We start from the raw sequence: 144,179 nt of genomic DNA, 5'->3' as shown, positions 1-144,179 counted from the left end.
GAAAGGGAAGGACGTTTGTAATTCAATCAGACTTCAAAGGGAATATTTTCTGACGAATTCCTTCTCGTTCCTCAAGTTTAAACTTAAACGCTCTTAGAAGACATTTGATTTCGAATATAAATTGTTTACTAAACTGTTCCTGTAAAAGGAAATTTAAAAGGAAAGGTATCTATTAGACTCATTAGTATAATATATCTAGCTATAAATTATTATTAAAATAATTGATGGCGTTTTCTCCCAGATGACTTCTTTCATAGCGAATTTGGTTACAGGCATAAGCTTGTACATGAAGGGTATTCATGTTGTCAAGTAAAGGAAGCCATGTGGTTGGAAATACTAGTGGTCATGTACGTTTCTTACGAAAATATTTTATTCTGGGTGTTAAAATTACTGGTATATGCCATCTAAATTACGGTTTTGTTAGAGGTATATGGATAGGTTTCAATAAAATCTTACTTTTGGTACACTCCATTTTACTCTTTTTCTCTCGCTGTACATTTAGGACATTCTCTCGCTCACGTCAAGTTGGTTGCACTGTTATGACGTCATTACGTTCACGATGGTGCGCTTTATACCTCTAACGTTACAGCTGTCGCACACTATTCACTATGAAATATTTAAGAAAATTATTGTCAGAGAACTACCTGATACTTTGTACTTATTAATTATTTCTTTGATTAACATTTAAAACTGAATTATGTGCTTTGTAATTTCTGTTCATGGATAAAATAAGTACTTATTTCATGGATTTTAATTTTGATACAATCCCGATGTATATAAAATTAGCTCATAGATGTGTACTGCTCAGCATTTTTACGTGACTTAAATCCTGATACTGATAAAATATAGAAATTTAAAAATACTAACGTCCTTAGTAGTTTATCTCTCATTATTAACTAGTAAAATAACAAATTTTGAAATACTGAAAATGATGCACCATATATTTGAGATGGTTTATTTCATATGAAACTAAATCCGGCATTATTTCTTCAAAATTTTTAATGTTTAAATTAATGAGAGCAGTTTTAATGTAATAAAAGAAATGTTATTGAAAGCCAATACCATACAACCTTTTAAAGCAGCATCAGATTTTAAGCGACACGTATTTTATAAACAATTAATTTTATTTTTATACATTATAAATCCTTCTACCTCATGCAGTCATTCTAAATATAATGTGTACAGTATCATAAGCAATCAAAGTAAACTTTAAAGTTTAAAACTATAAATTAAACTAAATTGATAAATACAAATTTAAATATTGATAGGTACAATGCATTTGCCACTATTTTTAATTTATGGTCAATACATATTTTGTATATATATATATATATAAAGATATTATCCCTAAAACGAAAACTAGGTAATTCCAAACAATATCGAACTTATTGACTATTGGCATCTAAAGAGTAGGTAGATTAATAGTGGAATATGGTAATTAGTATTTTATACGTTGTAGCCATCTGTGTTCTTATTTTTTAAATAAACAAGATTGCATACTCTGAAGAACTATGTTTTTGGTAAGTTTGAAATAGATAACGAAAAACTTAAAATAAATTTTCTGTGATTTATAGAGATTTGGTCTAATTAAGTAGAAAGAAATTTCACGAATTAAGACTGCCTTCTTCTATGCAACAACGCTTAGATCTTTACACAAGTTGTTGCTAAACAGTCTGACCTGAAGAAAAATCAGATATCTGAGATGATGATTTGTATGAATAATTGTCTCAACGATTTTATTACCTATATTCTGTATGATATTGATTAGATTTCTTTCGTTAGGATCAGTAGGCTATATTACTATGCACTATTTAGATTTTCCATGTGTTTAACAGTAAAATGTCGTTTAAATTTATAAATAAATTAATAATTTATATATTTGAAAAAAAAATACATCTAACGAAAAAAGGGCTAGGAGAAAAAGACAGGTGGTGGCTGATAAACTTAGAGCTTCGTGTTTTAGAGTCTTAGTTAGCGATATCAGTTTTAAATACAGCCTGTGAGTGTTGCGCTTTTTTAGTAGACCTATTTTTAACCCTTTTATGTATCGAATATACAGAAAAATCCTAATCCAAAGCAATAAACCAGAATATCAATTGGTAATGATATTTATTCAAAACAACTTCGAAACAAAACACAACGTTCCAAGAAGTTGAACTACCAAGAATTGCTAAAACATGCTTAGCTGCCCTAGGACGCTTAGTTTGATATCCCTGGTTTGATTCGCCCTAGAACAGGAGTTACTGAATTACACATAAAAACTCAAAGTTTGGGATGTTATTCTGATATTAAAACCCCTACGTTAGCTCTTGCCTTTGATATTTTTAATAAGATGCTTTCACAGACCAGGGACTTGTTAGGATAAGTGTAATATATGATAATGTAAATAAGTAATTTTCATGGACATGTAACAAACCTTAATTGTGAACATTAACTCAACCAAAAATTGTCTAAAACTGTTTAAATTTGTATGTTTTTCTAAATACCTACATACACATTATGAAATACTGTAGTTGTAGTGGCGTGCACATAAAAAAAAGTATTTTCAACAGATGAAGTCTTAAGATCTTTCTATTGAAAATTCTGATAAAAATTTAAAAATTCGCTAGCTAATTGAGGTTTTATGAAATAGACCAAATGTAACTTGTAGTATTGCACCAGCCACTGCTTGTGTAGTGCTCACGTCCCGTTGGTTGCACTGTTATTACGTCATTACATTCACGATGGTGCGCTTTATACCTCAAATGTTTCAGCAGGCGCACACTATTCACTATAATAAATTGAAGAAAATTGGAGTCAAAGATCCACTTGATACTTTGAAATAATTAATTATTGCAATGGTTAAACATTGTAAACAGTAATACGTGATTTTGATTTTAACTTGTGAGGCAGTCACATATGAACATGATAGTTAACAACAGTTTAATCGACAAACTCAAAATCAAAATTTATGAATAAATATTTTTGTAAGCGCCAATTTTGAGGAAAACTGGTTAATTTCATTTCTGTATTTTATTCGTGAAACTCCTCGAAATATTGATAGAAAGGTTACAGAAGTTAAACTAATAGTTTATAATGTTAAACATAATGATAATATTTATTTTTCATAATTCCAATTAAATATCCACTAAACAGCTGTCAAAATAATCAGCTGAAGTTCATCAAAGAGGTATAAAAATTTTTTTAATGAAATTAGAGAAAAAATTTAAAGTTTGTAATACTTAAACAGTAATCTATAATTGCAAATAACAAGCACAGAGTTACCATCTAACTTTTACCCTGATTTTGCCTGTGTCATATTTGAAATTTTTATTTCTTAGGAAATACTATTTAAACCATATAATGACATTCATCTAATTTAAAACAATATGTAAATGTTTACATTAAGCTTACTCGAATCTATTTGGCTTCATTGACATTGTGTTATGGTACTTCTACAGTGGTGTAAGTAAAACAAATAAATAAATACTAACATCCCTCGAGTCATTCTCTACCAAATTATTAGCTATAAAAAATAATACTTATATACAGTAAAAACTGTTAAAAACAATTATTTTGAATCATTAACTTAGAAGGGGTTCAAAAATAGATGTCTTTTTACCGTAGTAGACTTCTCAGTCCTGCTTATGTGGTACATGTTTTTAATCAGTACGAAGTAAGCTCAAAAATGACACTCGGTATTAGTCATAAATTAAAAACAAGAGCGTAAAGTAGACTTTTTTTGACAAAGAAGGTTGTCAAAACTTAGATATGTACACTTACCCTTAGCTCGGCTCCAGACCCCTATCCATGTATGTACCAAACTTAGTCGTAATAGGCATTGCTAATAGATTAATTCTGAATATTCGGTTTGAAATGGAGTTACAGTAGACCTTAGTTTATGTCGTTTTACAGATTTAACCAAGTTTTTTCTTTAGAAGTCGTTTTGTGGCTTAACAATTTAAGTTATAAAAAAGTTGCTGTACAGTTTTGTTGAAAATTCATTCTATTGTTATATTATTGGAGCAATATCTACCTCTAGTTTCCTCAGTACAGAACTTCGGAGAATATACTACACTAGTCAGCCATTATAATTAGTTCAAAGCTCGGGGATTATCCGGCCATAACAAGTGTTGTGAAGGATGTGGGGTTTAAAACACCACGTGTTTTTTTGTATGGATGGAGTTGTTTGTGACTGTACTATGAGAAAAAATTAATACCAAAGCAATATTTAGAACAGAAAAGTTGATTAAAGGGTTTAATTTACACAGTTGGTTAGCTGGCCATATCAAGAGTTTCTAGAAGAGGGCTGTTTTCCTCAATTGAATAGGAGCTAAAACCTCTGGTTTTCGGGTACAAAGTTCAAGAGCTCCCGTCAATTAAAACTTTATGAAAATTTACCCAATGTCCAATATTTTTGGACGTACTGTTTAAATAATAGTCCCAAATTAAATTTTCTAGTACACCACGAAGTTGTTCAGACTTTTTATACAGAGTAAGACAGTACACAGAAGAACAAGCTGTTTTTATTTCTTGAAGTGGCAATAATTTTTACTAACAGACGTGGTTGATTGAGGAGATTATCTGGCTATAGCAGGAAGTTCACGGAGAGGGTTTTATTGTTATAGCGGTTTAAAATAACACCTTTAATAATTAAATATATCTATTAAGTAAAACTATGTTGAGCGAGTAGTTTAAATAATTTTATTTGATATGAGGTTATAAAAAAGGTGGTTTTTTGGAGAAATACGCTCTGCCCCTTATATACTAATCTCACATCTGTCAGATTCGAACGGTTGGTTAAGCTAGTTACGTGATTTCAATGACAAAAATATTTTGGTGTAACAAACTAAAAACGTCTTCTATCCTTATATATTATTGCTAGATTGGAGTAGAGTCTCAATATCTGTAGGTAAAAAGATTCTAGGATAATATTCACTATTCCAATTTGGACTAATAGGAATAGTGAATAATCTCTTTTATACCTTCTGAATATTTGGTATTATAGAATCTCTCAAGCCCTACCTAATAATTATTGTGAATGTAACCGTTCCTTTAATTAAACTATGGGATACATACACTAAACCTTATATGTAGACGGCTCTATGTTATGCGATATATTGAAATCACTTTGAACTATAGCTACATTGAATACTTCAGCTGCCTATGAGGTCAAATAATTATTTTTTAAGAGAAAAATCAATATTAATTAAGTCAGCGTTTTGCTTCCTAACTAATAGATAGGAGATAGGAAAACAAGTCACAGAACGTTGTTGTTGTTAAAGTAAATCTCCAATAATTATTTCACTTCAGGTTCGTGCAAGTTGTGATGTTATTTCCGCTATAGACTTGCAATGTTGCACCAAGTGAGAAAATCAGCAAGTTTTTTAGGGTTCTAGAATTAAATAGCCCTGATTTTCAGTCTTTCCCTGTTCGTTTTATTGAAAAAACTACCTGCGTGATAATTTAAAGTGTATAGCACTGCTAGAAGTATGTTGTATTTATATATCATTTCTTAATCTGTGCAATAAGTCTAAGGCAATTGTGGCACCATAAATACATAATACCGAAAGATAATGTCAATGACCAAAGTAGTCAATTTTTGACCGCATTAGACTTCTCAAAACAATGTATTTTCTTTCTGGGGGATAAATTAAACTATAGCAGTGGAAATACTTAAACCAGAACTAGATTAAAAGGGCTGGAAATAAACTCCTTACGACCATTATGGATTCAGAGACATATGTATGTATTTTATTGTTTTGTACAACAAGCAGACTTAGCTGTAGCGTTAAAAATAAAATTAGTTTGAACCAGAAAGGCCTTACACGCATAAGTAGTCTGTTTCAATTTTCCTTAATCTCATATCTTCCTAAGTAGGAAAACAAATAATATGTACATGATGTATGCCTTTACGTTTCCACAATATTAGATACCTCCATCATATTATATCATAAGTGCATTTACTTCAAAAGCACTTTGAAAATTTCGTGTGAGGCCGTAGTTAACTAATACATTTAGCTTAAAAATAAAGAAAATTACAAAATTGGAAAGAAAATATATCTCAAGGTGAAGCTGAATTTATGGCAACAGCAAACAAGTTCTTAAATAATTCTAACGAAAAGATGTGACCAAGCCGTTGGTAATGAACAGACCGACGCTGTTAAGTTGTGACAAATGAATTTAGCTTTCTACCAAAGACAACAATACAGGTGGCACATTTACATACAAGTCACTTGATTCTGATACACGTTTTAGTAAAAGGCTCGTGCACCCTGGTGGGTTTTACAGTGTATTTCATTCTCTTTCATTGACATACCAATGTTTATTGAACGTAAAGGTCAAGTAGTCTCGTTGGTTACATGGTTATGATGTAACTCAATAGAATGGATATAAAGAACTAATAAAATAACAAAGCATCATAAATAAATAAAGCTTTGTTTTGTTATCGTATCAAGTTTAAATGAGGCCAGGAATTACAATGTAGACTTATTGGTCTTACACAACATAGTATGGAGGTCGACAAGAAAACTGCACGTAGAAAAAACCAAAATTTTTATTCTTTATTGACTTTATATTTACATTATTATGGTAACAACTATAAATTTTATTATAAACTCTTGTACACAAACAAAAATATATATTACTACTATTTAAAAATGTACTTTGTTTAAAAGGTTAGATCTATTAAGAAAACTTAATGATATGTACTGGTAATTTTGGATTTATTATTAAATAAAGGAATAATGAGTTCCATTAAATAGTACTAGAATCTCTAACAAATTTTACATCTTCTTGTATTAGTTATAATTAAATTTATTTAAAGAAATTGTATAAGTCTATTTATTTCTAAAAGTATTTCATTTTTTACAATTAGATTAGTACGTAACACAAATTGAACTTTAAAATTTACATAAAAGTAATTTGTGTTAAAATCGATGACAATTTTATTTTACAAATATTGCTACGGTGCATAATTGTTTTACGGAAAAACTAAGATTAATATTATTTATTTATCCACTAATATATATATATATATATATATATATATATATATATATATATATTAATACCTTACAAAATTCTAGTTCAACTAATGATATTTTTAAAACAACTCCTAGAGTAATCTTTAAAAGACCTCCTATTCTTAAAGATATATTGGTCAAACCTAAATTACCAATGACAAACACCAATGAAAAATCAATACCAAAACAAAAAGGATCACATCCGTGTAATAAACCAAGATGTTTGATTTGTAAAATGTTACCAAATTCTTAAAAATTCACTAGTAGCAAAACACGCAAGACATATCCTATCATCGGCAACTTGTCTTGTGAATCGAAAAATGTGATTTACCAAATTCAATGTAAAAAATGTCCAGCAGATTATATTGGCTCAACAACAAATACCTTGAGGACAAGAATGACAGGACACCGATTTGATTATAAACACCAAGATTTAAAGAAAACTGTCGTGACTCATGGTATAAATCATAATGAAACTTTTGAAAATACATATTCAGTCAAACCTATTCGGCAAGTACATACAAATTCAAACCCAATTTACCTCAGAACATTAGAACAAGCACACCAATTGGTTTTAAAGAGCAAAATTCCACATGGACTCAACATCAGATAACTTAGCCAAAAATGTCAAAATTTGAAATCAACATATGGAACAATTGTTTAGTTCATGTCATCTGTATTTATTATTATTACTTATTCACTGTTTATTTACTTTCGTTTGTACTGTTTTCTTTTATATTTTTATATTTTATAAATTTTTTGCACCTAAAGACGGTTTTGACCGAAATATAGAGCCAATGTTTTAAAAACAATTTGTTTTAATTGTAAAGTAATTCACTACAAATAATATATATAAATATATATATATATATATATATATATATATATATATATATATATATATATATATATAAGTAAAAATGCTACATTCAAAACTAATAATAACAAAGTCATGCATGGTATGTGTCATCCTATATATTTACATAACAGAAAGACATTTATTAATTTTTCTTTTATTTGAAAAGAAAAAAAAAGCAAATAAAAAGAAACAACGACAAATAGCAATGACCTTCATACAAATTATTATTGAATTAAAGATATACACCAGCAATCAAAAACTATAAAACATTCAGCCTTACTATCAAACATGAACCTATCAAAATCAATATTCAAAATTAAAAACTAGTGGAAAATAAAAAGGAAATTAATTTATGAGAAGTTAATATTACACGTACCTATACTGTAACATACTTTTAGATAAAAAAAATATCCTGACCAAACATTGAATATTTGATTATATTATAAATAGAATAAATTAAATTTACATTAATTAATTATATATCTTTCTGATACCTTATTTAATTAAGTAATAGCAAATCCTAGTGTATATAGGTTAGGAGAAAAATTACATTTCTGTTTGTTTAAGAATCACACCCTGTATGCTGCTCACGGCACGTTGGCTGCACTGATATGACGTCATTACGCTCGTGATAGTTGCTTTTATACCTTCAATGTTACAGCACGTGTTAGGAGTGCAAATTTTAGTTAGAGGACAGGGTTAAAATCAAATCACTATAAGTTCAACCCATACCAAAATACAAAGTTTTTAATACTATGATTTAATACTTGCTGATTTCAGCATTAATAATTTATTAATTCTGATTTTATTATTAATGGGCTTATACTGCTCAAGACCATGTACTACAACTAATGGTTGATTTTCCTAAATTTAAAAATATATTGTCACCTTTTTGCTAATTGGAAGTAGCCTAATTTTGCATATTTGATATATAAAACAATAAAGTAAACAACTTATAAATTGTTTTATCTTACATGATATAAAAGTCTAAAATACACTACTAGAATGTCTAGTAAACAAAAATGTCTGTATAAATGGACGCATTAAACCGTAACATTTAAATTTGAAATATATCAAATAAGGAGTATTGTATTAAAATGTTTTCATAGATTTCATAAATAAGAGTACTTTTATTATTAATTAGTACCATAAAAACTGAACAGAATATCAAAATATCATTAAATAATTTTAGTAATAATTTATTCACAAATAACTAATCCCGTATTTAAATTAAGACTACCCCTAACTAATAATATAAATGCGAAACTTAGCTTGTTTGTTTGTTACGCTTTCGCGCATAGGCTATTCAACACTGAATACTTAACTTTTATATGAAGATTAATAACGTCCCTGGTACACATATAGACCCATTCTTATTTCAAAAATCCTCTCGAATTATGCCCCACTTTTATGTAAAAGTGCAGAAAATCCTATATTGGCCACTAAAGTAGCTTTAGAGCAAACACATACTCTATTAGTAATTAATTGAAAGAGCCTGTTCAATTTAATCACCTGTTATACGTAATCATTGTTTTATGACAGCACAACTCTGCGTTTTAATTATTACACGACTATTTTCAGTTTGTTATATTTATAATCTTGAAAGCATAGAGTAAGCTTGATATTAACAACATTTCTTATTTCACATTTTTCTGTAAACGCTTTTGAGCTCATAGTAATAAAATTCGTATTGAGATAGGAATATTAACATTTGTAGTAAAAATATACTTTTAACTGGTTATTTTAGCAAATACTAGGTAATGCGTAATCAGTACTGCAATGCATATAAAAGAAAACGTTACTACATAATTTATACTAAAAACATTTAAAGAGTTTTTAACTGCTATTTAGTAAATAAGAAAGTGATTAAACATGGCTACATAGAAAATAAATTATACAACAAAATAAAAAAGTATTTTAAGTCAGAAAAATTCCATAAGTTACTAGTAGGCAACTACCGTGCTTCATGCTCTCTCCATCCTTAGGGTTACTTCGATCGGTAATTCTAAGTATCTCTTCATACTGGACAAACAAAATATTCCATTTTAAAAGCAAACAAGTTGTGAATATTGAAAACCGAATGTATCCGAAGACTATGTTTTCAGCACAAAAAGACTCGGGAAATGTTTAAAGTAAAAATTATTAAACCCCGATTCAGAATTTTATAGCACTCTTAAAAATGTGTTATATTTTATTTAATGAAATTTAACTAAGGAGAAATCTTAGTAAATAAATGATAAACAGGTTTTCAACATTTATTAGATGGAAGTTAGTCCAAATTGTATAGCTTAGTTTGAATTGTGAGAAAGTGGTAATGTAATTTTGCCCTGTACTCTTACTGCAGTAATAACAGGTTTTTTTTAAGTAACATACGTACAAATATATAATTGAAATAACTGATCTATCAACAAGTTTTTAAGTGATCTCTTAATGTCTATTAAGCTATGTTAGGCAATCTGAACCTTTCACTAGGGCAAGTTATCAAATAAACGTCTGCGGGTATTTAAAGGTGCTATAAACTACTGGTAGTACATTTTTATACATAGCAATAAATATCTAAATTGATAATTGAATAATTAGTTTAATAATTTATTTAGATATGTAAAATACACTGTTATATCATAAAACTCAATGTATGCTTTACACAGAAATTATAACACAACTTTAATAAAGGAAATTGTTTTCAATACTGTAAGTTTTATACTGTTAATTTCACAAGATTAGCAATTTTAGGCATCGTGCGTTTTAAACTGGTATTTAATAAGGCTTATTATCGTATTTATTGATTGTATGTACAATTCCACAATCTGAAATGAGACTAGTAATTCATGTAAATAAAGTAAGCCATGTAATGGCTTATACTTGTCACTGATGCAATCCTTAGTGAAATTTAGATAATAATAACTTTAACTATTTGCAGCACATTACGATATATGGTTTTTTCTTGCAAATACAAAGTTCTCGAATAAGTATTTAATAGCACTCAGTGTTAAAAAAATAAAATACAGATGTCCTTCCAAAACCTAATATCCTTTTATAATTATTTCTTCTAGTTATTATTATATCCAAGCAACATACAACTCAAATGTCATATAATACTTTATACTGGATTATCTTGTGTTTTGTTAGCATACAAACCTGAATATCCCAAATTAAAAGTCCATATATCCTATATTTATTTAAAAATTATGGATTATATATTATTAGGCGGAGTTAAATTACTTATTCTAAAATCCCTGTTCACAATATAAAATATCGGCATGTTCTTTGAAACTTTTCTTTATTTATTAAACCAAATAAAATGTATGTACTCCGTGTTTATCAATTATTACAGTCTCATATTCATGTATCCTGCGTATTTATACTGTATTTTCTTTTAAACGATAAAATAGCACCCCATTCGTAAACACAATTGGTATTATTCAGATTATTACTACCTGTGGACTATAAAATTCTATAGATTTTATTACTTTGTGTATGTATTCAGTATGATTTTAATTTGCAAACATTGTTTATGAAACGGTTGCATTTGTATTGTCCATGTATAGCATACTTTGTCCAGATCCATGAAATATAAGGAAAATATCTATTTCCATTATTTGATATGTGTTGAAGGATATTATTGAGAAATTAGGTTTCTTTAGCAATTTCATCTTTCTAGCAAAAATATGGACCGTTCAGAATAATAATGAAATATTTCAAACATGCATTTTACAGTAAAATTTCAAGAAGATGTAGAAATGAAAATGTGTTTGAAAAATAATCTACACTTTGTTCTGCAGCAAACATTAGATCGGATTGCACGTAGAGAGTGAAGATATAGATGAATATTTTTTTCAACTGCGCGAAGTGAGTAATGCATATATCAATTATTACACCATTTATGAATTACATTTATTGCGATTTGTGGCTAAAATGGTTTAGTATTATTGTTGCTTTACTTCATTATTTGAATTTATTAATAAATATTAGCAATCGCTGTTAGTAAATCAAATAAATACGTTTCCATTTAACACCTTCATGATTTACAGGATATAACCATTGTAAATTGTATGATTTTTAACGTGAAAATATAAAAGTTAAAGGGTGGAGCTCAATATTACGTGAAGCATCGAGTATAAAATTTTTACTAAGCAGTTTTAATAAGTGAGATAAATCTGTATCCCCGTACTACATATCTGTTAAAACATAGGAACTCTTTGTTTGCCAGCACAATTTTTATTTAAAGTGATCCAATTTCACGTCTTATGGAAAAAGATATATTTTCAGGATTGAAATAGCAGCGTCTGGACAAAAAGAGTGATGTTATTATCTTTAAAATCATAATAGATAAAAAAAAAAAAATAAAAGGCAACGTATTACTTGGCTATTACGAATAATATTACATATTTGCAGGCGAAATGATTCCTTTCCTAGTACAATATTTAAGAAATATAAAATAAAAGAACTATTTCACCTTAAATATAAAGCTAATGTGTATTGTCCTGTGCTTTCCAATGTTCCAGGCACAGAAGACACTTAAAGATTAAAGATATTTGACGTTATTTTTGACTCCCACAATATACAACAGTAAATTCACCCTAATTTATGGTTATTTCAAATGCTCAAGCCCCTATTACACTCTTTGTCAAGAAACCCCTTTTTTCTAATCCCAAATTTCGGTCACGCTAACTTCTTAATCTATGCCACCAACCATACGACTTCTTATGCGTGAGGAGGAGCCTTTAATCCAAGGACTTTCATTCATCGACCGTAATAGTCTCTCCCTCCCAGAGGGTAATCGAATAGCCTACCAGCCTGATTATCTCTCTAATTTCAATAATAAGATACTCTAGTTGTAATTTATAGCATATAAGACAACACGTTGTCTTATAGAATCTTTTAGCCAGCCTACTTATTTAAACTACCAGCCTACCAACGAGTCTCAGCCTTGTTATCACATAAGAAATGTATCATATTTATTGATTAATTAGTTTTTATGCAATTTATTTTGTTACATATTTCTAGAAAAAGAAGGAATTGACATTCTTAGAACTGCTAGAGTACATAATTCTGACTGAAATATCTAAATACATTTGAAATTTTTGTCTTTACTATGAGTTAAAAAAATTTTTAACTGCTGTACAATATTTTATTTATTTGATAAAAAAAGGTTTTCTGTTTATGTTTCTTAAATGACGCCCTAACTGGCAAAAGCGTTTAATAACAAAACCATATGGAAGTACTCGTAAAAAAATATTCCCTCAATTAAAAAATCTTTATCAAAGAGAAGAACTTTAACGTATATGGGGAGTGTGATTTACTTGGAGTGAGTAATAACATCTAATGGGATCAGCTTTGGAACATATTTTTGATGATCTAATACATTTGCACGCTCTATAACTGAAGTGTATTCGAGACCTTTGCTTTTTACGAAATTTTAGCAGCTCTGAAGTGATCTGTTAAAAATCACCCCATTAAATACTTTCATTTAAAATAGTAATATCCATATAAGTTATATTTTATATTTCAGAAAATAAAGTACTATTCTAACTGAGTGACAATACCGACGTAAGCGAGGTTGGGATAAAGAATTGTGTGGTTGAATGCGATTGCCAGAAAACAGGCAAGATGTATATAATGTGACTGATACTTTAACAAATCTTATCTATTACCCCAAACAGCTAACATTTTTGATATGCATTTATAGGACATGTGGATCTTTATTTGAAGGGTGAGCCGAATTGGCCTTTATCTCTTTTGTAAAACCTTACGGAATTCAGGAATTTATCACAATTTCAAATTGCGTTCTCTCATTGCTACGTGTTTTTCTATGTTTATCCAAATAGCAGGATTCAGTTTTTCACTTATTGCCTAATGAAAATGAAATAAAGGTTAACATTTGTCTGTAGCTAAGAAATATTTCAGTTATTAATTTACTAATTAAACATAGTAAAATGCTGAAAAGAATATTAGAGATGAATTTTGCAGTAGAAAACTGTAAATGAATGTATAAATTGTTTAATTTTATTAATTTTCCAATTTTTTACGTTAACATTAAAAAACTTTGTGCTCCATGTTCTACTCTGTTTCAGAAGTTTCAGAAGAAACTGGAGGAAATCTAAAAAGAAATTAGGTCAAATTGACATAACATAACTAACATCAGGTCATATTTAATTGTTATTGGTATCAATGAAATTTGATTTGTTAAGGGTCTATCAACTAAAATATCTTCAAATTAAATAATACACGTCATTATTATTTCTACTGTGTTGTGTGAATTAGTATTTATTCCTACATAAATAAGATAAGTTACATTATAACAAGTTTTATGGATGGCTTATTATTGTTAATTATTTTGTTTAAAATCTTACATAAGTAGTAAGATTACCGATTTTTTATTTATCCAACTAGAAATTCAAAAGATATTTTGTAATTTTAATAATAAACCAGTATAAATATATCAGAACATGTAAAGAAAACAAATGGAAAGCAGATGCTAGAGGCTACGTTCCAGTTGTGAACCGTTATTACTTGGTGAGTGGTTTGTGCTGCAAAATTGTATGCTACGGGTACTCAGTTATCAAAGTCCGTAAATGTGGTAAGTATAGTGTAAGATATTGATCGGCATATTCTCTAACTGCATATTGAAATCTTATGGAGCTTGTGTTTGATTTCTTCTTTTATCTATTGTACGACAAATTAGTTTACTTATTACAGTCAATAGAGGATAATTTAATCCAGATGTTTTCATATATTGAATCATGGAGATGAGAACTATAGCAAAATACATTCTGAAGATACTACTATACAGAATTCTAATAGAAGGAAATATTTTTCCTTGCAGTTCATCTTTAATGCAAATAATCTGGAGATGATCATCTTCCTATTTTGTTACGAAGCAGATTTAGTTTTAAACCGTAGGTTTAAAATATATATCCTTTAAAATTGTTTATGAATCTAACTGTATTATATTAAATTACATACGCGTTCTAATGTAACCAGTATCAGAGACGAATACGATACGTTTTAACACTCATTAAGAGCTAAAACTCTAAAAAGAAACACTTTAGGAGAACACCACACCACATTCTAAATGTGTTAATGTATTATAGTTTTAAAGTTTATATAATCGTACTCATAGTGCAGTCATTGAAGCATTATTGCTCCGAATTTTTTTACTGCGAACCGAATTGCATACAATTTTGGAATTAGGTTCATCCTACCCTTAACTTCAAAAGTGAAAATTATTTGAACTCCGCAACCACCCTGGGGGTGGTTGCCACCCCTTCTCGGGGGTGAATTTTATTTTTCAAAATAACCTCTGATATCGATAAAAGGTCTAATTGTAAGCAAAAAATCATCTATAAGGTTTTTCGAAAAATCTAATACTTTTCAAGTTATTGGCAATTGAAAATTCGCAATTTTTTCACGTTTTTCAGCGGTTTTTTTTAAAATATCTCCAAAAATATACGTTTTATCGAAAATTTATCAAAAACATAATTGTAGAAGTTAAAAAAAGGAACAATTTTGTTTTTTATAAAGTATTCTAAGTGCAATATTAAGCTAGATATTAAAAATCAAAGCTGTTTTTTATTTTGTCTGAAATTTAATCGATGTGGTCAATGCCATCTAGCGGCGAGCAGATGCATTTTAGTCATTCTAATAAAAAAGTGTTTTATAATGCTTGAAATAAGCTTTAAAAAGAGCACTATTAAAAGTCTATTGTACGTAAAATAAGTGAGCTGTTTTACAAAGAAGAGGAGCATCTAATGTTTTTTCTTTTAAATCAACGGGTTTCATAAGTGCCATTTCCACCAAAATAATGGTATTCCACTTAGAATCAACTTTATTATGAAGAGTTTGATAGATTGTATCAGTTTGGCTGCTTCAAGACACATATTTTTCAAAAAAGTCACGATTTAAAAAAATTAAAATTTTTAAAAAAACCACCTTTTTCACAATATCTCAAAATGAAAACAGATACGAATAAAAGTGTAGGGATGAAATTTTTTAGGTCATTTAGGTACTTTTCTGACAAACAATATGGATTTTTTGATTTTTCTGTCAAACAGAAATTGACGAAGATATGATTGTGTAAAGAGCGCGTGGCAGTGCAATCACAGCCTCTCTTAAGCTCTTTAACCCTTCACCGTTTGAGAAAAAGGTTTTTTAATATATATTGCAATTAAGGATGTTGTAGCTCTCTTAATTACCTATACAAGGGTTTTTTGTAAATTGTGATAGCATTAAAATTGAAGGAGTTATGGTCCAAAAACCTATCATATTTGTTTCTACTTAATAACTGAAAATTTCGGACTGTGAATATTTGGAGCAATGTGAAAGTACGCAGTATAATAGAGACCCAAAATTATTGTAATGTGTATATATATACATAATATGGCTCATATATTTTGGAAACGAAAGCATGAATACATACCAACGTTCTTATATGTATATATAGCACATTTGAGTGAATTTTATATAATTTGTAAATATTTTATTCAATAAATGGCAAATTTTTATACTAAATTAAATTATTTTTAAATATGTAATCATATATACTTACTGTTTTAATTTAGGGGTAGTTTTAAGGGTAGTAAAGAATATGATAATCATTTTCGAGAGTGTGGAATAATATTTAAATCCTTTTCATTTTATCAAAAAAGATTTTTAAACATTTTTTTTATCAAAGGGTAGTTTTCAAGGGTTGAAAAGCTTAGGAATATGATAATTATTACGGAGAATATAAAATATTACTTACTGTATACTTACATTTTTTTATGTCATACCAAAGTATGTTTTTGTGATTTTTTCAATTTAGGGGTTGTTTGCAAGGGTTGTAAGATTTTCAAGGGCTTGAAAATGATAATAATATGAGGTAATTGTGTTATAAAACACTTTAAATGTTCACCACTTACTATTAAATATGTTTTCTAGCGATAAAATGGCTCAATGTCAATTTTTCCATTAAGGGGTTGTTTACACCCCTTAAAAATAATAGGCAGAGTTCAGATCGTTTTCACTTTTGAAGTTAAGGGTAAGATGAGCTTAATTCCAAAATTTCATGCAAATCGGTTAACAGTAAAAAAATCGGAGGTAAGACCGTATTTTTCGCTTCAATGAATGCACTATCAGGTTCTTAAAAATTATATAATTTCAAAGTTTAAGAGTTGCTATAATGGTGAACTATAAGATCAATGTAAAAGTGTTTGCCAAATCACGTAATGTTACTTGGAGTTTTCCTACATAAAAATTACGCTTAATGCTATGGATGAGTTATTACTTGAGTTACGTACAGAAAGCCTAATTAATCGACCGAAGTAAGAATTTTTTAGCCTCTCGAATGATAGGCTTGCTAACGTTCTGCAAATTAAATCTCATACAACAGTAGATTTTAGAGGTAAATCATACTATGACATTTTCTGGTAACCTATCAACAACGTGATGACTTTGTTATATTCAATTATAGGTTTCATATATACTTGAACTGTATAACAATGTCCTTGTCACATACAGAATGAAATGGAAAGAGCATGGATCTCATTAATGATGGCCCGCAAGTTTCTATTACTTACTGTCTTGTTTACACTGACCAAGTACTTTGAAATTTGGCTCTTATCTTGGATCTGGTTAATAGAGCTGCAGTATGATATGCACTAATTTATTTAAAAAAAAACGCATATCAAACCAATGACTTTAAATGCTTCAGGATATTAATTTTGAAACAAATACTTTATGCCCCCTGATAATCAATATATATGTGTCCCTTGATAATGAAGTTTGTGTTCATTTTCATAGTTTTGCAGGGCAAGTAAATTCGAATTCTGTCAATTTCTGTTTGTAAAATTTACAAGAAACATTTCACCATAGTTATTGGTTATAAGTGTGTTTTTGTGTCCTTATAACGTATTCATAGATTGAAAATTTGCCACTTAGACATTTTCTTAGCGGAATCTTTTTCAACATTTTAATTAGCACATTCTTGTGTTTTCGTATGTCTGTCTATATACACAGTAACTTTTTAATAAGTTAACCTAAAAGCTTAAAAGTTTGTGAGCTTATGTTATATGTAGTCCTCCGCTACTTCTGTGTCTAAAGTGAATGTAACATACAGTACATTGATAACTTTAGAGCCAATTTCTGAAATGAAGCTACGACATAGGCAGATATAGGTGACATTTGCCCCATGTTCTTTTGAATGTGCATTTACGAGTGTGTGGTCCTCGAAGCCATACAAAAAGCCTTGTTTTAAGCTCATGGAGTCGGTGCAGGCCCAATCTTCTCTGATCATCTTTACAAGAGAAATGAGATGATTATAATCCGGTAGTATGCCTCACCAACTGGGATCTTGTACGCTACTACTTATCTCAGTGTTCGAGTCATTTTGCTTAAACTTTTTATAAGCAGACATTTATACTTGATTTGTCCATTAATCTAGAAATTTATGGCAAGGACCATTTCTTTGTTGTGCCCAATGGGACTGATGGTAAGAATATTCTCTTAGACAATATACACCGATTGTCTAGAAGATTTTTATTAAAATTTGAATGGACGTAGAAATGTTTTGGCTGCAAAAGATACCTTATAAGATGCTTTTGTATCAGAAAAGTGGTGGTCCAGGGGCTAATCAGTTTTCTACCTAACTAATATATATTTATGCCTTAAGATTGAATGGATTTTATGGATATAACAAATAGTGTAATAGGGGCTTGAGCATTTGAAATAACAATAAATTAGGGTGCATTTACTGTTGTATATTGTGGGAGTCAAAAATAACGTCAAATATCTTGAATCAAGTGTCTTCTGTACCTGGACCATTGGAAAGCACAAGACAATACACATTAGCTTTATATTTGAGGTAAAATAGTTCTTTTATTTTATATTTCTTAAATATTTTACTGGAGAAGGAATCATTTCGCCTGCAAACATGTAATAGCATTTTTAATAGCCTAGTAATATGTTGCTTTCAATATTTTATGTTTTGGTATCTATTATAATTTTAATGACAATAACATCACTATTTTTATCCAGACGCTGCTATTTCGATCCTGAAAATATATCTATTTCCATAAATACGTGAAAATGGAACACTTTAAACAAAAATATTGCGCTGGTAAACAAAGAGTACTTATGTTTCAAAAGATATGTAGTACGGGGATACAGATTTATCTCACTTATTAAAAATGCTTATTAGAAATGTTATCAATGCTTCACGTAATATTGAGCTCCACCCTTTAACGTTTATATTTTTACGTTAGAAACCAAACCATTTACAATAGTTATATACTGTACATCATGAAGGTGTTAAATGGAAATTAATTTATTTGATTTACTAACAGCGATTGCTAATATTTATAATGAATTAAAATAATGAAATAAAGCAACAATACTAAACAATTTTAGCCACAAATCGCAATCAATGTTATTCATAAATGGTGTAGTAATTGATATTTGCATTACTCACTTCGCGCAGATAAAAAAAAATATTCATCTATATAATTATTCACTCTCTACTTGCAATCAGATCTAATTCTATTAACAGAATGCTTGCTAGAGAACAGAGTGCACATTATTTTTCAAACACATTTTCAGTACTACAGCTTCTTGAACTTTTACTGTAAAGTGCATGTTTGAAATATTTCATGTTATTTTGAAGGGTCGATATTTTTAAACAAGATGAAATTGTTAGAAAAAGAAAGATAATTTCTCAATAATATCCATTAGCATATATCAAATAATGGAAATTGATATTTTCCTTATATTTCATGGATCTGGAATAAGTAATATATGTTTAAGAATAAGCTATTTAGATTAAGTAATTTAACTCCTCCTAATAATATAGAATCCATAATTTTTAAATAAATATTGGATATGTGGACTTTATAATGTAGGATATTTAGGTTTATATACTAACAAAACACAAGATAATCCAGTATAAAGTATTATATGACATTTGAGATGTATGTTTCTTGGATTTAATAATAATGAGAAGACATAATTATAAAAGGATATTAGGTTTCGGAAGGACATCTGTATTTTATTTAGTTTTTTAAACACTGAGTGCTATTAAATACTTATTCCAGAACTTTGTATTTGCAAGATAAAAGCCGTATATCGTAATGTGCTGCAAATATTTAAAGTTATTATTAGCTAATTTTTACTAAGGATTGCATCAATAACAAGTATAAACCATTACTTGGCTTACTTTATTTACATGAATTACTAGTCTCATTTCGGATTGTGGAATTGCACATACAATTAATAAATTAGACAATAAGCCTTATTAAATACCAGTTAAATGCATGATGCCTAAAACTGCTAATCTGGTGAAATTCACAATATAAAACTCACAGTATTTAAAACAGTCCTTGTTTAAAAGCTGTGTTACAATTTCTGTGTAAAGTATATGTTGAGTTTTATGATATAACGGTTTATTTTACATATCTAAATAAATTATTAAACTAATTCTACAACTAACAATTTAGATATTTATTTCTATGCATAAAAATGTACTACCAGTATTTTATAGCACCTTTAAATACCCGCAGACGTTTATTTGATAACTTGCCCTAGTGAAAGGTTCAGATTGCCTAACATAGCTTAATAGACATTAAGTGATCACTGAAAAACTTGTTGATAGATCAGTTATTTCAATTATATATTTGTACGTATGTTACTTAAAAAAAACCTGTTATTACTGCAGTAAGAGTACAGGGCAAAATTAAATTACCACTTTCTCACAATTCAAACTAAGCTATAAAATTTGGACGAACTTCTATCTAATAAATATTGATTACATCATTATCATTTATTTACTAATATTTCTCCTTAGTTTAATGTCATTACATAAAATATAATACATTTTTAAGAGTACTATAAATTCCTGAATCGGGGTTTAATAATTTTTACTTTAAACATTTCCAGAGTCTTTTTGTGCTGAAAATATAGTTTACGGATACATTCGGTTTTCAATATTCATAATTTGTTTGATTTTAAAATAGAATAGTTTATTTTTCCAGTATGAAGAGATACTTAGAATTACCGATCGAAGTAATTCTAATTATGGAGAGAGCATGAAGCACAGTATTTGCCTACTAGTCACTTATGGAATCTATTCTAATATAAATTACTTTTTTATTTTGTTGTAAAAGTTCTTTTTTATGTATCCATGTTTAGCGACTTTCGTATTTGCTAAATAGCAGTTGCCAATTCTTTAAATGTTTTAGTACAAATTATATATTAACGTTTTATGTTATATGCATTGCAGTACTGATTACGCATTACCTAGTATTTGCTAAAATGACGAGTTAAAAGTAAATTTGTATTACAAATATTAATATTCCTATCTGGATACGAGCGTTTACAGAACTATTTGAAATAAGAAGTTTTGTTACTATAAAGCTTACTCTGTGCTTTCCAGATTATAAATATAACAAACTAAAAATAGTCATGTAATAATTTAAACGCAGAGTTGTGCTGTCATAAAAAGATTATCACGTATAACAGGTGATTATATTGAACAGGCTCTTTCAATTACTAATATTTGTTTGCGCTAATCCAAATTTAGTGGCCAATATAGGGTTATTTGCACATTTACATAAAAGTGGGGCGTACCCTGAGAGGATTTTTGAAATAAGAATGGGCCTATATGTGAACCAGGGACGTTATTAATCATCATATAAAAGTTAAGTATTCTATGTTGAATAGCTTATGCGCGAAAACGTAACCAAAAGACAAGCTAAGTTTCGCATTTATATTATTAGTTAGGGGAAGTCTTAATTTAAATACGGGATTAGTTATTTGTGAATAAATTAATACCAAACTTAATTAATGTTATTTTGACATTCAGTTTTTATTGTACTAATTAATAATAAAAGTAATCTTATTGATGAAATCTATGAAAACATTTTAATACAATACTGCTCATGAGTATATTTCCATTTTATAATGTTTTGGAATAATACAGACATTTGTACAGACATTTTTGTTTACTAGACATTCTAGTAGTGTATTTTAGACTTTTATATCATGTAAGATAAAACAATATATGTTGTTTAATTTATTGTTTTTTATATCAAATATGTGAAATTACTTCGAATTAGCAACCTAATAACAAAATATTTTTTACATTAAGGAAAATCACCCCTAAGTTGTAGTACATGGTCTTGAGCATTATAAGCCCAGTAATAAATAAAATCCACATTAATAAAAAAGTAATTAATCATAGTATTAAAAGCTTTGTATGTTGGTATGGGTTGAACTTATAGTGATTTGATTTTTAACCCTGTCCTCTAACTAAAATTTGCCCTCATAACACGTGCTGTAACATTGAAGGTATAAAAGCAACTATCACGAGCGTAATGACGTCATATCAGTGCAGCAAACGTGCCGTGAGCAGCATACTAGCAGTGGCTGGTGCATTACTACAGGGTGTGATTCTTAAACAAACAGCAATGTAATTTTTATCCTCAAATAAATACACTAGGATTTACTATCACTTAATTAAATAAGATTTTAAAATATATATAATAATTAATTTAAATTTCACTTATTCTAGTAATGATATTATCAAATATTAAATGTTTGGTAAGAATATCTTTGTATCTAGAAGTATGTTAGAGTATGGGTACGTTTAATATTCACTTCACATAAATTATATTTAAGTTTTTGTTTTCTATTAGTTTTAAATTTTGAATATATATTTCGATATTTTAATTATTTTGTGTTCGAAAATAAGGCTGAATTTGTTATAGCTTTTTTAATTGCTCGTTGATATCTTTCATTAAATAACGATTTGTATCTAGATCATTGTTATTTGTTGTTCAATCTTTTTAATGATTGTTTTTCTTTTTATCCGTATAGAAACCATGCATGACTTTGTTATTATTACTTTTGAAGGTAGCATTTTTACTGATGAATCTTCGTGTAATAATTAATAATATTGGTCTTAGTTTTTCAGCAAAACTATTATGCACCGTACAAATATTTGTAAAATAAAAATGTCATCAATTTTAACTAAAATTACTGTTATATAAATTTTAAAGTTCAATTTATGTTACGTAGTAATCTAATTGTATCAATGAAATACTTTTAAAAATAAATAGACGTACACAATTTTGTTATAAATTTAATCATAAACAGTACAAGAAGATTTAAAAATTGTCAGAGATACTAGTACTATTGAAAAGTAACTCATTATAACTTTATTTTGTAATAAATCCTAAATTAGCATTATACATCATTAAGTTAAATTACATAATAGATCTAACCTTATAATTAAGCAAAGTACATTTTAATAGGAGTTATACTACATATTTTTGTTTGTGTACATGATTATAATAAAGTTTAAAGCTGCTTCCATTGTATTATAATTACTAATTATATAAAGAATACTAAATTTATTTTTTTGCGTGCAGTTTTTTGCGTCCATACTAAGTTGTGTAAGACCAATAAATCTACATTGTAATTCCTGGCCTGATTTAATATTGTTACAATAACATAAAAAGAGCTTTTATTTATTTACGATGCTTTGTTATTTGATTTGTCCTTTATATCCATTCTACTGATTTCCATTATTACCATGTAACCAACGTACCCTGAGACTACTTGACTTTTACGTTCAATAAACATTGGTATGTCAATGAAAGAGAATGAAATACACTGTAAAACCCACCAGGGTGCACGAGCCTTTTACTAACACGTGTATCAGAATCAACTGACTTGTACGTAACTGTGCCACTTGTATTGTTGTCTTTGGTAGCAAGCTAAATTCATTTGTCACAACTTACCAGCGTTGGGCTGTTCATTACCAACGGCTTGGTCACATCTTTTCGTTATAATTATTTAAGTACTTGTCTAACATAAATTCAGCTTCAACTTGAGATCTATTTGCTTTCTAATTTTGTACTTTTCTTTATTTTTATGCTAACTGTATTACTTAACCACGGCCTCACACGAAATTTGAAAAGTCCTTTTGAAGTAAATGCACTTATGATATAATATGATGGAGCTATCTAATATTTTTAAAACGTAAAGGCATACATCAGGTAAATATTATTTGTTTTTATAATTAGGAGGATCTGAGATTAAGGAAAATTGAAACAGACTACTTACGCGTGTAAGGCCTTTCTGGTTCAAACTAATTTTATTTTTAACGCTACAGCTAAGTCTGCTTGTTGTAAAAAACAATAAAATACATACATATGTCTCTGAATCCATAATGGTCGTAAGGAGTTTATTTCCAGCCCTTTTAACCCATTAGTGCATAGCGTCCCATAAAAAGGACGCAGGGAAAAAATTTCATAAAAGGGGTAATTTGTTTTGTTTATGGGTTGTGTTGGCAATCACTGCATTCTACAGAAGGCAGTGGTGGGAGAGAGCACGTGGTTCACCACTTACAACATAATCTCTTAACTCTACAGATGACAAAATGTCAAGCAACAGCTTTCGAGTCACGCATGACGTGGTAAGTTATTTATATTTATGATATTGTATGTAGTTAATATTACTTGAAATTCTATTTTTCTAGTTACTAACATTACAAAGATTGGAATAAAAACTGCTTTTTTATTAGTTTTTGAAAATACTTTCAAATTCATTCACTTGTATTTTCATGTGTCCCAAAAAAAGGACACTATGCACCCAGACTTTTATCATGGTGCTACTTAGCCTATTAATACTACAATTATTCTTTTCATCATTATAATTTACTTTCACAATCAAAATATATGTTTAACAATTCAAATTTGTTTCAGACTATCTGTTGCTGAAATTCTGTCGGCACTCGAGACCTGTAATGATGATCAAGAACGTCACATATTCGTCATCCCCCCATCGACGGAGGAGACACTGATGTGGACAGCGACCTGTCAGACGATGATCATGAAGGCAATCTCAACCATCTTGGTCGAAATATACTTGGGAGCATCTGTGAAGTTCAGACAGCCTGCAAAGATGATCAAGACACAGGTTTGGAAGAGACACAATCTCAGATAAGTAGTCCCGCTTACTTCTATCATTATACCAAGTACTTCTTCTGGTAGAACGGCATTGAAACGTCCTCAACGGAATATTCAAAACTAAGAAGGCGCATGATGTTATGAGCGATTCAGATCCTGAAGATGCACTACCGTCAACTAAAAAACAAAAATTGACAAATACAAATAAAAATAATCCAAAACTAAAAATAAAACAGTAAAACAAATAGCTCTTGAACAAAAAATGGCCCGTATAAATCAATGGAAAACAGAGGAGCCTAGTTTTTTCTCAAAACACAAAGTGTGATCCAACACCATGTTCTGATGAGGCTATGGAATGTCAAACTCCTTTAGAATTTTTTTTCATAATCTTTTTCTGATGATATTTTTGATTTGATTGTTGATCAAAGTAATTTGTATGCATTGCAGAAAAATGTTGATTTAAATGTAATAGAGGATGAATTATTAGTAGTTTTTGGAGGTATGCTCATGTCAGGATATGCCAAATGTCCTAACAAAAGAACGTATTGGTCACGCCAAGATGATGTGCCAAAGTTGCTATCGGGAAAGTATGCGGTGTAACAGATTTGAACAAATCCTCCGCTTTCTTCATTTAAACAACAATGCCGTTCTGGATCCAAATAATAGGCTTTATAAATTAAAACCGATAATTGACGCTGTTAACAAATCATTTATTCAGCATGGAGGAATCGATGAAAAATTTTCTGTTGATGAAAGCATAGGAAACACTATGCAAGCAGTACATAAAAGGAAAACCCATACGCTTTGGTTTGAAAAAACTAGGCAATATGTTCATCAAGTGGGTATCTTTATGCATTTGAAATTTACAGTGGAAAAGATTCATCCCGAGAAACTAAATTTGGACTTGGAGGCGATATAGTATCCGATTACTTGAAAAAGCAGAAATACCCATGTGACAGTGGCCATAAAATATTCATAGACAACTTTTTCACCTCAGTGCCCCTCGTAAGTACTTGGCCAAAAGAAAAATATTGCACAACCGGAAATGTGAGGTCAGATAGAACTGAACAATGCCCTTTGAAAAATCCTAGTGATATGAAGTCAGAAGGGAGAGGGTGTCGTATGACTTTCGCGCATCTGAAGACGTCATGCTCGTCAGATGGGTAGATAACAGTGTAGTAACTGCTGTTACCAATTTCGAAAAATCTTTCTGTTGGAATGGCAAGCAGGTGGTCAAGGGAAAAGAGAGCTAAAGTACAGGTACCTCAACCGACGGTATTTTCATCATATAACAAAGGTATGGGGGGCGTTGACCTTATGGACCAAAATGTCGCTGTCTATAGAACAAGAATGCGCCAACGCAAATGGTGGTGGCCAATATTTGTTTATCTTTTTTGACGTATGCGTATCGAATGCCCTGGATCCTAAACAAAAGCTTCTTGCCAAAAGAAGATTGTATTGGCCAGCTTTTGAAATTTAGATGAAATCTAGCATTGACTCTTTTGAAAAAGCATGGCAAGCAATCAAGTCAAGGAAAAAATAAAGCAAAATCCTCTGCAAGACATAAGATTTGACAACCAGAACCATTGGCCTCAAGAGAATGAAAACCCAACGGAGATGCGCGCACTGCAAGGAAAAAAGACAACATTTGTGTGTTTCCAAGTGTGATGTTGGGCTGCATTCGAAGTGCTTTAGAGGCTACCATTCACAGTGAAACAAATAAACTAAGTGTAAGAATAAGTGGTTTAGTCCCACAAAATGTCTTACAATTAAATTTTTTTTTTTTACAAACGTTCTTTCTTTATATACATTAGTTTTTGTCTTTATTTTTAATTTAAAATCTACTTGATTTTATCATCATAACTTTTTGATTATGGCTTATCATAAAGTTAATATTTTGTAAAATAAAACAATTTTTATGTAAATAATTTGTTTTATTCCATAAACCGCATCATAGAGATAACAGTTAGATCAATACAGGATAACTAAATGAGCAGATAATAAATAACAAGTAAATGTCTCCATGCAAGGCGTCCCAAAAATGGGGACGCCCTTTTATTTAAACAGCTGGGATGATAAGATTTTTTTGACTATTTTTTACATGGTCTCCTGGAACTATTTAAATAGTTTTAAAAAAGGAAAAAAACCAAAATTGAAGTCGATAAAATCCTTATGCACTAATGGGTTAATCTAGTTCTGGTTTAATTATTTCCACTGCTATAGTTTAATTTATCTTTTAGACCCCAGAAAGAAAATACATTGTTTTGAGAAGTCTAATGCGGTCAAAAATTGACTACTTTGGTCATTGACATTATCTTCCGGTATTATGTATTTATGGTGCCACAATTTCCTTACACTTATTGCACAGATTAAGAAATGATATATAAATACAACATACTTCTAGCAGTCCTATACACATTAAATTATCACGCAGGTACTTTTTTTAATAAAAAGAACAGGGCAAGACTGAAAATCAGGGCTATTTAATTCTAGAACCCTAAAAACTTGCTGTTTTTCTCACTTGGTGAAACATTGCAAGTCTTTTTTAAAGTCTATAGCGGAAATAACATCACAAATTGCACGAACCTGAAGTGAAATAATTATTGGAGATTTACTTTAACAACAACAACGTTCTGTGACTTGTTTTCCTATCTCCAAAGGTTAAGAAGCAAAATGCTGACTTAATTAATATTGATTTTCTCTTAAAAATAATTATTTGACCTCATAGGCAGCTGAATTATTCAATGTAGCTATAGTTCAAAGTGATTTCAATACATCGCATAACATAGAGCCTACCATAGGTCAGGACTTGGCAAAGGCTGAATTCTCTATGCTCTGGGATCAATACAAATTATATTTTGCATTCAGGCTGGTATATATTCTCAAACTAGTTTTAAAGTCTGTATGTGATCAAATGTGATCATCAATGTGACGTACAAACAACAAAGCTATCTCATGAGATCGTTATATAAACACAGCTTGCGAAGAGTTAAATTGTATAAGCCATGCTCTGAGAGCTGAAGCTAAGGGAAGGCACATACAGGGTGAATAAAATGTGAGCAGGAGTGTCTGCTGTATTACTGGATAATAACAGAGGTAGTTTTAAAGGATTAATTGACATTTGTTTAGATGATGAGACAAGTCATATATAGTTATAATCATGTATATGAATTAATGCTTTCAGTTCTTTATTTGATGAACACTATTTCATTTTATTTAGTTTTATCTATAGAGATAAAAAAGTAACAAAATTTCAATTGGAATTTATAAGCATATAACTATTTGCTTAATGTAATATTCTCTGGATTTAAAGCATTGTACAAACATTGTTTCTGTTACACCAATTATTTAAATAGATTGCCTCTCCATTTTATTGAATTAATCCTAAATTGTATGTACTAATTTAGTTAATTAGGTTATGAAACGTCCAGTTGACATTTGAATGCAATTCATATAGACCAAAACGTACTTATTACGTTCATTAATAATGTATGACAAATGATAAATATGTAAATATTTTGTCATATTAAGTTACTATAAATGGTTTTAAATACTATTATCTATATCAAGTTTAATAATAATTATGAAGGCTGTCTGTTTAAATTTTTTTTATTACGTTAATTTTTCCTCTTGCATTTTTTTATAGCATAAATATACAGGGGTGTATATTATGTCTGGAAACACCCAAATATATCCTTTAATAATTTAAATATAAATTTTAAAACCTCTTACAATCGTGATAGAGATTGGGCATCTACTTTTTGGAACAATGTTTTGTTATGTCACACCAACGGGGGACGTCCTGCCGAGGGTATCGTGAATATTCTTAATGGAAGCCTATACCTTGTGATACATCATTTTAAAGGTAATAGCTTACTGATTGAATGCCACAAACGCATCTCTCAAGGGAATTATTCTATCAGAAAAATAGAGCATTTTTAGTATTGAAAATTTACTGATGTTCAACAATGTAATTTTAACATGGTTCTTGCCACAAAATGTGTTACACTAATTTTTTAGCATTTTTTTAAATGTTCAATTAAATAAAACAAAAATTTCATTTTAAGCTGGTTCTATTAGCACAAATTTGCCAGTTTTTATTACAGTACAATTATGGAAATACTTATGTTATTGATTTCTTATTACAAATAAAAAATAATGTATGCTGTTAGAAAAGTCTTACAACAAACGTTTTACCCTGCATTCTTGGTGTAAAAGCAATTGTTCGAAACTGTGTTCCTTCTACGGTTTGGCAATGAGCCAATTCTTGTGTAAAATGATTCGAACAGAGTTGCCTAACATTTCTTCAGTTATCAAAGCAATCTCCTCTATAATCCTGTTTCTTAGGTCTTCCAAATTATGAGGCTTTCTTCTATAAACATTGGATTTTAAATGACCCCATAGGAAATAATCGATTGGTGACAAATCCGGAGATCTTGGAGGCCATTCGATTTCTCCTCTTCGGCCAATCCATTTATGAGGAAACCTTAAATCCAAAATACTCTCTTACCTGTCTCCCATAATGGGGTGGAGCACCATCCTGCTGAAAACCATACATTATCAAAGTATTCTCCTGATGCAATTTGAATAGCTGGGATTATTTCATTTTGGAGCATATTGTAGTAAAGTTCGGCATTTAAATTTCCATTGATGAAAAAGGGTCCAACAATTTTGTTACCTAAAATTCCACACCATTACGTTCAGTTTTTGTGGTTGCTGTGAATGGGACTCAGTAATCCAATGTGGGTTTTCACTAGCCCAGTAAACGGCAATTGTGCCTGTTAACATTGCCATTTAGGAAAAAAGTTTGCCTCATCAGAAAATAGTATGTTGGTCAGAAAATCTCTATTGTCATCACATTTGCGCATCACAAGTTCACAAAACTCAACTCTTCTGTCGTAATCATCCTCACTTAACTGTTGGACTAAATGAACTGTAAATGGTTTGTATTTAATTAATTTTCAAAATCTTACTCACAGACATAGGGTGCATATCATGTTGCTGTGCAGCTTTTATCTGAGCGATGTATGTGGGTCTTCAATAAATGTTTGCAAAACATCTAGTTCATGTTCTTCATCTGTTGCAGATTGTATCCTACCCAACTTTGGCCGATTACGTACACTCCCTGTCATTTCAAAACGCTCAATAGTTTCTGATATTGTTGAAACACTTATGGGATTCCTTTCTGGGAAAGTGTCATTAAACAAATTACAAACTTCCCGATAAGATCTTTGACGATCGCCATATCCTCGCATCATCAACAGAGTAATTCGTTCTCTTTCAGACAATTCCATTAAAATGCCAAATAAAAAACTGAACTACTGTAATTAGATAACTTGTTGACAGCAATGCTTCAGAGACACTGATTAACTCGACAGGAATGGATATGACCTTTGTCCATTTGTAATTCCAAGCTTAGACCTGTCTAGTTGAAAGCTCCATGCTCAACAAACTGAAACCTGAAGACCAGATGATTAATAACACAATAATGTTTCTCATAGGCTAGTGACCTTTGTCTCTTTAAACCTTTCCTGCTGACTGGAAAACACCAAGTACAGATTCATAAGTAATCAGAGAAAGTGACTCATAAGTTTTATTCATTGTAATAAAAACTGGTAAATTTGTACTAATGAAACCAGCTTAAAAATAAATTGTTTATTTTATTTTAATTGAACATTTAACATTAAAAAATGCTAAAAATTAGTATAACACATTTTTGTGGCAAGAACCATGTTAAAATTACATTGTTGAACATCAGTAAATTTTCAATACTAAAAATGCTCTATTTTCTGATAGGAATAATTCCTTTGAGATGCGGTTTGTGGCATTCAATTCAGTAAGCTATTACCTTTAAAATTATGTATCACAAGGTATAGGCTTCCATTAAGAATATTCACGATACCCTCGGCAGGACGTCCCCGTTGGTGTGACATAACAAAACATTGTTCCAAAAAGTAGATGCCCAATCTCTATCACGATTGTGAGGTTTCAAATTTATATTTAAATTATTAAAGGATATATTTGGGTGTTTCCAGACATAATATACACCCTATAGAGTATCGCATTAAAGCATTATAATAGACCCACAGTTATGAATTCTGTCCACGTAATACTTATTGCATTCTAAACCATTACAAACGAAATGATTTTTATAAGAAAAAAATTTTAGAAAACCAAATTTTGACATTGGTAATAATACACAACAATAAACTCTATTTTACAAGCATATTAAATAAGTCAGATTTACTATTCCACAATATTGAACACCGTAATATAACATTTTAGCTGTTTAATGCGTCTTTGATTACATGAAATTGTTCTAAATCTTGTTATTGGCAACGTTATTGAAAAGTCGTTCCTAAAGGACCTTATTTCAATCGTTATCAAATATTTGTTGTAAATCTTGTTATCAAAGAGAAGTATGATTAGTTATGAACTCAAGACTTACAAATATATCATTACTTAAACTTAAGTAATTTAAATTTCTTTTTTTATAAACTAATAATAATACTACAATCTCTTTTTTTAAACTTCCTTTTTTGGTTTGAATCTTTGTTTTAAATAATTTCTGTCGTGGAATTCACAATTCCTGATCAATACTAAACTGCTGTTTAAGTTATTATTATTATAACTGTGTAAAGGGCAAATAATTATACATAGTCTGAGAACCATAATGCATGAAGTCTTGAATATAATTTTGAGTTTAATTAGTAGAGAAACTGTAATAGAACGATTTTAAAAAGTTACAATCTCGACAGCGACAGTGTGACATAGAGCTTCAGGGGCCTGTCAGTGACAAGGTGTCTGTGACATGTATGAAATGTCTCTCTTTATGGCCACAGATGATACCTAATTCTACAGGATATTGTTGAGATGAATGGATAAAAACGGAGGACACAATTCAAATAAGAGTTGTTCCCCCATGTAAGATCTCAAAGAAACATCCAGACATAGGACTTTTAAAGACCGCATTTTATGGAACAAGTGATATGTGAAAAGTATAAAAAGCCTCTATTGATGAGGCATATGATAACTAATTCTACAGTACAATGTTAAGATCGATGGTAGAAAGAGAGGTCACAATTTTCAAATAAGAGTTTTCCCCGGTGTAAGATCACAAAAAAACATCCAGACATAGAACTTGACAACATCGAATTTTATAAAACTAGTGATATGTTACAAGTAATTAAGCCTCTATTAAGAATAAAGGTTACTACTGGAAGCTGAAAGATATCTCTGAGTTAGACAGATGAAATCTCCGGATAGAGCACTCAGTCAATAGTTGTTTTCCAGTGTACAAAATTGACCGTGACATCCTGACATAAGATTTATCACCGGGTACATCTATGTGACAAGAGATTCTTCAAAAGTGTAGTATGATCTTTTTTGTGATCACGGTTAACATTCAAGTCACATAAATATACAGAAATGTAAATTCCGTGTGAAAAAATGAGTTCAAAGAATTTATCTGTGTACAGTATTGGCAATAATAGTCTGATGTAGGATTCGTCAACAGGGGCCTACAAAGGACAATTGCAACAATACATTGTTCAAAGGGCAGCTTTGAAAGTATAAACGAGTATTTACTGGAGCTTATACTAAATTAATGATTATTTATTAACTATGGATTACATTAAAATGTGATCAGTGGCGTAGTTATTAGAGTTTGTGTAGAGCGTACCAATCTGTGTATCAAATATAATCTTTCAGTACGTGATTTTTATTAGATTTATTAAATGCTGGAGACTATAATCTATAAAACCAATCAGGTTTACAGATGTAAGTATAGACAGTTTCAAGAAGGTCAACAGTAAAGTCAACATACTCTACACACAGACGTCACTCCCTCCCCCCTCCCCGGTTATAACCGGAACTGCTCTATTCTTTGACTATACATTTTACGTGTAAACTTTTACACAGTTTCGAAAAAGACCAAAAAACTTTCGATACAATGTTTACTCAATACTCGTTTATTAATACAGTTGTACTCTACAGTGTTTTAGTGCAAATCAAACATATACAAGTTCGATAAGATAGATAAAATATAATTGGAGACAAAAAAAGAATGGAGCATTACTAAAAATAATTTTGTCATGCTTGTAGAGTTTATTTAAAGATTGACCTGCTGACCATACGGTCTCATTAAGGACCTTCAGAATACCGTAGAAACCATTTTCTGATCAATTGGGCCTCTTTTAGGCTAGTTATATTTTTTATATGTATTGGAATAAGGTAAAACAGTTTTGGCCCTGAGTAAAATAAAGAATTTTTAAACTGAGTTAATCTAAATTTGTCTACCATAAGATCCGTTTCGTCTACAGTGTGATATTTTTTTGATTAGATTACGGCTATATAGTGTACGGTCATTTTGATTTTAATATGAGATTCAATTCAAACCAAATTGTTCCTCAAACCAAATATACCGCAGTGAGATTCAAGCTTGAAAAGTGATAGTTGTATGTTGCTTCATTAATCATGATCATACGATGTATAAAAACATCGATAATCATTATTTATGTACTGTACATCTAGAAATAAGTTTTGCAACATTTCAAAACATAAAGCAGGTCCATGATGAAAAAAGGACTCCGTTGTTTATCGACAGGAGCAAAGCAGAGTTTATATTAAGGTTAAAACAACGCATAACTATACAAAGACCAAATGACTGAGTAATGTTAAAGGGGTGTAATGGACGTTCAGTGAAGCAAAAACACACAATGTAGCGAGGATTTCCAACAATCTTTTCAATCATTCTTCAGTGACTGGTGATTGTTTTCTTACCAAAGACTAGCAATTACTATTTTTAGTACTAACTGCACTGTAAGTTGTCAAAGCTGAAATTAAAGTCTATTGTAGATGTACTGAATAGAAACGGACGTTAACAGAATGGAACTGTCTATTTGTACCGTTAAACCGTAGCTTTATAAAACAGAAATATTATATGCAGTATAAGTACATTTCACAGTTGTCAAAATAGAAATTAGATTACGTAATCGTAAATGTAATGTGAAAGTGGCTTGTTATGCAATCACGTAATTTTGTTGTTAATAATATAACTATGTACAGGTATGCTGTGATTGAGATTTAATATAGATTACAGTATGCCTACCTCAATAGTCTATATTGTAAACAAGGATGATATAGATTCCTTGGTATCAAGATATTTATTGGCAAACTATGTATAGTAAAATTCAACTGATGTCTAGCAAAATTTATTGTATTTACTGAAGCGAATAATGGAAATGTGACTCTATTAGTCTATAAACAGATCTTATTTCTTATACATAAAATATTCATGAGAAATGCAGTTCAGAAACGCATTATAAGAACAAACTTAAGTTATAATTTATATACATTTTTGATCTGTTATGAACAATCTCTTTTTTTTCTATGGGTATTGAAAGTAAGTAGATGATCTGTAGTTGTATCAGAGCTGCATTCAATCCAAGAGGAAAGAAATTATTGTTGCAGAAAATTTTCTAATTAAATAAATACAGTTCGTAAAAATTTGCTGTCTAGCATTTACCGAACAATAAGGCAGAAACAAAGGGCTCAACTTGCCGGTTGTCTATATATTTTCTTCTATAACGACCACTTAGCTCGGACTTGAAGATGTCTTTTGTATTGTTTTATCTTCCTGCTTTCTTTGTTAAATTTCCACCTAGACGAGAAAAAAAATGATTCAGCTATTATCAGTCATTAAAATACCAATAAACTAGTTAAATTAGTTGGTCCTGTATTAATTCTGATTTCAATTACACGCTAGATAAATCGCAATGTTTGTTAATCATAGACAAATACTGCACTATAAATTGTTTAATCATGTAAACGTTGAGTGTAATTAACTTCAAATTCAATTCGTTCAATTACAATTATGATATGCATTCACTGCATATAAGGAGATAAGTAAACATGTAGAAATTATTATATAAGCTTTTAAAATATCCTGTATTCACTAAAATCAATTTTACATTTTAATAAAAATTATTGATGATAGTATCTGAATGAGATGATAGTTTATGAAACTCAATGACATATGGCATTCCAAAGAAAAAAGGAAGAACTATATATACAAAAACTTTATTGGTTAAGCTAAAATTAGCATCGTTGGGTCATTTAATCTTAGTCTTATGTCAGAGGACTGACAACCATCTATATAGATACTTGGATATCTTTTTACAAAAAGGTAATTTTTCTTCAATCTGCAGGATTGAATAACGTTAATTAAAAATTTCACGTAAGTTTTTGGTTGAGGCTCAAATAATATTATAAGTGTAAATATTTTAGAACTGCATAGAGGTTTTCCTATGCAATTTTCATTACAGCTCAAATAATTGTGTTCAGCTAAACATGGATGAAGTTCTGGTAACCTTGCAACTCTTATTTAGCAGTCTACCTAAGTTACAAACCCAACAATGATAATTATACTCCACTATTATAGCTCAAATTCTTCTCTCAAATTTTATGATCTTTGTCGTGGAATGTTTCAGTGTATTCATGAAAGGGTCGTCCATAAAATGATATTTAATATAATCTTGACGGGTAAATACAGAACTTTAAGGCACACGAATTAATTGCCTCAGTACTCAAATAAGGAAGCACTGAGATTTGGATTATAATAGCAGATATGGATATAGTTCGACCAAAACTGTTTGTGATTTTTCACCAACGACACTTTGGAAGTTTTGCTAAATAATGGTTTGAGAAATTTTTTAAATATTACCAAATGGATTATATAATTATTATAATTGTATAGTGATATGTAAACCTTTACGGGCTATTATTTACGTGAATGTAGTTAGCTGAGCCTTTATGATTGCCTGTCACTTCAAAAGAAGGAATATTTTAATTTTGAGTATCTGCATCTCTATCTGTCAGCGTGTCCATCCAATATTTCGAAAATGGACTGATTTATAGAACTTCTATTAAATTTTACATATTTTACCATAAATACTCTGAATCATGAGACACCATATTCAATTATAGTGAATTACTGGTCGTTACTTTAAAAGTTCACTATGATTTTAAAATGCACCATCTGAGAATAATAATAATAAATATCTGTCTATAATATTTCTACAACTACATTATTCATAAATAATGTAGTTGTAGAAATAAAAGCTTTCATGAGGAATAAAAAACAAACTTTTTTGCTGAATAGAAAGTTCAATTATTTATTAATGTGTAGGTACTTTATAAATATTAACGTTATGTTATTTTATCCAGGTCACAAATTTTAAATTTTACACGAGCTGCTATGAAAAATATTTACATCGAAAAACACGACTTTAAAACTTTTAACTACCAATTTAGAATATCCTTATGAATGAAGTGACTAGTGAGACCAATAAATCATTATACTTTAGAGAATATACACTAACAGAGTATATATTTAACTGTTATTAAATCATGTTTGAACATTTAATGGATTTTTGAAAAATAATTAATTAACGAATTAAGTTGAACTGTATTTAATGCAGCTGCACGAGTGAAATTCGGTTATTACAAATCGTCCAAAAGAGACTATTGATTGGAATGCTATGTCTGGTGAAAAACCAGCGAAAGAACTCGTGTGAACATAATATCAGTGAAAGAATTCAATGGTGGATTTGATGTCCTGACAGGGACGATATGGCCAGCGTTTGTACAGACAGACCTGGGCCAATTAACTTTGAAAGCGATGGTGTGAAGCAATCTAACTGAGAGGATTTATATATTATTCATTTTTAGAGATACGTTGCAACATCGTCAATTTCATATCAAAATAAAACGGAGAGGTAAATGTTTTATTAATGTGTTAACTTGTTCGTTAAGTTACATATTATTTTGCAGGCAAGTATTATGGATTATTCAACAACGAATGTTTTTCACCTATGAGGGGAGTCGGTAAGAAATGGTAAATAATGATAAGAATAATACGTTGAGATACCCTTCGTATGGTGCTCGTAATTATAGAATATTAATAACAGTATTTAACTTTTTACAAGTTATACATATCCGGCAACTATTTACATCTTAATGTGTATATAAATAGCTTTATGATATTGTATATAAAGTCTACGAAAGACTTTTGAGGCAAATAAATAGAACCAAAAGTAGTATGACACATATTTCCAAACAATAGTTTCATGAAATAAAAGAATGTATGCGTTTTTGAGGTGAAAAATAAGGCTCACAGGAAAACATACTAGTTCAGTTATTGCTAAAAAAGTAAACTTTGTAATTTATCATTTATTCCATTCGGTACATTGTGCACCTTAAACGAAAGTAAAAAATTATGGTTGCCTGTAAAGTCGGTTTTACGGGCGAAGATTTTACGTGACAACGTCTTTTTCTCGGTAGAATATTTATTGATATGAATATTATTAAATTGCACAATAGGAACAAGGAATTGAATGAAAATAAGAATTGCACAAATTTTAACTATAGAAATATATTTTGTTTACTAAAACATTGTACATAATTTGAAATTAATTAAAATTTGTTATTGTAAATGGTAAAGTTGAATAAAACATTTACTAAAATTGGAATTTGAAATTCTTGCTAAACACAGTTAAATTCTAACTCCGCGCGTGGTGATTGGTCGGTTTAGTTCGTTTGTTAGGTCGCACTGTTATGACAGGTTAGAGGTTATAATTTGTTATTTTAAATGTTTGACTAGCAATACGCGCTGTTTCTTCTCAATCGACTGAATTACGATTGATTGCAGAGTGATTTAAACTAATAATTTACTTAACACTATCAACATTTGTCAATAGTATGACATAACCTATAAACTCAGTTTGTCAACTTTTGTGTCAATCTAACAATTAATCAATCAATCATAGTTTACGATAATGAAGTATCAGTGTACAATTATTTACCTTTATTGTTATAGTTGTTGTAAATGACGAATCTAAGCACTCCACATTTTCACGAATAAACATAGTTATCTGCTTTATCCCGTGCGGCGGACCCACAGTTATCTGCTTTATCCCGTGCGGATCCCGTGCGGCGGACCCACTGGACGGGCATCGTAACGTTACCGGGCGTTACACTTTTTCATGAGTGACTCCGAGCCGCAACCTAATTTAAGACATTGTCACGTCAAAAGAAGTCTTATTACTTTTAAAAAGAAACGCACTTTATTAATATATTGTAAAAATAAACAAACATCTAAATTGGATGATGCAGATCAATAAATAAACTTAGATCGTTGAATTTTGTTCCTTAATATTTACGATAGTTATGTCTGTTATTGAAACAGAGTAATATGAATTATGAATTTTTATTTAATCGTTAGCAAATAAAAAAAATAGAAGTATTGTGCACTATGTATTGGAATATTTAAATTACTTGGGGTTCAAATAATTAACACATTCATAAAAATAAATGATAGCTGAACGAGAGAATTACAGGTACATATTATTTAGAGAGTCCTGTAGATATTTAATGAGCGGCTGGGCACACTGGTGTAAATAAGTACCGTCCCGAAGACGTTGTGTATAATCTGAAATTCCACCTTATAAGAGGTAAAAAATGTAGAATTTTCGGCATGCAAAATTGGCAACTGATGGTAGTATTGGTTTATTGTCAACTTGTATATGTCTTATAGATTTGTTATACCTGTGATAGCATGATGGTCGAGTACTTAACATCACCGACAACATACCTCCGCCTCTCTGGCCGAGGTCTTCGCACGAGTGAAAGGTCTGATGTCATCAGAAAGTTATGAAGCAGACCAACGGCGTGTGGTCCCGTAGAGATGAACCCTTGTGGAACAAAGCGCTGAAGCAGTTGAGGTTTCGAGGTCGATAGACTGCAGGATGTAATATACGCCATGTAGATGTGAGGACTGTGAGGACTGGTATTGAATTAATGCGCCATTAGAGACTCGCTGCAGTTTAGTTAGATAAGTTTTACATTGCAAACTTTATCATTTTTGTGAATTAGATACGTATCGTAATGCTATATTTGAGCAATTATGTAAGAGTACACTATAGGTTTTCGTCGTATTGTTTTGATGACTAGTAAATTGTTCTTGGGACATGTCTGCACACAGAGTATAGATATTTATACAGATGATAAATTCTGATACGAAATATTCCACAAAGAAACAGAGAAACGTTTATAACTATTATTTAAATCTATAACGAAAGGCTAATGTATAATTTTCTGTTTTTTTTTTTTTTTTATGAGATGTATCATGGTTGAATTGTTATTTAAAAGTTGCTGTGAAATCTTTTAACTGATTGTTTTCTAATCAAGCATTCTTAGAGATATTATTGTAATATTACTTAATATTTTGTTTTTTATAAGATGTGTAATTGATAATATTAATGTAAGATAGTCATATAACTTTTAAAATAGACAAGGGAGAAGTTCAGTAAATCACGAGTTGTGTAGCAGCTTTCGCTGAGTATCCATTAAACTTTGTAATCTATACATAACTCTTTAAATCCTACATATGTCCTGTAGATGGATAGAAAGACAGAAAACATAACAAAATACTAAACCCCCTCCGACAGTTACTAGTTTATTAAAACTCTTATAAATAATATTTTATTCCTTGTCTTTGACTTGTTATATTAACTTCTTTAACCTAATACATCACCAATTTTGATAAAAATAAACAACTAATACGTGTCAAATGAAATATGGTTTAACCTAGTCTGCACAATAAAACTATAATTTTGCCGTTTAGTTAAATATATGAACACGATTAGTATTAAACGACAATTACTTACTGTAAATAGCTTGATTAAAATGATGTAAAATATTTTAAAGTAATATAAAAGCTAATTAACTGATTTTGATGAACTTTTATATGCACATTTGGTAGGTTTGAGAATAGATTCTATTTTTTGATTCTATATCAATTTTTAATATCCCTAAGTAATAAGGGTAGTCCACTAATTAGATTTTTAACATAACAGTTTTTAAAGCACCTCCATATTGTAAACGGCAATTATGACACATTTATGTTTATTAAATAGCAAAACAATAGTTGGAGGGCTACGTTAAAATGTATATTTGTCTTAAAAATACATTTTTATGCTTGAACTTAAAGCATAATATTAAACCACTTTATTTATAATAGAGTGCATGCACGTGTAGCATGTTTCTTTTTATAACTTCGTTTTCGTTCACAGTACACCTCAGCCTACAAAAATATTCTAATCTTCCATTAATTGAGTTATTGTTAGTTTGCAAAATTAGGTTTATTTTATTCAAAACTTAAAATATTCAGCCGATTTGGCTGAAATTTTACATGTGCATTGTTAGGGTCCCTACAATGAATATATTATGCATATTCTTATGCTTTAATCATAAGGCGAAAAATTTCCTCCTTGGTCTGTAAAAATGGTCTGTATTATTGAAAAGAGCATTTTCAAATGTAAACAACTTTTCTGTTTATTATTTTCCATTTGTTTATATTTATAGTGAGTACAAATATTTTTAAGGCAGTTTTAAATTTCAGCCATTAGTTAAGTACTCATCTATTTTACAAAATGTCCCAAAACACAAGATGGTCAAAATTTAACAACGAAGACTCCTTTTGAAGTAGCCGGCAAAGAATTATGCTATATGAAAGTTTGCTGGACTGTGCTTTTGAACTAATTTACTAATTCCAGCTCTAAATGTTCTAAAATATTAATATAGTTTTCAGTTAATATGCGTAGTATCATTGTCAACGTACCTTTAGCTGTATATTTTAATGAAATATTAGGTATTAGATGTAAAAGACAGTGTTGCTATTTAACAAAATATATTATCATAGCTATAAATAAATTTTTGACTTATTTTCTTGATCGTGGCAACAAGACATACTCAAAATAATTGTTGGATAATTCCCTTAACCCAGTAGTGGTCATATCCGTGCAGAGCCGACTACATTGCGCGCAAAGCAATGGGTAACCGCTAGCAGTCCAGATATAAGAGATAATGTAGTCTGATCTTTACTTTACATTGCTTTATGGAAAGTAATCTTACGTTAAACACAAAAATGTGTTATTTCTTTGCACCAATTCTTGTGTTTTACGTAAAATATCTCTGAAAGTATTGCATTTACAGCTCTGGGACGAATTTTAATAAATTTGTCAGATATAAAAACATAAAAAACAATCGTATTTGTATCTTTGTAACTACCTTTACCATTTTTATACGGCCTGACTTCACCAAGGGTTCTGAAATCCGGGCGAAATCTTTCGCTAGGCGTAACTCGCTAACGAAGCGTTTCCGGGCATATGGTTATATGAACTTTTTTACTTGTTTTTAGCTATAGAATAAGCGCCCGAGAGATTGCCGTTTAGTTTTGAATCACCCTGTATATACAGTATATATTCATCAGAAAACAGGCAAAATCAGCGGTGGAACAAAACATGCTAACATCTAAGTGATTTATAAAGTCCATAAATATACACTTTTCACATGTTCCTGCTCGTGTTAAGAAAGCAAACTCAACAATGCAGTTGTGTCGGAAATATAATTCATATAATCCAGAAGTGCTCATACAGGTGCAAAACCGACGTTTGCACCGTAGGTTTGTGAACATCGCTTGTGTAGGTGTATTGCTTTTCAAACGGGCAATTATAAGTGGCATAGTCTCGAGTGGTTAAAACATCCAATTTGTTTGTGTTAGCTAAAGATGGGCTAGCATAAAATATTGTACACTCTATTGCATTAAGGGACTGATGTAATTAGTAAAATTATCAAAAGTGTCACACATGAATATAATTATTATTACGGAATATATTTAATGATAAATTATGAATGTTTAGTTTTTTTTTTTAAATTTGTATACTTATTTATTTACATTTATATTTTCAGTGCTTTATATTTTTATATTAATTTTTATGTTCCGTCTTCGTTTACATGGAGCTTCTTCCATTTATAGACCATATTCTCAGATACTTACAATAATTTATTCATTTCTTTCTCCTAAAATAATGTTTATAAAGGATTTAGTTGGAAAATCAACGTTTGCCAGTCAGCTAGTAATGCTATAATATTGAAATAGCAACGAAAATAGCCTAATAAAAACTGCTATATATTTTACACTTTACATGCAACCTCCAAGAAGCCTTATACGTAAGCCACGTGGCGTAGGCATACATTGCATGTAACTTGATAAATAATAAATCGTGTTATAGTCGTTACTACCAATCTGATTATCATATAAAGTGTTACATTTAGTTTTTGTGGTTCTTGAATTGATATTTACTTTATTATAATAGAGCACTGACTATTCAACCTGACAAGTTGGATTTTTTTTCTAAAGAATTACTAAACATTATTGGCGAATTACAACAGAGTAAGCAGCATTTATTGTAAGTTGGTTTATACTATTAGGCTGCATATAGCATGTGAATATGATCTGACTACCAACAACTTTTCAGTAATATCGTCATCCAAGATAAATTTGTACCGAACCTAGTAACCCCATAGAGGACTAGTAATCCATCATATGGCTGTTGGGTGTATCATTCAAGACTATACTTCCCGACGAAACCGTGCAATAAACATAACATATGATCGGGAATTAAAATTAAAAGTATTGATTCCAATAGAACAAATGCTTACAAAATATAATATTTCAAGAAAATACGCTAATACATAATTTTTTTAACTTATCACATAAAATATGATGGGATGATAGCGTGCCATCATAAAAACTCTACTTCCATTTAGATCAGATAAACTTTTGATATGTTAAAATAATTTATAGATAATGTTTCGTCAAAAACAAGTGGTTGATTGCAAGGTCAGTATTAAAAATGTATCAACATTATTCCTACTCTATATTTGGAGAGTACGGTGGTAACTAATGTAGCATTACATCATAAACAACTGCAAACGTCCTCATAAAAAATCCACCCATTGACCAAACTAATCCCTAGAGGTCCGGGTCGCGCAGGCGCCCGGGGGGTGGCACCTCCACGACGCCAGTAGGCTCTGAGCTGCCACCCCGGCCGCGTCGCGACGACTCGCTTTGCTACATCTGCTGTTGTGTGCGTGCGTGCGTACGTGCGTGCGTGCGTTGGTAGCGCGCCTCGTGGTCGAGGTGCAGAGTGAGGATATCCCAGTAGAAGTGACCAGTGTGGCGAGACAGTAGATGTGACAGTTGCTGTGTTAGTGACCGTGAGTGTTCAAGTCAGCGATGTGAAGATGTGTGTTCGGATGGCCTGGGGGTCGGGCGTCGCCCTACTAGTCGCTCTACTTACTGCTGCGGATCAAGGTAATACGTCATTCACATTCACGTACTCACGCCGCGACCGAACCGCTCACGCGCACACTTCTCTTCCTCAGTTTGCGGATTCAATTTGTCATTCCTTTGAGGAGCGGTTTTATTGCCTCCGTGATTTGAATAACGCCTTATGTGGAATATATCACCTCGCGAACTTGAAGCTGCATCAGGGTTTCACTTTCTTTACACATTTTAGCTTCGTTTCTTCAGATTTTATACACACATTTTAGAAAAATGTTTCAGGTCTTGTTTGTGACCCGATGTAACAGTGTAGTCTTAAAAAAAGAAATCGTTAGTACTTATTTTGGAACCAATCAATAAATTTTTTTCAGTGAGCAACACAATATTATGTGTCAAAACAATGTTTTCACAATAAATAGTCAAAAGAAACATTCAAGTAGTACACGAAACTACTTACCTATTGGTCCATTTTAAAATATCATTTTGACGAAATTTAAACATTTATATTATGACAATTCTGTTCATGTGAGTAAGAACTATTACTATTGCACTATTACAATGCAAACCAGTTTTTGATATTATTTGGTTTGCAAAGTATTATACAACTTGAATATCATTACGTCACCTTTTCAGTGGAATACTACACATAAACGTCATATTTCAGTAAAACGATAATAAACTATTTTGAAATCGTATTTTTTTAAACATTATATCTATTATACGAGTTAAAAAAGGGGTTATTTTATATTGTTGTGTACTTAGAATCACATTTTATAGTTTTCTTTCACTATCAGTACAGTATACGTGGGTTACATTTATTTATTACTTTAACTGTGGGTTATGAAGCCAAGGGAAATATGTAATGTAATTGTTTTCTAATACCGGTTTTCTGCATGGTTTGCTAATGTGTGACAGTTACTCCTCTGGAAAAATAATATAGTTAGAGTACCCTACTTCTTATACCTAAATAATAATGTAACCTATGTATAACTCGACAATAGTGGATTAAAACAGTATAATGTGAATGCATGACCCAGAATACCGTAAGGAGTTGCATTATTTAACATTACATTATTTAAGACTGTATTATCAATACGGTCTTCAAGTTTACAAATATAATACAAAATGGTGCAATTCCATTTAATATTATCTCATGGATATGCAGTTATTAACAAAAAATAAATACGTTATATATCAATTACTAAATGCTTGTAAATTTCGTTCATAAGCCTTGGAATTTTAACTTTTTACGAAAATAATACACTATATAATTCAGATAAAGATTTTTTTTAATGTATCACTTTGTTTGATCTTAAAAATAATGAATTACAATGTTTTTTTTTGTAAATTTACATTACAATATATTACTTATTCTGTAGAGTTGCATCATATTTGTTGTATTTTGAGCACAATACATTAACTTATTTTGTTTATGAGCATATTATAGCATCGTATATATTCTACATATATTTTCGCTTATAGTAATAAACAATACATTTGAGCTAAAATTACATATTTAATTAATTAAACTTTTTCCTATATTTGCGAGACTAACATGTTCTACAAATTGTAACGAATTACGTTATTTTAAAGCTAATCGACAGACGGAATATTATCATATCACACCGGTATATAATGTCCTATGTTGAATATCCGAGTTTCGTTTTAAACTAAATAACCTGGCTCACTTAATCTAAACTAGTCATGATATAGATTTGTTTTGCTTCAATTATTATACACGCAGTCTTATCCCTCCGTGTGACATGGTTCTAAATAGTCTGTGGTAATATACTACCATCACTCAATGAGTGTTCTAATGAACAATAATCTTTCAATGAGTGTACCTTGATAAATTGGAGCACTATCAGTTCAATCTTATTATTGAAAAATATTTTAACCATAGAGATGAAATTGACAAACAATGGAAATTTTTCCTAGCTAATAAAGTAACAGTACTTAGGTAGATCTGTCACTAAAAACATTATATTAAACTTTTTTCAACCTTTGCAATCAAGTAGGCTTTACATATTGCAACAGCTGTAATATAAAATGTAACCTCATGGAATGAAAAACTTGAATATGCTACTAGTAATTGTTAAGTTTATTTTCAACTATAGAATGGACTGTCTTCAAAGTATAATTAATGAAAAAATATCAGATATTTAGTTGTTTAAATACTATAAAATATAATGTGAAAAGTTGTTATATTGAACTGGAAAATGTACTTAATTTCAGCCTCTAAAACTTTAATTAGAAGTGAAGATTTATTTCTGTATAAGCGCTGTTGGCAAGGCAGGGGTATGCTTCATGTTTCCTTCCAGTCAAAGACATAGCTGGTGAGGAGGTATTTACTGGATGCCATCTCGTTGCTGGCTGAGAAGTCATCTCTCTCTCTCTCTCTCTCTCTCTCTCTTTCTCTCTCTCTCTCTCTCTCTCTCTCTCTCTCTCTCTCTCTCTCTCTCTCTCTCTCTCTCTCTCTGTCTCCTCTCTGTCACTCTCTCCCTCTGATTTAAATATAACACATACTATAAAGGAAGTTTTTTGATAATGAAAAGAACGTATTAGTAGCAAATACTATGAGGGTTATGGCATTTTAAAAGATCGTTTAAAATACACATAATATAGTATAGCAATATGAAGGATGAAGAACAGTTTGTTTGGATCGTCATTGAATGTGACTAAGTTTATATTCTTAAAAGTTTTGTAAGTTTCGAACTGCATTTAAGATGCCAGTTATTTAGTTTTTCACTTGCCTGATAAATATGACCACCTGTGACATTTAATTATAATGACTGTAACAGTTTTCCTACCAGAAACGTATTTTGTTACGTAAATAGAATTGCTGATTATTGAAAGAATTACAAATATCAAAACAAAACATTTTATGAAAACAAACTGACAACTAGCGGCTGATGAATCACAGGCGATCAATCAGAAAGTCTCAATTAAATATCCAACGGGCCATTAGCTTGGTGTTAATTGGTATCCGGGAGCACGTTAATGACGTATTAACATTGGCAGAATTAGTCGTGATGTATGCAGAGACTTAAAATACTGTGTTCGAATCGATCCAGTCAATTGGATTATACCACCTGCAGCCCACAACTGTACCCCCAATTAACACGATGGGGAAGGTAACTAGTCTATAAATGTTATTATAATTCCTTTTAATGCAATTTTAGATTAAATAATAATGTATAGTGTTAAACTTGGTGGAGGAAAAAGTTTAATGGGTTACAAATAAAAAAGAACCTCCTATGTAACGTGAATTGTTATTAGAAAATTTTTAAAAACATATTACAGTTTGGAGGTGATGATTTCGTATATATATATATATATATACTTATATACATGTATATTTTGTGTTATCATCTTAATTCCATGTGTTATCATCTATGATATAGAATCAAATTACAATTTTATGTCTCAGTATAACATAATGTATACATATCGAACTGCTTTTTAGCTTTTTGAGTTTTCCATAACAGAGAATTTGCATTGTAAAATGTTCTGGAATTTTCCTAAACAAAGTATTAAAATCGTACAATAATCGGTTTACTAATATTTAAAATTTGGTATATTACCAAACCTCTTATACTATTATTGTTATGTTTATACCATAACTATGGTTAGGAATATTTATAGTTTCCTTGAGATTTGCTATCCAACCGATCTGTTCAACATTTCTTTTAACTATATCTATACATCATTCACCACTAACTGTTGGACCATGAGATTAATACTGAATATCGAAATTTTTATTACTATGAAAAATTATCTTACAACTGCTTTGTTGGTATTTGCATCTCGTTATGGATTTCTAGGTTCTTACTTTTTAAGCCTTTTCCTTTGCCACTCATTCAATGCTTTAACACACCGTATCTTGATCACAAGAGTACAGCTAGGTGTCATCACCAGTAATGATACTCCTCACCATTTATCACTTCCACTCCAAGGTATGGATCAACTCACATTTGTTTCTGTTAAGGAATAAACAGTCGAAGTATCCATCGTCTCAGAACTTTTAGATGTGTTAAATGAACGTGCAAAACCATATGAGTATTTCATTGACACATCAAGATAGTGAGAAAGTTGTCTGACTGCAAGACGTGGATCAGCTATTACCTTAAGCTATGTTTTTGCTTCCTCAATAATAATAAATAAAGGAGCCCTATATTCTCACCGTTACACCGGGTCTTATTTAACTTATATGAAGTATATAAACCAGCTTAAGCATATGGCTCATGATATAATATTCTATAGTCAATGGTTCCATTTAACCATTGTGAGCCGAACCTTTATTGAACAATTTTACTTGGGTAAAATAAACTTACCGTGCTATATTCATAAGCAAGTACTATTAAAGTAAAATACAGTCATTTATAATGTACTGACTGAGATATAATTTTTTATTAGCTGGTAGTAAATCATAGACTTTAAAGGCTGCATAAAAACCTGTCGGCTTATCAAGTATATCAATACATTGGAAATTCCAGACCAAGTAACACGTATTGTATTAACGTATTTTCGATGTGCTAAATTGAATACTTAAATATTATAAGTTTTTAATTAATCAGTAAATAGTAAAAGTTTGTGTAAAACATGAAGTATTTTTAAAGAGTAGCATTGTTTTGAAATATTATACATTTTTTTATTTCTGCAGTTAAAAATAAAATGATCAAGACTTATAAATATTTATGGAGAAATAAGTTTGTAAAAGGTAAATAAAGTGAAATAGCAAAGGCACTGTGATGTCAGAGTTACGTCATAACTGTGCAAGTTCTTGTCTGGATGATAAATTACCGACTACCTCGGTCCGTGCATCACCGCAATTTCATAGGTGATGGGATGCGAGCTGTGAAATTCCACACGCACTTGTATCACACACTCAGCTGTGGTAATGATCATAATCAACGCCTTCGTAAAGACTGCTTCGGATATTTCAACCCATTACCTTAAAGATCGTATTTTTTTAATATAGAATGAGGTTTTATTATTTAATAATATTGCTTCATATGATTGGAAAAATTCATAAAAAAACGTAAATCAATTTGAGAAATAGTTATTTGAAATTTTCGTATCATTTGGGAATTTCTTTTTTAATTTTGTTGCTTCTAAAACTTAATCTTTATGTCATGAGACATTCGGAATTACTCTCATATCCAGTACTTTAAAATAAGTTTTGAATGCTATTGAAGAACAAGAAAGAATAATGCAATTCTTAATTGTTTCTCTTCCAAGAAGAATTGCTGAAGAAACTCTGTGGATCCTTCCAGAGTATTAAGGGTGAATAATACTGGGGGTAGTGGCCGTGTCCTGTCTAAATTCCATGTTACGCTGACTATGAGGAAGGAAAGCGGCTATTAAACTTAAATCTTTTGTATTTTGAACTGAACTCCAGTTCACTTTCCTTTTATTTCAGCGTTTGGAGCTATTTTATTGGATCTATTCTGACGAACTTCACTCTAGGTTCCAGGAGTCAAGTATGGGACCTCACCATATACGAGACGCTGTAATACAAGGAAGGCGAACTCGAGCAAATGAAATGTAATTATCTTGGAAGAAAGAAAGGCTAGTTCCATTCTAGCCAACATGGCCAGGAAACGGTAATCAATTTTGTTTAGGCTTTCAGGATCCTTTTATTTTAAGAGTGCACCATCTAAACCAACAGTCCTCCTCTGAATTAAACTAAATTTATCGATCAATTCTTTTACACACATATCTCGATATTTATGGTTAGAGATGTGCCGTAATAGGTCATTCATGGAGTTGCCCTTATGAAAGAGATACAACGGGGTTTGTTTAAACCAGTGTAGGGTTATCTGGACAATATAAACCAGCAAAAAGTAAACCTTTCCGGAAGTAAAGCAGAACCGGAAGGGTACCAGTTGAAGAAGGAGCATTTAATCCATTGTCATGTATGGAAATTGGCACGAGTAGTGAGGATCAAGTTGCATCCTTAAGTGGCCGTAATTATCAAAATATTGTTGATAAAGGCCTAGTAGCTTTCAAAAGTATTTGCCTGTCTAATTAAGGGAAACCGAAACATTGAAAAATTGTTTATGCATGTTAAATTCTTTTTAGAGGACCACAGAAAAATATATAACTACGAAATAGTACAATTCATGTATGCACAATATTCCGGTCATCTTAAAATCCACAAACTGTATGTACTGTAAAGAATAGAAAGAATATGTGCGGTTTGTTCTTTAATCAATGTGAGTGTCAATTTGACACTACTCGTATATCATGTGCCTAATAAATACTGGGTCACTGTTTACGTTTCACTTTCAATAACATTTATCTCAGTGGCCTTTAGAAAAAAGGTAAATAGTTTATAGAGATTGGTTTCATTTCAAAATGATTAAAGTATCCAGGCGATGCTAGGACAGTTTTGCTCTAGAATTGGGTTTCCATTAAATTTGTTTTGTGATTCATGTAGAATCGAATATGGAGCAATGTGAGTACAGGGACAAAACTTAAATGAAGTTCCTTCTAGTAGTCAGACTGCTGCAATTATAGGTTACATTTTGCTGTCCATAACACAATTCAAGATATTGCCCCTTTCTGAAAATTCAATGATAGTTCCGAAAATGGCAGAAATGGTGGATTACAAAACACAGTTTTCTTTATATTACGACTTAACTCAAATATTCTAATGAAAGCTTTACTAACTACTTTGGTTCTTTGTAGATAACATGTTAGGATTATATTGATTGTACGTTTTAAGGCCAGGATAGTTGACATCATACGTTGAAGTTTCTTCCAAAGATAGTGCAATTAAAGAAAGAACAGACATAACCTGTTACCTTTATTCTAACGATGTCCTATTTAACAGATATATGCTAAGCAGAGATTTTTATGTATTCAACTACCAAGAAAGACTTAAATAATAATAGGAAAATTCTTTACACTTGATACGACAACTACGCAAATAATTTCGTATTTAGTTAAAGTTATAACTAGTAGTGGAAATCAAATATAGAGATGTATGAAGTCGAATTTGTGTAAACTGAGTTTCTCCGGAGAGTTAACGATTTATCGTAGTTATAAAACATAGAAATAAACATGATTTTCGGTCTTTTAAAGAGTTACTCTCCGTTGATTGGGGTATCAAATATTGTAGCGGGAGGCTTATTTTTGAAACCATCACATCGTTTCCATGTTAATATCAAGGTGAAGTTTGCATTGAATATTGCATTTATATCAATCGAATTATAATAGATGCTTAAGTTGTTCTTGAAATGTCTCACGGACAGTGATACAGACAGACATAAGAGACTTTTTACTAAAGACTAATGACTTTTATGATGCCATAAGGCATATTTTAACCACATGTAGATTGTAAAAGTGGTGATTATTTGTAATTGTCATGAACTCATTTAAGGTGGACAAAGGATATTCGTGTGTAAATATTTATAGTGGTTCATTTCTTGAAGGGCCAGGTACGTTTTCTGGAAAAGGAAGAAAAGACAAGTGCAGAAGTTTCCTTAAGTATAGTATAATTTATTAGTGCAATATTGAAATTTCACTTCGTCCATTTATTATTTTGATTATAGTTTACTTTAGGATACCACAACATTTTTCTGGAAGTTTATAGTATGCCATACTGCTTAAAATAATTATAAGTTTTACCGAGGATTTTAAATGACGATAATTATACGTCTAAGTAATATAATTATAGCAAAGTTCCCACTTAAATGTACATGTTAAGAAATAAGTGTTGAATTCCTCTTCAAAATAACTGTTTTTAAATTTTCAGAAAATATGGTAAAACATTCATATAAGCCATTGAAAGGGTTCTATCATGGTAAATCAAGCTAAGTCGATCCGAATTTGACGCAGCCGTAACCAATTATCCATGTTACGGTACCTGCAGCTTGTACTAGTTTCTATGCATTATTACGTTAACGGAATTCTTAACAGCCTGACGATTATTAAAGTTATAGCATAAAAAGTCTCCATATAAAGTAGTTAGTTAGTAGTGATTAGAGATCAGCAATGTTGTAAAATATGTTGTTTATTAGTAAAAAATTATTATCAATACAAATAAATAATAATATAAAGTACATAACATATTTTTTACAATTTATAAAATAAGATATTTCTTTACCAATTTAACGTCGACATTCCAGAGGCCTTAACGAGAGTTTTCTTTATTCAAGGTGCGGAGGACCTTGTGTGAGCATGTGGTTATACAATTATCCACATTCAGTTTATGTTCTTTATTGTGCAGTAATGATTATTAATCAGAACTATTTTACTATATAAATATTAATTCTGAACTGCTTTTAAAATATAAATAACCCTAAGTATTGAAAGGTGCGTTATGGAAAAAATTTAAATTTTTATTACAAAAATATATAAATGTCACTAACAGAATGTTTTTACAATCAAATGCAATTCCACAACACTAACCCCTTAAAAGCATTCTACACTGGCGATTACAATAATTTATAAGATGGTTTCAATCTGATGTCACTTAAAGCATGATTATCTATTTAATTTACTCGACATTCCCCCTGGCTACATAAGAAGGATAATATATTAAATGTAATACAATCGTACTCCCGGCAACCCAGTATTGCACCAAGTAATCGTACAAAGTATGGAAACAACATTGTTATTATTTCGCTCTTGAAGTAGAGCCAGGTTCAATGAATAGCTATCTCATTGTTTGGCAATGTTTGTGGAGTGTTTATTGTTCATAGGTGATCGCCGTTTTAACACTGCCAGTATCTCAATAATTCAGAGCCACTTAAATCTTTCTGTATCGCAATACAGACTGATTAAAAGCCATTATTAATAGCAAGACTTATGTTCTATCGATATTTAAAGATTTATAATGGCAATGTGTCATATTATGTTGGATAAGCATGCACATAATTTTACGTTGCTTTCCTCTTTCAGTGCGAACAGCTTTTGAGAGGTAGGTTTTAAGTTAAGCTGGTACAATCGGTTTTGTATTTGATAAATATTGTCTATGTTAAATGCATAGCCCTTTAACACATCTTTAAGGAAATAATTTTTGACAAACCCATTTATAATTATAGGCATTTAAAATAAGCAATTTAGGCTATTTTCTAATAAGGTAAATATAAAAACTCCTGAACATGAATGTCAATTTCTTCAGTAGGTGCATGAGTTATAGGTTCAGTGTTATTAACATGTTTTGTTTTTTTTATATTAGTTTTGATTTGAACAAAAAATTTAAATAACATGCCATATTATGTGAATAAATTGATAACAAATATAAAGTTTATATAATTTAGGAATAAATAAAAACTTATATTTGTGGAGCTGTAGCTCATGAAAATAATCTAAAAACTTAACAAAATGTAGTAAATTGTTTTTAAGTTAGACCTAATGACAACATTTCCTATTTTAAGTTGAAGTTGGGAATAATAATCCACAGGTTACTATCATGTAAATCGCTCTATGTGAAATAGTTACCAAAAATATTGACAAGGAATAAAAACCCCTAAATGGTTATAAAGCACCTTCCTCAGATGGCGCTCGATCTGATAACATCAAGCCGCTTAATCTGGCTGCACAGTGCCGGCTCTAAGTGTGGCTGACTTTACCGTCCAATAACGGCAAAGTGATTCTATTAAATAGTGAGTTAGGTAAGTCCTTTTAATATAGTTTTTCCTTACATCGATATGTTTAACTTACCACAAACGCTATGTCACATGTCTATAAACAAATGAATTTAATTATACAGCGCTAGCAGTTGCCCCCAGCACTTCACTCAAATTTCGAGTGAATATCAGGTACCTTATATGCATATAATTCTTTATTTATTTAGACAACGTTTAAGCAGCTATTTTTAGTGCGCTGAAGACAGAGAGTCAAACAGCTTTGTACAAGTACTAATTAAATTTAAACATTTCCCTTCAACATTTCGAAATATTTTAATGAATAGCTGCAACAATTTTAGTACCAAACGAACTACTTTGAGCCAGAGAGGAGGAATACTAAATCTGTGGTAATCTTGGAGAAAGGACTTAAATAATTTGTATTTGAAGTATACCTTTTAAGGTACACATTTCTTCAAAATTAATAAATAAATTATTTGTAAAGAAATTTAAAGTGTACCAGAATTGACAGTGGTTCTAATTTTAGCGTACCAATATAAGAAGTATTTTTAGTTCAATTATATTATATTTCAAACGACGTTGGAGAATGTTTCTTCCTACCTCAATCAAAACACTATACACCGTCTAGTAAGGTTACTTAATTTGAAAAATGTCTATATTCAGCCCTTTTAATCTTTTTCCAGTCTAACATAATAGTTAAAATTTAAATTTTTACTGGTTTACATAGTTTCATCGACATAAAAAATAATGCATACGTAGGTACACAATTTTACTTTAGACGAAAAGCATCTACATTTATTCATGATACTCTACTCGTGTTCTAAAATGTTTCCAGTGCCTTAGTAGGCCAAATAATGTAAACACTATGTACATACGTAGGTATGTCAAGACTTTACTATCAGTTTATCGTCTATTTTCGTCCATTGTAATCTACTTCCGGTCTAATATATTTCCGATGCAGATAGACAAAGTTCCCCTTTCAAGAGAGCGGGAAGTACGTGAAAAGGGGAGAAACGTAACATAGTTGTAGATGTTGCTAATTCTTTCCGTCCGTATGAATGATTGGTTTGAAAGAAAAGGTTTTATATTTCCGACAGGTGTAAAGTGTTTTCAACGTTATCATTGTAGGACATAAATAATACTAAAGTTTTGTAGAGGTTGCAAATATATGTTAACGTATATGTATGGTTGATCTTCATCATTAATATATTATATGTCTGTCTTAAACCAAATACACGGTATTAGAAATCTCATCTTTCTCAAGAATCGAAAAGTTGAAAAATCATGCTATCGATGTAATACCCTTTTCAACCGCTACTGTGTTTGATATGTATCAGAATGCTTCAGTTTTTATAATTATAACAACGAGACATTAATGTTCAAAATATTAATTATGTCCGAGTTATAAGGACATTTGAGAATTAGTGATCAGTGAATAAGAGAGAGCCTTTCTCTTATAATATACAGAGATTAAGAGTATAAGAGATGTATGCTAAATAGTAGGAATAAAGATATTTTTATTGCAATTAACATTGGCTGTTGAAAGATGATGATACTTTTTATAAATTAAAAAAGAACCTATTTTTATATGTACAAAATGTATTAAGTTGTTATGGAAAACGTTATATGTAATGAAGGAAAAATTGATTAAAAACTTATATTTAGTTATAACTATTACATAGTTTAAAAGGCCAAACACATAATACATGATTACCTTAATGCACAGTTTTAGTAAAGGACACTCAGTAAAAAAATTCCCAAGAACTGTATCCAAAGAAACGAAAAAAGGTATTTTAATTAATGATACTTATGTCAAAAAGACAGGTTTAAAGTTGAGGTTAATCGTAGAGGAAGAGTGTTGGGGAGGGAAATTGAAAACCCTTTTAAGGGTGTCAATTGCCGTGTTGCCGCGTTTTCATCTCGTCCTATTCGACCCCGAGGCTCTATTTCTGGAAATCCAGTAAAACTTTTCCCAGTACAGAAGAACTTTGTTATATAAAAGTAGTTTAATCCTAAACTTTTATTTTTCTCAAGTATATTTTGCTGTTATTTCTCTTTTGTCTATAGGATACTCTAGAGAGAAATGTGTAAGTTGCAAAATGTAATGAAGAAATGTTTTATACGTAAGAACTTTGTGTATTAGTATTGACGTTTAGTTTTCTTCTATCTGAATTGAAGCAAAATATTTACATTTCAGTTTCAACTTTCAACATTAAAGCAATAATTTATGGTTATATTTAATGGTATATGTATGGTGCACTATCAAACAATTTTCTCACAGAAATATATAACAGTCAAAGTATTCACTCGCTCAATCTCTGGCTCATCATTAATTGTTACTTCCAAATATTTCAGTAAGTTTAAATTTAGCACACGTATGATCCACCATTGAAATAGAAAAACTAATGCTTTTTCATAAAGATCGGATGTCAATAATCTTTGGAATAAAAAAATCCCCTGAAAGAACTATATATTGTATTTCATTTTATCGGTGTACTTTAAAGAAGACTTTTTACACACGTTTCTTATGTTTTCTAAAACGAGATTTTTCATTAATGTGAACCCACAGGAGCTAATCAGGTCACTACCTCCTGATGAACTATGATATTTTTTATCAAATTTCCGCTGCCCCAGAAAAGTGGCACATATATTAAAAATATTACACTAGTACCGGAAATCCTTTTTACCAATATGATCTGCCACAAGATAAAGGTTGCCGTTCTAAAATTTATGTTCCTTTGGAATAAGAGGAAAGGGAGGGGTGAATTTCTTATCCTAAAAATAAATGCAACAATTATTTTAATAATTATGATTAATATTGTACACCGATAAATCTATCTGTTTGGAATATACCTAGGCGTATCACGACTTAATTTACACCCTATAAATTACCCTTTCATGCGCAAAAGCCAACGGATTTCTTAGAAATGGGCACTGAAGTACCATGTTTCTTAATTCTGTCTATTAACAATTCAACACTACTAAATGTTCCATCAAATTATATCTTAAGTACTTTTACTAAGCCCCTTTTGGTTTATGATGATAATGAGTTAAATATTACTGAAGCTGTGAGAGCTTATTATTAAAATATCATGGAATGTGGGAGATAAACTTACATATTGAATTGCTAAACATAAAAACTATTTCACTCTCTTACTCCAGGACCTAAAAAATTATATTTACAGTTAAAGCAAAATTATTGTGTTTTTTGTCACTTTACAGATATCATTGAATGTTAAGGATAAGCTACACTTTGGAGCTTTCTGGACGTGTTAACTATCGTTAGATTTTTATGATGACATCGATATGCTTTGTTTATTTCTCTTGTTTATTTTTCTTTATGCTTTACCTATCAGATATTTGAGGAAGAAGGAAGACTTCAATTCATAAAGTTCACACTTTCAATAAAATGCAACAATGTAAAAATATCCGTAACCTGATACTAAAGTCGTTATATATTATTTTTCATTGTTGGAAAGCATCTTCAGTCATTAATCATTGAACATACAGTTTTTATAGCTTAGTTTTACGTTTTTAGATTATGTTTAAATGGAAAGTGCATATAAAAAGATCTGGCGTTTTATTTTTCGTCATTAAAACCCTAGAAAGATACAGAGCTATAACATCAGCTCCCATAGTACTAGTGAAGCCTGAAAGATTGAACAAAACGTAGCCTTTCTAGCAGTCTATGACCTTGAGGGACAAGACATTCACATGAACGTAGTGTCAACTTACTGAAATTACTGGGGATATTACTAATCTTGTCTAAGTAGTCCAATTTTGAAACCATAACTTTATCTTCTAGTCAAAGACTATTTTTGTTACTTATTTCTTACTTAACGCGAAATTTGATGGTATCAGAGACAGTTTTTTTATAGATTTTTGTTCTAAAATTTAGATTTTATAAACAGAATCACAATTTTGATTCTTCGAGGCATCCGTATGAACCATAATATATGGGTAAATTGAATGAGTTTTATATTTTTAAATAAAACACAGACCAACAGATATAAGGGAAATACATATACGAAATGATTACCTGTGTTTCAGATATTCACACAATTAAAATATAACCGATATTGGAATTCTGTTGGGTTCCTGGTAAATATCTGATTATGATATGAATGATATGAATAACAATTGATAACACAATAGAATCTTTGATTATTTTTTCTTAGTATGGTGAGTCAGTGTAATAGTGTCAGACAAAAATTAAAACATTTCAGTTTTAATATATATTTCCGTGAGCCTCAATAAGAGAGAGAGAGATGCAATGGATATTAGCGCACCTATGTTGCATATCCTTTCCATTCACATCATACTTCTTTATATCAATATACGCATTGAGAATTTACTACTACATTTAGACTGCCAACCCAGTTGATTACTACTTATATTGTATATATTCAACTAGGTCTCCAATATTAATGGGCAGTTACTAATATTAAATTGAGTGATTTATGCGATTACAACAACACATATTTCGATGTAGAAAAATCAAAGGAAAAATACCTCACTGCGACAAAGAGACGGTATACACAGGTAACAGTTCTGTACTAATATAATTATAGTAGGTGCTATTAAATACACATATTGCTAGTACTATATTTCCACTAAACTTGGAACTATCTAAAATTGGTTCACAGATTGTAACTATCGTTTTTAATATGCGGGAATATCGTGATGGATTATTAGTATTTCATTTCTATTAAGTTTTTATCAAATGATTTTGATTTACTGCGTATCAATTTCTGCAATAATTATTTATTTAATTGTAAGAGTACCGAAATGTCTGATGCTGTTATGAGAAACAAGAGTGTACATGGTCATACAAAAAAGGACGTCGGTTCTAGGTTAATTGCTTTGTCCTAAATAGTTCCATGTCCAATTTTGTGGGGCTCTAGATAATTCTGATTGGTACTATTTGCAATAAGCTCTTAGCAAACTACATGGATAGTTACACTACTAGCTGTTGTAATTTAAACGTTGCTGGAAACGTTGTGCTTTCATTAGATACTATAAATCATTTAGGTTTAATTAGCCAGGTAACTTTCGTTCTAAGTAGTTGGAATCACAGATTTAAAGTCTTTCAGGTGTGGCAAACCCATCAATACGAGTTATGGGTATGCGGTACACAGCTGAAATTTATTTTGTAATTCATTTCTTTGTCTGTGAAAAAACCAACTTTTTAAAAGTAGTATGCAATTATATTCAAGCGAATCACGACACAAGGTTAATTATTTTATTAATTCAGGCATTTTTTTTAAATATGTAAACTAATACAAGATAATTATATGGTATTTAAAACGTGACAAAGCTGGCGCTTGAGGTAAGAGATTTCTTTGTTTATATTCAGTTATTTAAAAGTGTCACATAGCTGTACACAGCGCCAGAGGGATGTATGGGAAATGTATTCACCACCTGGTCCCTTGACACTTACAGCTCAGAGAACACGACGTTTGTGTTCTCCATAACAATAGAATGTTGAGTACTGGAAATTACTTTAATGTTACTTGAAAATTATACAGTTTAAATTTATCTCAGAATGAAACATGTCCAATTAGCCCACAATGAATAGCTAGTGCAAACTTTTTATTTTAATAATGTCTGTAATTTCAGATTAATATCACAGCTTGCAAACTGTACACTTCATCACATTAATCCTGAACCGAGTGAAGTTCGCCAGTGATATCAGCGCTTTAGACGGATTTGGTCACACGCCATTTTGCAAGTTGTAAATAAAGGAAACTTCAACAGCTCATTTACTTTTCATTCTAAAAAACTTTTTATATTATAAAATCGTTGTACGGCTATTACACCTCTTATCCTAACTCCATGAAGTATTTAAAATAGTTCCTTACACATAATTGAAACTTTGCATTCAACTTTATTTTTATACATTAACAATTTTAATCTACTATGAGTCATAGGGTTTTGCTGAGTTTCAGAAGATATGTTTTCTATATCTTAATGGGAAAATATGATGTGAACGAGAAAATGTGGTAAAAATAAAACAGATAATAGACTGGGATATCTATAATAAAAGTCTGTGACAATAATTCATTTCGGTGCACCTCTTTTTCTAGTACTCTCCCTAAGTCACCGGAATTTATAATATTGTCCTACGGAAAAAAAAAAAAACATATCCATTTTAAACGTTTCATGAGTGAGCATTACTCGAGATTGAATTATCTCTAGAAATTAAATATTATGTAACTTTAAATCACGTGGATGAATTCTTAAAGGAAATTATAGGTTTCAAATTTACTTGAGTTCCACATTTGGAGTAGGGCTTCAACGTAAGTAATAAAGCTGTTACGTGTCATGTGACACGTATTATTATTATTATTATATTATTAGTTTTTATGTCTGAGTCACACAACTATGGTGGAATAACCCTCGATGTTTATATAATCGTAACATTTTCAACACTTAGAAATTCCATAATCTTGAAACCTTACAAGAGAAAATTTGGTTTAATCTTACAAATTTCTTTGAAAATTCATAGATATTGCTTATTTTAAACAGTCCGAAATTATTATTGTAAGTATATTCAGCTATAATGGTTTAATTGTATTTTTCTATATTTTTAACCGACCACACATTGAAACCTGAACACCTATTAAAAATAAGTTGAAATAAATATTGCCTTGAATATTGTAACACTTAAAAAGATTTGTGAAATTTGCATTGTTTTGTGAAATGCTTAAAAAAAATTAACCCAAATGCAAATGGCCGCCCTTTAGTAGCCTTTTATTGATTATCAATGGCTAACTAACTCATCCAAACCATACACAAATACTGCTTAGGCACAAAGTTAGTCTCTATCTATTAAGAACTACGAGAGTTATCGAGTTTAAAATTATTTCCATAAAGTTAAATAATCAATACTAGTTAAAGATTAGTAAAGCCGCTATTTGGAACCATACTTTATAGCAAACATGAGTTGAAAAAACACTATTGTAAATGACCTGAGAATTATAAAACTCACTTTTGCGGTACAATGCATAATAAATTAGCCGCCATCACTGGCTTTTTTGCGCTATTCTGCATAATTAATTGTATACAACGATTAATTTTATATTCTTTTAAATGGCCGACGTCTTTTAACCATAAAAGACATTGAACAAGTAAAAGGATAAAATTTGAGTATGGTTACGTCGTATACGTTGAAAAGTATGTTGAGATTAGTTGACATAACAGATTTCTTCGAATGTGCAGTCATGAAATATTTTCCGATATGCCTCATAAGTATCACACGCTAGACAGAGTACACTTTTATATTCATTTACCTACATTAAGCTGCAGTTTAGAAAGCTTAAGCTCATTCTACTTTGAGCATCAAGTGTACCGCAGATTGCCTGTAGCAACTGAACCGGAGAGTGACACCGTTGCTGTGTACAGGCAGAAGTTGCGTAGTCGGTGTTGTGTATAAAGAAATATGCTCGATGTTGCCGCAGAGATTCTGATGTAGTCTCTGTACAGAGAACAGTAATTATTTTTCATTTAATAATTTCTCCATTAAATATACCATTACCGTTCTATTTACCTGATAGTTATACAGTATTATAATTGTTGCTGTTCCTCCATTTGAAATTAGCTTTTATTTAAAACCTTCTTTACAAATATATTTTTAAAAATTCTTTAAACGCCTACCTTCAATTTCATAATTAGCTTTAAATTTCTCTATTTATTTCCTAAATTTCAGATATTTTAAAAATGATCTATATTTAATATTAATATCAATTAAGTTTGTTATTTTTAATTATAACAAAATAAAAGGTATTTCTTATAAATGGTAAAAAGTAGGTAAATACGTAAAGTAGTAAAAAGGCAATACATGTTATTTGTATGTGAACACTCTGCACTCAAGTAATAAGGCTACACAGTGAGTAATTTCTTAAATAATCTTTGAAATTCTCATAAAAACTTCAATGGAGAATAAACGTGTTTGCATCTTGTATTTTGTCAATCGGAATTTGGATGAGCGTCAGCGAAGCCTACCAATAAATATTTATTTTGTCTCCTAGAGGATTTTAAAATTTTCAGTATAATTTCAGTATATGTTATTATTATATGAACACTCTGCACACAAATAATCGGGCTACGCAGTGAATAATATCTTAAATCGTTGTTTTATTTCTTCAGAAAACTTAAATGGAGAATAAACATATTTATATCACGAGTTTGCTAATCAGAATTTTGCTGAGCGTCAACGAAAACAACACATCGTAATTGAATATGCCTTCCAGAGAAATTTAAAAGTTTCTCATTATGATTGTCTGAGTGTTTGGTTATGTGTCGAACAGAGCATCTACAAAATCAAATGAAACTCTTCACATTACATATAATCTCAAATAAACCAATTATTAGAAACGCTGGTGTTGTACTCACAAATTGTAACAATGTATTTTGATTGATTTAAAAGTTGTGCGATGAGCAGGAAAAAAGTTATCAGTACCAAATGACCACATAAATATAATGTTTAAACCGTTATTACAGGTATTACGGATAAGCAGTTTCTAATTTACCACATGACACGTATGTTTTTATAGTTAACAATAAATTAATTTAATTTAATGTTTAAAAGAAAAATCTGTTTCTTAGAAATCTAAATTGCCCATTTTAGCATAAGGTAAAATACTTTTCACTAAATAACATCTAGTAATAACCACGCACACTTTCTCTATTAAATATTACATAATAAATTTATTTTATTGTCGCTTTATAAATACATTAGTGTATAATATAAAAGTTAATTGAAACTAATATTGAAGATAGAGTTATTCATTGGAGTAAACCAGTAAACTTCAGTAGCTCTCATAATTCCAGAAAACCGTACCTATTTTGCTTTGCTCACTGTCCTCTACTTCATAAATTATTAACATTACGTCCCTCTCTCTTTTTATGAAACACTTTTTGCCCCTAAGAGCGTCATTCCCCTAGAGATACATTTACAATCATTACGTAGGGTTTCCATTGTGTGAGGAGAGACATATGTGCAAACTTTAAAGGTGGTAACACAAACAGTTCACCCTTGTCGGTAGGACACGTAGGCAAACAAACAGATGCCGACTTTTCTGTTCAACCTGCGGGACAGGCTTCACTTTCGTCCAGTCAACAATACTCGATCCTTCTCGTAGAATAGAGTTATACTACTACTCTTCTCATGTATCACTGGCAACACATATTTTTAATTCCCTTATGTTTGTGTTGTTTTACATTTTTATAAACATGTTTGAATAGGTCACTCCCAATATAATAAAATATTGAAATTATTCATAGTGTATCAAAACACATCTTTATTATAACGATTCCTACTTAAAACATTTCGAGCAATGTTGTAGGTTTCAGTTAAACATATAAAAATGTAAAAAAAATTTTATTACTCCTCATTTTAAAGATTCTATACCTTAAATTATGGTTTCACTAAATTAATTTTGTTGACATTTTTTTAACGCCATAAATGTCTCAAAAAATATAAATATAATTTTAAAGGTACTAGTTGGACTAAAACTGTTCGAACAGAGTTAATATAATCCTACAGATTTAATTATTAAAATGTAAATATTGAAAAAAATGTGTAGGCTTACTACATTTTGTGTATTTTTGTTTGTGTATTGTAATTTTTATACGACGAATACTTACTTAGTAAAACTGGAGAATAAACTGGATATTTTAGACAAACATTCGCTTGTATTAACTATAAAATCCATAAAATTAAACTTAAACCATTCAGAACATGGTAATGTTTAAATAGGAAATGATTGTAATGTACCACTGTTCAAAAAGTATCTCGATAAGCGAAACATACGGTAACAGTTTACTTTGTAGAGTAATTAACATTTTAGTTGTGTTAATTTAGCGGTTCAGTTAGGTATATTTAATTTCAGTTTATTCACGTTACAACCAAGTTGATAAAATAATTTAAATAATTAATGGTTTTGGTAATTATTAGATTTCAGAATGTCCCTGCTCATTTGCCTCTTAAATTTTACAGCAATTAGCGAGGATTGTTTACTCTTTTTACAATATAATAGTAATATTATCATCATGAAAAATATAAATAGTTTCGTTATAATTTAATTTCAACGACTCAATAAACTGTGAATAGCTTCTACATCTCTTTTTAGTAATAACACGTATCACATAACATCATAATACCAAACGAGTAAAATAATGAAAACTGCATGACATGAGATGTATAGATTGGTCAGTAAGGTAGTGATCCACACAGCATTGAAAGTGTTGATTTAGACATTGTCCAATGCATCTTTTCAAATATGACTGTCTTTGAAAAAACCTCTGAGTAATATAAAAACCCATGAAAACATTATTTAATGATTAAGCTATTTATATAATATGGTCAGAATCCAAAGTCGGTCTCTGGAATTTAAAATGTTTCTCGTTTCCTTTAGTACATTTTACGTAACCAATTATTTTGAAAACTGTTGAGAGGAATAAATGTAATTGAAAAGAATTTTTGAGTAAAGTGTAACAATACTCTATTATTTTAACATGTTATTAAATTCATTACAACGCAACAAATATAAAGCTTTTCATTAAATTAGCTATGGTGGGAAGGGTTGATTCAACGGTAATTTGAGTTTATTCGTGTTCTTTACTCAAAAATAAATAATGTAATATATTTTTATATCGTTTTTAGATGATAATATTCATTTGGTTTCAACTAAATTCGGTAAAGAATTTATTAATTCCCTATTATGAGTGAAGTATTATATGAAACAAGTGTAAGTACTGTATTACTTAAAAGAAATAAGATTAACGACTCTTATAAATTTATTAAGTTATATCTTAAGTATATATTAGGTTTGATCGTATTTGTGGTGTATATAATTATTGAATATTATTGGTCAATACAGTATTATAGACTATTAGGTTCTCTTTGGGATGTTCAGAAAAAGGAACGATTTTTTAGTCCATTACTCGTAGTCTTTAATTAAACTTTTATGAATTCGTTTGGCATTGTTTTCAACATCAATAAAGTATTCCTCTGTCTAATTAATATCATTATATTTTTTATCAATATCATAATATTAATAAATCTTAAAGGACCTCTTGAAACAGGGTTATGTATGATTAGTATTTTACATACCATAGCTCTTCTCCTACAGGTCTCTTGAAATTATGTAATCTTGATACATTTGCGCAATATTTGATTGCTATGATTGTCTTCAAATATACGAAAAGGGATAGGAAAACTGCCAGATTGAAGCCGAAATCCCTAACAGTTCCCAAACTCCGCAGAAATGCCTGCCAACCTGATACTTATATCTGCCCAAGATTCCAATCACCAAGGTTTGTTTGTGGCGGTGAGCCAATGTTTACCCTGTTCCGTGGTTTTGATGAAAACTTTGGCCCACACATACGACCTTGTTATACTGAAAGTAAGAGTAAAATGTAACAGCTTTACAGCTTGTACAAATATCACAAACTGAATATGTTCTTGATGTACTTCAATCTTATAATATTCATCTAAAAGTATAATAAATACCCTGTGTATTGTTTAGGAATAAAACCAAGTTTCCATAAATACTATGACGTTAATTACCAGGCCGAAATACTAGGTTTTGCTAGATTGATGCACCAATCGCGCATAGCTATCATTCAATTCCCTACACTATAATTCTCCAACTTCGCAATATATTATAATGCCAAAATTTGATAACACGTCCTCATGAACACGTAAATATAAAAAAGACAATTCTCACAAAGATCCCATAAAGTTTGGTTGCAATCCCCAGAAAAACTTTTATGTGTCCCATAACGATGAAATTAGACTCACATGTGCCTCATACTCTCAAAATATAAATTGAAGGTTTTCGAAAACATTAATCTACGATAGCCTGAAATCGGTGTGCCACCCCTAGAATAATTATATTTCTTTTTAAACACCACAGTGGCCTAAAACGATACCTTATCACACACACATGACTATAAAACAAAAGTATTTTCTTGAAGATGGATCACCGATCAGGTTTTATATTGATTCTTCTTGAAGAATTGTATTTTTTCAAAGTAGTGAAAATTGGTGAATATAATGCTCTCTTCAGATTACCATTTCTCAAAATTACGTTAAACCGAAAGTATATTGCAATGGCCAGAAATAGTTGCTTGTTTGCTGAAGTAGACTTTTCATACCTACGTATGTAAATACATTTTGATAGGGAAATCAAGGCAAGTACTGCACAGTCTAAACATAGCCTACACCGGAAATAGAGTGCAATGACCAGAATTCATCTCTTTTTGTTTGATATAGCTTATTCAGAGACCAAATCTGTATATTTTCATGATGGAGACAACAGGTTAAACGCAACAATGAAACCAGATATAAATTAGACGGAAACTGGGTTACAATACCCGAAATTGCACGCTTTTTGATTGAAAAAAACTTTTAAGTTGTGTTTAGTTTTTTATCGGTCATATTAATGCAAGTGTTGCTATGATGCTTAAAATAATTTTCACTAGAAGTTATTAAACAAAATAACGGGCGAAATTGTATGATTTTTAACTAATTATACTTTTACGACCAATATATGTACATTATTATTTTAATCGTGGAGAAGATCTATACTTTACTATAGCGTTCACATGTGAAATATGGATGATTTGATCCCCAAATTCCCTTCCAAGCAAAGAACTAAAATAAGAGTCAGTCAAATTAGTTTAACTATGAAACTTCCTATCCATGGACACCGTAATAATTTCTACTTTCAATAACGAGTAGTTCAATTTTAAAATTATTATAGGCCTCCATTGCATTACATCATACGTGAATTTACTAAGATAACTATAAACTTATTCTTCCTCAACTATATCCTATAATAGTTTAAGTGTTATTGTAACTGTTAGAGGTATTCATTTAAATACTGTAAAATGTTGCAGTACCATTTATATGTTTATCGCATATTTATAAATACTGTTTTACTCTCCAATTTTAGACTTCCAAAACATTTCTCTAAGCTTATAGACCAATTATTCTAAAAATATAACGGGATACTGAAATATATTTCAAAGACCATAACTTATATTTTAAAAGATACTATGTCATTTAAAAATTGTATATCTATGACGTACACTGTTGTTTCAATAGGAAATCTCGTGCAAGTAAGGGTAAATACTATAATAGAAATAAATAAAGCATGGTTGACAAAAACAAGAGTAATAACTGTTTTAAAATAAATTTTTTTGTTTATTCTCTTTACTTCAGTCGAAGGAGTCTCGATAAAATATTCCACACTTACTAATATTTTAAAGAATATTTCAAGAATTAATCATTATTTGTTGGATATATTAAAGCTTTACTTGTACCACGATAGGCATAACACTTTGTCATCAATTGAAATTAAAAAAATTGCAGTAGTGGTCAAATTATAAATATATACACTATCAAAATGAGGTTTGAAATCAAAAGAGTCAACGCTCCAACCCTTCTGAATGTGAGAAAGCCCTCACGCACATGCACATTTTGCTATAGTCCAAATGAACCGTCCGTGAACGTGAGTATGTGGTTTTCATACGCTTTCAGATTTATCACGAACTGTGAGTTTGAATTTTCTAACTGATTGCTGGACATTTAGTGATTTTTCAGCGGTGTAACCGAAGGTTTTCCATATAATCTAAATAAATGGTTCTCCTTTGTTTAATGTATTGCTAATGACAATGAAACATTTTAGAGGATAGTATGATTTTGAAAGTTTGCCATCGTTATATTTTATCGTTTTAACGTGTTATACTTTTAGCAACACATGGCGATGTAAACTTAAAAAAATATAGTATAACATTTTTGTCAAAATTTACCTACTGTGAGACAATAATAACTAAATTTTAAAAAATATTTTCAAATAATTTTTTATGAAAAAAACTTCGTTATCTTTGGTTTTCGAAAACGTTTAATTCCTATATTGATCTAATCGACATAAAAACTAGTGACAATTGATTTGTTTACTTGATCATAGCTTAGCCTCGTAAGCAGAACATGAATAACTTGTTTTGCAATTAAATTGTGATTGAAATAATTTTATTGAGATAAAACTTCATAAATATATCTAGAAAATATCCCTACGTACCTTAAAATAACTTGATGAAGACTAGATATTCTTGAAAATGTTTTAAGTGTAACCCTTCTAAGGTAAGTTTGAATTACTATGGTAAGGTACATTTCAGGCTAGAATATATTTTATTCAAGTGGAATCAACAACAAGTAAAGTATATCGTCACTTTACATCCATAAAACCCAATGAATATCCAGATTGGCACATTACTAAACGATAGTGGTGTAAAACAGGTTCCCAACCTCTTTAAAAGCTCGTCTTCCTTAGTCCTTTTCTATGGTTTGTAGGTTTATAATACGTAGAAATCTAATTTATAAAAATGGAATACCCTATTTTAATTTAATTATTGTTTTATTTCTACGACTTCATAGAGATCAACGGGAAGACGTAATAAACTATGATTTTTAAAATCTACTGTAAAAATACGTGATATCTCACATAAACTCTGTTTTTTTTCTCGAAAAACTCTGGCGCTTTTACAGCTATAACCCACTAGAGTAATGAAATAAGTAATGTGTAGGCCTATCTTTTTCACTTCGAACAAAATTTTTAAGGAAAACCTCCATTTCATTCAGGATTAATCTAACATTTGCACTGCTTTCGGGAAAGGATATTCAGGATGGGGATGGTTGAGAGTAAGGGCCGCCTCATGTCAAGACACAATAATATAGTTGAGCGGGCAGTATTTCAGTCATGTCAAGTAGAATTGGAGGCCACATCTATTCCAGTTTCTTCCTATGAAATTGGATTGGGAATACTGACAATAATTCATCATATTTAGGCTTAGAAATCTTTCATCTTCAAGGGAGCCTCAGCTATTCCTATTGGAGTAGTTTAGACGCATCGACCATCTCTTTTTACCCAAATATATTGACATTGGCGGTTAGTTGTGTTGCCCTTTCTAAAAATTCATTGGGTTTCTAGATGTAAGTGGCACATATTATTTTGCTGTATTCAATGTAGGTCCAGCAGATATAAATATATCAGAGGTGAACCTTCCCTAGGAAGTGACATTGTTTTACAGCAGGAAGTAGGCTCTATTTGTTTAAAGGGTGACTTCCTTTATATTGAATGTTGTACAAAATTAATAAATTAAATATTTGTAATATTCATCTGTAAACAGGTTAAAAATATTTTTTGCAAATCATTTTTAATATCAAAAATCCTTTCTTACACATATTGACAAAAATCTATGATGATCATGCCCAATGAAAAAATAGCTATTCAGAAGGTCTTTTATTATCAGACCATATTAATAGTAAACAAATAAAACCACTACCAAAATAAATATAAAAGCAAATAAGTATTTTATATTAACACGTGTAAAGTAATTATATATTGTTTCAAATTTCTTATAAAAATTGGTTAAACCTTTTTATTGTGTCTGGTGATATTATTGCTTTCGTTAAATATTATAAAATTAACTTTAAATTGTGCTGTTACTAATATCATTCCAAATAGCAATTTAACGATTTATTACTAACTCAAATTTGTTTTATTGAATAGTAAATTGTAAATAGTAAAAGATTTTGCACTATAACAGACATAAAAAGATACTCTCTTTATCACTTCAATTTGCAAAATTTGTAATCAAAGGGAACTAAAAGTCTTAAAATGGTATGCCCAAAAATAATCTTATGGAGCTAAAATGAAGCTAGACACAACCAAAATCAATTCTTAAACAAATCGAATATCCGCTTCAAGTTTGATATGAACTTGATTTGTGTGTAGATTGTTTTTTTTTTTTTTTTCACTATATCCTCCACCTTCCTCACAGAGGCTTTGCCATGGAATCTCGGTAAGAGATGGTTCCAATTTTCATCCAGAATATCATGTAATTTCAGAGACAGCACAGAAGGATATGTTTTAGTAAATTAGAAGTCCATTGAGTTTCCTCTAATAATGAATAAAATATATTATAAGTGAAATTACCTCATCACGTTAAATTAGGAATTAAACTTCCTTTTAAAAATAACGCAAGCTGTGGATAATTTGTGAAAAAGCGGAGGCTGTAAACGAATACGGAGTACGTTCTCAAATATTGTACATGATAAGAATATAGAAATTTCAAAGGAGAGCTCAGAAATAAAAGTTTAGGATTGGTTGTTTGTTAGGAATATCGATAAGATTGTCGCTGTGGTAACAAACCCAACCCAACCCCGCCCTACTTGTATATGCAGAAAACGTCCACATGCGGGATTGGCTTACCCTCAACTATTTGACTTTGTTCAATATAACCTCTAATTTTATTCCGTTTGATATGGAATACTTGATGTCATGTCTAAGGTGTCTTAATCTTTAGAAAAGCAAATCTTAACTTGAATTACTGACTTTATAACTAGCCAATTTTATTTATATAACACATTCTTGCTCTAAAAGACCTAAAATAATATAGACTATACGTTAGACGGGTTTATTCTGATAGTTATGTATTAAAGAATCACCAGTAGGTTTCAGTTTAGCTGAAATAACAAAATTTAAATATAATAATTAAAATAAAAAATGCCCTCTGCAATAACACATTCTCTTTATTAAAGATTGCTTACCAGAAGTAAAACACGTGTTGCTGGATAGCGACATATAATTCAAGTATTAATAGTTTTAATATATTTTTGTGGAAAAATTCCGTAGGTCTTTGAAATACTTTCAATACTATAATTTAGAGGATAAACTATTCTCGTATGGAATACTTTTAAGATCTCAAACTTGAGAAATTGCTTAAAATATGGATAAAACACTTTATACAATTTTTAAATTCCCATTTATGTCCATCCTTACAATTTTAATTACTTTTGGGTAATGATTCCTGGAGAAACAAGTGGATAAACCTTTGGTTTATTCCGTAAAAAAAAAAAAACAGTGTAAGATGAAATTTTACAGTTTTCTCTTTAATTTATTCAAAATTAGTGATGTAGTGTTGTCTTAGACACCTTTTATGGATTTGCACATGTAGATATTGTGAAAAATTATGCAATATTTTCCAGGATTTTAGATTTATAAAGATAACCATAAAATTACTTGCTCAAGGATTGATAAATCAGAGCTACTTCTCTTATTGATATTAGATACAAGTTTAACCTTAACTGCACTCTTGTTCCTGGGGGAATAATGGGATCTTTGCAAATAAACTCACTCTGAAATGTTGCATTCTTTGACTTTTTCTCGCAGGTTATGAGCTCCACCTTGGAAATTATTGTCCTCTTAAAGAAATATAAGGTTCTTAAACCTTTTAGACTCTGGAAATCCACACCAAGCAGTAGCTCCAGATCCGAGGAATATTGTATTCTAAGGGCACTTCCAGAAGTATTCGTGTTGTACAACCTTCCAGCTTATGACATTCTTTGCCTTGTGATAGAATACGGCTCAACATACATCCATCAGAGACTCATGGTCTCCGAGAGATCTCGACTTAGCAAGCTTTATTCTCTCGTAGCTCTTGGCTCCTAGGACCTCGGCTATCTGGAAGCTCAATGTATATAGACGCTTTTGGCGTGTGAAAACTTCTGTCTAAAATATTTAAATATATTAGCGTTTGGGATTATGCAGAAAGCAGCATTTTATTTCACCTCTTGTCATATTCTTGATTACTGGCGGTCCAAGTTGAGCAGACCCTCCCTAAAACTAGGCTAGAGTCATATAAAGGACATACCACTTTACAATAAATTTACATACATTAGGAGCATAATTTGTACTCACAACTAAGATAAAAATGAATAAAATTTGTGATATATGTTGTTAAGATTATATGCAATATTAAGGAAGGAATATAAAATATATTGTATAATATATAGTAAATTTGGAAAGAGTCTAATAATATTAATGTATGTAACTCTAATATTTATGGATATGTGAAGAGAGCACATATTTGGTAGTTATATTTTTCGAAATAAAGAAATTGTTTTATTTCCATTGTGGACGCTATCTGTTAAATTGTCTATACACTAAGGCATATACATAGAAACCTATCAAGAATTCCGCACTTTATGAAGATCGAACTTCATACTGAGAGATGGCACACAAAGTGTATATACAATGTTACTTTGAATGGAGTATTATATTCCAATGAAGCCTTGATCACTAGTTAATCAAATACTTGACAGCATAACATTCGTTGCGTGCCAATAACGTACAGAAAGAAGTGACTCGATCTATCTCAGTGTTCAAACTCGTTGTTTTAAATTTGCCTTATTACATACTGTTTATGTAGTAAATTATATCTTCCCTTTGCTGTCTATACTATGTTTGAGGTATTTGATTTGGGCCTTAACAGCACCTGAATATGAAATTCAGATAAAACGAGGTTTTGGATGAAACCAACTGTTGAAAGCTTTTGGACATTATAAGGATCATACATATAATTGTACTATCTAACCTTCTACTCTACTCACCCTTTTAATCCACAGTTAAAGTAATAATATCAACGTAAAAGTAATATTGAAAGAAAACTAAAAAGATTATTTTACTCCTGAAGTATAAGTGAGAACCGTAACTTATTTTATTTCTCTTGACAGGCTAGAAGAGAAAAATTATGAATTTTCAATAAGTTTCAAACTAAATGTAAATCAAGCCGTTGCGTTTGTTACCACCTGTTACACGCTCCCCAAAGTTGGAAGAGCACACCATTTTATCTCATCAAACAAGATAGCCCTGGATAAATTCGAATATTTAACACAATGGTTCTATATTTTATAGCTCACTCGCCGAAGTATGGTTAGCTACTACAAGAAGTCCCTTCACCATGATTCACATGACAACTGCATGCCTCTTTCATTTAAATTATTTTACATATATATATATATATATATATATATATATATATATATATATATATAGACTTACAAATTAATATCACAAAGAATTTGGTATCCCTACTTAATACATTACTGATACCTTTCAGGCCTATCAACATGTATGAAAATCTATTAGATTTTGAGTCTATTCCTGAGAAAACTATCTATCTATCTATCGTCCTATCTATCTTGGCCTCCTAAGGAAGATATAATATCTTTCACATACGCATAATAACACTCCTATCAAACAACCAGAGTTACATTAAACTTATTGAAAAAAGTCAATAAAGTTTTCATACTATCAAAAAGCTAGTCAGAGAACTCACTAGATCTACAAATGCTGAATATATAAAGAGGAAATATTTATTAAAGGAATGGCTCCAAAGGCTAGCTGTAGTGGCATTAAATTCAGAGAAGTCGAGAGAAAAGCTTCTTCACAGTTCGCTGTATTCTTGAGAAAATACAATTCACTGCTCTTATATACAGATAAACCTGCTGTAATAGCCAATCATACATGATCATTCAACACTATAATTCACTGATCTATGATTCCAGTTCTAATATTTCTTACGATAACATTATTGTTTTAATACATGAACTTTTTAAAATTAAATAACTCAATAATTATAAAAAAAGCATTGAATGAGAATTGTGCATTGAGATCGGGTCTATAACATCGTAGTGCACTCAGTTGTGAAATTGGTGTGACTATGAGAATACCTCTTGATCACACTTCATTTTCTAGTCTATGTTTCTTGCATGTTAAGCCATACAAAGAGTTTGCTTTCAGCTTCATCGTCACCGACTTTTTGTTTGATATTTTCTGACGGGTATGACTCTAGATTACAGAGTCAAATCTGCGACAGCGCGTCACATTTCATACGCTGCAATAAGCGCATGGTGAAATGGATCTAAACTTAAGATTTACACTATGTCATCCCTTCTCAAGATAGCTAAGTCGTGTGTAAGTTCATTTATGTTTATTTAATATTGTTGAATTTGATATTGTAGTAGAGCTTTGCATTAACGATTTCAGTACATTTAATTAAATAAACTAAAAACTTTTAATTTATTTTATGTTAATGACTAAGTTTATATTTAAAATCATAAAATGATAAATTTAGGAGAGAAATACAATAATAAACAAGCTCTAAAGTCCATTACTGTACATGATATTAATTTAATCAAAAATATGTATAAAGTTACTTTTATTGATTTTGACATAAATTTGCTTTTTAAAGATAAGAGAGTGCGTATTTATAGTATGTAACGAGATCCTTTTTTAAGGTTTATTTCACTTGAGACATACATTTTTTTACAATGTATTTTGTATTACATTTCTTCTTACAATTTACAATCATTAGAATCGCTTTGTCAAAAAACAATTACCTCTTGTACCAATTGTGAGCAAAGTATAAAAGAACTTTCGAAGTAATTTCGGGAATGAAAGTTTTCAATTGGTTGTTCCCAAGGAATATTGAAAAGGTTCCTTCCTGTCTTGGCATTGTGAAGACAAACTTTATTCTCTTATGAAAAACTCTATTGCCACAAACGAGAAACAATAATAAACTATTTCAAACGTTGCAAAAAAAAATTTAATTTCCTATTTTTCCGTGTGATGTTCTTGCACGATAAAATTACACCACTCATTGTTAAATAATTAATCTATTAGATAAAAACGATATACTTCCATGATATTACTTAAAATGAGCTGAAACATTTAGCATATATTTTCAAAATATATTATTTATGCATTAAATATGTTTTAGTCACCTTCACCTTTTAAGTTAAAACTAATTACAAATATACGACACAATGAAATGAGTTGAAGTTACTCGTGAAAAATAAACTGTAAGATAAATCATATTAGTAAAGCACATATTTAGCATATTAAAATGAAAAAACCCAATTATAAATAGTTTAAAATTTAAAAAATATAATTTTAAATTCTTTTTACTACAAAAGACGCCAAAATTATTGCACATAAAATTTAGGAAGAGTAAAGGACGATAAGTCAAACGGGTGTACGAACCTGTTTTTAAGTTTTTCAGAAAGTTAAATAATTAAAAATACTTTTTCATAATAGTATTATTCGTACAAGATTATGTGAATGTTTAAAAACATAAATATTTCTTTTGCTAGTCAATTTTAAAATCAGGATTAGTTCTAATATTTGTTCTTTAAATTTCAACCACAGATTTTTCGTAAACACATTAATAAATTTTAATTAACCTACCTCCATAATTTTTAACGTTTGACATTAAGGAAAGTTTGGGGATCATGTCGCATCGCTACACAGTAAATTCCAGGTATAAATGATATACACGATATAATTAATAATAATAATTCAAATTTAAATCAAAATATCATTTTCTGTAATATCGAGTATGTGAAGCATATACAAATAAAAGTAAATGGTCAACCTGAACCTTGTAATTTAGTCAATACTTTGTTTCGTTTTCCATACCAAAGGTTTAAAATGAGTGTCTAGTGTCGTTATACTACATAGTAGTATGAAACGACGTATTTTACTTGTAACTTTAGTATAAATTTAATATTATATTATTATACATATCAGTAACGAAAAGTTGTTGTACTAACATCTTCAATATACTTCTATAAAAGTTTCTTCTAGCCAAGGTTGCCACCTTATGCATTTGTGTCTGTATGTTAAGGCCATTTCTAAAAGCTCTGAGGCCAATAATAAATACGATCTTACCTATTATTTAACAAATCCAAAATATATTAGTGCTATTTTCTATTATATGGTGTTATTTCCCGACAGAGGTCACGAGGTGATATTGTGAGCATATGAATACACATGTAGCTGGAGAGTAGTCAAACTGAACTAATTTTAGCCTTGCTTAAATAGCCTATTCAAAGATGTGTAATTATCATGAAATAAGCAATTATTTTTCTTACGCTGTTCTACATTTTCCTTCAAATATTAATGTACACTGTTAAATACTGTAGGAAAACTGTTGTAGCTGTACTCTATAAGTATTCTAATGTATACTTTGAAATGTTTTTAAAATCTCGTTTGATCGAAGGTGGCCTAAGAAATAATTATTCACGATTTTTATTGATTGTTTTGTTTAGTTTTAGTTTAAAACATTTTAGAAGAACTTTTTTTAACTATCAGAAAACGTCATTGCAATAGTTTAAAAGTAAATTTTAAGCAAACAGTTGTGATCAAATTATTAAAATTATATTATGTGTTATTTTTGTGTAACACATAAATGCTACCTGACATGTATAACTAAATCCAAAATACATGGCTTAGGGACATAAACAAATATAAAGGTGTAAATGAAGGAAGAAAGTGTTATAGTAATTAAAAAAACTTATTTTACTCGATAAAAAATTGTTTAGTACCTTATGTTAAGATGTGGTGTGGAGATCTCACCTGCACATAGTCTGTGCTATTTTGCTTAAGTACAAGCTAGAAGTGAACTGCCATTCAACAACAACGAACTATACTACGTTGTTCAACAACGTACATAGAATAACGTTGTCCAATCGTGTTGTGTATGGAAATTTGTATGAATTTTTAGATGGAATTTTGGTTACAGCTATTAAATATTTCCTAATTATAAAAAGGAAAATTTGTATATAATTTTTAGATTAATAACATTTTATGGTATCCATGATAATATACAGTACGAACCAGTGCTGGAAACCATCATAAGTTCAAAACTGTCTTATCTAAGCCGCATGAAATTTTTAAATGGCTGCAATTTTTTAGATGCAGGTTGATATTATATTACCATTATGATACCACTAACGAGTTTTTAGCCACAGCGTTTTATAAATTTACAGTAAAGCTTATTTTAATACGTTTTTAATTAGTTAATTCCAAAATATGAACACATATAAAATATAACCTTCCTCTGATTAACCCGAAAGGATATCTTTGGATCTTTGAATCGAACTATTCAGCTAACATACAAATATGAGGTTACTTAGTACCGGTTGAAAACTTGAGGTGGATTATAGAACAAGACCAAAGCTGTTGAATGATTCCCTCACATTCACATGGTAAACGAGTATAAAGGTAAGAGTTTCAGACACATTCTCCCTTTACGAGATAAGCAAAACCACTTCCACACTGCACACGTGAACGAGCCTGCAGCACGAAATCCAAATAAATAATGATAAAAGGCTGAAATCTCTCTGTGAATCTTTCTTACATTTACGTCCCTTTCAGATCTTTGCATGAAACACTCTGTTGATAGCTCCAGACATCTGAGTGCCATTGTTTGCAGCGTGTTTGTGGTTATTTATGAAACAAACAATACAACATTTACAATTTTAAAAAATTAAGTAAATGAATATCAAATTAGAATTGAGTATCTGAATGAACTATTATTAAAATAATTCATTCATGCTATAAACAATCTCGATTATTTTAACGTCAAATATTTTATAAAATTGTAATATTAATATTTTTGAATATTTTTTACTATAAACTATTTCAAAATAAGTAATAAATAATTTTTATTTTCACCGGAAGTTTGCTGACCTTATGCAATTTGAAATAAGGTTTATATTTAAATCAAATTAAAATAAGAGAAATAATAATTGTTTTCTACTTTAAAAGGAAGAGGCCTATTGTTTTATTCGTGGATAATCATTCTTACTCTCCTGACCATTTTTATATTTTATTTTGTCACATGATTGGCTCTGATTGCTTATGGAAAAATTTTATAAAATTACTATAGTATAGAACTACCCATTAACATTCCCATACGCTTTATAATTAATAGCATCTTTATTGTTATACGCTTTTAAACGTTGGTGTTAAATTAATTAAAAACATTATTTAAATAAAATCGGTTTAATTTTCTATAAAATATTTTTTAAGGATAAGTATGTTGTTAAGTTTATAATCTGTAGCACAGTGAACATTTTAACAAATGTATGACTCGGTCGAAGTGAATTTTACGTACTTAATACACAAGAACAAGTAACTTGATCCTTTTATCCTATAACACATATTTTTACCACTATTTTCCATGTATTCTTACATCGGTGCGGTTTAGTTGGTAAACTATACATCAAAATTACTACCTCTAACTTTAACTATCATTTAAGAAACTACATTCGGAATTATGTAGTGACATTTTTAACTCAGTGACATTCATACTGTTCTTAGTTACAAATTTAAGTAGGAATTAGTGGTTAGGAATTTATGTTAAATAATATTTATTCTGTGTTCTTGTTGGTATTTACTTAGCTAGAGTTTGGAGAGCTACTCGCTGGTCACTAATGAACCGCCTACTGCAGTATTCAGAACCACCACGGGTTCCTCGGCTTCATTAATATTCTGCCATCTCCGTACTTTGCCGTATTAAGTTCTTTCATTTGCACACTTCACGTTAGCTAATTCATGAGGAGGCAGTCTCATAAATTAGTTAAAAGTTCTTTCACGGGTTAAAAGTTCATATAATGAAAAATACGGGAATTTTTATTTTTCATACATTTTATATAATTACTTATATATATCAAACTTTTAGTATCGAATTTATTCACATGATACTACCATATAAACCTTCTAAAAATTAAATTAGAAAATCTTAATATTCACTAATAGATGATTTTTTTATTATGAAGTATTTGTTACAGTTATTTATTTGCTTCACATGAGCATAGATGCCTGGTTCATTAATAATTTAAAAAAATCAATATTATACGAATTAAACTTTAAAAATGAAGTTTTTGCAATTTATCCAAATTTAGTAACTTAGCATATGCTTAGCACAATATGACACTATTGCAAGATGTATATTAAATAGAAAAAATAGATTAAGCAACTTATATGTGCGGCTCATTTGTTAAAATTGTAAATTACATTCTATTAACCGCAAGTCACTAATACAAAAAATGTAACAGAAATTTAAATAAGCACTTAAAAAGTAGTGGATAGGAAACTTTTATTAGTAATTGAAAAATCATTGTTATAAAGTAATTTATCTAAAATACATATTGTAGTTTTTGATTGGCAAGAAATAAAAAAAAAACTAATTTAACTACACGTAAAACTGTGTATTAGAAGTAAACTTATTTTATAATAAAGTGACATAAGGGAATAAAAATAACTACCTTTTTTAACTAATATTTCAATTACTTTTAATGAATAACAATCAAAGGTCCTAATATTTGGCCAGTAAATTTGACATAAAACAGATTTTGGAAGGGGTAATCCCGTTAAAATCAGTCGAGTCGGAAGAGACATTTCATTTAAATAAGAAAGCGATAGGGATTTGCGCTCTTTTAAAAAGGATCAAAATATGCGAGAAAAATTACATTTTAAAATATTATATGAACGTCACAGGTAATATATTTCATCCTTATACAATTACAACCGCGTATCTGACACGTACCTAGTAGTGTCGATGTCAGGCATTGAGAGAGTAATTGAGAGAGAGCAGACCGAAAGTTTAATTTAGATGTTTACTTTTTTTATTGCAAAAAAGCCATTCGAATAATTGCAAGAATAAATTTAAGAGAATCCAGCGAAGAAGTTTAAGTTTTTAAAGAATAGCAACTGTTAACTTTGCCGAGTCTCTACATTTTGCAAACAATACTGTTCTGTAAGTCAAGATGTGCCCTGATGAGGGGCCGAGACATACATACGTATGAGACCAGAGGAAGAGACAGCTACCAAACTGAAAGACACAGAAGGATTGCTTATGAGCACCTGCCTTCACATGGCAGGTGTTCATTTAATAAAACAGATTGCCAGATTCCATCAAAAGTGCCCCAACGCCCCAAGCGTTAACATTTGCCTCAAACGCTTTTTACTGCAAAGGCATTTTATAATGTCGGCGAATTTATGGCGCACAACTAGGAGACCGATCATTTACAAGACCGACGCTGACGTTGGCAGCGGATAGAATTGGCATACGAATGATACTGCATGAATGTAAAAACTGTATGTATGAATGAATATAGTAGTATAAATGACAAATTTATTTTATTTCAAATGTCTATACGTTTTCTATGCATGTTACCATGTATTCGCAATAAACAATTTGATTTTGACTTTAGGTACTGTACAGTTCGTTTATTTTACTATGGGAATATTTTTATTGTATTATATATTATTTAATACTACATACCTATTATTTTATTCATATAAGAAATAAATCATATAAAACATTATCGTTTACAGCTCTTAATATTTATGCTAATCATACATTTAGCATGACATAAGTTAGACTAACAATCTTTTAAATTTTATTATTAGGGGCAACTTATCTATTGAATTCGCGAAAATTTACTTTATTTTGTTATACAATGCAGGCTGGCCTTCTTTATCGAAAAACAGATAATATAATTGTGCATAGACATGCCAGTCAATTATAAGTCAATAGATTTAGGGACGTCTGCCATTAGATTTAATAGTAGTATTTATTATTTGTCTTTCTCAATGACCTAAGTCAGTGTACTGTGGGCCTGCAAGTAATTTAAAACTAAAATCTCAATATTAGGGCAACATTAGGGTAAACAATTGATTTTAAAAGTAAGTGACTTGGTGTTATTCTTAGGAATTGCTTTTAAGTAAATAAGATGTATTTTCCATTGCTTTGTAGTTTTAATTCAAAATGAGAAGTATATATGATATAAGACATTTATTACATAATGAGAGACAACGTTTTGGCAGCAATTCTACATAGACGTCAAAATGCGCTCTCCGTTGCTTGTTAAACTTTTAGAAGCAGTCATTCGATAAATATAAAAAATTGTCTCCAAAAGACGCAACGACCTGTAAATCACAGAAACGTGCGGTAAATTAAGTGCCCCGTTTGTGATTTACATACTCCGGTGTTGGGCCAAGCTCTACGTCAGAGAGGCCGTGTCTGATTAGCATTTGAAATGTTTATGACGTCAGTATCATTTACTTCATTACTTAGCCTCATGCTTAGTATTTCCGAGCGTGTAAGTCTGTAAACGTAGGCATTCATGTACGAATGTATTACTAAAAAAAAGAAACAAAAGTATTATCACAAAGACAAAGAGACAGCTGGGCAAGCTGGCCTTTTAAATTTTGTCCTAATAATAAAAATAGTTCTTCCTCAGACCAATATTAACCTATTTACCGAGTTTCAAGTATCTAGGACCTGTCAAGAAATACTATTGCACAGACGGACATAGAAGCACAAAGGCAGTCTGTATTTTGAAATTTTGTCTCCAATATCGATAGCATTCGTCCTTGTATTAAGGAGAACCTGTGTACCTAGTTTTTCCATCGAAAAACGGTCTTTCCATCAAGAGTTATCGAGCAGACGGTCTGCGGATGGAAACACATTATTCTTAAAAATGAACTAGGGGTTCTGATGAATACATATGGACCGCAAACGAAGTAAAACTTAATATAACATAGAAAGTATATTTTTGGACCAGACACTACTTTATTCATCTGTCGTGTTTGAGTTTGCGTAAATTAAACGGTACTAGGATTCCTCATAGATTTCTTTATAAACCAAGGTCGGTAATCCTTCAGCAAATTAATTTACTCCTTTAAAGGGAAAAAACAGTAATCAGGAATAAAAAAACAATACAATTTTCAGGATACCGGAACTAAATGTATATCTTTTTAACGATTGTTCATGACTTGCAGTAATTGCAGAAAATTACCATGAAAAAACAATTTTAACTATCAGTAAGTTAAGAGCTCTTTTTTTAGTTTAACTATTAAAATGTGTTGTTATCAAAAAAATTATGAGGGATGTTACAGTAAGGTTATTATTAAGGCTTTTACAATTTCACAACTTAAAATCCTGCTTGCGTTTGGAAATCAAAATCGAAAACTCTATATAGTGATAGTTTTAAATCAATCGAAGAAATCTATTTGTAGAAGCTAACTTGCTGAGTTCAACTAAGTTAGTTTACGATTGTAAAGGCAATCTAAGTGTACACTGTTTAAAAAACAGCGGGCAAAACTTACTTTCAAAATCGATCCTATAGAAAGAAACATTTTGTGAGCTCGGAAACACTTTTGGTTGAGTTATTACAGGTAGGTACTGGTATTTATGTTCATTCTAGCCCCATAAAAAAGGTTTTTACTAGACACCTCGTATGAATGTATTTTTCATTATAGAACAAAGCTTTTTAAATAATTATATACTCTTAGGATTTATTCATAAAATAATCTCAGCATGATAAGAATATAGTGGTAGTATATAGTGTGTGGTAGACAAAGTAAATTTAAGGAAGGGGTTAACTACACTTATTTTTAATAATTTCAAAGCCTGAACTGTGAACAAAAAAGTGGGTCTGATCTTAGATTTAAGTTCATAAATTATTATTGTCCACTAATAATAATTAGGAATTTCAAACAGTATACTTCAAGTTATTTATGTACTTGAAGTGGAAAAGGACTTCTGTCTTTATTTAAAAGATAACTTTAATTTAACAGGTTATTCAGTATCCTGAACAAATCACATTGGTTTGAAGTAGGTAAAAAACATAAAATATTTCATTGAAAAATATAAAAATAAATTTTGGAAATTCGATCAATCCATCTAACTGTACGATAGAATTATTTCGACATGCCATATTCTATTATATGAAACGAGGAACAATCTGAGAAGACTGACCAAGTAACCTTCCAGACACCGTCCGTCAGATCTAATAATCTTATTTCTTACTTTGCCCTGTCAACTTAAATTTTCTATTTAATCTATTATATTTTGTTACAAAATACGTGATTCTAGTAATGGCACTAAAACTGCAAAACAATGACTATCCAAAGAGCCTGGGTTTACTTCACAGTTTATTTTAAATGTAATAATAAATATGACGTTAATATAGTTAATAAATCTTAAATTTAGTAACATTTGAATTTTTTAATATTTCCGTGTGGCTGTTATTACTTAACCACATACAATTTTATTTGTAGCAGTTGAATTATCCAAAATACCAGGCATAAATACTCCGAAAATTAATGAAAAAATACTTATATAACTTTGTTTAAATAATACCCTTAAAGATGACCAATGAATGTAATGTGTTACAGAATTTATATTTACATAAACTGTTAGAAATAAATAAAACTAGATGTGATTTTATGTGTATTGCTATTAATCAGGAAAGGAAAATTCCTAAATTATAAATTCTCGCCTATTAGTACGCCAATTCCAGTAGTAGTCCGGTCAATTTTAGCCAAAAAAATAGGGGTAACTTTGCATTAATTCCCATAAAGCTGAAAATTTGCATAGATGTTAGGGACACCATTGTTATAAAATTGTGAAAAGTCCCCATCGATCCCATGTCTGCAAAATATTTTATTCAAGGTCAAATTTCACAAAAATAGGTTTTTTGAACTTTTCAGCGAAACGGTTAGTTTTATAAAACAGTATGTCGGACAAAAATTGTAGATCATGCAATTATCTACCAAAGAAGCTCATTATACCTTTTTTTTCATAACACTAACCATTTTTGATAAAAAACAATTACAAACTTTCTTACGCTGTATTGTCCATAATAAGCACGACCCAAGCTGCCCATGATACCACTGGGCGTGTAATATAAGTAAAACTATAAGTATGCGTGACTAATACATTCATATTGAACGATAGTTCTGAGAATATGAAATAAAAAAAAAACGGAGTCCCTAGTTTTAAGAGACCATGTGCCCTTTTAACATCTGCCTATCATTCCATTGTGCAAATGCCCGTTCCGTCTACCTCCTTTTCTGAGGTCGCACCTAAATCACCGTTAGCCTTTAACATTTCGTCGTAGTGAAAACACGTAGTTATTTCAAATATTCTCTGCTAAAGTTTGTGCTGTGTTCATTTTTTGTTGAAAATATGTCGCAATAGTGTTTTATTTGCACGTAAGTTTTATTTTCAAGTGAATGTGTTATTGTTGATCGTGGCATGAAGGCTTTACTTAACGGGAGTATTCAAGGGAGGAATCAATTTGCTGATTATTTGAAGAAAGTAAATTCAGCGACAAATTATGTGCAGTTTCGCAAACAATACAATTGAAAGAGTACAATTGCAGCAGCAAAACGGCAATATGAAGAGGAATAAGCAAGTACCCTCTCAAAAAGTCCTCCTCGTACTAGAGCACATGTAAGTGAGTCAATATTTTCTGTTAAAAATTGTTGTTTATTTTGCGGCTACAAGTTCAGTGAGGAATACAAAAAGAAACAAGCACAGAAATATCGTTGTAAAATTTGTGTAACGTTTTAACTCATTCATTTAAAGACTCAGTTATAAAAGCAGCTCTCAGTCTCGTTCTGATGACACCGCAAAAACTATTGTTGCTCGCATCGGGTTTGAACACGATTTAGTTGCTGCTGAAGGTTAAGTACCATAATAATTGCTTTGTATAATTTTTAAAGCCCCGACCACTGGAAGCTAAGTAGCCCGTCCTCAAGATGAAGGCATTGTATCTCACCATGGGGGAAATATTTTCATATATTGAAAGTAGTGATGACTGCCAGTTTACGTTAGAAGAATTAGAAAATATATGTAAAAAACGTAAGTGCTGATAACAGAAAAAATTAAATGACGATTGAAGTTAAATTATGGTAATAGAGTCATTATTACTCAGAAATTAGGATAATTAACATTGTATGTTTTCTTGTTAACTAATTATCATTATATTATCAATCAAGCTTGAAGTGAAAAAACCTAAAGGCAAAGAAGAGCAATTGAAGGTCCTATCAACTGCGCCAGCAATTATTCGGGGAAGATAATCAATAGGTTCAATCATATACAGTTTTTACATGCAATGACTGGCTGTTGATACAACATCAGCAATGTTTCGAAGGGGGTTTTAAACAACAATCTTTTAATTGTTTGAAAAAGAAAATTGTTTTACTTGTTCACAAGCTTTCAAAGATATCAACTCTTCACCAGAAACTCGCTTTCTTCCGTCTGTATATGGAGCTCCAAAATTTACTTCCATAGACAAATTCCTATCTTTTACAAAACAAAACACGTAATAAAAAACGTGTGCAATTAGCCAGCCTTCCTCCAACCCCGGCTTCCGCTCACCAAAAGTTTTTATCGTGTAATCAGGTGTGGGCTTGGTAATCAACTACACCCAGAACAATGGGGTTGGAGCATATTCCACACACTTCTTCCACCTGAACCAGAAAACTCCTTAACTCTGTTTTTTTGGAACTGAAAAAAATGGGTGTAACTTAAGATGCGGCCGCAAAAAAGTAGTTATAGCGTGCACTACTTGTCAAGGCCAATCGTGTTCAAATGTTGAATCTCCAACAGAAGAAAGTTTTTTACATGAACGATGAAACAATTTATGTATAGCTGTTAGTACAATTCACGTCTACTCAAGAAGATGGAGGAAGAAGAAGAAAATAGAGAGAGAGAGGAGAGAGAGAGAGAGAGAGAGAGAGAGAAGAGAGAGAGAGAGAGGAGAGAGAGAGAGAGAGAGAGAGAGAGAGAGAGAGAGAAGAAGATGGAGGGGAAGAAGAGGAAACAACTAATGACGATGACGATGAAAAAAATATTTAAAATCAAATATAACGGGGAATTGTCACTCCAGCTGTACCTGATCGACAACGACCACACTGACAAGAGTGCAACGACTAAAAAGAAGAAGAATAACCAAACATTCATTAAAATTTTACTGGAATAGGCCTACCGGGGAAAACACATTAAAATCATCGTGCTAGGTACACTATCTCATAGGTGGCGTGGAAACGTGTTCATATTATAGACAATACAGTGTCAGAAAATTTTGTAATTCTTTTTTCTCAAAAATGGTTAGTGTTATGAATAAAAGCATTAAGGGGGCTTTTTTGTAGATACCTGTATGATCTACAAGTTTTGCCTAATATGTTTATTCCATAAAACTCACCGTTTTCACTAAAAACTTCAAAAAAACTATTTTTGTGAAATTTGACCTTGAATAAAACATTTTGCAGACATGGGATTTATGGGGACTTTTCACAATTTCATAAAAATGGTGTCCCTAACATCTATGCAAATTTTCAGCTTTTTTGGGAATTTTTGCAAGGGTCAATGTGTAAATTGACTGGACTATAGTAGTGTTGTAAAAGTTGTCCAATACATTTTGGCACTGAAGAACTCAATCCATCATTGGATATTATTTAATCAAACATTTCTACAAAATTTATTTTTATTAGTAGAACTGTAAACTAGTGGACGTAAAATACTCAAACATGGCTTCCTACGACATTTTGGCATGGCACATTTACAGTTTCTGAACGAATAAAAACGGAGAAACGAGAATGATCTTCAATAATCGAACAACTTTGATCAGTGTCTATAATTTCAGGAATACAAAATTTCAATAAGCCTGTTATTTTTACAATTAGAATACCGTCGCAAAAGTTGAAAAGCTCAATTTCTGCAACAAGTAGCAGCGTCTCCCCCGGTTTTCGTTGAGTTATGCCATGTATTAGTAATATGATAATGACCTAATTTATAAATTTAGCAAAGGAGTATATGGAACTGAGTGGGAAAATTCAAGGCATACACGTTATTACATCAGGTTTACAGTTATTCATACAAAGCAAAAAACAAAAAAAAAAAATAAAAACAAAGCCTGAGAGAGCCGGGTGAGCCTTAAAGAATATATCCTTTTAGAGAAATAAACTATATTAAACGATTCTATTATATAAATTCGAATATTAGTTTTATTGTTAAGATTTCACGCAGCAACTATTAAGCTGATTTTACTGAAAGTCTAAATGGACTCCCTTACGTTTCCTGAAAATAATATGGGCATATATTTATTTCGAAAGAGCCTCGGGGATATGCTTCACTCATATCTAAAGTTGTGAAAATTCTCATAATTATTGCATTGACTATCAATGAACTGGAATTATTGGATCACATGTTAATAATTAATTCAAAGGATCTGTTAAATATAATGAGCATTAATATATGTTAACCTTTTACAATGACATAATTTTTAAATGTTAAATTAACTTAGTTTTAATTTTAAATGTATGCTCATTTATGGCCTGCCATAGGGTAAGCTTGAAATTAGAACTTACCTGTAATAGTAGGTATGGGTAAAAGCACTTAAGGGTAACAGCAATTATGGATGGAAGTACTTATTCGTCATTTACTACACATAATACAATAACACTAAATATACATTTTAGTACAGCAAACTTTAAATGTACATTTTAGCAAACGTTAAGAACGCATTACTTAGTAGTGTAATGCAGCTATCACAGACAAAGTTATTGTTTAGCACTACAGATTTAAATTAGAAATATTTTGAAAGAACTAGGTTTCATAGAATTCCATAAACATATTTTACTGGTCAGTAAAACAAGGCCATTTCAATCGTGGTGTAGAAAATATAATAAAAAACCATATATATATATATATATATATATATATATATATATATATATATATATATATATATATATCATAATAATTAAAACTCATAATGTATGTAGCAAAAAATAAAAATAATTTGTAATTTTACTTTGCACTGAAGATCTTACCAACGAACTCTGTAATAATATTAACCCAAAATACGTCTTCTTTCGCGTAATAATTACATAGAGCCCTACCATTTGTAATATCACAACTGAATACAGTCATATAGCACTATAAAGTATGTTTTATTATCTCATATTATCTAATGAAATGAGTTACAATAAGTAGATTTAAAATGTTTAATTCAACATTTATGAAGTTTGATACGCGACACATATTGAGGCATGCCTCTACCTATTATGCAGTAGGCTACTAAAAATAATCTTTGCTTTTGGTAAGAAATTTTGACAAATCTGTATTTATGTAACAATTATTATTTTCGTTTCTTCTATGATACGTTAGAGATTCTGTTTTGCAAACAACACCAATCTCAGATTTTTAAAAATATGTATATCATGGGTATTATTTTGAATACTAACAATACATGTAATGACTTATGTGCCAAAATAGGTTCCTAACAAAAGATGAAACATTATAACTGCTTACATCCTGACGGGTTGAAGGGAGGAGATGAAAGGGAAGGAACGGACGAGCTCTCGCCTTTTGTTACCGAGCTTGAAGTGGACACGACAAGCCGAACAATGGCTACTATTGTGATTGTAACGTTTAACTTGCGCCGCTTAACGGAACTCAAACCTCAGATGTGGCTTTACACAATTAGTTTATTACACAGTAAACACGTTTGCTGTACGCGTACTTTACGTCCTCTATCGGTTTTCCTGGTATCAGTCTCAATGTTGATGTTTTCCCTGCACAATCAATACTGTATTTCTTTAGGTAATATTTACAATTTAACACTTACCTTAAAGTATCTATCATTAAATATCTTTAAAGCTTAATAATGTATGTTTTACAATACTACCGATTCAATTAAAATATAAACAATAGGTTACAAGCAAAGGGAGCCTCCTTAATGCTAACTTCGGTACAATTTTGTAAATAAAAACTTTTGTAGAACTTACGATTTATTTTTTTCACATCTCTATTAGACTAAAGTTCACACAAAGACCACTGGGTTTTGTAATTTAGCAAACATTTATTACTTAGATTAATGCTTGTACAAAAATTTCTGAGACCATTACTTTTTTTTATTTTCTTTGGTCCTTATTCTTATTCCATACAAAAGTGTGAAATTTTAAATTTATGTAGCTATAAAACTTTCTAGCAAATATAAACGAAAGTTAAAGAAAAAAATCAAGACGATTGAAAGTGTTTACATTTGAAAATATTTTTCTGAGCGATTTAACGGGTTGTCCCGTTAACAAATAATCATTTGTAAAATTACTTACATAAAATTAAAATACCTGAAAAATAAAAAAAACCGTAAATAAAATTGTAAATTAGAACACTATCATACTATGTTTGGACAATATACTGTCTTGAACAATAACAAAAAGATATGTTTCTATCAAACACTTAAATGTTGGCATGAACACCCATATCTTCATCTTCTTGAAGTGTTCCTTCTCTAAGCTTCCTCTTCAAGGCAGTAGTTTACCAATATATTTTACAATATCTTCAAGAGTTATCTTAACCTAATCAACTCAAATCGCACCTAAGATGTATATAACAATTAAAACATTAAAATTAGTTTTAAATAGCCTACTATTTATATGATTCAACTGTTTCGTAATACCTACGTTTCGAGTTTTATGACATGCAATTCTTTAGTAATTTTATTCCAAATGTCATTAATCACTTACACTCTACTTACCACTATGACAGATCATTCTAAATAAAGAGAATACACTAATCTAAAATCATTTACAAAATATCGGCATCTGGAGAAAAAACAAGAGGCTTTTATGTATGTAAGTATATTAACGGAAATATATTTATCTATAAAGAGTATTAAACACTACTTTAGTTACTTTTATGAATGTTCTTTGATGCTTTATGTACATGCTTGAATTATGTGTTTTGTTTTAAGATAAAACAAAAAATTAGTAACAGAATAATCGATTTTGAAATCACAAGAAACTCTCCATGAATTTAATGTGACTTTCCTTATAATTCTTTTACGATATTAAGTAGTTAAAATTATTAGCTAATACATACATATTTACGTATAGCAATCGGTTTATGAACCTAAAATAAACTAATTAAAAGAAGAAAATCCAATATTTAAGCTATTATTTATATTATGTTGAAAGAAACTTTTTTTTGAAATATTATTAGGTTTAGGTTATTGTATATTTTTATAACTTGACTGAAAGTAAAATCTTATATAATAAACAAGCCTTTAAATTACCACCATATGTTTAATTTATTTGGTAGAAAGAGTTTATTAAAATTCAAAGTTCATTAGCTCTTTATTGAAGAGGTTAGGAAACAAATAACAATATTGTTTTGTTTTTAAACAAGTAAAAAAGGTTTAAATCGTATTATTATAGTGTATTGACATAAAGTTGAAGTCGTAAAGAATACAATACAAATTAACAAACTATGGCCATAAAATACGTACTAAGTGGCTTTAATGTATCTGAATAAACACGTAACACCATATAACGTATATCATGGTAATTGAGTAAACAGTTTTAATTGTTAGGATGCTTGCAAGAGTGAATCAATTAGTTCTGTGTAAAACCGACCGTCATAAAAGTACAATTGGATGGATTTAATTGCTTTCAACTGGGTCAGAGTAAACAATTACATTAGGGGGAGGTAATACAATAACATCAATATTGTTGGTAGCCAACAGCGAATAATGAAATTTGCATGGACTGTTGTGGGGTATAATAGCTAATTCACCAAACAGCTATTCAGGAATAATAGTAATAAATACATTTATTCGATATCAAATAACTAATAACTGACTAAATTTAATTGATTTTAATCCAGCAATATCTTATTACATAGACTTCAAAAAATCTGAACCATGTTCACATTATACAACTTACTCATGCGTAGGTGTGGGTAGGGTATCTAGTTTAATTGGAATCTGGAATAATATATGAGTCTGAGATATGTTGAATAATACTTAAAATGTGCTTTGTAGGAGTGCCTTCATTATTATAAGTACATGGATTTGTTACAGCACCGCCCGTTTCTTCCTTCCTTTGCACCATTAATTTCTATTAGAGTCCATTCTATTCTCAAGTTTCTAAATTACGGTTATTTAAAAATTTTGTCACTCAACTCTAATTTGTCTGGCCATCATTGTTCTCTTAAGTGAGCCTGTTGCTATTGTCTTTAATAACCCTTTTAAATCCTAAATACAAAGTATGGGACAGATAATCTCAGTGTGAATGAACATACGGTGTAACATTTTTGTATATAACTTAATAAATCACAAACAATTTCTTTTGTCAGATCTGAATCTATACCATGTTAAACAATTTGCAAATTTGTGTTTACCTACAATAAATTTGGTTTAATAGTTTATTAACATTCGCTCTAAATTAAGTTGGAAATATCAGTTTTCTACATGTACTTTTGTATGTTCCTAGACAGAGTTTTAATACGACTTATCTCTTATTAATATTAATAAAAAATTTAAATTAAAAGAAAATATTTTTTTATTTTAATCATTACTTATGTCCCAATTGGTTCATTAAAATTTAATGAAAAAACTGGATATACACCCATTTTCTATATGTTATAAATTTCTGTAATGTTTTATTATGTGAAAATGTGTAGTTTCAATAAATTAAAATAAAACAATCACATAAACAAATAGAATAAAAACTTACATCAGACAGAATTTCAGTTTCTTATCATGATATGCGGGAGTATTTTCACTTTCTCCCAAGTAAATTTTGTACTTCATTGCTTCACCAACAAATATTTAGTATCAAAACACCAATCTATATTCCTCACATGAAACTTACTATAAATATAAAAAAATTGAAAACGAAGACAAATAATTATTAAACAATATATATTATAAAGAGGCGTCTGACGCTGTTGGCGTGTAAAGAGAAGAACGAGTTTCCAGGATGAATATGGTGTGCCAGACGTATCACTGAGTGATGCAATGCACTCGTGAAAGTGAGGGAGATAAAAGCGTCTTTGTCCCACCCATCACTAATGTATCTACGTGTAACGCCTCATATCCACTTTTGTACAGTATTACATGGAGACTGAGTTCGAGATACATTCACATCGAGTGATATTCACCAGTTAGGCACTAACAAATAGGCTATTAGGAACGTTTGTAACACAACTATGTGTTTCTGTCTTATATCCTTGCGTGACCTATATTTTAACCAGTCACGTTCATTGTGAGATACTGTGGCTGTCTCAATCAATGTACACTATCGGCTGTACACTTTTGTCCTTAAAAAAAACCTGATGGATAGTTCAAAAAACTATATGGGGCATATTTTATTATACAGAAAACGGCTAAATAATCTGCAACATATTTTTACATCGGATAGGAGCTTCAACATGGCAATACCTTTTAAAGCTCAAATTTTCCCAAAATTTTATTTAATTGTCTCCTTGTAGAACCATAGCCCAAAGACTCCTTGATGTTTTATGAGAGTCAGAGGTTTTCCACGTCAGTGGTAAACGTACGTACGAATCATATTGGTCGCGCTAAAGGTGAGGGCAATTCCGTAGTCCATATGACGCCATAACTTAGGGTATTCAATGTAAAATATATAAAAGCTAAATTTTTAAATACGGAGAGGCCAGTTGCTCCTTCAATGCCTGAAACTGAGTTTAGGTCTTTTGTAGACTGTTTTTAAAACCTCCATGTTTTAAAAATAATCCAACTTTATGGTGAATTTTGAACTAGAACCTAAAGTTTAGGCCTACACATACATCAGAACTATTTAAATATGTTTCCATGAAATATACAGTAGAGATTTTTATAATGATATAGGTAATTCAGTCTAATATTTAGCCACCTATAACCTAATGGTGGGTTTTAAGTTATGGTATAGCAGTTAGTTGTGAAAAGTTTATCTTCCAACACCATATGTATATGAGTGCAATGTGTCATTTACCTATGCGTCCTTGAGTGTTTTAGTGCAAATAAGCACCATTAAAATCTTTCTTTGTCATTGAATTGTTACCAAACTGTGATAATGCTACCTTTTAACATTTAAGTTAAAAAAAAGTGCGTGAGTCTTTTGTTGCAAATAAGCAACATTAAAACCAATCTTTGTCATTGCATTGTTACCAAACTGTGACAATGTTACCTTTAAACATTTAATGTAGTAAACGAGTTCAAATTGTCGTTGCCTACTGTTCAAAAGTTTTTCGGTACACACAAGCTCCATTAAAAGCTATCTTTGTCTTTGAATTGTTATATGACTGTGACAATAGTACCTTGTAACATTTCATGTAGTAAGTGTTCAACGTGACATTAACTACGCGTTCTTAAGTGTTTTCGTTCAAAAAAGCATCAATATTGTCTATTTTTGTCTTTGAATTGTTACTCTGAAAAAGTTACCTTTTAGGGTTTAACGTAGTAAACGAGCCCAAAGTGTCATTTCACATGTGTGAATGAAAGTGTTTGGTGCAAGTAGGTACGATTAATGTCTCTTGCTATTGTTATATTATTCATTGTTCAACAATAGTATATAAAATCAATTTGAAATGAAAATGCTCTTTATTTTTATTTCTAAGAGATATATCAATATTGCTGTTTGAAAGTAAACAATACAATACTGAATGAAATTAAATTGTGATATTAAAACACTTAAATTGATGTACAGTTAGGTATTAACATGTAATATATATATATATATATATATATATATATATATGTGTGTGTGTGTGTGTGTGTGTGTGTGTGTGTGTGTGTGTGTGTGTGTGTGTATGTGTGTGCGTGTGTGTGTGTGTGTGTATATACATTCACACCACTTTATTATACACTTAAATATGCTGCCGTTATGTATCTGGAAGATCAGTGTAATCAGGTTACTGTCACAATCAACAATAGACATCATAGGTTGAGGCATAAATCAAACACCACACTATTGTTTGACACATCAATTACCCGAAATATTGTAGATAGCTAACGTTACTGAGATTACTGAGATTATACTCTGCAAAGCTATTAATATTGTTGTTATCATGCACACCTTGGGAATTGTGTCAGAATGAAGCTCACTAATGGGGAATAGTTTTACCACTTGTGACTGAATGTTTATATGATATGAAAATTAACTCGACAAATATAGGAAAATGGAATCATTTCATCGGGGCCATCCTTCATATTGCTCAGAATAATATTGTAAAAATATTACAAATGCAAATAATTTCAATCGTCTTCCTTCAACTTTTGTCTTTTTATTTAACTTACATTTATGCTTGATACAACTTTTTTTTAGCTACAGATATATAGTATTTCACACTTGTGGTAGAAAATGAATAAGCATGTAGATTTTAGATACTAAAAACCTAATAATTCCCTTAATAAACTATTTATATAATTTTCCACAACGAATATCTGTTGGAAACATATAATTCTAATATATTCATAGAAAACGAATGCTGCTGCACGTAACTGACTAGCTATGAAATAGTGAATGGATTTTAAATGAGGATGATATTTTTGTTTTTTTTTTTTTATCACAGATTATACACTGTACGAGATATACTACAATCTTTTTACTCCTCAAGTATTGTAAATAATCCTTCAACTCGGTATAAAATTGTAATAGTTAATTATTATTTTATTCCACTCAAACAAAAAGAAAACAACCTCAAAACATAAAATAAGTGCCAAGAGTGGTACTCCCGATATGTTACACCCTGTTACGAAAATTATAAGCGTACTTCTGGTAGTAGACGGATGACATTTTACATCGTAACTAAATCCCATGGTCAAAAGTTGGCCAAACTTATTACACCATATTGAAAGTATGATACAGTATTTAATAACTTAAACCACATTATTCATTACAAACTGTTTACTCTTACTGTCATTTTCACTTATTAAATTTGTAAGTTGGATAGGACAATTCTATGTTAACAATTTTATGAAAAGTACATTTTAATAAATGAAAAATTTAAAAATAATAATAACTGCATACATAAATCCGCCTGTTTAAGCAAATAAAATACTATTTTAAGGCAGTTTTATATTGGAAAAGGAGCATATTATACTAAGAGACGAGGGCCAATTCGCACTGTACAAGGTCGCAAGCTGGTTTTCAATGCAAGCACGTTTACTAAGTAATAATGAGATCTTCAGTTACGCTAGCATTGTAGGAAGGCACCAAAAACAGTTAAAACTATAGAATAATATCGTTTTACTATACAGTTTTTCTACATTTCATAACATAAAACTGACCTTGAATTTTGAACAACGATTACATAACCGTGAGGCAACTAAAGATATTAAATGTCTCGACTTAAAGGATTTATATATGGATAGCACACCCTGATTTTAAACTTATTTGTGTATGATTTTTAATGTGCCAGACACAAAATATACGATTTGAAAAAAGTTGTGATTTCATATTTTTTTACCTTTTCAAAACCTCCCATTTTAACCTTCATCAGAGTTAGTGCATCTGACAACAGATATTTTACGGAACATTGGTCAACCTATTTCAAGAAATCCAGGTTGTGGGCTTACTCAATTCAGATTGGCTTCTGATCCACGAGTATAATGTTGCCGTCATATCATAATTATTCTATTAACCGATTTAATGCCTTTAGTATATCATAATACAAATGGAATAAATAAGTGCATATATATTGTATTCTAATAAACAACCAGTGAAGTAAATATGGATAAGTAGAATAATACCAGTATATACAACTAAATAGGAATATATATTTCTTATTCCGTTTTAGGGTGAATCAGACTAGTGGCATATTTACCTGTAAAATAAAATAGTATATATTTGTATCTATTATTTGATGCTAACTTACAAGTGATGGAAACGATCCGTATAAGTATATTATGATGAAGTGGATAATATTTGCGGTTATCGTATATAAGCCATGTAAAAGTCTTTCCGTATACAAATATGTGATTTGAGATTGTAATGATTTACAATCATTATAGTTATTTATAAAAGGTCAGAACCACACTACATAATGCGAAACAAGCTTCACTGACGTTACTTGAAAATATTAAGTCTACAGCTCATTTCCTTACTTAGATGCCCTGCACAGAGATAGACAGTCGTATAGAAAAGAAATTTGTATAACACCCGAAAGATATAAGGGAAATTTTGTCGTCCTACTAAATGATAAGTTTCAATGACGCTCATTATAATTCCTTGGATGGACATGTACCATCTTAAAATGCAACTCATTTTAGTCTATGTAGAAATGAACTTTTTTCGAAATTTTGATTATGCAAATGACATTTATTTCTAGATAAGTTGCAACATAATAAATTTGAAAATTTTAATTGCGGTTTGGGAGTAGTTTTAAAATGTAAAATAATCAGTGGAATTGGGCACTAAAACTTTACATTCTTTCGAGATGAAATAAAATGTCACCGATTTTTAACATTAAGTTTCCACTTTAATTTTTTTCTTGTACTGTATGAATATCTAAAGTATGTAAATGTGTTATATGATTGTACTCACCCTGTTAAAATAATTTTATCTGCTATTTTTCTTTGCTAACACAATCAAACATAAGACAAATGTAACAATATTAGTTAAAGCTCAGCGAAAACCCATAGAGATGCATAGAGCTTATATCTATAAAGAAGTAATGCTTCAAGCAAAATTTCAACTACATAGTTCAGTCTTTCTTGTGTCAATAAAGAGAAAGACGACGTACCAAAATTTTTTACATTTCCCTAAGTTGTATTATATTTAGAATAAAATATAAAAATATATATTTTAATCAAATACTTGGTTTGATAAATGTATGATTAGCATATACTCATATACTGGGGAGCCTGCATTGTTGTTATTACACAACGGTAAACTCATTGCTTGAAGTAGTTCCTTGTTTTAGAAACTTTTACAAACAGTAAAATAATTGCAGAAAATTACATTATTTTCTAATAAGAATTCTCAGAAAATTATGTATGTTCTACATATGCGCTTTGTATTTTATTCAAACATATTAATTATGCGTTTTGCAGAGAAATGGACGGTTTAAATTAAACGCTTCTTGTAATGGGGAAATCTAATTTGTCTATACCGAGAATGGCTGACGTTCACTGCACATTTTAGGCTAACACAGTTACCAGTGCTTTTGAAGCGAAACTGTACGTTAGGAGTCTGGTAATTTAGATATGTCAAAGAGCTTTCACTCTCGAGTTGTCCTTGTTACCACTGTAACTGGTCAGTGAGCATTTGACAAATCAAGAGAAGGGGTATGTTTGTCTACTGGCAGTCCAAACTGCTCCATTTACCTAGAATTAGTTTTGTTACATTTGAAAATCCCTCAATATAAATGAAATTAAACAGAATATTTTTACATGTTTAGCAAAGAATAGCGATGTTGTATTATGTTATTGCAAAAATGTTTTTGCTCGTTTTGTAAGTTTACTAAAAAAAATATATTTCAGACTTACATTGATATTATACGACAGATATAGGCTAGTAAAATAGTTTCTAATGTCATAGAATGTTTAAAACCTATATAATATTTCAGTACACTGAAATGGTAGTAAATAAATTAGCTCAATTACATTAAATAATACTTATGATTTTTTTTAAAGTCCCTCAACCATATTCCCAACAATTTAATATCTACATTGTTCCCTACTCTTTTTAAATTCATAATTTCCTTGAACTGAGTATTTACATATTTTTCACCGATAAAATGGATGATATTATACTATGCTGTGCGTACCATAGAAGTTTAAGAAAGCTGTGCAAAACCGTGAAAAAAGCTCATTTAACTTTTATTTGTACTTTCATTAAAATGGCAGATATGAATCTTACGATTGATTTCATCAGTGATAACTTACACAAACCATATTGCATTCGAAGCGTCGAATTAGCTGCTGTAACGGATCAGCACTACTTTTAAGTTATATTAAAGCCCTTTTAAAATCAACGTTAAAGATTAAAAAAATTATTATTCGAACAGTTAATTTTGTGAAACCAGGATCTAGAGTCCATGTATTACATAAATTATTCTTCATTATTATTAAACTTTATATAAACAACAATTGATAAAATTACTTATTAAACAATTCTCTATTTTCATAAAAAACTTTTTTATCTGGGGGAGACTATTTTATTATCGAATGGTATTTTAAAAGGAAAATATAAATTATTTATTACAAACTCTTAAAATATAGTCGCACGTAAAAATAATGTTTATAACCCCTTTGTGTAGTCCGGTATATGCGGTTTAATTTCGATAGATATTATTTTTCCTAATTAGTTTCTACATACTACTCTACATATTATGATATTAAGTTTCCAGACAGACGCGATCATGCCAAGAACATATCTGGATTTTATAAACTTGCTAAAGAACTGACAGCGCTACTAAGTAACATTGCAAGGGAAGCGCTCGTTCTTTGTTGTATCTCTAGTGGTTTGCTTTCAACTTTACTGAAGTGCTGCACTGTTAATAATGTTGTATGTTTTAGCCACTCCAGCAGATGTTAAGATAGCTTCACACAAAGAGGTATCCTTTTCAATATTTGACAAGTCACGTAAGGTCTCAAAGTAAACTCATTTAATGTTTAATTTTCGTAAGGTATCTCGAAATTCTATGTTTAATCTAGGAAATTTATATAATCGATAGTGACCTTTTAGTTTACGTCTAACTGTTTCAAGAATTAATTGGTTTCTTAGTTTAAACCTTAATATCAGTAATACAAGATATGAATAACACTACGTTTTGAGAACAGCAGTCTGATCTTTACTTTAGCTGGATAACTAACGTAACACAATCTAGGTTAAAATGAATGTAATACCAAAATGTTGTGACACGAATAAGTTAGAAAACTCAAAAAAGTTGTCATTTAACTTTATGCACAAATTCACAAAACCGTATAAAAACAGAGGGATGTGTTTTGGTGTTAGTTATGTCCCAGAAAAATATACCGGATCTTAAATCCCGAAACGTAGTGTTGCTAATTACCTGTAACACAGAACCATGAAAAAGGTTTGCAAAAGTTCCCTATGTTCCGTTAATTTAGGGAATATCGACTAGGGTTCAGTAAATAGGTGACTTTAATGGGTAGAAATGTCTATCACAATCGATTAGTTTATAAGCTGTACAACTTAATGATTCGACTCCCGGTTTAGATTTATATTATTTGGATTTCGAAATGTTTAATAAAATATAATTTGTTGAATAATTATGAAACATTTTTACGATTTAATGCAGTAAATGTAAAATTAGTGATAATAATAAATTTCTGTAATATCCTCTATTAGGTCTAGAGGTCTACAAACTCCTTTAATTTTTCAGCGCTTTTAAATTAAATTTATATTCATCTATTAAAATTAACCCAATTTTAATGTTTTTGAGACATTTTTGTTTTGTGTATAGTGATGCTTAGCCAGATAAAAAATATAATTTGTCAGAATATACATTAAAATTTTACATCATGTAACACGTATTCTATATCATAAGTTGCATTAAGTTCTATGTAGAGGTTTAACTGATTATTTATTTTCATAAAACTGCCCTTGATTCTTTACTTATACTTTTATGTTGAAAGTTTTTATCCGACATATTTCCATACTTATAAAGTTACCAGTATTATTGTATATCATTGTTCTTGTAGTATTTAATATCATTTAGGCCAGTGAAAGCTTTGTTTTTATTACATAAAACGCTTAGTTTTCCCATTATACTCCTCCTACTTTATGTATAATCAAGCATTTATACTCTCGTATCTTTAGTTCTATAGTTTTAAAAGCACAATTTATAAGTTTCTGCCTCGAAAAGTAAATCTGCTTGATCACCTTTCCTAGAGAAGCTAATCACCTGGAACTGTGTGCTACTATATAGTCTCTAACTCCTAGCATTTTCAACATTCTTCCTGTCATCCAAAGTAAAATATTGATCGCTGGATATTCAAAATTATAGTCACATGAAATACTGCCATTTAAGGATGAAACTTTGTATCAGGATTTGATAAATCGTTATGTACTGGTGTATATTTCCAGTTGTAAAATCATTGCGCGAAAAGGTTGGAAGGGATAAAATTCCATTACGATATATCTATGATTTATTGCTGATGTGACATAATTCAAATCAGCAGCCGAAAACGGCGCAAGAACAATATTCCGCTTACTGTGGTAATTAATCACGAACCAGCAATTACTATTCACGAGTTTAAGCCAAACATTTAAACTCGGTCATAGAATTACTATGCTGGTTCGTGATTGATTCGAAATAGTTATTTATTATCTTTTAAGGATAAATGCATACTTTTCAAATCCGTTTTACTTGTTAAATACTTGTAATCTTTTTGTACCTGAATTGAGAGTTTTACTTCTTGTATATCTTATGTTCTTTAGGATTTTTTACAGATTTGTAATGAAATTGATCTTTAAACGAGTTCAGTGGATGTTGTATATTGTTATAGATTGATGTTGGTGTTAGACCACATTAATAAATCCGTACGGTTATTGCATGTTTGGATTTTGACCCTATAACTGAAAAATAATATCATATTTTTATAAATATTATCAGTTAATGTAATTGCTGTCTCATAGTTATATTTGTAAATTGTATAACATGTAAAATATGCGATTACTTAGTTATTTCAGTACATTAGTTTGGCTTGCAACGAAACAAAAGATAAATGTAAATGTCAATTGAATGGAGGATTTGTAATTGTATGAAAATTATTGTTTCGGTGAGAATTTATTTATATCCGGTACTTTCTTTTGTTTTGTGTTATTTTAGTTGACTTGACACGTCATCTCAGTTACTCATATTAAAAATATGATGTTAATAATATCTAAGACTTTGATAATAATTCAAATCTAACTTTAAACGGAGGATAATTATTCGGTGAATTATTTATTTTCTATTTTGTCAGAAACTATATAAAACTTGTTATCAGTAAACAATGACACAATGAGTACTCAGTTAAAAATTTCAATATGAAATTTTCTTGACGTATGACTATAACTTTAGTACTTTTATAAAAAATTAAAAAAAATATTATATTTGGCTTATAAGAATAAGGCCTTTATGTAGAACGAAAATGTGATATTCTTTTACTCTCAAACTTCTAATACTAGTAAAAATTGTATCATAATTTTTATAATGAACTGTTTAAGTAGATACTGAGGAAGCAAAACATTTGAGATTGACCTTAAACCGAACATAAGTAATATTTCAGTAAGTATATATTTGACTTGATCGAGAGTAGTTTAATAAAATCTGAGGAAAGTTATAGCAGAAATGAAAAAATCAGGTAGAATATTACCACTTTCATTCTGTAAGTATATTACTATTTTCTTAAAAATATTTGAACCTTTAAGGTTATACCATCAATTACAAATTCAACGATTTTAAAATATAAGTTCATGTTAAATACACACAAACCTCATTTTACTGTGTTACATATCTTTCGAAATCTTTTTATAATTATGTAGTAAAATATCTATTAAAACTAATGACAGTTTAAAATCATGGAGTAGACAGAGATTCTGCCGGTAAAATACTATCTAAAATATGCAATATAAGGAAAATATATATAATATAAAATAAAAGACCGAAAATAATTACTGAAATGCAAGTTCCAAAATATTTTTTTATAGTCGTTTGTTTTTCATTTGTATTTTAACGCTACAAGAATAATAATAAACCACAGAAAAATAAAATTTGTCTCGACTGAATTCAAAAATGCTTCCAATTAACTTTATTAATTAGCAACAGCCTGTATAAAATGTTATAAAAGAAAGAAATAGTGTAATACTTGAACAAACTGTACTTGAAAAATTGTATAAAAAAGGAAATATTTTTAATTTGTTTAAACATTGTAGTGCTTTTAGTTTAATTAACAAACCTTTAGTTTTTGCTTTTAAGGAACACTCTAATGCCTTAAAAATAAGTAATAAACTACAAGTAATGAAAAATATATCACATTTTATTAAAATCATACTATGAAATATATATATTTTATTTGAGGCATGTGCATACTTATTATATTAGATGAAGTAAACCTCCAACATTGCAAGTCAGAGATTACATTATACGTGTTATCATACGACAGTAATAATCGCTCTGGTAAACTAAACTGTTCAACTCGGCGATATTAGTTTGAGGTTGTGGTTATTAAACCCCGAGGCAAAATACGCCTCAGCCGTTAACTTTACGTTATACCCGAGTAAGCAGTTTATTTCGCCGATGGATACGTTTAGACAGAGTTTATCTTTTGTTTCAGCAGCGCAAGCAGAATATAAACTACTCGCGTATCTCTTGTTATTGCAGTGACCCATTTGTAAACAAATCCTGCGCGCACTTGTTTTTCTACGAAACAAGTATTAACTGCACTACACTTCAGATTCTTTACGATATGCGTTACATATCCGCCTTTAATATATATACGATGATTATAACGCAATATACGAGTAGCTTCGTAGTAAATCGATCTAGATCATGAATTTGTGACTCTAAGTAATGGTACATAACATCTGCGCTTATCATGAGATTTGTTTACAAGATGTAAACATACTCTATGACAAAGACGTCTTAAGTAAGTTTAAATTTTTCACGTTAACTTACTTAATGAAATCCTAAAATAGTGATATTTTGAAAATTTGCTTATATTAACATCGAAGTGTTAATTCACAGAATTATTGCTATTTCGCATGCCAGTACAATATTACATTTCCCACATTACGTCCTCTCGAGTTCACCAAATACATGTGAAAAGTTTTAGCAAAATCAAAGTTTAATGTTGTAATTAAAAACTATTTTGCTTTACAAACCCTTGTATTAAATTATTTAATAAGAGCGTCTTAAGAATAACAAATTTTAACTTTCATCGTAAAAAATTAATATTTATTTGTATTTTGCATTAAATTTAGAAATAATGGTAGCAACAACTTAGCAGCGGTTTAGAAAATAGCTTAATATAAAATTATTTTGAAATTAATTATTTATTGTTAAAGAAAACTGCAACGAAACAATCATACGTCACCCACTGCGCCCAGACAAGCTCGGCCAGGCCGCAGAGGCTCGAACCGGCTCGCAATGTGCCTGACTCACATGGCACCAGCACAGAGGCCGAATACGCCAGGACTGACGGGGTGCAGTGGGCGGATGTCGATTTGATTGGTGTATTTCGACTTTACAAAATGGCCGGACCGTGCCGGGCTGGGTTGATCTGGTCGCAGTAGGTGCCTGGCTTAAAATTCGTATGCAGACAAGGCGGGTATATTTAGAGGAAAAAAATACTTGTTGACAGTTGTAATCACAATTCGAAATTTTAAAAACCTTAGTTCCTCAGTCCTTCACGTTCTTGGCCTTCATCCTCTCTTAGTCTGAAATCCAAAAATTCGTAAATATAATTTTGAGGTACCAAATGTCTTATTGGTATGTTTTTACATAAGATCTATAGGTTTAGATCTAACAGCATATATCAGCCTATCGACAATAGAATAAGCATTGTGAATGAGTTAATTCTATATTTGCATACAATTAGCATTCGACGTTTGAAACCTTTTTGTCACTTTTAATTTAATCATTGCTTATTGTTATAATTCTTTTTATGTCTTTTATAAATGAAGGAAATTTTTGTGTTTGATGTTCTCAAAAGTGGCTTCAAATAATTATTTATTTTAAATATAATTATAACGAAATATAACCTATTGAGAATCGTAAATATAAGTTCACGGAGCCCATAGTGTCTCGTCATCAGGCCCATAATTCTTTTTTTTATTCAGGTATTTTTTATACATATATTTAAGTATCTAATGTAACTAGTCTAAACCATAATCGTTGCGGTACTTTTATGTGTTATTAATGTAATGCAATGTCAAAAAATATTCATTTGCAAAAAAAATACTTTCGCACATTCAAACATTTATTTTTGGTAAATTGATAATCCATTTGTACATGTTCGTATTCCATAAAAGTTTATTATTTATGTATAATTAAGATGTTATTGTTTCCCAAAATTGTCGTGCTTTATTGTAATTTGATTTAAGAATATCATACAGAATCTATGAATCTATATACCACTTACACACTTGTTAAATGGCACTGCGTCAGCGAAGCCTTATCAATGATCAAATTAACTTCTATGGTGTACGAAACTCGATGGGATTTGTCGAATTGCAAGTGAACATATTTATATTGGTCTTTGTGTAACATCGATGACAACTAAAAAAGTATTTAAATTAAGTACTATCTTATGGTATTTCATCATGTGACCTTATAACTCATTTGTTCTCAATAAATGAGCTATAGTTTACACATTTTTCATAAAAACTCAGTAAATTCTATTACAAGAAACATGTGTTAAAAAATCCAATTATATTTAAAATCGAGACAAGTTTGAAATTAAATTTTTATAAAAGATAGAGTGAAGCAAATTGGAAATGTTTCAAATACGATTTACATCACATGCATCACTCCGTCAAATCCTGTATCAAATGTATGTTGAAATTAAACCTCGATGTGTGAATACTTGGAATGTAAATGGTTTCCAATATATACAGAGTGTATGTGGAGAATGACGTTTGCCCGTGGCATGTGGTTTGCACACCAAAGCACCTCTAAAAAATATACGCTCGTAAATGTGAGTCACAGCTGTATTGACGGAAAGTATATTTAACAGTACAAAAGCGTTGAATTACAATCTAATTCAACTTTAAGTGACTCCTCAAATCATAATAAATCATTTATATACAGTCCTTAAAAAGTAAATTTGGATTTTTGCCAATATAAATATTTTTATTGATTTTTAATATTCTTTTTTACTATTCAACTGACAAAATTGCCTAAATGCATTGCGTTTTCTATAATTATTTACTCTTTATAAACTTTTTCTCCGGTTTTAACGGAATGATATTATTAAAAAAATATAACGATAATTTTACTTTACCATGCTTTAATATCTTTATATTCCTTGTGCTACGTTCATAAATACATTGATAACATAAGGGCATCAGCTTATATCTAGTCAGGGATGATATTAAAGTTTTAATTCCTAATTCCTAAAGTTCATAAAATCCGTCCATGTAGTTTAATGTGCAACTGAACACTTCCGGTTTCATCATTGGAACCTATAGGAATTTGAGACGATTCTAAAGCATTCCTAAAATAGAGATTGTATTTGGGAGGAATCAAGACCTCTCTTAATATAAAATCACGTGTTATTTGCTGTGCGTTATTAAAGCCTACCACGCTTGGGACTGCAAAGTTTCCCCTTTCTGTTTCTTTATTTGTCTGTCTGCACGATATGTTGTAAACTACCTTACTTAAAAAGTTAAAATTGTGTACGAAACTTAATTCATATTGGAGGAACACTGAGTTTGATGAAGATCCATGTCCCTCCATGGTGTTCGGCGTAGCGTTATAAAATAATTTTACAATGGTATTTATGGGTAACTATTAACCTTGATGGCAACGCTTAAATTACATAATAAATAATTCTATAACAAGCTGAGTAGAACCATATGAAATTTAATACATTACAGATTAACACATGCATATTATTTATAACGTAAAGAGAAAAAAACTTAAGCCGATGCCAAGGTTTAACTTTAGCGAATTATTGTGTTGACGTACCCTCTCTAAATCACCTGGACTTTTATTTTTTGTAAACCCTGCTATTAAACTTAATTCATTGAACGAAATTGTCGCAAACTATGTCTCGATAAAGATTATCTGCAGAATTATCATTTTGCATAACGTGACTTAAAACTTAAATTTAACACACATTTCTGTTTTATGTTTAACAATACAATTTATCTAAGCGTCTTTGAAGACTTTTACTTAGTATGCTAGACACAACTTGTTCTTTATCTGTAATTTTAATCTAAAGATTTATAATCTGTATAATGTCTGCCTCGCTATCTGACTACTGGACATCTAAAAAAAGTTAACTATATGCTTGAAGTTATACATGAATTCTTAGAGAACATTGTTGTGTGGATAGCATTGATTATGAAACTATAATCAATATTGAAAATTGTCCATTACGCTAAACCCTGATTGCAACTATTGTTTATATAGCAAGTGAAGACGCTACCATATAGTATAAAAAGTCAAATATAATTAAAAATTGCTTTAAATACTATATGCAAAAATACACAGTTATTATTTTGAATAAATTTATGCAAAATACTTATGATTATATTTTTAGTCTTAGGTGCATACGTAGGTCTCATATATAATGCAGTAAATTATACTAAAATAACTAATTTTTTATTACCAATACTTACCTAAACATATCCTTTAAACGTTGTCAAAATTAACATCAATATTAGATTCGCTATATTCAAATGGTAGACATTATGAAAATAAAATCTCAACTGTTATGACTATGTTACGTTTAAACGTACTATTTATTTCGATATAAATGAGGGATTGTTGGTGGAATTTTGTTTTAATGTTAGAAATTCTGGAAGGATAGTTGGGAAAATACTAACAGAGCACGTATTACTTATTAATTCTGCAAATAGCGGAAGCTCCACGAAGCAAAAACTGACTATCAACTACTCGTATTTCAGCTTTACTAGCAAAACTGTACACTCGAATAAATATATGATGAAACATATTTGTAGTTATTCTTGTTTTTGTCTGTAGCTGGTCTTTGTGATTGTTCGTTTTTGTGGTTCCCGTACTAACCCAATTATTATCAATTTGTTAGTCCAACGTCAAGTTCTGGTGGTGTTACAGCCACGATGGGTCGACTTCCCGAGAGCTCTACGGAAGTGGCAGCATCTTTGAACGACCTAGAGGCCTCTTTCCCTCCCGCCCTTCCGCCAAGGTTCGTCACGGACAACTCCAGCGTGGTCACCGCTCAGACCGGCAGCACCGCTCTTGTGCCCTGCGTCATTCACAACATCGGCGATGGAATGGTAAGTAACGTATTTCTGCTAGTTATATAAATATTAATAGTAGGGTCCATAAATTTAACAAACTTCACAGATTAGTGACAACGACTGAAGATAATACTATTGAATTGGTAATAAAGTTTCAAGACATTTTTTCTATGAAATTACGTAAATCCTTCAAATTGTTTTATTATTAAACCAGTTTTTTATTGTCATAAACATTTCTTATATAATATTATGTAGGGTAATTCTAACTTGTTTTCGATCTAAATACACGAATATATTCAATAAAGCACGTGAAACTGTCAAAACCGATACTATCTTTATATAGAATGTACAATTTTACATAAAATGATGAAATTTTTTGAGAAAACCTTAGTACTATCCAGACATTTTTTTAACTATTAAAAGTTTTCACATATTTCATGTTTATATTTTGTGTGTATCATTTATACAATTTAGCGTACAGGAGTCTAAAAAGGGTATCATATAAATGTTTTTGTGAATGAGGGTTGAATCATGTAAATGTGTCGTTATAAGGTAGTGAAATGTCTTTAGATATCGTGGATACGGAGGAAGGACTACCACCTGCTCACAGTCGGGCTGACGACGTACACGGGAGACGAGAGGTACCAGGCCATTCATGTCCAGAACTCCGAGGTAGGTCTGGCGATAAGTTAGTTTATTGTCTCGTCGATACAGTACAATCGTGCGGTTGAAGTGGTAATGAAATGTGAATCAAAATAGTTTATTTTATCTTACACTGTCACTTTAAAAGTTATTTGTCAATATTTATAACTGTTTAATATATGAGCACAAAAGTGTGTAATAGAAAATATCCATAGGTTTTTAAACACGTCGTGACATTTACTAAACTATTTAATAGAACTTCCTACAAATAATAATGAAAAACAAAACAATTTAATTAGTTAATCATATTAATCATGTAATAATTAACCATTAATAATAATATTACTAGAAATATGCCAGACTTGTTTGTCCGGTAAGTTTAAAAAACATATGAAGTAAATTTATCCAATTTATTTAAGTAAATAGTTTTAGTTTTAAAAATTAATATAATAAGGTTAAAAACTTTATAGTTCAGTGCATGTATTGTAGATATGAGTATGAACACGTCAAAGATTTTTCAAGAATGTTTTATAAACCATTATCTCTCAACTGGGATAATAAAGACTATGATAAGGGACTTAACCCCTAAAACTTACGTTATCTTAAAAACTTACGTGATTTGCAATTTAGGAAGAAGTTGAAGTCATCCTCTTTTCTTCGCGTGTAAAAAACTAAAAAAGTTAAAGGTTAGGTGTAGGAATTAAATGGTTTCAAATGCCTCTATAACTTTTTTGAAGCGATTCATTTAGAAAATTAACCATGATTCTTGACACATATTGACAGAACAAAACTCTGAAATGTTGTGTTTCTATATACATTACTATAATCTTATATATTTATAAGAGTGTTCATGAATCTATAATTTGTTGTGTAAAATGTAATTTAAAAAAAATTTTCCTCTAGGACTGGACGCTGCAGATAAAGTTTGTGCAGCAGCGAGACGCGGGGCTCTACGAGTGCCAAGTGTCTTCACATCCACCAATCAGTATATTTATAGAACTTAAAGTTGTTGGTACGTATTGACATTACCGTAATTTAATTGAATGTAAAACTTCACAGTAATATGAACAGAATATATAAAATTTTATACAGACAAATAGACGGACATTAGAGGAAACTTATTTAATCCTTATACCCTGAATTCAATCGATTTCTTTAAAGTTATATCGGAAAATGCTCCTATATTCCAGTCTCTATGATTTTCCTATCAATCTTTATCACACAGAAGGGCAGATTGAAAGACCGTCAGTGAGATGTATTATCATTTCCCTATTACCTCCAAAATGAAAATAAGTTTTTCGGACCTATTCCAGGATTCAAGTCTCTAGGACCTTACTATCGAGAGGTATTGCACAGGCAGGTAAACAGACAGGTTGACACAGACTGACTGTACCAAATTTAATACCGATCTTCCTTTGATCAAGAGGTTACCATTTACTACGATTCAAATATCTAGGAACTTTCTATTGGGGTTTTCAAAAAGGCGGAATGACAGAAATACAGGCGGACCGAGAAAGACTCGGTTTCACTAAGGCGCTAATTCTTATTAGGGCTTTACTAAAATAGCGTCGCTGTCGAAACTTTAGATATTGTAATACAAGTTTAAAATCCAAAAGTTAAAATGTATTCGCATTTTTTATGAAAAAAATACTGAGGCTCCAATGTACATTTTACAAATAAATATGACCCTTTAGCTCTATACATGTAATAAATAAAAATGAAATTACGTACACTGATTAATAAGCTAACAAAAGCAATTTTTTATTACTGTTTTATTTGCTCAGTGGCGAATTTAAGATGTATAGGTAATTAGGATTACATTAGTGAAGTATATTCCTGAATTTCACATTATGGAATACTCTTATGATTACAAAAATATTACTAAAGCTGCATAGTTATTCCGTAAATGAACAATTTCAAATGATTTATAAAAATCCCGATTTACAGAGGCTAGAGCAGAAATCTCTGGACCGTCTGAGAAGTACCTGAAGTTGGGCAGTTTGCTGCGGCTGGTGTGCACGCTGAAGCAGAGTCCCGAGCCTCCAGTGTACGTGTTCTGGTACCACAACAACCGCATGGTCAACTATGACAACGACCGGGGCATCAACGTGACGTCAGAGCTGGCGGCTAAAACGAGTTCCCTCGTTATAGCGTCGGCCACCAGAGACCACTCGGGCAACTACTCTTGTGTGCCCAACAACGCTCAGCCGGCGAGTACTGTCGTTCACATACTCAACGGTACCTAACTTCATCATATTATCTAATATTATCATAACTGTAGCAATCATATAGTCCTTGGAGAGCATTGGAGTATTCAGAAAAAACTAATCATCAGAGACAACTGGAGCTACTACTCTTGTGTGCCCAACAACGCTCAGCCGGCGAGTATTGTCGTTAACATACTCAACGCTAACTAACTTCATCATATTATCTAAAATTATTATAACGGTAGCAATAATATAGTCCTTGGAGAGCACTGGAGTATTCAAAAAACACTAATCATTAGATACAACTCGGGCAACTACGCTTGTGCGCCTAACAACGCTCAGCCTGCGAGTATTGTCGATCACATACTCAACGGTAATTAACCTCATCATATGTTTGAATATAATTATAAATGTAGCAATCCAAGTAATCCAGTTGTAAATATAGAAAGCTGTAGTCTGTGCTGAGTAGCGTAGTATTCATAATTATATCACGGGAAATATTCACATGATTTGGAATCTATCTCCAGGTTGTGGATTCTGTGTTATTTAAACATTAATTCCTTTGATTCTGGACCGTTACTAATGTAATCAATTACGAAAATTGATAAGTGACCTTTAAAATTGAGATCAAATGGAGATATACCAATTTATATATTCATCGTGTAAATGATATTGGTTTAATTGGTTAAAACTTCATCAGTGAATTCAACACTAGAAAATAACTAAACCATAATCTCTCAAACACATACCTAAACTTTAACGAAATTAGTTATCATAATTGACAATTAACATGAACGAATATAAAAGTATCTTCTGATTAAAATTTTTTACTTTAAAGTGACATATTTCCTTTTTAAATCTTGATAATATTATCAATACGAAAGGGATTTTGTTTTGTTTTTTTGTGCATCTTGATTCATAAAGTTCAAACATATTATTTGAATGGACCTGGAAATCTAATCAGCTGTTCTGTGTAAACTTTACTTTATGACATCGCATATATGAACACACGCACACACCACACACACATACTAGTACTTACTATTTACTTATAAAACTAATATTGGTTTTATAAGTAAATTCTTGATAGGTAATAAAGGCAAAATTGAATATGGAAAGACTAGATAAAATTATAAAAAATATATCAGTTTTCATATATTTTCTTGATGTAGGCAATAAGGAAAACTCAGCATTTGAGTCAGGAGTATAATTCATTCGAACCAGAAATACTCATACACGTGCTAGGCTTATGAAATTGTGTGCAAAACAGCGGGTAACTTCTGATAAGAGTATATATCGTACACAAAACTGGGTAAATAAACAGGCTTATACTAATAAATAAATATGGCTACTTAAAGTGAATTAATACTATTAAACAGAATAATATTCTTTGTTCCTAAAATATACGTTGGACGTTATCCCTCGTATTCTTTGAAGTATATTCCTATCAAGACCTGCAGACAAACTATGGAGAAAGCAGTATAAATATTTGGGTTATAAGTCAGTTATAGATCCACTCCAACAAATATGTTGTGTTCGTACATCACATATTTGCCTGTTCCTTGCAAACGACTCTGAGCAAATAGTGGTTTTTAGACGTGAACACTTTGAGAGCAAAATCAACAAGTTAAGGTCTTTGAAGCTGCATTTATAAGATAAGTATCTGTTCAGTTAAGAACAGACGAACGCAGACAGTGATGTTCTGAATCTCAAGTATCTTATTAAAAATGCACATACGAGATTAAAATATTTACTCACGGTCATTATTGCAACATAAATTAATAAAGTTTAAACATGTTTTCTCAGCCCGTTCCCCCGATTTGTATTACGGAGAATGTAAGATAACGCTTTTTTTTATACCTGATGAATTGGGTTAATCTTTTAAATAAAATATTTAATAAAATACCAGACTGATAAACAGAAATGGAGAGAAGTTTTTGTTGAGTAAAGTTAATTGTAAGTTAATTGTAGCACTTGTTTTGAGTTGCCTATACACTGTCGGAATGACCATGCCTTTGGAATAATTAAAAATGAAACATTTATTACAATAATTTTTAAAACAATACCATACGTATTATTTGTAATATCCAAAACTGATATAAAATCACTACTTTAAAATGAGATCAACAGTTCCATGTTATAAAATCATAAATGTTTAAATCTTCATACTAAATACTTGGTCACATTTACTATATTTAACATTTAAATGTATTAATAAATATTTGTATACGACATGTAAACTTATCATAACTATAAATCTTCATCGCATAGTTGGAAACTATTGAAAAACAACCTTATTATCTACTGTAAAATACTTTATGAAACCTGTTGAGAAACATAAGAAGGCAGATACATAATTTGCTATAATGCATTCCACTACACTCTCAGAAATGCTGAGATCCTTTTAACCACAATGGTATTTCTTTTTTACTGGATCGCGCAGCAACATTTTTGTTTCGAAATGAAGTCTTTGTCACATCCCTTCAGTATATAATTACTATGAATAATAATTTTTCTATAAAGTACTTATGTCTTTATTGATTATGTTACAATTTTAAAAAAATGCTTAAAATATATTTTATTTTATAAATAATAAATTTGTAAATAGTATGGCCTGCATTCTTATACCATAATATATATGATACAAGCTTTTTAAAATATTCTCTGAATGCTATAAAAAAGAAATTAAAATTAGGTAATCCTTAAGGCAAAATTTGACGTCAAAAATAATTAAAACTTTTAATTCAGATCAAAGTTAGTTTAATAATGTAAAAAGTTAAAACTGACAATTACAACATAGGTTTTAAAAAATGCCAGATCTCAAAAATATTTCATTTTTGTATTCATTTAAATTAAAATATTTAAATTTAATTTAATAAATTCTTTTGTAATACACTTGATTAGTTAATTTACTAAATACACTTATAATTAGACAATAATTAAACCTAGCTCAAGGTAATTTAAATATAATTAACATAAAACACCCTCTAATACAATCTAATAATAATTAAATAATAGCTAGCTCTTATAGAACCTGAAAAAACAAATGAAATATAATAATTAAAACGTCTATGTCCTTAATGTCCTTAATTCTAAGCCATAATTCCATTAAAGATTTGAAAATTCCTGACATAATCTGTTAAAACAAGTGCAACCCTTGTTGCTAATTACACCATGTGAATACATTTATTTTTTATGTACGTTTTCTTGGGGGAAAAAAACTTTCGCGCCACGTCACGCATCACGCATGTTCTTTGTGTAACCGCTAGGGGCAGGACTATCACGTCAGTGCCTTGTTTCTTACTGCAGAATTGTTATTTCCTATTTCAGTTTTCATATACACATAATTTCGCTTTTAGAATATAATTACAATGAAAATGAAGTAATTATTCCGGAAATATATGATTGTAGTGAAAATTATACTGACCAATATATAGAAACTAATACAAAGGGTAATAATCAAAATGTATAAATAATTTATCATTTTAAGGTTTAGGAGTCATTGATAATTTGTGTAAATGAAATGGAATAATATTGAAAATTAAGTATAAATTAGTAGAAAGTATAACACGTTTTTATATTAAGTAATTTAGTGTTTCATATTACGAGTCTTCCTAAATAAAAACAAAAAAACCATTCAATAAATAGGAAATATAATTTTACAAGATACATAATCACAGCCCAGTTTAAGAAATAGTCACTTCTGTTGGTCAGTCTCGCAGTTGCCATTACAATTTCTTTATGGTAAAATAATATCTCATTTAAAAGTTTATCCAAAATATTACTTTTAAATCGTATTATAAATTATTTCAACGTAAAATAATATTTAAATTGGTATGAAATTAAAGATGAATGCGTAAAGTTAGCAATCATAGTCTTTCAGTAAATTTTAGTTTAAATTTTAAATTTATTTCCAAACTAATAATCCTTAATACTGCACAAAAATGTATCTATTAAATATACACTTTTTAGCTGATCTTTTCATAATATTACTTGCTTAAAATTCGAATTTTGCTAGGGTGCCAAGAAATTCTTCTACACTAAACCTTCTTCCTCCAGACTGCACTCACAGATTCCCACTGACCTATTCTGAATATACTATACTATCGTTACGATTTTAAATCCCCCAAACATTCCACTCGTGCAGCTGGAAAACGCGTCTTGGCTGCAGTAGTCCTCCGCGCAATTACAGCCCACTCCCTCACCCTCACAAAAATAACAATTTACAGCATTACGAAAAATTTATTGTGGTTTCTTATCGTCAAGGAACTAGGAATACTTTAAAGATTTTAATCAGGGAAATCAAATTCAGGGAGTAAGTGTAAAGTTCAGAATTTAGTTACAGTAGTTAAATCGCTGCACATTTATTCCTGCTACGATTTGATGCCACGCTCATCCATCTCGGAATGTACACTCAAACTTTAATCACAGTTAAAGCTATTTTTCGTTGATAATACTCCGCAAAATTCATGTTGACATTTTTACCTATTTAATTATTTTCCTGGTCCATCTTGTAATCAAGTACGTCTGCTCCAGAACTACAATAACACATTGTTCCCTATAAAATACAATAATTCTTATTATGTTATTAACTCCACTTATAGGGTTATTGTAATATTAAATAATTATAAAAATAAGAATCATTAATGTAATGAAAAGTAACTAAAACCCTTTAAAACCTTTTTTTATTGACATAAACCTGTTTCGGTTTTTAACCATCATCAGGGTACATTAAAATCTAAATAAATAATAAACAATTAGATATACACATGTGGACCTTTTAAACATATGATTAATTTAAATAAAACAGTTGTAATTTTTTATTAGTACTGTAATCTGTATTTAATATTGATTTTTTTTTTATTAAACACAAAAGAAGAATTACATATTTATCTAAATTATAATAAAAATCGTCATAATATTTTAAATAGCATTCTGAAAAATAAGACAAATCAAATTTTTGAAAAAATTAAAATATTAAATCCAGATTACTGATAAAAAATTACAACTGTGTCATTTAAATTTAACATATGTTTAAAAGGTCCACATGTGTATATATAATTGTTTATTATTTATTTATTTATTTAGAGTTTAATGTACACTGATGATGGTTAAAAACCGAAACACGTGTATGTCAATAAAAAGATTTTTCAAAGGGTTTTAGTTACTTTTCGTTACATTAATGATACTTATTTTTATAATTATTTAATATTACAATTATAAGTACTTTTATGCACTCTATTTCCAGTCCAATGTTCTTTTACCATAATTTATTTATAATATCATTTGTATAGAAAACAGTTGGTTCGTTACATGGGTTATTAATATCATTCCTATCATGATTAGCAAAAATATAATTAGGCCTTAGCCCTCACTGGTTCCATTGATTTCAATACTAAAATAATCATACTCAACCGCTGACAAGATAAGAAATAATCCTCAAACATAGGGGCTTCGCAAGCAATTTTTTACTATAGATGGACATTAAAATTATCCACCTTTTTGAGGTCGTGCAAGAGTTTTGACTTTTATAATTGGAACCAATATAAATATATACACATTTACAAGTAAATCTGTTAAGCCCAGTTATATATATATAAATCAAAAACATCAACCATTGTTTAATTTGCATTTATGAGGTGCCACAGATACCTAAGCAACATCCCACCAATATTTATTTAACAGTTTCTCGGACTGTAGACTTTACTATTGATTGAATTAAATAAACCAGGAAGAGGTCCAATTTTTGTTTCGACGGTTACTAAGAAATGGACATAAATAAATAATAGGATTGTCTCTAAGGATATCTATGTAATTTGTTTGAGTAGTTGATTATATTTTATCAGTTATATAGTTAAGTTGGCGAATTTTAAATCTTTTTTAATCTTATGACTATAAGTGAATACTAAGTATTGAATATAGTTTATAGTTAAGTAACCCAAAGCAGAAGGATTTTCTGTGAAGTAATGATTTGAGTAGGTTAAAAATACTCATAGGTGTCTAATATAATAATGATGAACTTTAATATTAGAGGTTCTCCTATAAATTGAAAAAACGCAAAGAAGGGCACGCATTTGGAAATAGCCGACGGGAAATCTGTTTCCCGTGACAATTGATGCAGGGTTTATTGTTAGAGAATCAAACGATATTGGAATGAAACACAGTAGAGATTAACAAAACTAATTAATTTAGTATTTAACCGCATTTAGGACATTTTTAGGAACCGCCTTAAGTAGTGTGTATCAAGTGACTCAGTTAATTGAAAATATTTTAATTCTTAGAACATTTATTATAATGGTTGAGGAGGTTTATTGTAATCTAATTTTATATTACCATTAAGTTAAAGTTTTAATTCCGAAATATATTTTGATTTCGTATAGTGGTTTCTATTCCTTACGTAAATCTTTTTATCACTTACTTAAATTAGTACTTAACGAGTAAGTAAGATGGTTGATTCCAACAAAGATCGCAGTTTGGTTGAAAGTAAGTACTAGTTGGTTTTACTGGAAATGCAAAATTGACAGAGGGATCCAAGGGCAATCCGGACATTAGGATATTATCATTTCTGTTAAACAACATCAGCTGGAACAATGAGGCCATTTGAAGAACTTGTTACAGGAGCAGCGCTCAAAGAATCCGTATCGTCCTAATAAAGTTGAAATTACCAGCGATAATCGAACAAGTTATCTTGACAATGGGGGGCAATTTTATCACGCGACTTGTTTTATCTTACCTTTGCCAATTTCGTAAACATGCATCGCTTAATGCATATTTATTTCAGTCTAATGTAAGTTATATTTTGTTGCATTCTAAAGTCATGTCATAATTTAAAATATTCATTTACTTCTTCCATCATTGTAACTAACGTTAAAGTATTACTATTAAGCACTTAACAGTTAATTTATCAATTTGGTGCATATTAATTTACTCTATTGTTAAAGACATTCTAGTTGTTGAAACGGTATATGTATGAAATACATTTTATATACATATATAAAATATTGAAGATTTTTATTTAGAAACTAATTAATAAATTTTATTTATCATTTTCCTAGTAATATATTTTTTATGCACCGGCAATATTTGTTTGTGTGTAGCCATTTATTAATTGATATCATGAAAAGCAATTTGAAGTTATTTAATGTTATTAAAAATTAAAGTACGAAATATTCTACATGATAAGTAATTAAGGAATTTAAGGATTTATTAAGGATATTATTCCCTAATTAATTACGATTTAACTGCTTATTTAGGAAAACAAAAATTTACGGTAAGCAAACATTCACATTTCATATTATTTTACTATAATTCATTTATATAATGTGAATACCAAATTGGACTACTAAGGTTATAATGATATTTATAGCCAATATATAATTCAGCTGATCCATAAAGAAGTGGTTGCAAAAACTATTAATTTTTAGAGTTAATATTTATAACGGTAGCTGAAAGACAAGTTAAGCCCCCTCATTTGTACGATCCTTTTCATTCATTAGTTTTTATGTTTCATGCTTAAAAAAACTACATTTCCTCATTTATGAGCCTATAATTTGCAATGATCTATGGGTGTGTCTAGGTGAGAACCCTGCTGCGATGCAGACTGGTGGGAGGGGTCTGTCATGGCTTCACTGCCCGTCGTTGTTGCTGCTGATTGCGTCTCTGGTAGCATCATCATCATCCCTGTCCAGCAGACCTTGTCTACTCATCACGACAGTGAAAGACCTCTAGTGTGTTTCAGAAAGCGAACGTTGTGTAGTTCTCAACGAAGTGTATCATATCTGACTAACTATTTTTACGGTACCGTTATTCAGTGCCGGTGTAAAGTCTTTAAGTTTGTTCCCCCTTAGACTGTTCCGGTTTAACAGTCTTGGAACGGCAAACTGAACATTTGTGGTTGTCTGTGATAACGAACAAAGTTTGGCTTATTGAAGTGGTTTCATGTTTGCTACCTATATAATGAGAGCATTTTACTATGTAAAAACAATTATTAACATATAATTAAGTAATTTGTATTCCATCAGGTATACTTTTTAAAATAGCTTGTGTTACAGAAAATCGTTTCTATTGTGTACTTTCTGTAGATAGTTAGGAATATTTTTTTTTACTAATACGTTTATTTAGTCTAAATTGAACATGGTATGTAAAATATTATATAAAACAAATGTTTCCCAATTATTTTTGTAAGTATGATACTAAAGCACACGCAAGCATACATGCTAAATGAAAGTATTATAAATGAATGAAATATTGTTGTTGTGTAAATAGAAAGTTATAATGGTTAGGTTTGTGTTTATTTGGTTATAAGTTTTGTGCTGGACGCAACATATCGTGTGAAAAAAGTATATATTCATTAATAATATATATTTATTAAATTTCACCATTTAAAACATCTCTATAACACAGAGAGTTAGTTAAGAAGAAACTCGGTTAAATAACTTAACTATTTTAATAAATTAAAATTACACAATTTATCTAAAGAAGAAATTTTAGTTAATATTAATCAACTTACCATGCCAATATTGTAACTTTGTAATGAAAATTATCGTTATAATAAAAACATTAATAAATGAAAATTTTTAAAGTTGTTAGTATGTAATATTTTTAGTTTATGGGCGTGTGAAAAGTTACTTTAATAAACTTAAAAATCCCTAGTCAAATTGATGTTTGTTGAAAACAACTCAACTCCGTAAAAAACCTTTATCAAATAACTATTATTTTTTTCAATACAGTTTTCTTTTCTATTACAATAGTTGTAGATAAGGCCGTTACGGGCTACGTGGTATAAATACATGTCAACTCTATTTATCACCATATTTGACAGGGTGTTCAATGTAATGTAAATATTCCCGAGCTTCGTTTACCAAACGAAATGCCTCATGTGCTCAATATATATGTATATTTATTTATGGGCAAATAGCATATTATTTCCTCATATGTTGTTCCCCTGTACATAAAATATATATGGCTCTTGTAAAATTTGTTTGTTATCTGTTACTATTTCATATAGATGTAAGCTTTATATTTTTTAATGCCTTTAACTAATTTTTAACCTTAGTTTGTAGCTCGTAGCTTTAAAATAAACTCACGATTAACATTGAAACATAACGCGAGTTATATTAACCTTGCATCCTGTTAGTAAATACAATAAATAAGCCACAGCACGTACCGCTTAACAGGCATCACTTAGATCACATACGAAATTTGAAGCCTATAGCTCATCAGGCTACTTATTGAGATAATAAATCTCAAGATAAACTATCATATGGTTGTACCCAGTTTACTTTAAAACCTATAAAATATTATAATTTTGCAGTTTCTTTGTTTCAATTATATAAAACCATTATTAAAATTGTTATTTGCGCCAAACACAGCTAAAATAAACAATCTGTAGTTCAGTTATTCTTTGAAATATCGTGCGGACACGTACAAACGGAAATTGAATTCACCAGCTCCTTTAGTGATTAATTTTACATTGGTGTTTTCAGTAACCGTTATGGCTACGAGATAATTGGCATGATTACATAATAAAAATCTGTTTCACCCGTTTAAATCATATGACATTTTAAAATTTGAGTTATTTAGTTGTGTACCGTGATGAAGTTAAGTGTAGACTTGAAATATTACATGCATCCTGAGTAAAGAGTTTTAAGCAACACATGGTGTGGGCTACTCATACTTTGTAAAATTGTATTTGAGATTTTTTTGTTTAATGTATTAATTAAAATCTGATTCAAAATAATTATGAAATACTTAACATACATAGGGATTACTTCCTGTAGTAGGGACCTATTATTATTGGGATCCCATGGGATTGGATATTAGGCACACTATTTCCGTCACACAAAAAAAAGGGAAGGTCAGTTATGTTCCAGCGTTAAATAACATAATGGGCAAGGGAAATGACTGCACTCTCTCATGTTTAGACCAGCAACAGCTATTAACATTTAAGGAAGTCCACCCACTCCAACGGTCATCTCCCTCAGGAGACTAGACCTATCGTTCACATTAGTACAATATCTCGATGTTTGCGGTTAGTTATATGCCACTGCTGAATGTTCATAGGGTTCTCCAGATATATGTGACTCATCGATTATTGCTGCATCCATAGTAGGTTCCACTGGAGGATGACCATCATCCAGAAGTCAACCTTACTTCTGGGGTTACGCCGACTTATGTAAGTAGAATAACTAAGATTAGTAACTAAAAGTCTATAACCCTATATTCCCACATATTGTTCTTGTATTGCTGTATACTTTAGTAATGTTATAAATGCAAAATAAAATTTTAATTGTTTATTTTTGCTCTCAGTATACAACCAGTAGTATTACAATTTACATATACATTATCGCGGTTCCTGGTATGAATATAGGCATATTTATATTTCTAAATTCCTTCCAGACTACACCTTCGTCTTTAAAGTAAAACAATATACCAACTTGATCTCGAAAGTTTTGAAATATTAATTGAGATGGTCTGTCAAATGTAATTAGCTTTTATGTGTAAATATTGTTTTGTGACAGCACACAATGCCATGTTTTATCAGAAAACATGGCTGGAATAATAAAATACAAAGTACAAAGTTTTTCAATTACAGACGATACTATTTAAATTTCGTATGTTTTTATTTTTTTCAATTCAACGATAAGTAAAAAATAAGTAAAGATCGTTTACCAAAGTATGAGTGCACAAAAGAAAATCCATAAATTTAATATCTATGATAGTAATACTGCCGAGAAATGACAGTTTCTGTATTTATTAATTTCGATCGGTTTATCCCTATTATTTAGCAATAAAAGAAACACATACAGCTTACCTTCTTAAGCATTTTATACATAGTCATATTGATTTCTATTATTCTTAACATCTTTTAAAAGACCGAACGAAATATATAAATTTAAATAGGTTTAAAACAATTTTTATACGCAAATATACCACCAAACTCAATTAATTACCAAATTTTCTTAAATAAAAACATTAAATACTATGTATTTATCGTTTCTATATATATATATATATATATATATATATATATATATATATATATATATATATATATATATCAAAGGTGAGAATAAATTACATCCAAACATTAGCTGTTGAAATTAATAAAGTAATGGATATTATATAACAATAGAGCTATAATTAGCGTACATGTAATGTTATTTAGAACAGCGAAAATCAGTTATTAATGACCATGAATATATTTTATTACACTATGTGACTATTGTATCAATACGCATAATTTACTAAAATTCTGTAGAGAGCTACTTTAAAAGTTCAGGGATGAAATGTAAATTAAAGGGTATAGTCAATCAAAGTTAAAACTAAGCCAGCATTAAATGTGAAAACTTCTTTCATTATAATAAGCTGTTGTAAGAATGAAAAGTGCAAAACATTAATTTTACTATCTTGAATAATACAGTAAGCAGTTGTAATAAGGACAAGTGTTAAGCGTTAATATTAGTATATTGAATAATACAATATTACTAATTTAAATATTGCAATGTTACTACGAAATACTATCTAGTGTATTAAACAAAACATAGCATTTATTATACTTGACCCATTTAGTAACACAGGTGTGTTATAACCCTATGTCAATAAGTTACCATTTCACTTAGTACAGTTGTCATTTTATGAGTTCTAAGACATTTAAACTTCATTAAGCACAGTGCTTGAAGAAGTTTTCCTGCATAATGAGACCCAAGTTTTTTTCCAGGTTCTTTGCCAATAACATTTGACCCTCTTTACCCGTTAAATTTTCATCTCATTTTTAAGTAACGTATTTATATATAATGCTTGTTAAAGTTAAGTTTCCTTAGAATTCTATGGAATTATTTTCATCGTAATAAATATGAAACAGTATTGTTAGAGTTTTTCTTTTTAAAGCAATCAAATTCAGTTCAACTAGATTCATGGTTACTACTCCAAGCATATAGCCACAAAGCTATTACTTTTTAATTCCTTGTATATTTAAACCTTGTTTTACTGAATCACAAACTAGGCTGACCTATCACATGAGAATGTCTCAAGCTGTAAGTATTAGTTGTGACCTTCACGTCTATTATGAGGTTAGAACAACAAATAGCACGGCTACACAAATAGCAAGCTCAGACAGTAAGTGTACAGTCATCCTACAATATGCGTTTCTTTTCGAATTTCAGTAATTTTCTTAATTTAAAATAATTCAAAAAATCTAAATCGTACTATACTGTTATTTATTTTATTTGAAACACTTTTGTTTTGGGATTACATCGTTCTTTGAATGAGTACAAATGTATTTCCTTACAAATTTTACTTTTTATTATTGTCTGTACTAAGGAAATATAATCCATTCTAATATATTTATATTCCTTTTGGAAATAGGTTCAAATTAGAGGAAACAAGAATATGACTGTTCATGTTTTTATCTTTCAGGTTCCAGAACCCTTCTTTGCAATAGCACTGATTAAAAAAAACAATAAAATAAAATTAAAACCCATTAAAGATCCGACCAAATGTTATTTTACATAAACAAATACCATAAAAAAAAGGTGCCCAATTAGTTGTATGCAAGATCAGTACAATTTAACACTCAAAACTTTAATTCAACTTTTAATTTGAAAAAGGAAAATAGAATTACCTTATGTTTTACCCGTATAACCATCTTGATTATACAATTTCCTCAATATTTCTTGCAATAATTTTTTTAGTACTCAGGTTAGGGTTTAATTCTAATTAGTTCGAGATAATTTTCCATTTTATTTTTAATGTGATAAATTACATATGCGGATGATGGTCCATCAAAATTTGTGTAAACAACATATGTAAACCAGATTAGCAATTCTATCTTTAAATTGAGTGGTTGCTTTTCCAGAATAATATTCAGAACAAAATAATCTACCTTTCAAAGTTACCTTTCATAGAGTATTATATTTCTGTTGCATCACTTTAAAGATATATAGAATCGATTACGATTATATAAATTCTGTATCATGGATTTTACAGGGAATTTATACATAGAATTTAGTGTTTTATATAACATGGGAAATAATATATCTTTGAAAGGAATAATAATATGGACGTTAAAACCTTTTGCTAATTTATCATCAGCCCACACGTGGAAGTCTTAATAGACTACCTACACTCTCCATATATAATGAGCATTATATTCCACCTATTCATTAAGGACGCAATGCATTATAAGGATGAAATCTTGAGCCTAAATTGTTTTATTTTATTGTGGTATTGTGAACCTTTATTCATTGTACGTTGAGGTGTTTTTGATTATACAGGATAGTTCATTTGTTATGAAGTAAAAATATTTTTATGAGATATAGTACATCACTGCTTAGACTGGTTCGTCATTAGAGATAACTATTTCATATGTGGCCGTCATCTAAATCTTTAACTGAAGACGTTTAGATATTTTACTTTCACAACACTGATGATAGAGTAAGTTTCAAAGTTCGCTTGCAAATTTAATTGTAAAACTTTCAAATTTTCAGACACTACAAAATCTTCATATCTTTATATGTTACAAAACAAAATTCCATAAGCATATACATTCCTTTGTGACGACGAAAAACTGATTTACTAGTAATTAATCCGGAATTATATTTGTAAACAATTTTTCCTGATGTGGTCGACTTGGATACTTCTATAACTAGAAAAGGCCATTATCTTGAAACCTTTGTCAATCAAATTACAATAATTGGAGTTGTTTGTAAAAAAGTAATACATTTTTAACTTTTTTCAACTTAGATCTATGTTAAGGATATGTTCAGTGAAATTTTTTATCGATTACGAATGGTGATTACTTATACATATTTATTGGTCAAAACAAAATAAAATTAATTCAAGCTATTTGCAAGCATTGCCTTTGTAACAGGTTTTATTAGAATATTTTACACATTACAGCAGTTATCGTGTTTATAACCTTGATTTATAATTCATCTGCTCTTACATACAATTGCATGGATTAATACAATTATGTATACATTTTCAGAAATAATAGTTTAGATTTCTGGTGTTCCTAAAAGAAAACGAAGAATAAAGATGTTATAAATACGATTGTATAATACGGAGTTCTTTACGAAATATGCTAAAAAGAATCACAGCAGGTTTTACGTAAGATACAATTACACTGCATTTTTAAATTGTGTTTATAGCACCTTAAATAATAACCATCGTTTAACTGACAACACTGATTTGGCATAAATAGATTCTGGACTTAAATCATTGTACTTAAAAGTTAACAATTAGATTAATTATTAAATTTTCGGTTTTGCGATTATTACCCAACAGTAATTTAGACATATAAACAGTATTTTAATAATTATAATAGTCAAACAGTTTCTTAAACAATTTTTTAAAAAGTTTTGAGAAGAACCAAATATGTTTGGAACACACACACACACACACACACACACACACACACACACACACACACACACACACACACACACACACACACACACACACACACACACATGTCGGGTATTTTAAAATTCTCATACCACTATTAACTCTTATGAATTCAGATGGTGTGATTCATTTAGGGGGATATTTATTTATAAGTACTTTTTATTATTTTAAAATAATTACTTCTATATATAATAACTTTCCTGATGTTAGAGACGTTTAAAATGATACTTTTGTTTGCAAGTTGTTTATGCGATAAAAAGTTAATTAAATCATTTTCCAATGTGTCAAAATTAATAAAATGTCTTTAATGAACCATCCTATAGGATGGAACTGGACTGATGACAACACCAGATTTGAATTTCCGCAATAAAATTTTCGTATACGAAGGAATATTGCGAGTTCCTCTGCATGTGTATTTGTATTGTAATTGCAATAATTGTAAGAACAAATTAGATTAATTTTGTAATAAATAATATACTAGGTTTTGTATACTGACCTCTGATTAAGATATTATTTTACAGCTTCGGTTGCTTTATCGAGGTATATATTTAAGTATAAAGATCAATAGTGGCCAATATTGCATCCTTAAGAATTAGTTGGGGTATACTGGAAGTTTATATAAGAAGTTACCCAACATTTTGATAAATTGTAGTAGATTTTTGACAAAGTCTTATAACTGTTTATCCACACATGAAAGATGTATAAAAGTGTCAACAGAGTTACTTGCTTTTAGTTTAAAAGTTTATGTCCAAAAAACTTATAAATTACTTTCAATAAATAAACAGTATGTTTTCGAAACATTGGAAGTATATTTCGGTAAAAACCGTTATCATCTGTATAAAGTGTCAAAAAAGAGAATAATATAAGCTAAAGTAAATAAACAATGAAGTAAATACGGTTGAAATTAACTAAATATTTCTTCTAAATGTTGTTTTCATGTAATTTAGATGTTCTTGAACAAGTTGTGCTTTGTTACAAAGGGGATTAATAAGAAATACATTTTGTGGCATTTTATATTGGGTTTATCTAAGTAGTAGCTTATACTACAGAAAACCATTTATTTTGTTAATCACACTAATATAATTTAAAAGTTCAAATAAAATTAACAAATTATATTTCTGAAATTATCTTTGTTGCAATTATGAAGATTAGCCTCAGTTAATGGCAGAATGCTCAAAGATGTACTTTGTAATAAACCCCAGAGAATCAGCCCAGAGCTTAGATCTAACTAGTGTAATTAGGTTTATCAAACTGGTTTCAGTTGTCTGGGATTTTAACTTAAGACTGTTAGATAACAATTAACAATTGTATGCAATAAAGATATGATATTATGATCTTCTACCTAATATTTACCGAGTGGCATTAGGGATGAGGAAATAAAAACTTATAAAAGTGATATACGTATTCAAACGAAATTTTGACTGATGCTTGTGTGTTAAGTGCTGATCGATCTTGTACCTGCCAGCAGCAAGCTTGCTCAGCAGTTTAGCTTTACGTTTTAACTCATTGATCCTCATATAGATGACTGAGTAGAACGTTCTAATATTAAGAGTATAAAAAATCGTCAGATGTTAAATTTGTTTAACAGAAACCTTAGTTTATCACCTCACTGAAATTAAGACTCGCATCATACTATCAAGTTGGAGACTATTTAGTGAAGTTTTTATAGAAAACATACATGTCAGAATTCTTAAACATTGTGGGGTCAAATAAATAATTTGAGATTTAATTGAATTTACTATACAAATTTGAGAACACAATTGTTCTTATATCTTATCTAATCAGCTTATGCATAATTCATAACATCAAAAACTGGGGTTTTCTGAACCACCTTGATTGCTGTAATTATTATATTATAGCCTATCTAGATTCCATAACTTTAAATTCAAGATATTTTATATTAATAATCTGTAAAGTACCTTACAGGATTTAGGACTCTCGCTTTGTAGGTAGCAACAGAATATTTGTCATTATTGGTGTACAGTAACAAAAACATAATACATTTATAGGAAACTATACCCATGGATGCTCTAAATAAGGAGGAAACCCGTGTATATAATGTGGACCTACAAAGGTAACTCTTTTTTGAAACTACAACAGCTGATTCATATCACCTAGTATTTAATCTCTAAAAATAAATCTCACAGGAATTTGTTGTATTCGTCCATACTTGTTTAAATTAAGCACTTATTTGGATAATTACTGGTAAACAACAAAAAAACGGTGATTTCTATAAAAAGAATCCAAAAACTAACATATATAGATAAATTAGAAGTATGCCACGCCATTTCTCGATGATTTTTAATACAACTCATTTGTGTGTATTTAGAAATGTCTTTCAGGAAAAGTTTAAAGTCAACAGGTAAAAAGTATCTCGAGATATATTACTACTTTATATATTTAAGTTTTTTTTTCATTTATCTAGGTTGAATTTTTGTGTAAAAAAAATTCAGATTAGGTACAGAGATTATTACAACGCTATAGTGCGCTAAATTCTTTTACCATTTACTTTTCACTCTATTGAGTTTTCCTTTTACTTCACGAAAGAAAATGTTACACGGAAAAAATCTCATTTTATTGTAATCGGTTTATTTAAAAATGTATATTTTCCCTCTTTTTCGTTTCCATCATGGTTATCCATATGAAAGTTTTCTAAATATTCAGTAACGAACAGCCAAACTTAGATTGCTTTGCACAATAATTGACTTCGGTGCCACATATATAGGTTTCAAGCTTCAACCAAAATTTTAATTGTTTATGGCACTGCGTTTTTGAGATAAATTGCGGACAGACATAAATTAAAATTTCCTTAATCCTCGTGATATAGGGTAAATCTCAGACAATAATGATTTAATACAGTTATGAGTTGGTTTAAGTTTGTAGTAAAGCTCAATAAAAATAACTCGCTTCATGATTTTGTAAATTGTAAGATTATTCATTGTAAATTGTATCATACAGTTATGTATGTTGTGATATAAATTTGTAAAAATAAAAGAGGGCTTTAAATTAATTTAATACTAGATTATATGTTATAGCTACACTGTTGATTAACGGTATAAAATTTTGACTCAAGACATAGGCATTTATTTATATACGTTGTTCACAATAGTAAATCCGTATGTTTACTATTTAAGACTAAAAATAAATAAGCCTTATGGTATAAAATAAATTAATTTCTTATAATTAAAAAAAAATATAAACTGATGTTTTTAGGATTGCTATAAGAAAAATATGATAATGTATTTGTTTTACATTTTTAACAAGTAAATCGTTTTAAACCTGTCAAGAAACATATACAAATATTAAGATTTTAGTTCAATACAGTATTAAAGAACTTATAATTAATGTGCTAAAGTAAAATGAGCAAGTAATTGATTTATTATACTAACATTTCAAAAGCATAAAATACATATCCAATGCAGAGTTTCTGGTCAAAAGGTCAATTAGTGAGAAATGGTTACGTGGAAGCTTAAGTAGGTTAATGGTTGAGGTAGTTGAATATTCTTGTCAGAGATAATCAACTCTTTTGAACATTAATTTATAGATGTCAGTATCTCTTAGTAAGAATTCAATTAAAGATACATAAAGGTATATAAAAAGCAATCTAGTTATTGCAGACTGTTGTCTGTCCTTTAACAGTTTGAAAAAAGTATTCCAAGTTAGAAATTTAAATAAAGTAATTTAATAATAAAACGTACAGATAATTATAAATGTATAAACATTCATGGCCGATAGACAGAGAGAAAAAATTATTGCGTTCTTCTAATAACCTCACATTGATTTTTGTGAAAAATTGGAGTTCATATTTTAATATCTGCTAATGTTTCTCTAGAAAGTCAATTTTATCATTCTTTCCAGATTTCAAATGATGACCATTCCTAGGGACCGAATACATGTCCTTTTCAAGCTGAAATACAAAGAATAATGTAAACCTCTTCTCCAAATTGGAAAGCCTTATCTAGGTGACAACTGGAAATATCTAATGTTCTTTAGGAGTACGGTCTATGGATAGCTAGAGCATACGAAGGAACGTCTACGAATGTACGATTATATACTTGGTTCCCTAGGACCAACTCTCATTTCATGGATCGTTTATTCCCTCCAGTTAAACCTACACTTGTTAAGGCAAAACACGATGTGTCGCGTAAATCTGGGTAACCTTGTGGATTTCCAGGAGCGGAACATCACTAACTGCAACTGTCGAGATACTGGGGGCCAAGGGTAGTCCGATAGGTCTAGTCTATTGCGGGGGATGACAGGTAGGATTGGTGGGACTCGTATGTCAGTTATTAAACTAGACATAAGAGTGTGCTACCTCCTGCACGCTTCCTCAGGATAGACTGGCCCAGAGCTTGCCTCTCCTTCTCCCAAGGAAGTTATGTGAAACAAGGTTAAATTGAGTAACTTTAATTCCATGTTTGCTGCATTCAACGAGCGTACTCTCTGCTCCAAGAACTTTATGGCCTTCAATTTGGAAGAATCAGAGACAACGATGTCAACAGGTAGAAGCATCATTACCTAGAGCTTATAAACAAACTGCAGATTCTTCCCACCAACGCGTTCCAAGGTATTGAAACTTTTCGTGTGGGACAATAACAGACGACTAAATTAAGACCTCTTTAAGTTAATTTGGTTAATATGCTTGATTTTTTTGGTATCATTAATAAATTTAGGCGGCTTTAGATGACTCTTACTTCGCATCTGTATGTTTTCCTGAGACAGAACTCCACGTGAAGTCAAACACCGCCTTTGAACTCTGAATTGGATGAACGGGGGGAATGATCATACCATAAATATGTAAATAACGTTCTTCAAAACCACCAGAAAATGTCTAACTTCTAATTGAACACTACACAAACTTTATTATTATTTTTTAAACGTAAATGTCGTAAGAAGCATAGTAACTGCTTTTACTTATAATGCGGCTAATTCCTCCTATGTTGTTATCGTCCAATCAGAACAAAGTTATCCCTGCAAATTCAAAACTCTGTTCTTAGCCTTGTTGTTTTTAATGTATAAAGATGGGATAGATGGCTACTAGTTTAAAATCAACCGGAGGTGCTCTTCTTGTCGCTGTTGCGCAACACCATTCCTATACCATATGCTATTTGCTGAATACGCATCATGGTGTTAGTTAATGTTTGTTTGTATCCTGCACCCTATATTCATGCTCCATTCTTCTTGGTTCTGCATACATAACCGCAAAACAAACGAGCCACTTTCGTGAAATTACATCTGTGACACTGTTAATGGGGCTATTTCCTGTGCTGGTTACTCTAAGAATATATTATTGATGGGCGATTTCTACCTGCCTATCATAGACTGGACTGCCTGTAATATATAACAGGATACTAGCCATCTCAAAGTTTGATTAACTTGGTAATTAACCTTCTCAATATACAACAGATAAAATACATGTCCAATTTTAGACGGGTGGATCTGGATCTTGTATTCTCTTCCATTCCTGCTCTGTAGTAATCCCATCTCTGGCCGTACTTTTCTTAGAAGATTAACATCGTCTTTGGCTCTCCAATTTTCTCAGCCTGGAAAAGGCTCCTTTCTCTAACAATGCAAGATATATGCATGATTTCCACATTTGCAGTTAAGATGCCATATTTTATGAACCGCAAGATTGTATCTATCCAGTACCTACTATACTTTTCAACAGAAAAGGAAGTTTACTTAACATTTTTTGTGAAAATATACTTAAAATTGTGATCAAGACTACTCCTATGAAGAAAATATACTCAACAAGCTTTCAAAAAAGGTTCTCTAATAATCTTAAGCGGTTGATTATTGACTTGAAAATTGCTCACAAAAAGTACAAGATATCTGATAAGCCTTCACATTTGGAAATGTTCTGTAATTTAAGTAGTCCATGAAAAGATCTGGCTTAAACCTGTTTCTAAGAATAGTCAGGTAATATTAAAAGTAGTATACCTACTTATATTAAATCATTTTGGTCCCACATTAACAGCATGAAGAGTGACTCCACTATTTCTACCATTCTGAATTTATAGTGAAGTGTGGCGGGAACTCCAATGGAGAAATGTGAACTTGTCGTTGCTTACTTCTCTGCCGTCTTTTGTAATGCAGCTGTCTCCATTCCTAAACGTGACTTTGGACGAAATTTCACGGTTCCTCCGTGTTAAATATCACTAAAAGATGCAGTAACAGACTTGGGTGCGGGAATACATGGGATTTCAACGCTTGTATTAAAATCATGCAACCCTGTTTTGGCTCCGCATCTTGTTTTCTTGTTTTCTGCCCTACTTAAGATTGGTATATTTACCTCTATGCTAAAGCGGGGATTAAAATGCGAGGTGGAAGCATGCATAGTTTGGTTTAATTAATTAGAGTTACTTTTATTAAGTGAAAGATGTAGAGTTAGTGTGACTGAAACTTAATGGTTATCCAACATTGCTGTTGTGGTATGATTTGATTATTTCAACCTACATTGTAGTAGTGTGTTATATTAGGTACTCACTTGATAAAAGATCAGATTGTAGATCTCTAAACGTAGGGTTACTAATTTTTTTGTATCAATGAACAATGACAAATGTTCCGAAAATCCAGTTTCTTTCAAGAGTTAACTTGAGTGAAACTTGATAAACCTTTACCTTATAAGAAACCTTAAACAATAAAAACAATATAAACTCACAAATACGTTATTAACCTTAGATGAAAAAAGCGTTCTGAAATGTTCGTAGCAGTTTTTAAACATTTTAACAAAAACCTGCTAATAGCAATAATTTTGTGTATTGAAAAGTTTTCGAGATATTGACTATTTTTTACTTCCATGAGAATAACTTAATAACATATCCGTAGTCCCAAAATGTATTTACTTTTTCCGATTGGGTAGGAAGGACTATTTTGATACAATGAACCGTATTTGGGTATTGCAAAGCAAGTGCAACTATCAGAATGGACTAGATCATGGATATATGTTTTTAGATCATGACTAGAAGAACAATTTAACTAACCTGCTTTTCTCTAAAACACTGTGTTACATCATTGTCAGTACCAGTAATTAGCATGAGTCTTCTGGTAATTGGATGCTTAATTAGGGAGGAGGTATTACGACAGGTTTTACCCGGCTAATGCCCCACACTCCTTAGTTATATGATTAATCCATATTGGTAAAGGATATTAGAGGAATGAAACGTAGTTTTCAATAAGATGGTAAATCTTACCATATTTACTGCCATACAAGTCATTTTATACAACCTCAAGTGGTTAGTAGCAATGATAAAATATTTACAGTATTTTTCACGACATCAATGGAGATTTATTATTAAGACTAAATCCTGACAAATTAAAACTATTGAAATAATTTTCCTTCGTACAAAATTAAGTTTACCTCTAAGTTTTAATATAAACTGGTGTTTTATATGCATCACTATAAATTTTATACTAAATTGTAATTCTATCGATGTTTTGGACTTCGTGAACAGTTGCTACACATTTTAAAACTGGCGTGGACATCCTGATATATTTTTAAATGTATATATTATCTTTTAAATAACATTTGAATATTTTAAACAAATAAACTTAGTTATTGTTAACATGAGCTGCCTATGATATAAATGAACAGAATTCAGATTTAACATTCAATGTTGGTTCCATATTATTTTATTAAAATTAGTTAATACATGATTTTTACATATAAGTTAAGAAACAAAAATTTTTCTTTTCATTATTAATTTTACTTCATGGTAGGTTTTAATTAAAACAATTTATAAATTTTTTTTAATTTTAAGTATGGAATGAAAACATTATTTAAACATTTATATTTGTTTCTTTTGGTCTCATTCAACTAAAATTGTTATTAAAATATTTTATTTATAAAAAGACAAACTAATATTTTCACCAAAGATCTTCTTTTATGTCTCATTTTAATTTATGCAGAGAAATAGAAACGTAGAAACTCAGATACAGTTTATTTGAATATTGAACTTTCTCTAATATATTTAACACCTAAATTAATATATCTTAAATATTATTGTACAAACAAATAATCATCTAAAAATAGTGTCTCATCATGCGATTCAATTCCTGTGAGTTAACTGCTAATTTGATTATTTAAATTAATATTAATCACAGACAATTAAGTAGATTGATCTGGACGGATTAGATAGTCAATTGTGTTTTGCTAACCACCTTAGTCCAAAAAGGAAATTATGGGATAACATTTAGTTAGTTTAATAACTAAAATTATCATATAATATAGTGTAATTTTATCACTCTCAAACTATCAGAATATCGGTATCATGCCAAAAATGAGTGTAATAAATTCAGTATGTAGTTAAATATCTCAAGTACTGCAGATTAAAAACTTTTCAACGTCTGAGTTGTTGGGGGGGGGGGGGGGCAAGTAACGACAAAAATAAAATAAACCATTCACTATTCAGTATTCACTTTTAATGCACAATCTAGTCGTATAATACCAGCATATATGAGAATTCTTAGTTTTAAACATTTGCCGTTCAATAATTATGAACAAATATTCGAATCTTTGGGAAAATAAGCAACTGAAATTATACGTAAATCTTGAATCGGAAACTCATGAGCGATTCCCATACATAAATATATACAACTGGTAATACCAGAGGGAATACAAACCTAATTTCATTTAATACTGAATACAGTATTCGTGATACCCATTGATAAAAAACTACAAACAAACTTTCCATATCTGCTCTTGAATGTTTGCACATTTATTTTAAATAAAAGTTTTCAAAAAGGTTCTCTTAAGTTAGTTTAAAAGAAACTGTTTAAAGGTATGTGAAATATCGACTCAGTAAAATATATATATATATATAAAGAAGTAGTAAGATTATAACTGCTTATTTGTGTAATATATAAAGTTCACATTTAGGAAATAAAAAGGAATTCTATAATTGTTTGAGAGAGTTATTTTCACTTATCTATATAAAGAGTTGTTACATATTATTTAACCGTTCTAAAAAATACTTAAAACGTACACATAATGAATATAAACGAAGAAATTACTCTCATTTTTCAGGGATTTACGTTAAAATGCTATGACATTACAAGAAAGGAATATTTCCCAAACAAAAAATTAATTGCAACTATTAAATTTACAAAAGAGGTTATTTTAAAATATAAAGGGTTTAATTATGCAGATCAATTACTTTCAGGTCAGTTTGTAGCGATCTATTATGCATTGCCTATCGTTTCAGCTGGAGGATTAACGAGGTCGCTCAATAAATATGTGATTGGAATGATTGTTCTAAAAACGTTTTCTGAGTGGCCAAAATCGGGCCAGATTTAGAAGTTATCTGACTGATTTCATGTTATTAACCTCAGTTTGGTTACTGAAATTGGTACTAATACGGCTGTCGATAACAATGTGAAAGAAGGTCTGTTTGTTTATAACCCTCTTAATACTTGATAATAAGCCTCTTAAATCAACCATGTTTGAGAGGATGCGGTTTTACCTCTGCAACCCTCCAGGGGTGATTTCTATAGCCTCTTTGAGCATATATACCACTTTTCCGCATTTTAATGAGTCATTGAAGTATATTTTTTGCTTGCATTAATTATTTTGTTAGTAACTCGATGAAAGGTAGTCAATTATTTTATTCTACATGCAAATTTATTTAAACATGTCATTGCATGATTTATAATTACATAAATATTGTAGTCTCAGTGCAATCTAAATTTTCTGATTACAGTCTATAACAGTTTTATTGACAATTCAGCTATTTCGCTTTAGAAACAATATTTAGTTAAACTTAACTTTTACTGAGCAAGCATAGTATACTATTTCTTAATATCTTTGAAGATATAAAAGTAGATCAATTTAAAATCTTCCTATCATCAGGTTTTATTACAACTCACCGATTTCAGTGCAGTCTTGAGTAATATTACCTTCTCTACAACTGTTATTATCTAAAGGTTGCTGTGAAACGTAACTCAATGAGAAAATTGTGCATGTATCATGTGGTTAGATATATCAATAAAGATCATCTCAAACATTAAAGTTTTCATGTAAATTATAAATATTTAAACAAGAATGAGTTTTATTACGGTGTATGTCCATATTTCCCAACCACTACATTTGGATGAGCTTCATTGAAGTCTATCCATCAGCTGGTTTAAAATTTGTTTTCTCTGCCAGGAGACTTTGAAATACCATTTAGATATTATTTCTGTATTTCAATCTGACCGAATTTAATAAGCTATGAAGTTTTGGATGTCATCCTAGGGAGCCTGTTATGCCTGTTATTAATTTATTATTTTGTTTTATAAATCTAGTTCAAAATATTCTACTAGTCACCATCTTAACCTTCGGATATCACTCGGTACCATAAAGGTTAATTATGCGTGTCTAGCAAGAACATGAGGTGTTAATATGTCATTCTAAAAACATAAAAATCAACTGATATTAAAAGAAAAATAAATATCTATTCGTTTGTATTAATCACTGGTTATTGATTATTTTAAATTATAAACGGGAATTCAGAGTCAGAAACGCTTTAATTACGCTACCCTAAAACCGAGATCAAGTGATCAAGATGGTGTGTATATTTAAACCAAATTTGGTTTAAAACTGAAAAATATCAGAATGTTTCATGATTTGAGGTAGTATTGGCATGCACGCCTTAGGTTATATATTTTAATAAATTACCAATATTCCAGGATAAAATATAAATATCCCCGGGTACAAAGATTGTAATGAATATGACACAGAACACTTTTAGTTATTGTACTATCACCAGTATAAATGAATACAACATTTTCCAATATAACTTTTATTTTGTGCAAGGCCTCTTGGAATCAAATATTCCATGATTAGGCACTTCTTAACTTATATTGAAATTAAAATTAGTTAAATAAAGGTCAGAAATAAACATATTGTTGCTAATAAGTTGCAATGAAAAATTATAAAGCTAAACTATTTTATTAAATTAATAATAATAATAATATTCCTTTATTGCATAAAAACAATTTACAACAATTGCATTGCAAGCGTCAGTAATGGTACAAAAAATACATCAGTTATTTGATGATTTGTCAACTAAAATTATTATTTAATGAAAGGCAATAATCAGAAACAGGGATTTTTCTCGTTGCTCTTAATTTTCAAAATTTTCATCCCAGCGGCCCATCATGAACTCATCAACAGAATAAAATGCCTTTGATACCAGGAGGTGTTTTAGACGAGCTTTGAATTTTTTTTGGATCATCGAGTTGTTTGATAACTTCAGGGAGCCTATTGATTATTCTGACACCAACTTGTGACGGCAAGTGTTCAAAAGCAATTGTTCTATATTACATACATAGTACGAAAACCCACCAAAAGATGTATTTAAGTGACATGGTGTAATATTTTGTTGAACATACTTTAATATATTACGGTATTTTGTCCATTAACAAATTACAGAAACGTTGCTGTGAACACCCCTAATATATAAAATAGCATTTTATAAATGTTGATTTAATGTGATAGTTGTCAAGTACCTTAATATCTTAAAAATGTGTATTTAATAAAAATAACAAGTTCTTATAATGTTGACGTTTATGTAAAGTGACACATACTGACAATAGTATATTATATTAATTTAAGTAAGTATTCCTTAAAGTGAAAACTATACAAGTGAATATGTAAGGCAGGAATAGCAAATAAGACTTTACCCGTCCATGAGAATGTCGTAGCACCAGTTGCATCAAATTGTGGTACCATCTGACGCATAATGTCCTCAGTGTTTCATTTGCATCAGCAGCCGGTGTGGCGCAGCGCGTTAGTGAACTGCAACTTCTTATCGATATATATTGGGTATATATAGTCAATAGTAATTTATTGAGACGTATTAATACTAATAGAGTTTCGAGGTCAATGGTGTTAATAAATGCACTAATAAAGACTATTATTCTATTAAATAGTCCAGAGGAATACATGAAGGCATAGAAACTATTTGTCAGAATGTATGCACTGTGTAGAAAAATTGTTTTAAATGAGTTTAAAACTGAAATTCGCCAAATAAAAAACAAATTTTAAGATAATACATTAGGGATAATGCTTATATTCTATAATTATAAATTGTTCCAAATTTAAATATTTATTAAAACACGTTTTGTACTTACATGTGTATATTACGTGTTTTAAATGTTCTTTAATTTGGTAAGAAAGGGCAAAAAGAGGTAAATAGATTAAAATTCATATAGTGCATTATACATACGTTTATAGGGAATAATTATTGTGTTTCACCACAACAATTACATTGTGGCGAAATTTAAAAAAAACCCTTTTCTTTTTGAAGTTAGGAATGTAGGACATACACATTGGTACTAATGAAACTATATTACATTTGTATTCTTGGGATATTCTTGCTTGTTGAGCCAGGATTAACAGTGCGTGGGATTGACTCTATTTTCCCTTCACTCTAAAGCTCCTCTCATTACGCCTTGTACTCGTACTATCCACCACTCCAAATGTTGTTACTTATAAAAAATATAACTGTCATATAAATTTGCATCAAATTTGTTGTGCAAGAAACTGAGAATAAAACGTTGAATTTTTGGTCTAACCTAGAGGCAGCACCGGTTTAAACCTTCACCGTCACCGTGGCTCTTTATATCAGGACTATTGACTATGTATTACATGGAATGTCCTTCTTTTTGGTTTTATAAGATCCTCGCAAATGGTCACGAGGACGAAGAGAATATGGCCAAAAAGGAATATGTCTGTTCTTAGAAGAAGATAAAACGGTTACATGAAAGGGATTTAGCTATAACAAATGAAGTTAAGATTTGTATGACAAAGTTTAACGCTTAGTAAAGTTATGTACATTACATGCATATCTAGGAGAGTTCCGGAGTCAAATTTGGTTCATGACATAACCAGTAATACTACATTTCTCAATATCCTATATAATACTAAAAGATAACTACTAAATAAATTATATAAAAACTGTGGAAAACTTCCGAACTTGTTGAATTCTGTTTAAAACATCATGTTCAAAAAGTTTCACCTTTCTAAGAGATCCCTGTCATTGCGTTTCAGTCACTAAAGGGAATGACGTCACATCTCACTGGCGGTTGTCATGGTGACCTCTACATGACATTCCACACCATTATTCTTATCTACAGCGAAGAAGACGTGCACAGCTGCTGCTACATATAAATGTTTGTTCACAGTTATCTATACTAAAACTAAATCCTTTTTTTACCAATCCTTCTTTGCTAGGAAACAAAATAACTAATAAAGTATTAAATCTATAACTATTTGAAGGGACACCAAGTTATCCTGCTATTGACGAATGTACTGCTACTAAAAATATCAAATTAATGTTAGCACGTAACTATAAATATTGCGATATTTTACTCATACGTGCTCTTTACTACTCTAAGATGATTAGTTAAGATTTACTGCTAAAGTTCCATTAAAGTGAGAACAATATTTTACTATGAAATATTTAACCATACGAGATTTTATAGTCTGAATTACTGAATGGCTCGAATATTACAAGTAGAAGTTAACCACAATTTTAAATTTAGGTCAGGAAATTTTATATTTCGTAACTATAAGACTAACAAGTTCCCTTTAGAGTCTATAGAATACATTTTAAATTTGTAATAATACATTGAATAAAGAGTTGTTACGTACCAGAGTTTAATGTTAATGTATTCCTGAAACTGAAATAAATGTCCCCATATTAGTTACACGATAATTCTGTTCTAGTTCGTATTAGATTTTTATGGTAAGTTTAAGAAATTTAAAATATAAACTAGTAATTTGATTTGCGAGACACGTTCCTTATAAGGACTTACTACTAGGTTAGATACTCAGATTTTATTCCTACAACAAAAAGAATACGTTATTATTGAAACAATGTATTAATGCTTGCTTTTTAATTCACTAAGCGTTAAAATACATAGATTCTACGAAATTTTGATGATTATTATTGAAGGAAGTGTAGTGATACTTCAAACATATCAGACGTCAAATATTGTAATTGTGAAATATTTAAATCGTGAAATCTGGATCATTGCCAGAACTCAAGATTATATTGAGATCTGTCTTGTGCTATTCCAATTAATATACAAATATATTGAAAGTTAGCCATATCCTGCACGAAGTCTGTATTTTTTTACAATTTACTTTTATTTCATGGATTTTCATATTGGTATAATTGGCCAACTCTATACGCCACAAAGGAAAAGATCTTGTCTATGGTTATGAGATCACACATTTCCAAATAATTAGTTACTCTACAACTAGAACTTAGGCCATATATACTTTTTTATGCATAAACTGTCTCAATATTGATATGGCCAGTAAAATGAATTTTTATTTGGGGACTTATAGCGTATAATTTGACTTATATTTGAGGTAGATATAATAAAAAAACTTACTGATGCATCCAAACTATATCAATGATATAATATATTATCTAAAACCAGAACTGATGCAGACTACCTCTATATTAGAGGACAATGGCGAGTTCCAAATTGTGTTTAGTATCGAGAACATTAGTTTTTATTAATTTGATACCTTTCCGGTGTTTTAATATGATACAAAATAATTAGAGGAAATATCTGACACAACAGTAAAGTTATTGAATGCGTGCAAGTATAGTATATCTGTGAATGGTTGTTATGAGAAAATATTGTTTGCTGTTGAAATAACATGATATTTTATGACTTTAGTTAATTTTGAACGCAAAAAACTGACGGCAAATGGCTACGATGCCCTGATTAATATCTTTTTATAAAATATAAAAAAAATGTATAACGCTTCCCTTAATTTCAATTGGTGAACAAACCAACATGCTCCAAAAACCATCAACTAACAAACTGTAAGAATAAATACTACTTTGACCCATACTTAACTAATATTGGGTCATTGCTTGCAAAACCAATTACTCAAGGGGATGGAGAATTTTCATTTATCTCTGTCCGTCTGTCCGCACGATATCTCACGAACGATGTAGTCCAGAGACCCTTTCATGACCCTTAATTTCAAAAGAGACCAAATTGGATGTTGTTGCTAGAATGAATGAACTAATAGATTTACATTGGTCTTATGGGTAACCATCATTGAAACGAGTAAACCGCAGAATAAAAAGTCTAAACAAATTGAGAACATATCGCATGAGATTTTTATATGTAAGACATCAAACATAATAAAAAAGGAGCAATATACTTCAAATGTTACATGAAACCTTAAAGGAGGCATACCCAACAAAAAGCTTTTGGTGAACTCGTACCTTACGTAATGTAATAATGGCGGTAAGGTAATTATTTTATCAATCACACAACTTCTGTAATAATATTACGCGTCATCGGAAGATGTGATAAAGATAATAAAAACACACGCGATACCTCGGAACTATCACAAATTGTCTATTATACTACATATATATTATCGTTATTGGTTACGAAAATTCTAAGAATGAATTAGTAGTTATTGCCAGTTATAAAATTAGAATGATAAATTATACTATGTTGAAGCATCCAATAGTAACAATTAGCCACATTGAAACATTGTACTGCCCATACATACATCTCCAAATACAAATGCCGTTTGTGAACATGTAAAGGATTAGACTTTTTCTAAAGGTAAAAAAGAGGAAACAGCAAGATTTGTTCAGTGAACTGAAGTGTATTTTTTATTGAAATGTAACAATTAAGAAACGCTCAAATATATTTAAATTTATTTGGATAAAGGCAACCATTACTATAAATAAGTTATTAAGGTTTTAAAGTTTGAAACTCAACATTTGTACAATCATTTTATCTTCCAATAGCTATATTATTTTTAATATTTAAAGCTATTAAATATTATAATATACATGCGAATTAAACTAACAATAGAACAGAGAAAGCACTGTTTTATATTCATGAGGGTTACAAATCCTACTCGCGCCAATACTCGACAACACATATCCCATGCCTACACACTGACCCAACGTTCAGACTGTACAATTTATTTTGCACTAGTGCCCTCTCCAACTACTCTTTATTTAACCTTTCAAAAATTTTTCCCAATAGTTCTATTTAAGAAATTCTGTTATTTAAGTTTACGTGGATTAATACAACTATGTTATACAACCTAAGAATTATGAACCTCAACTAAATATTATTACATAATAACTAAATTAGTTCTAATGTCTATAGGAAGATTATTAACGTTTAATATACAATTTACCAAGAATTATGTTGCTATAATAATTAAATCTTAGTCGGTTTGTACTAGAAAACTTAAAATAATAAATAAATTGATTTATTGTGTATATTATCATTATTACTATGACTTATTGTATTAAAATGATATTTATGGTAAACATGCTATAAAAAAGCAAATAGGAAAGAAAATTAGACTGAGACAAATATTTGACCCTTATTACCATTTTTATGAATAGTTAGAATATTTGATCTCTATATTTTATTGGTTTTCTTTACATTATTACTACAATATCATCAGAAAGCATGGTCTGACAAATTTAATATTAGTTCTTTCAGTTTTATGGAAGAGTTGAATTTAGAACAATTTACAGGAAATAATTAAGGATTTTGGTAAAGATAACAGGACAAATTTAAAAATATAAAAGACGTAAAATTAATTAGTTAACATAAGAAAATTTTCAACAAAACAATTTAAAGGCCAGATATGGTTTATAACAAACATTTTCATAGTATTTATATACCTCGCATCTGCTTGTAGAGTATTACATATATAAAGACTAAAGATAGAGCTAATGATTGGTCCCTGACTATCCTATGCAGATACTAGTGAGATAATTTGAAAAAATGTACTTTATAATGGGTTAAAAATGCCCTTAGTTCAATATCTTTGTCAATAAGTTCAAAAATAGAATTTTTGTTTAAAATGAAAGTTTGTGATGGATGCACAAATCAGGTAGTAAATTACAGTTATTATAGTCTTAAAAAATTATTTCGGGCTTTAAAAAGCATTTTAAGAGGTTCATTACAGTAAACTATGTTTGTATACTTGCCATGGCGCAGTACATAAGTAGTACATGTACTACTGCTCTTTAAGAATATTTTTTTTAAATATGCACATCATTTAGGTATATGTAAATCTGGACATATCTTTGTTATACTACTAAGCTAGTGTTAATAGTACTAGCATCACTATTAAGCAAAATTAAAACGCATACTTTATAAACTTCAATGCCGTAACAACATCAGGAGCGTGCGTTTAGCTCGAGTACACAGTAAACTCACGAGGAGATTTCGACCGGCACTATAAAGGTGATGGCAGCTGACCCGGGCAGCGTGATGTTTCTGCAAATCTGGCCAAAAAATACATACAACAACCCCAAACGTTCTAGCATAAACTATGTTTAAAAATGTATCAAACTATATTCAAGTGTTTTAAAAGGTAGTTTCTCTGGACATTGTTTGGTTTAAAATGATCCATTTTCTTTTAACAACGCGTCGCATCTGCTATCCAACTAATCGTATAATATGGGTAAGATAAGTCACATTTGTATTACTTCTGTTACCAAACAGCCTTTCTTAGAGATTAGTTTAGGTTAAAATATTAATTGCTCAAATCACACTATGATAAGCTTATTTGAAGTATATATTGATATAAATAGCAGTTTTTGTAGTTATGTTTTTTAAGTAAAGAACCTCTTTGGCAGGTAATTTTGTGTCTCATGACATACTGGAGAAAACTGAAAATTAGCTTTAAGCTCAAAAAACATGATTATAAATCCAATTATTGTGGAAATAAAGAACTGATTTTAGTACTTTTATTTCTAGCGAACGATTTATTTCATAATACTGTAGGTACTGGTGTAACACGACCAAAGATCTTGATTTCATAAGTAGAAATTCTAAACAATGAAACTAATTATTTACCTTTAACTCAAACTTTAAGATTAAGTTTTTATTCTCAAGAGATATGAACATAACTTGTTTTGTTCTCTACAGTATAAAACAGTCGATTATAATTTCTTGTCACTAACACCTCAGACTTGTAATTTTATTTGACATATTGTAAAATTAGTAAATTGTACATGCAGAATTAAAGCTAAATTCTAATTTCTAATGGAAGGAAGGCTTTTAACACAAGAATCACAACGCGCTTTTGGATTTTCTCGCTCACTTAGGCTAAAAGCTTTGTCATCTTCGAGCAGTTTAGGATTGGAGTTATCTCTGAAATTTCCATTATACAATCAGGTGCTTTAAGCATCAAATAAAATGGTTTAGTAATATACTACAAGAAATTATATTACAAATTATAGTAAACTTATAGTAGTGTAATTATAGGTTTATAAGAATTTGTTAACATTATTGTATTGCTAAGAAAAGAGATACTTTATATCAGTTCTTTAAGGGTTGAAGAAAAACAGTTTTGAATTTATATATTTATAATACTTATTAAATAAGTATTATATAAATATAATATTAAAAACGTGAATAATGTCAGTACTTCATAGCTTATTCTGTAAGAGAATAGTAAGGATTAGCTGCTTACAAATGATTGCTTTGATGCCTCTCAGAGATCAAAGAGTCATCATTAGAAAAACTGATGTCATTTTCCACTTGTTTGGAGTTCTGAGTTAAACCTAAAATAGATGAAATTATACGAATGGGTTTTGGGGATTTAAATCAAACATGTTTGGAATTATTTGCAATTGCAGTTTTTTATTGCTTTTTTACAAAGTTCAAAAATAGATTTTACTTTATACTTTAGTTAAATGCTTTTTTAAAACTAAACCGATCACAAAATTATGACATTAAAGAACTTATATTGGAGTTAAAAAGCTAGTATTATTGAAATAAAATCGTAAATTGAAATTAGACTCTGAAGCTCACTAACGTTTCTTTTTTAATTGCTACAATCCAAAGGCAGTAGTAAGCCTACATTTACAATTATTTCACAATAGATTTTTATTTTTAATAGGGAACAAATCGTGAAGATAGAATTTTATTTGTTTTTGTGATATTGACAGAATTCTAGTTACTTTTAAAAACATTTAACAATAAAAATAATTTTTAAAAGTTTTGAATTATTTAATAACTTTTTTAGAAATTAAGGTTAAGGTAATTTATATACAATTTTGGGTTATAGTTAAAACATATTAATCCTAATATAATTAAGAATTTTAAAACAGAGTTACCTTATGAAAATGTTTGAGTTGAAATAATAGTTTATTCATAATTGTGATTAAATAAAAAAATGTATAAAATAAACCAGAAATTTGAGAAACTAAACATTTACACTGACTAATATTTAAACTAATAAGAAGATCGTGTTGAACGCTCTTGAATATAGTCCTCAATATAGAATTACCAAGAATTTAAGATGCTAGAAAATAAAGTTATTAAGTTAAGTCATAAGATAAAATGTATCCAAATGTTGTTACTTTTCACGATAATCCCATAAATTTGTCCCTTTTATCTCTCCTTCAGGAGTAGTTATTGATAGCTTTAAAAAATGGTTGTTCACCGTAGCTGAGATTACTTAACCAACTCAAGATGAAAACGGAGTTGCCAGTACTGATTTCAGCACCTGGTGATCTGACACAGTGAGATTGCTGTATCCCACTCCGTGAGTTTTTGCATGACACATATATCATGCCTAAGAAACCGTCATATCGATTCCTAAGAGTGCAAAGTATACAATGTTGACACATTTTGTAGATCGTTGCAACAAGGTATACTCAACATTGGAGACGGAACTATAATCCACCCCAACCGTAAGTGCTTATTCACTTGCAAAGACTACAAAATGGCTGGCTACGGGTAAGTGGTTATGTAATGGTACACGTTTCATCATCAGAAGGATCAACGGAAATGTTATTGAAGCAACCATTGTGAATGGAAGATTTTTAAAGGATAAATTGTCCTGTTGCCATTATCCCAATGATACAGTGAGATACCACTATAAAATTTAACAGGATTCAATTCCCTGTACCATTAACATTTACGATAACCATTAACAAGTATTAAGGCCAGAAAATGACCGTTTGCCGCTTAGATAAAAATAAACTGTGTTCTTCTTATGACCAATTATAATATTTTGCATGTTCACGTGTGCTTAAACAATCTAATTAATTTATATTAGCAAAAGATAGATTCAGTAAAAATATTGTGCACAAAATAGACTCTAACTGAAATTCAGTTATAAAATTTGGACAAGTTTGGTTTTCATAACTGACTGGTATTACCTAATTATTACTTATTGTACTTAAATTTAATACCTTTAAGATAATGCTTAGTTTGTACTGTAATGTTAGTTTGAATAATGTGAGGACCAAGCCACAGTGAAGCGTGGACGGATTAAATATTAAAATAATAAAAATGCATAAGTATACAAACAGTAGCGTAGTGGAAGGTGCATATGTGAGAAAATATTCAGAGTGATAACTCACATACATCTGGCAATACAGATCTGCACGTGATAACTGGCGTAGTTCTGGGAGCAGGTAGATTTGTTAATAGTAGTAAAATATAATATTAACAAACTGATAATACCTATCGTGTTTCGAAGGACCCCCTAAAAGATGAAGTTGTTTAACGAAAATTACCAGTTACTACGGGCGCCTTTTATCCTGTACCTGCAACATTACCTTTATCTTGTACTACAGCATTGCATACCATTTTCAGATAAATCAGTCAAACATCAGTCGAGATAGAATAGAATAACTTTATTGATCTCAAGGACATAAACATGCATCAGATCTTGTCAGTCATAAAACAACTATAATAAAGATAAACATCATAAAACAATAGTGCAACTGTGGTGAGGTGTTTTATCATATACCTGATAGTCATGATTTTTTCGATAAGTTTCAAAAGACCATTCATGATATTGTTCTGAAGCATACTCCGTTGAAGAGAGGCGGTGTGTGTAGATTTCCATCATGGTTTTCTCCTGAGTTGAGGAGTGCTGTTGTGTGCAAAAAGATCTTGCACAGAAAATACAAGGCTACTGGTAACTATGGGCATTATTTAGAATTCCGGAGTTGACGTGCTTGCAATATTTTATTGTTTTGTTATTTGTTGATACCTTTGTATTGTTTTTCTACAATTTGTATTGTCATCTTGATATCCCTATCTGTAAAATGGTGTATTACCGTTGATAAATAAATAAATAAATAAAAGTGCATTTCATTGCATGCAAAGCAAGTAAAACAAATACAAGCAAATAATATATAAAATAAAAACAATGTTTATGTAAAACAAGTCAAACTGTACAAGCATTAAAACATCTAAAAAATCTAAAAAAGAGGATATTTACACAAAGTCTACATCTGCAACATTTGATTCATAAAACTCGCACAGCCTATAGAACGGATTTGCAATCAACCAGGCATGCATTGTCCATTGAATGAGATTAGGCCGCTTTGGTTGCCAATTCTAAAAAATGAACTAAAAGAAAAACAAAAGTATCAAACGGATCAGATATTTGTAATAAACCAATGCGTAGTCACCAATTCATCTAGCATGAACCAATAATAACAAAAAGGGCCCATTTCTGTCCCCTTTCCTTTTTATTTCCGCCATCTTGTTTTTTTCAGCCGTCACGATTGCCATTGGCTAGTGCCCTCTGGTCAGTCGTAGGTTGTTAGCAGACGAATGAAGACGTATTGTGACCTGTATTCCGTAGTTCAGTCTTAATGATTAGTGTTATGTATATTTTTTTTTATTACGTGCATGTTTTTAGAGTTAGTGAAGTTGACAAACAATATGGTGGTTGTGATTCCTGACTTAGGCATGCCACAACGCTTTGGTACAAACTGTTTATTTTAACCTAGTTTTGTAATCATGTATTAGGTTAGTTATTACCTGAAGAAGAGATCAGATTGCAGATCTCGAAACGTAGTGTTACTGTTTTCTTGTTTCACTGAACGATGGCAAATGTCTGGAAAAATCCTCTTTCCTTCACAATCCTTCCATCGTAAAAAATAACCTTCTAACAAAGAATTGCGTACCAACTAGACAACAGCTCTATGTACTTTTTCTGTAATAACTGCTACTATTTGACCTTTTATGAACAAAATGTCCCTCAGTTTTACATGGACCAAGAGGAACATATAGCCGAGATTCAGCCCGTTAAAGTTTCTAGGAACTTTCTATCACAGTTATAGTACTAAACTACAGATAGACGGAAATACAGAAAACTAAATATTTTCAAAGAA

At 30.2% G+C, this 144,179-nt stretch overlaps 1 protein-coding gene across 1 annotated transcript; it reads left to right on the top strand.

Moving 5' to 3' along the window:
* The first annotated feature begins 42,745 nt into the window (after positions 1–42,745).
* Positions 42,746–116,725, top strand: LOC124353387 (zwei Ig domain protein zig-8-like). Its single transcript, XM_046803230.1, has 6 exons — positions 42,746–43,020; positions 104,631–104,812; positions 105,347–105,448; positions 106,322–106,430; positions 107,366–107,656; positions 115,202–116,725. Exons 1-6 carry the CDS (start codon positions 42,951–42,953, stop codon positions 115,351–115,353), a joined length of 906 nt encoding a protein of 301 aa, XP_046659186.1. The 5' UTR covers positions 42,746–42,950; the 3' UTR covers positions 115,354–116,725.
* Positions 116,726–144,179: the final 27,454 nt, after the last annotated feature.

This window comes from Homalodisca vitripennis, chromosome 2 (genome assembly GCF_021130785.1).
Source record: "Homalodisca vitripennis isolate AUS2020 chromosome 2, UT_GWSS_2.1, whole genome shotgun sequence".
NCBI lineage: Eukaryota > Metazoa > Arthropoda > Insecta > Hemiptera > Cicadellidae > Homalodisca > Homalodisca vitripennis.
Note: the sequence above shows the minus strand (reverse complement) of the source record. Positions and strands in the feature narration are given on the sequence as shown.

Coding starts and splice junctions, on each gene's coding strand:
- LOC124353387 (XM_046803230.1), top strand. CDS start 42,951: ATGTGTGTTCGGATGGCCTGGGGGTCGGGCGTCGCCCTACTAGTCGCT. Junction 106,431..107,365: donor TATAGAACTTAAAGTTGTTG/GTACGTATTGAC, acceptor CCCGATTTACAG/AGGCTAGAGCAGAAATCTCT. Junction 107,657..115,201: donor TGTCGTTCACATACTCAACG/GTACCTAACTTC, acceptor GGGTGTGTCTAG/GTGAGAACCCTGCTGCGATG.